This window comes from Hypomesus nipponensis, chromosome 15, assembly GCF_054491055.1.
Source record: "Hypomesus nipponensis isolate SF chromosome 15, ASM5449105v1, whole genome shotgun sequence".
NCBI lineage: Eukaryota > Metazoa > Chordata > Actinopteri > Osmeriformes > Osmeridae > Hypomesus > Hypomesus nipponensis.
In genome coordinates this window covers 11,215,651-11,359,829 of record NC_140375.1, presented here as the reverse complement: position 1 = coordinate 11,359,829, position 144,179 = coordinate 11,215,651, and the positions used below count along the sequence as shown (strand labels likewise).

Here is a 144,179-nt window from a genome sequence, read left to right as displayed (position 1 = left end):
ATTACGAGAAGATAACATGCAGCAGAACCAGCACCAGGAAGACATACAGGTCAGCAGCACTAACACCCAAAAGTTGATGAAAGAATCTTATTGGGAATTGACACGTTTTTTTTCATTTTGTTATTAAAATCACACAGAAAAAAGTACAGGGGGGGGGGGAGATCTTAGAGATCTTGTCTAGGGTGCCAGAATGACCAGAAATGCCCACAGAAAACACAGTACTTCCACAACCCCAGGCTCACAGTAGCTGTTGTGCAGATGCTGAGCCTGCTCATTTATATTCGGATTTCAGCCCTTCAGATATTAAAGCGGGCTGCAAGGCAGCACGAATCATCTGCGCTCCACAACTTTACGGTTTTATATGGCAGCAGTGCGCCAGCCAGCCCAGCCAGTGTTGGCTGGCAAAGTGCCAACTTTGCAATATAACAATTAAATATGGAAGAAGTCTCCAGGCGTTCTGAAACATCAATTTCTGAAGCTAACAAGCCTATTGGCCTGCAACACAGGCTTTGGACACTAAACCCTAATCATGCAAGCCAATATGGCATGGATAAAATGAAGGTGAGCGATCATGAAATCACTAGACTAGTGTTGAATACTGTCCCTAGCACACCCAAACTGATTTCTTCATGTTTATTGTTTAATACCAGACACATACATCACTTTATGATAATATTGTACTTTAGGTTATCAAACATTTACATCCACACACACACCCCTCCCCACACACATAGTAGGAAGAAAAAAGGCATGATGATTTTACTAGAGTGGACCTGGTATTGGTCCAAGCCAGACAGGTCAGATCTTGGAGGAGAGCTAAGTGACAGTGACCTGTAGTTATGATGAAGTCAACGAGGCGCAGTGTCCCCATGGTCCTCTGGAGGGCGCCGGTTAATAATGGGCCTCAGTCTCCTGAAACATCTGTCAGCCCCCCTTTGATACCACCTCTAACCTTAACCTGGACCATACAGGACCTAACCAACGGTGCCATTCCACTGTCTAAAACAGGACCACGAGAAGTAAAGTTTGTGAGAGTGTGTGTGGTGGGGAGTTGCCGCGATGCTGTGTTTGTAGTTGTACTTATAAGTGAATAAATGAGCGTCTACTTTTCACCAAAGATGGATAATCCTATTTATTAATTCCCAACTTTCAAATCTGTTTGCAGCAGTCTAAGCCAGAGGAGTGAAGGACCTCACCTCACTCCTCAGAGCCCCAAGTCCATCCTCAGTGAAACAAGCCAAACGTCAGACAGTCTCTGTCTGTCAGTCTGTCCCTGTCCCTGGTCAGTCAGATGGACGGGTGGACGGAGCCAGAGAGTTGAAGTTTACCCCAGGAGTTCAAGGACAGTGTGGAGCGGCTTTGCCTGAAGCTGGGTGTCCCCCAGTGAGAAGGATTGGTCTCTCTCTCTTTCTCTCTTTCTCTCTCTGTGCTGCACTGTTTGTAGATTCTACACAATAGAATGCCAGCACTACAGGGGACTCAGGCAGCCTAGCCTTGCCAAGGACGTTTTAGCAGTTAAAGTAAACAACCGCTCACACACTGTAGATTGAGATGCCTTCTGTTTCTGAGGGTCTCATGTGCCCTGAAAGTGTGTGTGTGTGTGTGTTTTTGAGTTTGTGACCGTGTGCATGAGAGTCTGTGTGATCCATCCCTGGCAAAGGCACCCCCATCCACCCCTCGCTCCCTCTCCCCTTCCCAGTGTGCCTTGTGGTCACATTGCCGCCAAGAATGTCACCTCGTTTGTATCACATCTCGCCAGTGGATCCCTGTCTTCATCGGCTCCATGGATACGTGCCAGGACACACCTCTCAGCAGCAGATAAGCACAATCCAGGAATCCTCGAGCACCGTGTGTGACAACAGGACGAGGCCCTCCAAACCACTCACTCAGAACCACAGTCAGTCGAAAACAATCATTGAGGATGAATGAGAATGAATAGAACACAACGCTTTGGTTTTGTTTCAGACAATACTGTGAGATTGGGAAAATAAAAATGGATTGCATAAATAAAATGTGTCAAGTGGCTGAGCGGGTAGAGCATCGGGCTAGTAATCTGAAGGTTGCCAGTTTGATTCCCGGCCGGTGCACATGACATTGTGTCCTTGGGCAAGGCACTTCACCCTACTTGCCTCGGGGAGAATGTCCCTATACTTACTGTAAATCGCTCTGGATAAGAGCGTCTGCTAAATGACTAATTGTAAATATTCCCAATTTGTCATTCTCCCTTAAATATGGACATTAGATATTTGGAGTATAGATATGTGTGAGTTGGGCTACCCCCGTCTTGACAGGATTAAATACCCCATTAAGATGATGAATCACCAGAGCTGAGTGAGCTGAACATGAGTATTATATGTTTCTTTTCATACAGACTGACTAGTGACTGTGTGATCACTGCTTATAGCCATAATGTGAATAATTATGTGATGTGGGGAACCTCTACTGTGAAAATGAATGTTTTCAGAAAACATGCTAATTTGGCTGTTAAAGTAACAAAAGGGCTGATGAAAGACCATGATTGTGTAACATTAGAGCCTGAGTTCCCTGTTGATTACCATTTCAAAGACCAGGATTTTCCAGTCTCACCCAGCCAACCAGCCGGACGGACGGACAGTCAGCCAGCGAGCTCCACACAGTTTAGACAAACAGCACTGTCAATATTAGAAGGCAAATAAACCAGCCTCCTTCATTCACTCCCAACAGCCATGAATTTTGCAAGCAAAAGATAATCTGTCAGCTGATTCAACATAAATCATAGACGTTCCACTGAATGGAAAAAATAAGAATTTAGAAGATGTATTTAAATTAGAATTAGTCTAGAAGCAGAAGAATTAGAATATTAGTAACACAGATTAAAAACAGAGCTAGTTTGTTGATGGTTAATTAGGACTGCGTTAAGAGTTAACACTGCTGACTGTCTTGCTAAGAATTATCTTGTAGTGGGAATTTACCTTGTGTTGGGAATAAACTGAAACTAAATGTATCTCAAATTACCAATGATTGCCTGATACAAGATTCTGCCCAAAATCCCATCACAACTCATTTAACATTCTGCAAAGTGTTAAGATGATGCCTCCACTAACAACATTGATTTGTACATGTTATCTACAACCTAGCATTGGATCCCCTTTTCTGTCACTACATCAGCCATCTACATTCAATTTGTTCATGAGTAGCAAGTATTCTAAAGCAAACTGTAATTCTGGAGGAAAAGCCAACACATCTGTCCTGGCTGTTACTAGAAAGGCTCTTTTAGACCTGTCTCATAGCCCTGGAGAGAGTGAACAAGAGAGGTAGAATGAAAGAGGGAGAGAGCAAGAAGATCGGGCTGGCTCCGGTGTATTCTGTTCCAGATGCTTCCCTAAACACTCGTCATTCCTCTCTCCTGTCTTCATACACCTCCTCCTGGCTCTCCTCAAGGAGGGCCGCTGGCCACAATGTCATCCAAGCCATCCCCCGGTATTCCCTGATAAACCAATTAAGGATTCCACCCATGTCCCCTCCTGCCAACTCTCCACACACAGACCCGCTCCCAGTAGGCAAGAGTAGAGGCACAGGCACGAGAAAAGGCATGAGTTGGGCCTTAATCAGCCAAGCCTGGAAAACCTCATAAACCCCTGAGGTGTTGTTAGTGGCTGTCATCATGAAGAAATTAAGAACATTACACCGGCAACATGCACTGTGACATGAAAAGTATGGAGCATGCAGTCAGGCAAAGGACTTGCAACATCGGTTTGTACATTATGCATGCCAGCAGTCTTCACTTGTTTGTTCAGATGACTGACAACAACTTTGCCTTCATCTGAAGAGTATTTCTGTCACTGTGGTTCTCTCTTTCAAAATAGCCACCATGAAGAAGAATGCATGCCTGGCTGTGATTTGTGGCATTCTTAATGAAATCCCTTGGTTTTCTCAAAAAGAGAGTATTTGCGGTGTGGCATGGAGGTTGAGGAGAGCACAGAATCTCCACATGAGGTGTGAAAGAAACCTAAAATCTATTTGCAAACCTTGAGATCAACAATATTTGAACGCCCCATCCTTCCTCTGCAGGTTTTATTAATGACCCTTGGCTCCTTTAGACCAGTAGATTTACAGCAGCGTGTTACCAGCTAGCTATACCTCATTCAGTATGCCATATTGCCACAGCCTCGATAAACTGGCCTGGCTGACATTGTCTGGGAGTGGATATATCTGCTGTAATATCATGATATTGCTGTTGCTGCTGCTTCAGGAACAGAGGAATCCGATCTCGCTCTGCGTGTTCAAGGAACACGTGGCAAGTTACCCGGATGCCGTAACCTGGCCTTTCCCTTCACTCCTTATCGCTGGCGGAGATGCATCTACGCATAATTAGCCCAATCTCACAAAAGAACCACTGGAAGATTAATAACTGAGACAAACATTGTCATTAGCTTAATTTATACCCCACCCATCATCACCCGAGTGATAAAGGAATTCCACATCTGTATGACAGAAATTTCCAAATGACATCACAGGTGCTGTGGAGACCTGGGGCAATTTTGGGCCACAACATTAATTACATTCATTAAAGCACATTAATGTAGATGTCTAGTTGGTGGTTCAGCAGACCAGATTAGCTCTGCAACAGAGGTATCTATACAATGCCGACAGTGCGTGTCCCACTTTCTCCAACACAGTAGTCATCTAATTCCATTAGTGCTTTGGGACTGTGATTCATTATAGGAATAGTAACAAGATTAAGTTTTCCAAGAAAACGGAGCTTACCACCATGTTCCCCTACCCTGAACTCAAAAGCAAAAAAGACACTAATTAAAATTACAAAGTGTGATTTACCCTAATTAAATCTACATCTCCAGAGTGGAGCGTTGGCACCCAGATAAACAAGGAGAGAGAAAACTGCCTGTAGAAAGCGTGCATGTCAGACTTTTAACACGACGCCTGTGGAAACACAACAAAGCTAAAGGCCTGAGGTGAATAACAACAGCTCTCAAAGAAACTAGAAAATGTTCAACACTCAACCATGCTGGCTCAGTCTCTGTTGGCTCACCATACACTGGTGAGTTGAATCGTTTCACTTAAAGCACAAGACATGCTGAAAATGAAAAGAATGAAAAGTATTGTAAAAGGAACTAAAAGCATTGTAACGATGATTCCTAATATGGGAACATCTTACGTTGCCTGCGTCCATTTGGAACCCAAACGGTCCAGGAACAGTCGGAATGGCAGGGCAATGACTTTCCTCTCTTTGTCCAGAGTCAGACCACACTGGTACTGTACCAGCTGATCCATGCAGACAAGTGGGAGGCATCTCTTAATTACACGGCTTTGGGAGACGCACTCACAGGCTCTCATTTCACAGAGGAGGGGATATTAAGGAGAACGTGGGACAAATTGCTTTCCCGTGAGGTTCACCACACCCTAAAACGCCTTGAGACATTCCGTATCATTCATACTCTGCAGAGATTAATAACAATTATTGCCTGACATTTGCCTGGCCACGTGTGGATTGGATCGCTATTGGAGTTGCCAGAGACAATCAGGTTCTGAATGATCACTCTGTCACTGAGAGAAACCGATCCTCTTTCTTTCAGGGAAGGCTAGAGATGTACATTTGCCAGTAAGAGGAAAGATGAAACCAGAAAACCTTGAAACAGTGTGAGAGCAGATAGCAGGAGGGGCTTGTCAAACACCATCAGAAAGGAAATGGCGCACTGTGCAGTGTTGGGAAGCAAAATCTGTGTTTTAAGATCTCCCTCCAAAGCCTGAGCGTGTTCTTGTGATGCCAACACGGTCGATCTCTGGTGGTGGAACAGCGGTGGAAGTCCTACAGAACAGATGTTTGCTCTGTTCGGGACGGAGTGTACAACCACGCGCCTTGTGTGCTTAATGCAGTGTTTGTTATTCACTGTAGTGGAGTGAGTTTGAAGACACAGCATCAGGATCATGAAAATCCCAAAATATCAAACTGCTATCCACTAAGATGTTCTCTTGGACAGTCAACAAGATTTGCTAACACAACAGCAGGGTTGGAACCCTACAGGCTTCACGGTGAGGGTTAGTAGTTAGTCTGAAGTAGGATAGGATTTGGTCAAACAGAAATGTCCTTAAACATTGCTTCTTCTCAAGAGCCCTGAGGCCATGTTGGCTTGTAAGACATGGTTCATTCTCATCTAGACTATAAGACAACAGGGAGTGGGGCCACTCAGCAAAGCACTGTTTATGAAATATGCAACAGAGAGAGATGCAACAGAACAAAGAGTAAAGTAACAGGATGGGAATGAGACCAGGACAGACAGATGGATCACTTTGACCTCAATGATAGTGTCCATAGCAACTGTAGACCATTGGACATGTCACACTGTAAAATGAGTTCATTGTAAGTATAGTATGTATGGTCCAAATATTTGAATATATTTAAAAACACAAATATTTGAATAACAGTAGCACTGCAGTGTCAAAAGGTGGGATGGTATGCTGTGAGTTTTTGCAGTGGCTGCCAGGTAGTGTCAAAATCATAACTGTTCATTTGTATATCAGTTTTGAAAGCAACCTATAATCAAGCACCTATAATCAAGCGGAGCTGGCTCATGCAGGAGACGCGAGACAGCGCGTCACTAGCAACTCGTCATATCACGCGGTTGGGGCACACCTTCTTAGCAGCGGGGGGCTTAGTGCAACACAGGATGCTCTGTTTCAATCTGCTGCCTCCGCCTTTCCCGGCCTCCGCCCTTAGTTCTGTGTTCCTTTCGTAGGGGGAATGCGTCGCTGCTCTCTGCTCGGATGTCGAGACGGTGTCTCAATTGGGTGCGGCAGGGAGACAATGCAAGCAGAACCATTATGCCAAATCAAGTATTACAATCATGTATTGTATCGTGTGCAATAAAGTATCAAGTAAGTACGACTACTGAGTCCTCCTGCCTGAACCAACTGAAAGAAGAAAAGGAAAAACTCTGAGAGGAGCAAATAAGTCAGGGATCTCCTCCTCCAGAGACAGCAGCAGAGAACAAAAGGAGAGAACTTCTCAATTTATCTTTTTGCTGTAATGACAAGCCTCTATAGAAGTGCAAGTTTAATTCTGGTGAACAAAAGGTATTTCAATGAATACTTCTCCTTGACGCATACAGCATCTCTATCTTTCTACCAATGTAAGAAAATACACTAGTTGATGAAAATACCTAGTCAAATTAGCAGTAATCATCAGTAGCATATACTGTACATTATCTTCTGACATTACTGACTTTTTACAGAAAACAAAAAGGTGCTTTTATTTATTTATCAAATAGAAATGTGCTCACAGCCTATACCCATTCATATCTGAAAAATTAACATGTGACAATAGGCTTAAGTATTTTAGCAACTACTGTATACTGACTGATAACACTAACAAAGTAAACCTCGAGCAAATGAGATAACAATATTACTGTAGTGAAAGGAAAACAAGAACTGTATGTGTGATGGGCTCTCATGCACAAAGGCACGCACAAGGCCTCAATTCCCCTCTTGCCTCGAAAAAGGGGCATAGGTCCCTCTGCAGAGCTCTCCCCAGGCGTGGGAGGTTAGCGGGGCTGAGCACCTTAGGGGGGGCATACAGCAGGGAGGAGTGGGAGGGGCAGCTGTTCTGGAAAGCCAATAACCCAGGGAGGGCCGGTGGAGCTGGAAATGGCCTGACCTGTATGGCAGGCGAGGGGGAGGATGGAGGAAGAGCAGGAGAACAAGCAGTCATGGCAGAGAACAAGCAGGTTCATCTCAGCTCAAGCCAATTCCCCTGAGCTAACCCTAATACAGCTCCACCAAGTGAAGCCTGGGTAGAATTAAAGCTTTCTCGTTTCTTGTTGCACAAGCCTAGACAGCCCAAGTACAGTATTCCAGGTTAAGCTGGCTACCCTAGCCAGTCCATTTAGCTTAGAGTATTGCAGGTTAAGCTAGCTAGTCAAGCCAACCCATGTACAGTATCGCAGGTTAAGCTAGCAAACCCAGCCAGCCCTTGGGGTGTCTGAGCTCCATGGATGCAATGGGATTGGAGCCGCTAAGGCCTTGTACAGTGACGCGACTGCTAATTGCCATTTTCCCGAGACAGGCTCAGGGAAGTGGAGCGTCTCGGGCGTTAACGAGGCTGAGAGTGAGGTGGCGCAGGGGGAGTAGGGAGGTGTTGGAGGGTGTTATGCTCTGCTGTGTTTTAGTCCACGACCAACTCTCCGATCCAACTCCTATGTCTCTAGCCAATACCCCCTGCCACCTGCACTCGCACCTCCCCCCTACTCTCTAGCCATCCTTTGCTGTCTGTACTTCCCCCTGAGGCCGCTGTGCAGTATTTACAGTGCATTACAGACTCTCACCTCCACTCACCTCGGTTTCACCCCCTCCTGATGCGCGCACACACACACACACAAGCGTACACAAACCCAAACACACATTTCACAACACCATTTCAAACACGACAGTTCTTGGTATTGAAAGACAGACTCCCAAACCAATATCACCTGAAAGTTACACTTCTCATTATTCTTTACCTCCAACCAAAACAACCACAACCTCCCTCAGATCCAAACTAGATGAAATCACAATATCCAGCCTCCAGTCTGGACCACAACATCCGGTTTTACCACACAAAGGGTTTTGAATGCAACAGACTATATCAACATAGACCACACTGCAGTCAATTCTGAAGGATCTGTTTCAACCGGGGACAATACTGTAGGTGTGTGTGTATGCGTGTGCATATGTCTGTGTGCATGTGCATGTGTAAACGTATCCACCCTATGGAGGGATAAACACTGTTAGCATATCAATTCCTGGTGAGAGCATCAATACAAAACCCACGGGATTACATTGACTATTCTGACTGTTTAACTATTATCCCTCTCTCATGACTGACTGTGAATTCCCCATCTGTTTGACATTCTGGGGAAGTTCTGTTTTCATGGGTTTTGGTGCACTTGTCCTTTTATCTTGGTCCAAGACTGTTTAAGGAGAAGGATCTCAAAGGGCATCAGAACAGAGTATTGGATTCAAGGTTGGATTCATGGTTGTCTTCTTTGCCTGTGTTCTCATGTTTCAGAAATAGTAGGGTACTTTTTCCTTTTGAATAAGCATATTTCACAACTGTGTTATCCCCTTAAGCGCTCTGAACATTGATCAAAGCATAAAAGGCAATTATTTGTATTACCGGGGCAAAAACTGAAATCAATGGGTTTTTATCCGCAACTATCCCATAGCATTTGGGCTATGCTATCTCTGGACAATTGACTGAGAGTACATTTCCCTGCAGCTTCTCCGAGGTAAACAACTTGATAATGCCCAAGGCTTTAAATAGTCGATATCTAAAAAGTGTTTACGGTTCAAAATGAAAAGCGTGGTACAAAGACAAACATCGGTACAACTTGTAAGCTACGATGCTCTGAGACAAGAATATGTTACAAAGAGTGATACTGTACGTTCTGACAGTGACCTTTACCATTATTGCCGAACGAGGTGAAGGATTCTCCCAACAGACCAAGATGCCATCTTTGCAGTGAAGTGTTTCTAGTGTTCCTACATTTTCACAAGAATGCAGACACACCTTTCCCCTACTATACACCCGGGGTTCAGCCTCATTAGTTACCGTTAAAAAAGAGCAGTCTGCATAACACAAAGCAGCCAATCTCTATCCGCACAGACTGGTGAGCAAAGACACGTCTAACTCATTCATTTAACAAATGGGCATTGTTTTAGCACAATAAACAGGGTGATCTAAAGTTAGATGAAGAGGGAAAGTGGGTCAGGAGGGGTGGGCCTGTGTGGTCCAGGCCACAGACATGTGACACCACCCTCTGGGCTCACATGCAGCTTGGGACACGTTCCATTAAAAGAAGCATTTACCCTCCCACAGATCTAAGCGGATAGGATGGGACTGAAGGCGGAAACTTGGGCAAAGCTGTAACCAGACACAAGTGCTTGGCACAGGGAGCAGGAGGAGAGTGAGCGAGGATGCAGAGGAGGTTGCAGCCCTCTGTAAAAGGATAGCACACCCTGGAGTGGGGAAGATTTGAGGGGCTGACGGAGATCAAAGATAAAAATGCTGTTGCGAGTCTCCCACCGGTTGCACCAAGAAACTATACTACAGAAAGTTGCAGTTAGAATTCTACAGAGGAAAAGCTGCTAAATGTCTTCCTGACATGATAGTGTCTGTTTTTGAGAAAGAAAGAAAGAAAGAAAGAAAGAGACATTGTGTCTCTGTGACATTGTGTATGTGCATGCATGTAGGTGTGTGTATGTGCATGCTTGTGACAGACAAATCCCCTTTGTGTGATGAATAACCTGATTAAAAGGTTAAGTATGCTTCTTGATTAGATACCACCAATGCTTGAGCTTAACTTCAATGGGCCCAGTATCATGATGACTGGGTACAGAGAGGGGGGGGAAAAAGACATCACTTTACAGTCTGGGAGTGGAGCTCCTGATCTTGACCCTGAAAACATAATGTGTGTTCTCATACAAAGCAATGTTCTAATTAGGTTCCATTGAGATGTTGTTCGATCGCCACAGCGAGTCTGAGATCATAACGATCATAACGAACATAACGATGCTGCATATTCAGTGAATTCAGTTTTAAAATAATAAGTTAACCACAAATGCGCATCTGGACAGCTGCAAGGCCAATGGAGCCCAATCTCTGTTTGGGAAGCTGGTCAGAATCAATTACCCCAAATGAACTTCACCCCTCCTCATCAAAACCCAACGTATTCCACTGTAGCCTATCGGAGGGATTTGTTTGTTTGTTAGTTTTTTTTTTAATTATCATCAAAATACATTGAATGCAAATAGGTTTTATTTCGGCTAGGATCATCAACATGATACAATTTCAAAGTAGACAGATAACCATTGGCATGGGCGACGGGGTCAGACTACAATACACCGTTAAGAAACTCCAAAGTAAAGGACGGAAATTGTTTAGAAGTATGAAAAGCGCTGATGATACAAGCCGATCCAAACAGTTATCCTTACCTTGAAATCCGAAAAAGAAAAAGAATCCGGGGATCCAGAGAGTGTGTATCCAGAAGCAATTCATGATGTCGTCGTCCGCACCAAAAACCTCTCCGGCACGTGAAAGTCTTGAGAGCGTAGGTCTGTAACAATTATTTTCGGGAACTGGAGGGGTAGTCTTGCAGAAACGCTGTGCAGAGGGCGAACTGCTCCCAGGCTCAGTCCTACAAACGCTGCTACGCACTATTCAACTCAAGTGCTGGGGTACCATACGCAGCCTCTTCAGCTAGTCCAGTGAATCGCTCCCGTCCTGTTCTTCGCTGCCACCTAGCGCCCATACAATTTTCGAGGTTGTCGACACAACTTGAACAGTTTAGTGTGATGGTATTACATTGTGTAAATGTGGAAAGGATACACGCTATTGGAGAATAGTCAAACAAATTCGTCCATGTGATGTCACTGTAATTGTATTTACATAATTGGCAACCGTCACATTTTATTGAACACATGAACTTGAACATCATGTGGAACATAGAGTGCAGTCGTTTAAAACCTGTTGCTGGTGGGGATCAAAAGGTTGTAAGGAATAGGAGGATGCTATTCACAAGGAGTTATCGAAAATGATTCGATGTACAATTGATCTCACAGTGGCTCAGTGTGAGTCCTATCATGGCCGTAGGTGGTCTACCCAATGAGAGTAACACTGACTGACTCACACCATCGACCATGCCTGCCAGGGGAACCGTAGACCTTTGGCTACCCTCTGTAAAACCACCACAAAGGTCTTCTGTGCCACTCAGAGGTGTGTCCTCCCCCCCTCTCTTCTGCCCCTCTGCTTCCCAGCGGAGGTCTTGCTTGGCAGGCTCAGCAGAGGACAGAACAGGGAGACGGGAGAGCATGGAAATCTCTAGAATACTAATAGTGACATTTTAGTGAGCGATGGCTTCATTCAGGGGTGCTGTCTTAAAGGTGTGTGTGGGAAGGAAGGCGGGGGGGGGGGGACGACACTGGGGACCAGCTAGGATCCAAGGGACTCGACTGAAAAGAAAACCCATTGTGATGAGATGAGTGACAGGCCCCCGGAGAAAGTGAGTGAAATATTATAGGATGCATATCAACATCTACACATATTTACATCTTGTCATCAACCCGTTACTCCCTTCCTCTTGCTGTGCCGTCTGCTAAGCATGTTGCCCTCATCCAGCGCCTCTCTTTCTCGACTGACAAGCAGGCTAATCCAGACACATCCAGCTAACTCATTTAGGGCTGCCACCTCTGTCCTCCCCCAGGTCACTCATCATTGTTATTTTCTGTCTCTCGTCTCACCGTGGAATGAGCAGTGGTGATACCAGTTAAGCAGATGTTTGCTGCCTGCCTGTGCTGTGGTGTTTAGTCTGGCTCTGCCTGTCCTCCTCTAAACCTGCCTGTCCTCCTCTAAACCTGCCTGTCCTCCTCTAAACCTGCCTGTCCTCCTCTAAACCTGCCTGTCCTCCTCTAAACCTGCCTGTCCTCCTCTAAACCTGCCTGTCCTCCTCTAAACCTGCCTGTCCTCCTCTAAACCTGCCTGTCCTCCTCTAAACCTGCCTGTCCTCCTCTAAACCTGCCTGTCCTCCTCTTAACCTGCCTGTCCTCCTCTAAACCTGCCTGTCCTCCTCTAAACCTGCCTGTCCTCCTCTAAACCTGCCTGTCCTCCTCTAAACCTGCCTGTCCTCCTCTAAACCTGCCTGTCCTCCTCTAAACCTGCCTGTCCTCCTCTAAACCTGCCTGTCCTCCTCTAAACCTGCCTGTCCTCCTCTAAACCTGCCTGTCCTCCTCTAAACCTGCCTGTCCTCCTCTAAACCTGCCTGTCCTCCTCTAAACCTGCCTGTCCTTCTCTAAACCTGCCTGTCCTCCTCTAAACCTGCCTGTCCTCCTCTAAACCTGCCTGTCCTCCTCTAAACCTGCCTGTCCTCCTCTAAACCTGGTGCTACAGAACATGCCGGCTTGTGTGTTAACGTAGACGCTCAAGTGAATTAGATCTGGGTAATAGTTTGTATGTTAAGGCTGAATGCCAGGGAACATTTTGCACATTAATAATTGAACAGACAAACAAAAGTGGTTCAGGAGGAGGAAGGTGTTGACACGCACGTGCATGCACACACACACACACACACACACACTCGTGTACACATGCACACTTACGCCGTCACACATACGCACACACACATAATCCCACACATCAATATGCTTGTGTTCTACAGTACTGTACCTTGAAATAATTGTGGTTTACCTTGTATCACGCACACTTTTAGATTAATACATATGCTGACACATTGAGGTCCAAGGCTAGTGAATAACTAACACTGTTACTGATTGCTAAAACAACATAGCAATCAATCAGATCCTTGATTCACAGGTAGACCATATTTCCCAAGTGACTGTAAATAATTTTCATGATGGTATGCGCCTTTCATTATACATTGAAAAACTGTAGAATTGAATGGATTGTTGGAAAGAACGTGGTGAAGGCATCTTTAAGCCTGAACAGTTTGCCTTAGTTAAAAGTGAAAACTGAAATAAATTACAGACTCCCCTGGGATGCCTGTTACCCATGTGTGTGAAGGGTGGAGTTTACTCCAGAAGTTATGACAACAGATATACTTCTAATTAGTCCTAGTTCTGCCTCCCAGAATGTATCTGATCTCAACACACACCGAGAACTGTCTTGACGAGCCACCACCCCCCCCACACACACATGTATACCGTACAGACACACAAATGCACACCCCATTTTGTCTTAAGTAGCTTGTGTCAGTGTGCTATTGTTTCAAACCAGAGCTACCTTTTATAAACAGTCATTGGTAATGCGCATATTAACTCAACAATAGAGGCAGGCGGGAAGAGGGAAGTGGCTTTGAAAATGCGTACAAAGAATGAGAACATGGAAAGTGGTGATGGGGCATGCCCCTGTGCTATGGCTCATGGAGTGACTCTAAAGGCGAAGTGGTTTGTTTATATATATATATTAAACTCGAATAGTTTATTGCTTCCCTCTCAGACAGATGTCCTGAGGTGTTTTCTTTAATTCTTTTCATTTAAGAAATCATTAAATGGGCATTTCAACTAACGTGGTTGTGGGAGTTCAGGTTTCTTTGAAAAGTACACAAATTTGGTGGTGTCTAGTTCAATTTCCATCACAATTTCTTTCATTTTAGCCCATTGTGAAGACTGGGAGTGGATTGGATTTGGTGTATGCTGCACGGCTGGGTCCGCCTGTATTTGTAACGCCCAAAAAAGGTCAAGTTCTTAAAGCACCACACAGACGAAGCTTTCGACAGACTTACGAAAGTCTCAACACCTCCTCTCAAGACGGAAGTTACTGCAAGTCCTGATGAGGTCTCTTTGATGTTATGGCTCCTCTTTAAAGTTGGAGAGATATGAAAAACAAGTCAGTGAATTTCAGGATCATTGGAAGCACATTTCTTCAGACGGGACAAGTGGCACTAAACATAAAAGCGTGCCTCTGATCAGGCTAAATCTGCCCGCCACCAGAGACTCCCCCTCGGAGAGACTGCGAGAAGCTGAGACCAGGGTTGAGAAGTAGTCTGAGCTCTTTCAAACACACTTTGTTCTTGAGGAGGACTGAAAGACTGTCTTTTGCATGCCTGTAATCCTCGCATCATGAATCGGTGGAAAGGGCCAAGTAACTTAAAATTAGAAAATTAATTAGTAGGACTGTCAATTTCTCTGGAACACCATTCTTTTTTTTCGGTTTGAGTTGTGGCCTGGTTGTAAAATGTGTAGAAATCTCTCTGAGGATCTGCTTGTGTCTGTGTGGGGTGCACTGGTGTTTGTCTGCACTGACCGAACAAGAACACATTTGCTAGCAAGTATTCAAGGTATTTTAGACCTGCATTAACGGTTTGGAGCCTAAAGCTACACATTTTATGTACTTAAAATGAAAGGCTTTATTTATTCATTTTTAATGAATGAATTACATGTGAAAAGCTCAGTTATTCCATTTGAACCTTCATGAATAAATCACCCAACCAATTACTAGGATTGACAGTTGCCTTACAGACAGGTTGTGCTTCAAAATTAAAGTCACTTTCTACAAATCAAACTATAATGCATGTATTTAAAAAGGAAACCTTGTAACTTTGGGCCCTGTTACTGTAATATGTCCTAAATAAATACTGTCCAAAACTCCAAAGTCCAACCATTGTGTAGAAAGAAGTTAAACTGTAACTAAACTGGACATTACCTTGCAGACTTTCTACCAATTTCCCATTCATTCATGATTAATAATGAACTTGATTCATGGCTAGAGACTAGGATAGACTTTTGGTTTGGAGGTCTTGAAGTATAGGAAAAAAAATTGATTTATTTAATGGGATGTTATCAATAATCTATGTATAAAACGCTATGACTGGCACTGTCTCTTGAACCAAAGTGCCAGCCCAGTATCCAATCTGTCACAAGGCTCAATGAAATATAAAACACAACTTTGCACTGAGCAATAGATTCCTCTTCTTTTTGGGGTCTGGAGAGAGTATAGTTGCTGTTGTGATCTCTTCTGAATCTTTGAAGGATTGTTCTGGGGTGAGAGATGGCAGCATAGCAAAAACACAACAGCAATGACACACTGTTAGTTACAGTAATAATTCAAAGTAAAAAGGCTCTCTCTCTGAAGAACATACTTTTGTACCAATATGTATGGTTAGCATGTGTGCAACGTCAGAGACTGAAAGAGAAGGAGGTTGAATCATTTAGACCTATGAAGTGTTTGTCACTCTACAGTGGGAGTACAACATGTAGCTCATGCCCACTGTTACACTATGAGATAGAGGAGGACAAACACATACTCTCATGTACACGCACATTTGATGTGAGGGGAAAAAATGGTGGAAAATCAGAGTACATCTAGATCCAAACCGAAATCCATAATTTGTTCGTTTCACCGAGCTGTTGGATGGGGAAAACCATTCATTAGAAAGAAAGTAATTTAGCTCAATTACTGGTTAACTCACATTTTCTGAGGCTGGAGAGGAGTGGGTTTGTGTGTGTGAGAGAGAGAGAGAGAGAGAGAGAGAGAGAGAGAGAGAGAGAGAGAGAGAGAGAGAGAGAGAGAGAGAGAGAGAGAGAGAGAGAGAGAGAGAGAGAGAGAGAGAGAGAGAGAGAGAGAGAGAGAGAGAGAGAGAGAGAGAGAGAGAGAGAGAGAAAGAGACAGAGAGGAAGAGACAGAGAGGGAGAGGGAGAGGGGAAGAGAGACAGATAATTAATACCATAAACCTGTACTAACTCATTTCAGTACAGAGGTCAAATTTCATCGACAAAAAGTAGCAGACCTCCAAGTTGAGCTCCAAGGATGTTAGCTAGGCAGTCTGTTGTCTCTGTAGAAAAGAGTATTCTGTAGGCATTCTAGAATTCTCCTGAGACCTGTACTATACAAATATCTGAAAATTTAGAAAGTACCACGGGCAGATCAAGCACATCCATACATCTCTAAAATACATAGAATCCCATCTTAGAATAACAGAAAATGTCATAACTGAAGATAAAGACTGCATACGACTAGAAAATAAAAATGTCCATTCACCAAAAAAAAACGAGGGATTCTGTTGAAGGCAGATACTATCAAATTGGAATGCATGCCTGCTTCAGCTGTACAGCACAAACTGTCTTTCATTTACCATTCATGAGTTGCTTTCATATCTTCTTGACAGAGCATATGCCCTAGTTGGTCTGCTGTGTTTATGCCATGTGGAAGATAGGGTCCATGGTTATCTTGATACAAACAGCATACTTCCATGACTGGCTCCTGAAAAATATCAGCCCTGCGTTCAGAGTCTCTCTAAGACAAACAACACACATGCCTTCCATAAACCATACAATTTGCCTAAGCCCTGTATCAATGCTAATCATAAATCTATATCTTGCATTGTGAATTAATCACTCAAAGACTTCTATGCACCATGCATTGTCACTGAATAATGCATGAGATATGTTTGCTTAAAGGAAAATGTACCTTGTACGATGTCAGACACCACGGTTACAGTGCAAGCCTGCCAAAATCTCCAGGATTACTCTTGTACACGGTATGTAATGGAATGACGTCTCCTTCATCGATGAAAGCTATTTAGAAGCCCTTTTATGAGTGAGTCAATTTGTAGAGGACATTTTTGACCTGTCAGGTGAAAGGGCATAACCCTTTGCGACCTCCTCCATTGACCTTTAAAAGGCAATGTTTACCAAGATGCAACCCTTCATTAGCGCCTATCTCATTAGCATTAGATCAAAGCTACTTTGTGAGAGAATAGCGGTGTTTATGTCAGGGGCACGTCTCCGTGCCTGGCATTGCAGGGTTTATGAGGTGTATAAGACTGTGAGATTGGGATGTTTCTAGACAGGTAATTCGTCATACACTGCTTGCATAGAGACTGGTTGTGTCCTGTGGGGGCGGGAATTGAGTGGAATGCTTGAGAGAGAGAGAGAGAGAGAGAGAGAGAGAGAGAGAGAGAGAGAGAGAGAGAGAGAGAGAGAGAGAGAGAGAGAGAGAGAGAGAGAGAGAGAGAGAGAGAGAGAGAGAGAGAGAGAGAGAGAGAGAGAGAGAGAGAGAGAGAGAGAGAGAGAGAGAGAGAGAGAGAGAGAAATGTTTATTTTTTGTCAGAGGGACTAGGGTGAAAGTAACAAGTGTGAAGAAACAGAGAAAAGGGGAGTGGGAACAGGAACGGAACAGAAGGAGAAGCTCTAGCCCACATCCATGTCTCCCCTGGCACTAGATCAGTCACGGTGGTGTTGGGACACCCAGGTCTGATTCTGTCTCCCCTTATAGAGGACGTTTCCTGCTGGGGCATGATGGACTATCCCAAGACAAGACATTTCTCCATAGTTTTTCCGGCTGATTCTTTCTGTGGGAATAAAACAGTCAGGCGAATGGAAAAATGATGCCAGCTAAAGTACTGTGTAACAAGCTGCCTTAATCCCTGCTTTTTTGCAGGTGGAGGTTAGGGAGGAGCACAGCTGAGGAAGCCACAGTAGATAAGTGTTAGGAAGGAAACAATCCCATGCTATCCTTTCAGCACCAGCAGTGAGCGAGGGAGTTCAGGACCATGGACAGCAACAGCCTTGACAGCCTCTTCCTGCCTTGACCTTTCTGAGCAGAACACTCACATATTCACTGGCTGGTTTTGAATTTGCGAAGTTCATGATTGTTTTTACAGTACATTTTCTCTCTATAAATGAGCAGCCACTGAAAAGGCACTGGCCTCAGTGTTTTTGTCTGCCTTGCAACCTGGGAAACAAACACAGAATACATTTTAGCCTTGGGAAATAAACTGTACGCTTTTATACTAAGATGTGTGTGTGTGTGTGCGCACGTGTGTGTTCGTGTGTGTACCCGTGCGTGTATGTCTGTGTGTTTCAGTTTGTGTCTGTATATGTAATTAAGTTCAAACTGTTCCTTTTTCTTCTCAATGCCAAAATGGGAAAACTACATTAAGTAAATAGATGTGACTTCCAAATCCCCATCAAGGCCATTTCATTTAATCATTCTACTGTCCTCCCCCTTCTACAGCCTTGAGGAGATTCTGAAAATGGAGCCGTGAATGAAGAGTCACATCCTGTACATTGGCCCTCCTACTACATCTTGATCTTACAGGAGAAGATAGTGGGTGTTCAGTGATTCAGAGTTCACTTCCATTATCTGAAAAACTTAGGGCTATATACAGTGTGCAGAATATTGTTGGATCCACCATGTGGTGTGGAATTGAATAATTATGTCATTTAGCTGATCTTTGTAACCTGTATCAGGTGATTGACAGTGTTGTGTGAAAATAATGAGCAACTATGCAAATAGTAAGACAAACTAAATGTAGATATAAAAAAAAAAGATTTGTGGAGACGTCCCCACCAATACTTCCATCTAGTATGGAGAGAGAAGAGCCAGCACAGGCTATCAGTTCATCTTTGTCTCAAGAAAACCTGAGTCATGAAAAACCAGGTTGGGAGTTTGGAGGGATAGAGGCAGGTGTGTACTGTACAAACGACACACTTAATTTCCTGAACTGTAACACTTCTGTTGATAGATGAGCTCATGAGGTTATCGATAAATGTGTAAAACCATCGACATGTGTGTTTAAAATCTACTGGAATGATTAAGGCACTTCAAAAAAGATGTTGTCTCCGGCCTCGAGTCCAGCTCAGCAGGGACTGACAAGGATGGAGCTGTGTTTACACGGCCAGATCTCTCCCATAGCACTGCGGTCAACTCTCACGCACATTAACATGACGTTCATTTCAAAATGGTCTTTCTTGTTCTGTGAACATTCACTTACCAAGTAGGAGACAGAATTTCAGCCCATATAGGCATTTCTCCCTATTGCTTGTGCTGTGGATGCATTAGTTGTTTGACATAAAGCTCTCCATAACGTTACCTGCAGCCCTGCGGCGTCTCTTTTGTCATAGCCAAATGACATTCATTGTACATAGCAATGTTGCACATTCTTGTTGTGTTCAAGTGCACCAACCTGCACAAGTCCACCATTACTATTTCCTATACCTTGATGGTAATAGAAGTTGGGGATTTTCCGTTTCATTGGAAGTCCACCATCATCTGGGTGTACATATGCATTACATATATGCTGTGAACGGAGTGGAGCTAATCTCATACATGACTGATTCCGGACTACTGTACACCTCAGCCTCTTTCAATTGTTTTCGACAGAGTTGTGAGTCAGACACTTGAGTCTGAAAGAACCCTGAGCCCTCAACAGGAGTGTCATAAAAAAGCAGAGGAACAAAACGAAGGATTGCGGGTAAGAGCAAAGAGAACGTCACGCCTGAAGAGGTAGACTCATCTTTGGCAGAGAGGAAAACAGGAGATGGAGGAGATAAAGAGAATGAGACTGACTCTTCAGATCCCAAGTTCTTTTGGAGCAGCCAAAAGAAAAAGACGAGTGAGGAGTAGAACTGAAGAAAAGATTGGCTGCTGGCTGCAACGTGCAGCCAGATCACATGAAGGCACAGTCATTTGAAATTACGAAGCCTGAGGGAAACTTCTTTCAACAACAACCATCTTTGAATGTTCATATTTCATTTTTCAGTTTACTCTACCTGGGTCATCAAAAGTTATTACATCTTGTTTGTCTCCTTACAACATGATAGGAAAGCAACAATGTGAGAAAACACAGTATGTATGGAACTATCGGACCGCTCAGAGGCAGATTTCAATAACAGGCCAGCCGAGGAGGCACCCTTGAGCCCCACTGTGTCTTTGGCATGGCTTGGCTCCAGTCTTTCCGACAATACACATTTTTGGGATTGGTGTCAGATTTGTTCATAGCCTGTGCAAATACAGAATGCAATGAATCCTGAACAAAGATCCCAGTTATGTGTTGTTCCGGTAGTCAGAATATGAGTCTGAAAACTCTCCGTTGGGCTGTGACTATGGGGCGTGTTTCAACCGAACTCGTAAAACAAATGCCTCTTCGCTCAATTGAATAGACCTACAACCAATCAGAGCAACGTAATATGTTGTTTGTTGAAAACAAATTCAATCCAAGGGCTCTTTCGTGACGTTGTTGATTACGTTACTGTTGATCATCTGTCCATCATCGTATAAAGCCCACCCGGGCAATTTCATTGGTCCGTCCTGATCCTGGTTTTATGTAGTTGTTCCCAATACAAGACCCTCCAGACCCAACTTCCCGACCAAATTTTTTTGTGGGCGCGGAGAAGTTGGGCTGGCAGCCAGGCTATTGCCGGATCGATTCCCGGCCGTGCCAAATTACGTTGTGTCCTTGGGCAAGGCACTTCACCCTACTTGCCTCGGGGGAATGTCCCTGTACTTACTCTAAGTCGCTGTGGATAAGAGCCTCTGCTAAATGACAAAAAAATGTAAAAAAATAAATAAATACCCCAAATATCTACAAATTGAAAGAATTAGGCTGAGATTAGAGAAAAATTATTCAATTTGATCAACAAATGCACCTAAAATCTTCTGCATGTTTATTTGGGCACACTAATTGGTTTGGAGAGGGATTGTTGTGTCTGCTGGTAGCAAAGATTCCTCTGTGTGCCCGGCAGGAAATAACTGCATGGCAACATATCATACCGAATATTTGTGGGACATTTCTATATTTGAGATCTGTGCATGTGTGGCGGCGTATGTTTTATTAATGGCTCGATTTTAAAATCCAATTTCTTTGGGACCAATTATTCTGACTGGGTGGACGGTTATGCATACTAACATGTACACAGAGGCCACAAGCTGAAGCTTTGCTGTGCCTGGGAGGAACACACGACTCTCATCCTGAAGGGGAAGCTCATGGCTCCCAGCTTAAATCATCCACCATGAGGAGATCCTCATAGTACTGTTCTCAGAGAGAAAGAGAGAGAGGGAGAGAGAGAGAGATAAATAGATGTTCAGAAAAAGACAGCAGAGAGGCATACAGACAGAGAAAGAGAGAGAGAAAGAGAGAGAGAGAGAGGGAGAGAGAGAGAAGAGAGAGAGAGAGAGAGAGAGAGAGAGAGAGAGAGAGAGAGAGAGAGAGAGAGAGAAAAAGAAAGAAAGAAAGAAAGAAAGAAAGAAAGAAAGAAAGAAAGAGAGATCGACTGACCGAGTGACAGTAAAAGAGAGATAGAAAGCAACAGACTCCCACTCACATCTTGAACCATACAGAGGTACTATACAGTGATACCTCTTCTCATGCATGACTGGATACTTGCGTTATGAAGCAGATAGCGAGTGCTTATTCCACACACTGAGAGGACCAGCGAGTGTACTAAGGGGAGCTACCCCTTGGAGAAAATCACTGACTAAGTGCTGCGTCCTGCGGTTTGAAGGATCCATATGCCCGTGGTGTCTAATTAGGCAGCACAGAAAGAGAGACAACTCTTAGATCACACTTGCAGCATCTGATATGCAAAGGATCCTGTTTTCCACGCAGAGTGAATGAGGCTGCTGTAGAACTACACATGCATTACCAATTCAAATAGCTGTAAGTTTGAGTAAAGTATGCTATTGTTCCACAGACGCAAAGAGACGTTTTAGGTCACAACATCCCCCGACTCGTAAATGTTTTGGAACAAGACTGAAACTTGTTAGTTTTTACTGTCAATGGTTCCCCTTTATAGCAACAAAAGTTACCTTCTGAAGCTTAGGGTTAAGATGACCAACCTAATACAATAACTAACCCATGTTTTATTTGCACACCATCTGTTCAACCTGATCAATTGTATGTGTCATCAAAACACTCCCTCTTTCTGACACTCTTTCTGAACATAAACCCCCCAAAACATTTCGAAATTTAAAATTTGTAAAGCTTAGCCATTATATTGTCAGAAGAATCTCAGAATATGGCCACCCCAATTCCCTCTGCGACACCAAGGACACAAAGAGATGTTCATTTGTCATTTGTCTCCTTTGTTGATTCCTTTGGCTGACAAAAGAGAAAGGATGAGTCACAACAACCTGTTTTCCATCTGTCAAGCTGTATTGTAGAAGGTATGACGTCATTGTCAAAACCAAGTTCAACAAGGACAACGCCACCCTAACCCCTTTCATTTGTAACAGTGTGGCTTTACTGTGAGCTGTCTTAACCCTAATCCTCTTACATCAGTTGCATTTTTTTGTCCTCCGCCCCCCCTTCACAAACTCACCCCCTGCATGAAGGACACACACAATGAACGATGGATGACAAACAATGAGGGACGGATTAATTCAACCGTTGAATTGTTTAGCTGACAGTTGAGTGTGGCATCTTTCCCAGCCTGCTTCATCTGTCAAGTGGCACAGTGCTCAAGATACAAGTGAAGTGTTTAGTCCCAGGTCCACGAAGACAGAGAGCAGAAGATAACAAGATATCATCATCAATGATCAAAGGCTGGTAGACCAGGGAGGAAGCGGAGTTACAGATGACATGGAACATGAAATACAGCTCGGCGTCTCTTCGCGGCTTTCCTGTCTTTACTCCACGCAGCGACGGCGCGTGAGGACAGCCATCAGAGACCGACTGCAAAGAACGCCTCCTTTCAGTGTGACTGCGCTGTTCCTACACACGAACAAGCCCGATTGCCACACAGGTGAACTCAATTAAAGTGAGATGTAGCTGGATGGGACACGCAGACAACAACGTGGAGACGCAAACGTGCACCGAGCAACAAGGGCTTTGCCCACATCGCAGGCGAGTCCTCCGTGCAGTAGGGTACACACAGCACACACATTTGAAGAGAAATACACACGTGCACAAACATTCTCTCTTTGGAAAGTCTCTCACAGCGCAACGTACACGTACACAAACACAGCAGACTCCAAAAGATTCAAATACGGTACGCTTTATTCATCAGTCACGTGAAATCCCCCGCCCGTTGCAGAGTAGGCTTAGAGTCAGAGCACCAGAGGATTGGAAAGATCCACACAAACACAGACATGCCCCCTCAGCAGCTGATCACGGGCTTGTTTATAAATCTTCCCCAAACCTAAGCAAATACCCTGGTGCTTCTCTAGCCAAGGCCTGCAAATAACCAAAAATCATCAGCACAGCCCTGTCTGTATCTTGGCTGGAGGCCAGGGTGCAGACAAGCAGTGGCAACACTGACTGGCAGGAAATGGTCTTCAGTGATTTTATGCATTAGAGATTTTGAAATTGAATGTTACCTCTGCTGGGAATACACGGTGTTGCATATTCAGCACACCCCTGTGCTGTAGATGCACTCCGGGTAATATTACTATGGGATCACAGGTTGTTGAATTCTTGTCAACACACTTTGCTTGCATTAGTACCATTGTGGTGGAGTCAATAGAGTACAAAAATCTCTTCACCATCTCATGGAGGTGGTGAAAGTCATGTACACAGTGCAAATGACTCCCTGAATTTGAGACCTTTAGCACCATCCCATCCTCATTCTGACCCTGTTCCAACCCAAGGACATCCTGTTTATGGTGCTTATATTCAGCTGAAAAGGAAATGACACAAACAGGATTTGAGCAGCTACGTTCACCCTCGCCGCCCACGGCCATTGTCCCCTTTCTCCGTGAGGCTGATTGGACGTGCAGGCCACAATAGGCCAGTACAGACAACAGCTCACTGGAGACGGACATGGGTCATTGAGCTTTTCTAAAGAACCTCTCTACCTCACCACCTCCATGAGCCTGGATTTAGTACTCCATAGAGCAACAACTTGATGAAGAGAATCTCCGACAGGTGCAGCATTCAGAGGTGTTTGGCGGCTTGGAAGACTTCTCCTGCAGTTTGACTTCCCCTTTAATCCCTGCAGGTCACTAAGGGTTTCTGAGTAATCAAGCCTGTTCTTTGTTGAAAGTTAATGCAGGCTTTAATGCTTCACTCCCCTTTAATCGTGGCATACGCAGGTGTGTTAAAGAAAGGGCAAACACGGGCCACCTCGCTCTGCACTGAAACCACGTTCACACGGCTGTGGAACATCATCCTAGTTATGATTAATTTAACAAGAAGAACATTGAGTGTCAGGCCACTTTATCCGCAGACTGAATCCCAAAAGAGGCTCATTTAAATGTGGATCTGTGTGTTGAGAGTTCATTTTGAAAAGAAGGCACCTCGCAGGGAATGAACCAATCCATGTTTATGAGAGATTTCTAGATGACTATCTGCAAGAGCGTTTCTGTTTGGCTTGGAGAAGTGCCAAACATAAATGTGGCCTTTTAGTTCAGAGTCATGTAAAGCGCTTAATCCATCTGAGACTTCAGTGCTGTCACTCACACAATAAATGGCCCGGCATCTGAACAGCGTTGACAAATGAACGCAGATAGCCCTTTGGTCTTTCATCATTCAGTCACAGAGACATTAGGTCTATTAGCAGATGGTGGTAAATATCGTCCAACTGACACATTTCTGCTTTCCTCTCTGAGGTCCACACAAGGACACTGAGGATGTTCCTAATCACTTAGTTGAAGAATTTGACTCTGGCAAAATATCAAAGACTAATGAATTAAACATTCGGACAGAAAGGAGAAACAGGAGACAAACATGAAATAACTTACGATTGGGTTCTTCTAAATATGATTTGCATGTGGTGGGGCCATGATTGGAGCATTGCATTCCAATGTCTTGTGGGCTTGACTGTGTGTGAGTGTGTGTGCGTGTGTGAGTGTGTGTATGTGTATTGTGTGTGGCTGTGTGTGTATTGTGTTTACACAGTGTGACATAGAGCTCTGTGGATGGTCTATGGTGAGCAGAGACTCCACAGGACTTTGGGAGGCAAATATATTTGCTGCTGTTGGATATTTTTTATATACCAGATACCAAAAACTCTGAACATATTAACATGGGACTTTAATTGCTAAATAATCCATGGCCATTTTAGCAGTCACCACATAAAGTTTATGGAACATAAAAAAACATGAAATACAACTTTATGTCAAGCACGACACAAGATATAGAACATAAGCATGACTCTCTTTCTTCCATTTCCTCTTCACAACATGTAGGTAGCATCTCTGTACTACTCACTTTCTGCATCCACATCAACTAGCCATCAGAGAAGAATTACATTTCTTATCTGCTTCTCTCTTATTGTCTATATTGATTACAACTTTACAGTTTCTTAAAGTTGAAATTGTATCCAGTAACATTGTTTGGAGGCAATCTCAGTCGCAAACTCCTGTACTGTTCATCCTCCTCACCAAATCTCTTCCCCTCACCTTATTTTACTCCATTCCATTTCACCCCAGGTGGACTGTGGCCACCTTTAACCTTTCGGTTAACAACCTGCAGGACACACAGCTGCACTGAGTTCTGTTGCCGCGGGGACCTGAGAACAACACTGCCATCAACCGGTGGAGACTGTCCCAAAGGTAAAACAGCTGCTGTGTTGAGGGGGTTAATGAGCCTATTGATATTTTGCGGGTGGGTCGGTGCAGAGGAACTGAGACTGTTATCATAATTCACAACGTTGACAGAAACCTTGTACGAACAATGAACACTACTGTTGGACTATATGGAGGCATGACTAAGTAGTTGTCAGCTTTAGCATCTTGCCTCACGGGAGAGGTTGTAAATCCAGAGGTGTAGATGTTGCGGAACCATTTTGAGAGCTTATCAGGCAAAGGCACACACAAACACACACACAGACACACTCACACACTCACACAAACATACACCCAAATGCATGTGTGCACCACACCCAAATGCACCACACACATGTATTCACCACAATGCACCCACAAGCCCCTTCACACTTACAACTGTCTCTACCCCCACACACATGCACCCACAAACACTCGCATACACAGTCCAACATCTACCTGGCTCTTACTTTCCCCTTCGCCCTCCCCATGTCTGAAGTGGAATCCAATCCTCTCTGACAAAGCAATCACTGCGAGTCCACAATCCAATTTCAAACGCCTCCTTTGTGTGTCAAGATGCAGCACTCCCTAAGTCCAGATTTTCAATTAGATGTTTTATGACATAGCAGCAAGCCATCTGTTTTATCTCTGCAGTCAGCTGGTCACCATAACTCCTTAGTCTGTCTGCCCCAGCCTGTATTACAGAGAAGCTCACTTTGCCAAAGAAAATGGATCATTGAGTCGAGCAAGAATACGTAAGTGTGTTAAAAGTAGATTAGGATAATGCACCTTGAGAAAAATTGCAAATTCCTCTGCTGGAGGATGAAACAGGGGTGTTGTTAGACCCTTTTTCCTGCCCCAGTATAAATCTGCTGTGCCCAGTAAAATATAAAGTTTGAGTTTTAACAATGTACTTTATCAGTCAGTGCATTCATTTAGATTGATTGTTCCAGAAAAAATAAACGTAGTATCCCAATCAACACTTGTAAAATCAAAGTGGTTTAACCGAAAACACAAATGATGCATGCAGAATTCCATGTCAGCCGCTCTTCTGAGCTTGCCAAATAGCCACTGCAGCGTGCACACAGAAGTCCAGGTGTCAAACTCGGCACACAAGTCAGAATTGAGGTAGGCTAAGAAAACATTAGATAGGCCTAAGAAACATAAATGATAGGCCTACCGATCATCTTATTTTTGACTAAAACAATATTACGTAAGCTCAAAAAAACTGTATTTGCGCTCAAATGAATGCAAAAGAAATGTGTGTGCTCGCAATAACTATTGATGTTTCTGCCAAAGCTGATATAACATAAGTCCCTGAGTTTCTATAGCCGAGTAGTGCATGGTGCGCAGCACGTTTGGAAGAAAAAAAATGGATATGAATTAGGGCTTGTGCCCCAGTAGAGTTTTATGTCTAACAACGCCCCTGGGATGAAACAATTTTTGGGGCTTTTCCAAAGGATTACATTCAAAAAAAAAATGTCTTCAAAATGTGTGATGTGGATGCTATGGTCTGAAGGACTGAAGCTTAATACTTAAATGAATCCCCTAGCTTAATTTCAAGAATGAATTTGATTGGATAAAGATGTTCCCTCTCGAAAGATCAGGGTGACTTGATTGTACTGCAGTCAACTTGCATATCGACATTTCAAACGTCTTATAAATAAAGCAAATCGGATAACACTTTTGTGGCCAGCGCTTCGGGAGTTTCCTCGATAGAGCACCCACCATTGTTGTGTGTCAGCAGAATGTGGGTTCACACAGGATAGGGAACAGTCCTTTTCCCTCCTCGTTGTGGCCACTACACATCAACCGACCCTGCGCTAGTTTGACACTCCTTTTACAAACTCCAGTCAATACTCATCTCCTCCCCCCCTTATCTGTCAGATGGTGACAGGGCAGTCCACGGACCAGGGTGAGAGTCTGATGTCAGAGCCCCGGGGCCGTATATCGACTGGCAGTTTAACGGTGCAACATGCCAGGAGAAAGCAGGCGGGATTTACTGCCGTTCCGTAGAGCAGCAAACGGCTGGAGCAACATCTCTCCCTGGCCTCGCTGATTTGTGCACCAGGACAGGCTCTGGCAGTCAGCATATGTTCCTCATTGAACCGGCCTCTCGCCCTACGGTGTGGCTGCCGAGCGGCCATTATGGCTCTGACAAGGGGCTGTGGAGCGGCCATTACGGCTGTGACGTGACAGGCCTCCAGGCGACTGGCTGCCATTTGGGCTCAGGATGGGGCACCAGCTATAGGCCTAATGGTGACCTAGTCCGGCTCCTGTCACACCCCATAAACTTGGACTCGCTTTGAGTATTTCATCTGCGAGCCATGGTAAGACACCAACAAAGTCACACACACACATACACACACAGACATTAGCAACGGGTTCTTGTTTTTTGCTTCAGGCAATTCAATTCTAGGCTGTCTGGAACAGATGTGAATCACAGTTATTATATCGGTGGTGTTTAAAGTGTAACTAAAGCAATGGTTTCCTTTCACCAAGCCTAGGTAGGAGGTGTAACACCTTCAATGTTCCACTCCACTGGGACTCCAAACACCAAAAGAAGTGGAGAATTTACTTTTAAACATAAATGTGAGTGTGCTTGTGTGAGTGTGTGAAGGGGGGGCGGGGGTACCAGAAGACCATAACTGTTTTGAACTTGTGGGGACATTTTATTGGTCCTCACAAGTTCAAGAGCTAGCGTAGGGGTTACAGGGGGGTTCTGGGTAATCAAGGGTTAGGGTTAGTACATACACAGACACTTTCACACACAAAGAAACATCAACCAAGCCTAGAAAATACCTCAGTGGTGGGAAGGTGGAGTCAGATAGACAAGCAGATCACAGAAATGTCCAGCTGATCAAACATGCAGATGCAGACTGGACGATGCAGACTGGACGATGCAGACTGGACGATGCAGACTGGACGATGCAGACTGGACTGCCAATATCAGTAAAGTGCTTAACAGCATAAGGCTTCCCAAGACAGTAACCGCCTCCACCATGGAGTGAGAAACCTCGACCACGGAGCGGCCATCAAGTTGTACATACACAAACACTTTCACACACAAATAAACATCAACCAAGCCTAGAAAATACCTCAGTGGTGGCTCTCTCAGTGGCTCTTCTTCTTCCCTACCTGCTGTAACAAACTTGTCAGAATGACCAAGGACAACAAATCACACACTGGCAGATAAGTGAGTCTGGGGGTGAGAGGTGGTAGAGAGAAGAAGGGGTATGTGGGGGGAGGGCAGGATGATCGGGGGAGTGTGTGAGCAGTAAGTTTTGAGGGCACTTGTGTGACTTGCTAGATTGTGTAAGATGAAAGTCAAGTGTGGGTGTGTGTTTCAGCATGTACACGTTTTTGTGTTGACTTTTATGTACAGAACAAGTGTGTGTGTGTGGGGTGGGGTGGGGGGGCGGGGCGGGGTGCAGCCCCGTGTTAGGATAAACACCTGTATGTGTTTTTGAGAGTCAGTCATGGTGGGCTAATGCAGACCGGTGCCCCTGTCAAGGAGGAGAACACTGTTCTGGTGTCACAGCATATTAGCATTTTCAATGTTTCCTCTGTCCCATAAAGTAAGCCTCCGACACACACACACGCACACACACACACACACACACACACACACACCACTGTCAAAGTATACCTATGGGACTTTTTCACACACTATGGCTCTCTGAGGAACACACACACAGGCACACACACACACCACCACCACATTATGCAGCAGCCTCTCTGGAATTCACTCTCCAGACCTAATTACCAGCCTGTCTCCTGGGACTATAATTGGGGATGGCACTTGTCAGCTGGTTGACTCCGGTACACATCTCTCTGCCAGTCTGCCAGCCATACCAGCTTCTGCCTGCCACCCGACACATTTGTTCACCTTCAACATCCCCTCCTCACCCCCCAACTTTCTACCCTGCAGACTGTGCTTTCACCTTCTGTGCCGACAGCCAGGATATGACCCGCTGTCACTTAGCATGCTTGAAAACCGAATGGAACAACAGCTTATTAATATGAAAGCTTGTGTATTTAATGGACTGAGCCCCTTTGTCAAGCATTACTGCTGGGGATGTCTTTATTCTCTCTGGCAGCGTGCTTTCCGCAGCCAGCTGTGTGTCTGTTATCATCACAAACTGAGCATCGTAGTTGTTGACTCCTGCGGTAAATCTGTGGTCTTACCTCCCATAAATCCTCACTCTAAATAAGAAGGCGCGAGGCTATTATTCCCTGGTTAATTAGCTGTGGTTCACCAAACAATGGCACGCCTCATATTTCAGGTCGGGTTTGTGTTGTCCGTTTGGTTTGTAGGTGGCATTACCGACTGCGCTCTGCTTGGGTACTACTGCTAAGTCAATATGGATTGAAGGTTTAAATTGTTTCATATGGGTTGGATGTAACGATCATCTACAAACTCACAGAACATTTTGAGAGCTTGATGGGTTAGATACAAATGTGTTTATTTGTCAAGAGTTATAGATTCTCCTGTCATTCTTGGCAAAGTCACCTGTTAACTTAATCTGTAGAGGCCCCGTTTAAATTATCTGGAGATGACATCTGGTTGTATTTTCAACTGGACAGTTCAGTCAAATTGACTTTCATAAATTCCAAATTTAATTGAACTGAAATAGAATCGACCAAATCCTAGCTTTCCACATCTTTTTCCAGTGAAGCTTGTGGCTTCATGACTTGTATTGTGATGCTGAGTGGGCTACTGCAAGCTTTCATCTGCACAATTGAAACAGTGGCTCCTGTGGACCCGGAGGAAGTAAACTACGACCAGAATGAGCGACACAAATTCACGAGGCGAAAAGTTAGAAAAGTTAGCAATTTATAATTTGTTTTAAGTTGCAGCAAGTTGCAGTTGCAGCAACTCTGGAAAAACAACAAAACAACCTACTGTAGGCCTACATTGAGTGCTTCTGCTGAATTTGCATTTGCTCACAACCACTAAAAACATTCGAAAAATACAGGTTCCTGTACAGTAAGTGCTCTACCATGACCCTGAAAACGGATTTCCCAATTCGCTAAGCAGTTGAAAGATACTCTCTCTCTTTCTGACCCAGGACTGTAGCACAGCAGTCCCACAACAACACTAATGACTGCCGGAGCAGTACTTTCCGTCTCTGTCCTGAATAGAGCCTTGGCTGCTTTGTCTATTTTCAGTGACACTACCCCATGGGGTCCATCACACGGGCCCACAGTTGATTATCTCGCACTCTGCCGAGAGTCTTTGATTAATGAGTGTTTTGCTCCTGTTCTGCTCTGCCTCGCTCCCCTCCGCCTCTTGGTCCCTGGCAGCTAGCGAGCCTTATCCTGGACGGGCTCCCCGAGGCAGGGCTACTGGAGCCAACTAGCTCCAGCTAGAAGGCGGTGATGTTTCAATAAGTGTCTCTGTGGGACTCCTGCAGCTAAAAGAGTTAGGTGTTTTAATGTGGCCTTTCCCCCCTGTGGGTCCTCGGCTCGTTCGATGCCGGCAAGCGGAGAGAGTGCGGCGGTCACGGCACCATTTCAAGTGTGGATGCAGACACCGTTCTGTGTTTCATGTCTGAGAACCCTAGTGGGCTCAGCAGCTCCTAACCCACAACACGTATGAACAATCCAAATGCAGGCAGGCAGGCAGGAAGGAAGGAAGGAAGGCAGCAATTCAGCACACCATAACCCTACAACAGTAATGACTACGAGATGACTCAAGGTGGATTAGTGTATAGTCTGGCATACTGGACTGGCATACATATTCTTCGGCAGAGTGCTGGTGGAGTTTGTTCTCTTCTTTTCTGCAATGCTGGGCTCTGGGAAAAATATGTATCTTAATACTTTGGCTTTATCTTCTGTCGATGCATTACATATGCCATGTGAGTGTTTTCTGTATATTTGTTGCCCGCCTTTCCTCCCAGGTAAACAAATATGCTGGCTACATCCATCTTGAAGATTTACTTAGGTTTTAACCTTGCCTGAAATGTGTGTGAGAGAGAGAGAGAGAGAGAGAGAGAGAGAGAGAGAGAGAGAGAGAGAGAGAGAGAGAGAGAGAGAGAGAGAGAGAGAGAGAGAGAGAGAGAGAGAGAGAGAGAGAGAGAGAGAGAGAGAGAGAGAGAGAGAGAGAGAGAGAGAGAGAGAGAGAGAGAAAACAAGAAAGGAAGAACAGAGCAAAGTACAGGCATGAAGAGTAAGAAGGAACATTCTATTATGACAATTTAATTTAGAGACCAATTATTTTGCCCCAGTATCGCCAGTCAGGCATCCCCTGGCATACAGGGCCATGAATCACAAAGGGCTTTATAGAGGGCTGAAGAAGAGCCAAAATAGAGGCCTATAGCTCAAGGCTATTCTGCGACTGGCTGTTCAGTGGACACGGCTAACAGAAATCAATCTGCATTTGGGCACATAATGGATGGTCGTTGTGTTCTCTTGACTAGCGTACTGGGTGCTGAGAGGAAAACCTGTGACAGAACCCTGATTGGCTGACTTGGCCCGTGGGGGGTCATTTGTCATGGGCCTAACGTCTGATGGAGATGAGGGGTTACGGTGGGTGATGGGTCGTGGGTTTGTTTGCAAAGGTGGTTCTGTCACCAAGCTATAGAACTGAGATGGCCTGGAAAGGGACACTGCATGCTATTTGTCTTTGAGGTATCGCTTAAAGCATGTTACAAGCAAGTTTAATATTGTTTGAGGACATCATGGCATTTGTTTGAATCTCTGCGAAGTAGGCTTTTCAGTGTCTCATACGGATCGAAGGCTTCTCTAAAAACCTCAGCTGAGAGGAGAGGACTGGACAGGAAAGGAGAGCCGAACTGAGGAGAGGAGGACATGGTCGTTAACAAGGCTTTGTATTTTCCTGAAAATGTCATCATCTGTCATCTTTTAAAAAGTGGCATTATCAGGTGAACGATAACCTTTTGGATTAAGAACATATCACAACTTTCTGTCACTTACCTGTCTCCACTCCAAGATCCAACAACATTGATCGAAGCTTGATTAGAATTTGATCTCTGAGTGGAATAATAGGATATTTTAATGCCAGTCTGAAGCTTTGTCTCAGATTTGGAGACTGGAGGGGGGCAGTAAATTGTGCCCCCATTGCTTGCTCATTTCCGGAGGCTGAAAGGGCAATTTTATGGAGTCTCATGTAAAAACCTGTAAGTCCGGGGGCAAACATAAAACATGGTGGCCATCTGACAGTTTAATAAAGTTAAAAGCTTCCTATGGTTATCAGCAGTGGCAGGTGCTTAAAATATATACTGCAGATTGTCACGGCCAGCCGTAAAGACATCTGTCAGGGTTAAGAAAGGGAGGGTTGGAGAGAGAGAGAGAGAGAGAGAGAGAGAGAGAGAGAGAGAGAGAGAGAGAGAGAGAGAGAGAGAGAGAGAGAGAGAGAGAGAGAGAGAGAGAGAGAGAGAGAGAGAGAGAGAGAGAGAGAGAGAGAGAGAGAGAGAGAGAGAGAGAGAGAGAGAGAGAGAGAGAGAGAGGAAGGCCCAAGCATAATAAATACAGTCTGCATTTGCCTGGGAGAGCTTGGCCACTAAACAGGGTTGATATTATGTGGGTTAAACAATTCTTTGATTCATGCAATCCAAGTCATACAGAGAAGGTCGTTAACCCCAATTTCTCCTTCCCACATATCCTTCACTGCTCTTCTCAAGTGCAAATTCCCTGAATAGGCGCTATCTCTAAGAGCACAAATCTCCATTTCTCTTATCACAACAGAACAAGAGCCTACATTACGGAAAGAGCGTTTTAGAGGAAAGTACACAGAGGGTGAAAACAAAGACTGGCATTATACTTATGTGGAAAAACAGCACCTTGTGGATTAATGAGAGATTATTGAAGAGAGTGATTTTAATTAACACAACATTAATACAGGAGCGTGGTTGATTAATCAAAATTACAATTGTTTGGCTGATCTAAATCCATCACTGTAGCATTCAAATCTTGCAAAGTCCATTAACATCAAATCAACTCCTTGGTCTATTTGAATAACCCAATTATTTTCAGAATTTTTAACTGGGCCTAACCAATTTGGGTTAGCATTTCTGGTCAGGATTACTGTCTAATTAAAAGTTGTTTATGATTAGGAAGTTAAATATAAAACTTGGAAACTGTCACATTTCTTTCTGTAATCAATACAGAGCAGCAGGTTTTAGCTAAGCAAATTTAAGTGGTTTGGTGCATTGAGTAGTGAGACAGCTGTGCCCTCTTATGGTGAACTGGGGTATTGTTTTTTGTTTTTTTCCAAGAAGGAACACTTCAGAGACGCTTAACATGTGTAGAGACACACAGGTACAGTCTTCTGGTCTCCATTTCAGTCCCAGTTCAGAGACACACACACATACTTACACCTGGACACACCCACATACACTCACAGTAAATATCCACAGCATAGAAATAAACTGCAAATTGAATATATTAACAATATTTATTTCACTACAACTTCCAGTGTTAATTTTACATATTTTATATCAACCCAACAGTAAGTACAAGATCTTATTTTACATATGTACAAAAGACTATTGGCAATACAATATAACTTTGTATTTATCTATATACACACACACACACACACAACCTGATGTCGCTATGGCCTTGGCAAATTATGCACCAGTGTATCTTCTTTTTGGCCTGGGATCAGTTCTTCTAGAGTGCTTCAGTAATAAAGATTATGGGTCAGAGAGTAAGATGATAGTTTTGGGGTACTCCTCTCGTCACCATTATTGTCGCTGGGATAGGCGTATTAAACTATCTCATCCCACTCAACTTCAACCTGACACCTGCTAGTGAAATGAGGATGTTGTGGTGATGATGAATGGCTGTGTCTTTCTTGCTTGTGTAGATCTACAGTAGTGTGGACAGCCGCAGGCTTGAGAGAAGCAGATTAACAAATCATAAACATGCATGCTCATTCTTGTAGCTCCATGTAGACATCCCCCAACAAAAGTTGTTGTAGACATAGAGACTTATTACCTGATCCTAGTGAACAGTGTCTCAGCCATGGTTTCGAAATAAATTTGAGATTTAAAAAAACAAACAATCTAGCACAGACTGTACCTTGTTCTGGATTACAGATCCTGTACATCAAATTATTGTTGTCTAATCCAGAAATTGCCTTAATCTGTACTGGGAAATCCCCTCAAAATCGTTGAACAACAAGTAAAATGTGATCGTTCTGTGGCGGTCCATTATTGCTAAAATTATTTAAATATTGAGAGGTCAACAGAGCATTCTTTCCACCAATCATATTGCTTTAGTTAACAAGACTGGATACGCTGTAATGAATTTGTACCAGAGCAAATTTCCATGTACCTCAATTATGTAGTTTATTGAAGCGCATCTATCATTTAATGGCAAACGTAACATTACACTAAAAAACTGTGGGTACACCTTAATGTTAAATTTTTTGGTTATCCTAAGAAATAATAAATGATTGGTATCACACCATTACCATTTGACTTTTTCTCGTGTCAAAGATGTAGTCAAGTATTAAGACTTGCAATACAAAGAACAGAATAGATAATACTGTATTGGAAAGTTCATACAAAAACATAAATTAAAAAATAAGTTTTAGGTTAGGTTTAAAAACTGTCTAGTGATGCCATTCTGAGCCCCAAATCACTGCACTTCCAAGTCTTAAATTACTTTCAAATGTGGAACCTTTAAAGCAGAAGACAGAGGTATTAAACATCAGGGTCTACATCATGCCATTCCAGCTCTGATGAAGTCCCTAAAATGTCTACTTCCAGAGTCTTCTGGATGGACACAAGGTGCCAGTTTGATCTATTGGTAGACTCAGGGCCCAATTGGAATCCGCAAAAAAAAACTGCATACATTTTTTTTATCAAGTGATTTCTTTGTTTGTTTGTTTGGCAGCAAACTTTGGTCAACAACACCTTTTTTTATATTTCTCTAATTGATCAAGGCAAGCTTGATTTAGTCCGAACAAATGGAATGGATCGAACAGTTCCAAAGAGGTGGAGGGCTTCGCTAACTCAATACATCAATGCCATCGACGGAGAAGCATTTGAAAGTAGACAGAAAAGTCCACTCACTGCAGCTCTAACCATACTGGGATAAAGGTGGTCTCACTGGTAGCAGCAAATGGGATGCAGTGTTTAAAGAAAACTGTCAGCAAAGTAAACAACTGTCCGTTCAAACATTACAAGCTATTTAAAGGTTAAAAGTGAAAAGTACATATTTGCCTACTGTTTCTGTTTAAGTTGATGACAACAACTTCACTTTAATGAAATTAATTCTGTTAGCCAGCGGAAACACAGTGGAGCACCTAACCCCTCTCATCAAGAATGGGACAGCAGCCTCTCCAAACAATATCAGTGTCTAACAGGACAGAAAAGAGCAGACCTCTTAAATTAAGACACATGAGATGTAAAATCCATCAGACATCAGACTTTTTTCTTAGATTGACAATCTAGTCTACCAGTAGTAGTTAAAATATTTACAGTATAAAACAGTTAGCCTCTTTCAAGAGCCACCCCTTTCAAATATAGTTTTTTCGTGTCTTATAAAGGATGTATGAACATGTCCCCTGCTGTTCTCTTCAGAGCATCAATGACGTGGGCCAGACTTGGTCACAACAAAGCGACAACATGTACGTATGCAGCACTCACTAACAGCTCTGACTACAAGTACCAAAATGTCTGCATGACTTAAAATGTAGTTTCAAGTTTCAGAACTCCAGGCAAATGTCGTTTTGTGAGAAGTGTTTGTGAAGGAAATGTGCAGTTGCCAGGGCAAGATCTTAATAGAGATTTCTTAATTAACTGTGCCAGAGAAGGTGCTTACAAAACCAGAGTTCAGTGAATGAAGCATTCCTTTACTTCTAGTTTGGTTGACTGTTAGGGTTTGGGTTAACATAGACCAACACATCTAACCCTTTTTGAGATGGAAATGAGCACCATTGTCTTTTCTATCACTCTGTGCCTGCCATTTTGTCATGAGACCATCACATTATATGCGCCGTACAGTGACTTTCTTGAAAGGAGAACAAAATACAATTCCACACCCTTTTTCCCCATTGAAACATTCACTTTCCATCTATATTCTTCTAAGGCCATTTCCAAAAGTCATCTTGATCATTTAAAACAACTGTGAAGACATCAATCTTCTACAGTTTACGCTTAAATCAATATCCAAACAACGGTTATTAAAAGAAACCTAATGCTGCAGTTTTACTTTCATACACATGCACATTCTGAGGGGTGTCCTGGGAGGAGTTAGCAATGACAGAACAAGGAAATAGAAACTTGACACATCTGATGTTCATCACACACACACACACACACACACACAGAAATCACACACTATCACAATGACCCGGTTCTGAGGCTAATGGGACGATCCAGTTTGTCTCCAGTCCCTCCTCTTCTCCTCCTCCTGTGTGATTTTCATTCCACTCATTATCAGTAAAGCATCATGACCACACACGCCACAGAAAAGGATCAATAGGAGCAGAACATCGGATGTTGCTTGAGATTGGGATCCAGTAAGCATGGAGTTGGCATTAAGTGAACTCTGTGAGTTAACCAGTTATATATCAGTTAAAAAGGGATAGAAAGAGATCCTAGTAAAGGGAGGCAGGCTTCTTCATTGAGTCTCAGACAGTGCACAGGGGGGGTTCTCAGAGAGAGTGAGTCCTAAACTGGTTCATAGAGAGTTCGAGGCCCAGGTAGAACATTCTGGAGGGTATAGGTTCAGACCAGCGACCCTGCTCTGCTCTGAGCCGGCACCATGACGGGAACTGCGCCCATGCGCTCCAGCGTGGCCTGGCTCACCGCGTACGAGTGTGTGTGCTGCCCGTGGGAGCCCATGGTTACAGGCTTGAGGCTCACCGAGCCATTACTCCGAACCATGGTGGGAGGGGAAGGGGCGGAGTTGGTGGTGACCACCAGAGTCTTGGGCGGGGGGAGGGTGTGGCTTCCGTTGGAATAGGCCTGGCGGGCGAGAGGGGCGGAACCCGGGGCGGAACCCGGGGCCGTTGTGGTGGCTGGGGGATGGCCTGTGGAGAAGGTCTGGCGGGTGTCACCGTTGTAACGGGTGTAGGAGTTGGTGTCATAGTTGGGCTTGGGGTTGTGCCAGTAGCGGCTGTTGTATGTGTTGGTGGAGGTTAGCGTGTCGTTTTCTGAGGATGAGGCGTCTGCGTGGAAAGCTTTCACAGACGAAGACCTCTTTGGGGGCAGGTCATCTTCCCTGCAGGGACGTGTCAGGGACATGGCAGGGACAGGGCAGAGCAAAGCAGAGGGCAAAGAAGACAGGTCATGGAAGAGCAGACAAGTCTCAATCAGGCACTTTGACATACTGTAGCACACTTCTGTTTGAACAGGTTTGCGGTTAAAAACACATTATTCAATAACACTTTAACATCAATGCCATTTTCATGCTCTTTTGTGATAATCCAATCCAATAGCGCATGACTCATACGCAAAACCTTGAATAAATCATTTGATTAAGCTTTTATATGGTTTGTGCAGTTTTATATATGAAAGCCTATTTGTAATCAAAGTTGGTGCGATAGCCCCAAAAAATTCATCTAAATAAATAAGGAAAGGTATTTGATCATGACTCATGAAACATACAATGGGGTGAGCACTTTCTCTCTCTCTCTCTCTCTCTCTGCCAATTTAAATTAACTTGAGCTGACAGTAATGGAGATACATTTGATTTATGTGAGGTTGTCAATTAAACTGTCTTAAATTATTTACTGTTAACATATAATGATTTGCCCATTAATATTTCAAACTGCTAGAAGGCGCCTTGCAGCAAGAGCAAGACTCTACCGGCTAGGGACCTACAGTCGGTTTCTATCTACTGCTGCACTCAGATCAGCCAGAAGTCTCTTTATGAACGTCGCCCCACAAACTAAAAACTGATTTGAAATAGAATTGAGAGTCCCTAATGTATTTTGCAATCTCCTATCAACTAACTTGAACAACAATTATCCAATGATTGCCTCGAATACAGAGATTAATTTCAAAAAAGTCACGAAAGAATTTAATTCTATTTCAATTATTAATAATTTGCTTTTAAAATAAATACACCAACCATAACTAGCCTACGTTGCTTTAAAATCAAATCCATTGCAAAAGTGTTTCTGTTGTAATAATAAAGTCATGAAGAATATTGACTGGAGTACAGCTTGGCGGTGATCGATTGTGTCTGAGAGAAGATTGTGATGTGTGAAGTGTGTGAAGCCGCCAGCTAGGACATCTGCATGCAGAGATGCAGTCAAGCCCAAAATGAGACAGATGTTATCCATGCAGACGCTCAGGACCGGACTATTTGAACCACGATTTATCTTCCAAACCAATTTATGAGCTAATCTAGGGAGTAATTTGGACCCCATTTTTTACACCATCAGAACTCCCGAAGAGTGTTTGAAATGACAAAGTATGGTTGATATGAGTGAAAGTTTTGGGGGGAACTACAAGTTTGTGTTTTTGGTGGGGGGGGGGGGGGGGGGTTGTACATTTAAAATTCATATGAACATAATCAACTGAGCATAAACCAGACCGACCCGGATGGCTGATTTGTAGTAGGCCTACAGACACCAGTCTGTACACATTTTCAATGAAGACCACAAAGCTTTATGAATGCAAGACACTGGATTGAGAGGATGGATGGATGGATAAAATGCATGAATGGATGAATCACTGAATTACTCCTCTCAAGGTTTTCATTGTTTCTCTCCCTGATAGTTGGGCGTGTCTCCTGAGAGTTTAGGATGGCTTTTGGATCTGTGAAGCCATTTGTGACATTTTATAACAGTCAAATACAATTTGATTTGACGAATGAATGAATGAATGAATGAATTGATGGATAAATGAATGGATGGATGGATTGATGGGAGGAAGGAAGAGCCACCTGATCTCGTTGGGGATCTCCTCCTCCTCGTACTTGTTCTTGTTCTTCCAGTAGAAGAGCGTGACCACCACCAGCAGGGAGCAGATGATGACAGCCAGGATGCCCGTGGCGATGGTGCCTGCTATCAGACCCACACTCTGGGGCTGGGCTGGGGGGACAGTGGACACACAGGTTACAGATACGTTGGTACTGCGGTAGTGGGTGGCTGTTTAAGTGGGTAGCTGTGCACGTCATTCATTCTTTCATTCATTTCGTAAAACTACTGGACACGTTGAAATTGTTGGTGTGGTATATGTTTTTGATATCAGCCATGTTTCCGATGCTGCCTACCTTTCCCCCCCCCCCACCTCTCAATGACAAATGAAAGTCTAAAAATGTCTGTCTGGAACTGGGACTCAGTCGTGATGGTAATACCTCTTTCACAGCAGAAGTACTAAATCCCAGGCCCTGTGCCTGCTGGTCTACAGAGTCACTCCAGGGCTCCTGAGCATTACAACATGAATAAATCATTAAAACGGGTTGAATGGCCACAGCATGCCCACTAGTCTACTCTAGTCTCCAGTCTCCAGTCTCTACAGTCTCCCTCTCCCTCTCCCTCTCCCTCTCCCTCTCCCTCTCCCTCTCCCTCTCCCTCTCCCTCTCCCTCTCCCTCTCCCTCTCCCTCTCTTACTGGATATGGGGAGTGGGTGTGCTAATGGCATCCGACGTACACCAGAAACGTGCACCAGCTGCTTGCAAGTTTGATCAGGTAGCTCCCACTCTGTTACCACTTAAAACACGTCTGTCAGTTGGAGAAGCAAATGATTCAATTTGGTTGAGTGGCTGTCCATGGCATTTCCAACAGGTGGATTTGCACTCCTAAAAATGCTTTTCAGCTAGCCTGGCTGGGATTGCTAGTTTTGGGAAAAATATGTCCGAACAGGAGCTGTTCGGACCAATCAAATTGTCAGGGCGGGCTTTGTACGATGATGGACAGATGATCAACAGTATCGTAATCAACCACGTCACCAAAGAGCGCTTGGGTTGAATTCGTTTTCAACAAACAACATATTACGTTGCTCTGATTGGTTGTTGGTCTATCCAATTCAGCAAAGAGGCATTTTTTTCCGGGTTCGGTTGAAACACGCCCATAGTCACAGCCCAACGGAGGGGTTTCAGACTCATATTCTGACTAGAATTATGAGTATGACAACGTCTGGCTACCTTTTCAGAGCAGATAGAGCCATTTTTGGTTCAAAATAACCCTACATTGTCAAATGGTTCAACACAGTATTCTTTTTATGAAGAGTGTGAGCTGCAGTAAGGCCCTTCTGCAGGTCCAAAAATGTTTCCTTTTATGCTGTTATTATTTACACAATGCCCAGAGCTACTTACGCGCTACCACCTGCAGGTTGAGCAGACAGGTGCTCTTGCCGATGGCGTTTGAGGAGATGCACTGGTACAGTCCAGATGTGCTGGTGCTGATGTTCCTCAGTGTGACTGTCCCTTGCATCTGGTCTGGGGACACACACAGGGAGAGGAAGGGGGGTTAACACACACACACACACACACAGGCATGCACATCCAGGTATGTAAAGCATGCACACATCCTCACACGGACAGACATTCCTGTCCACACACACTGACAGGAACACACACACACGGATAGGAACACACACACACACAAAGAGACAGGTATACAAACACACACACTTAAAAGTAACTTAGAGTAACCATGACTCCATTGTCAATCATTTGCATTATAGTCAACAGTAAACTCTTGGTCATCATCTAGGTCAAAATGAACAGTGCTGCTTCCAGGGTCTTAGTATGACCACTGCAAAAACACACCTTTAGAGGGTGCCAAACTACCACTACACATTGGAGTGGGGATGTTTCTCAGTCCACTGGAACATGAGGTAATATCATGGTTCACAAAATGACCAATATATTCTGTGCATGAGCTGTTACTTTCAAAACATGCTACTGACTTTAAGAACAGCCCACTGTGCCCTGGGAATTTGAGGAGCACATAGTGAGAGTTTTCAAATCCAGATTGCTGACCTAGATTTCTCTACTGCCCCTTCGCTCTCTTTCACTCTTATACTCTCTCTCTTTCTGTCTCTTTTTCCTTGGCATCCTTCTGTGTTGTTTTACAAAGAAATATAGCCATGGAACTGAGCAGCTTAAAGTCTACTGCCCAAAACAAAAGAGTGAGAGTGAGAGAGAGAGAGAGAGAGAGAGAGAGAGAGAGAGAGAGAGAGAGAGAGTGTGAGAGAGAGAGAGAGAGAGAGAGAGAGAGAGAGAGAGAGAGTGTGAGAGAGAGTGAGAGAGAGAGAGAGAGAGAGAGAGAGAGAGAGAGAGAGAGTGTGAGAGAGAGAGAGAGAGAGAGAGAGAGAGAGAGAGAGAGAGAGCGTGAGAGTGAGAGAGAGACAGAGAGAGAGATAGTGAGAGAGAGAGAGAGAGAGAGAGAGAGAGAGAGAGAGAGAGAGAGAGAGAGAGAGAGAGAGAAAGAAAGAGAGAAAAGAGGCTTGAGAAGGAAGTCTGTAAACAGAGATAGCTATCTTTTCAGCAAATCTCAATAAAAAGCTCACATACAGCAGTTTCAGTATTATGTTTTGACAATAGTTTTGTAGAGGGGCTGGAGGTTTAAGCCCTCAAATGTTATCAACAGAAAAGAAAATCATGTTCTTGTGTTTCCAAGTCAATTTATATTCAAATCATTTTCTTGATGCCAAAGGAAATACAAGATCCCTGAAACACCACAACATTGTCAATATATCCCTGAGGGTAGTTGCATTGAGATGAATTTATCAGTAGTGTATGATGGTGAGCCGACCCTGATTCAACAGTATCTGGAATAATTTCACTTGATCTGGGCTTGATTCCATTATGCCCAGTGTAACATAATGAGCAATCCCAGACCTGCAAACTCCACCCATCCAGCACATCAGATAGGATACATCAAATGATCTAAAAGTGGTAAAGAATTCCAGATATTGTCTGAGGGAGGCGTGGAGGTGAAGTGCAGACACTGAGCTGTGTTCACAGCTGGAAAGAAGAGGAGAGACAGTGACCAGCAAACATACTGTCCTCTACCTCTCAGACCCTCCCAACTCTACTGCCCTGAACATCTAGTAGGACATGATAGATCATTTACATTCTATTTTGCCTTTTGATTGGCTGGTATGTTTTACAACAAACTAAGCCTAGCAGATCTTCATAAGAGTTGAGAGGATTTAGAGATAAAAGGTAGGCAAAGTGTACAGCAAGCCCCAAGCATAATCATAACAAACACCATAATTACATAACATACAGACACACACACATACCTACACCCACTGCAGTATAGATGTAAAGTACAATCTCTCTCTCTCTCTCTCTCTCTCTCTCTCTCTCTCTCTCTCTCTCTCTCTCTCTCTCTCTCTCTCTCTCTCTCTCTCTCTCTCTCTCTCTCTCTCTCTCTCTCTCTCTCTCTCTCTCTCTCTCTCTCTCACACACACACAGAAACAATGTCAGAAACAACTTAAACACACACACACACACACACACACACATACTGAGATCACTGAACCGCACAAGTCACACCCTTCAGGATCAGAGTCAGGGTCTGGTGGGCGGGGCATGGTGTGGCAGATGGGCGTGGCCGGGTGTGTGACTCGTAGAAGATGTGATTTACCAGCAAAGGTGGGGCAAAAGGGCACTCCGACGGCCAGGGGTTTAGTACCTTGCATGGCGGTGTGGGGCAGCTTGGGCAGAGACTCCAGCTTCTCCCAGGAGTAGGTGGGCGTGGGAATCCCCTCATCGGAGCTACACATCAGCATGATGTCACTGCCCACATCCAGCGTGCCCTGGACACGACACGCTGGCACCGAGGGGGGCACTGGGAGAGAGGGGGGGGGCGTTGAAGTTAGTGTGACGTTGATATCATCCACATTTGTTCTTCACAGATACATATTCTTTCTCTCTCGCTCTCTAGCGCTCGCTCTCTGATGGTAATGACACTTTCAAGCCTTCATGTGAACTATTTGAACAGAGGGAGAGGAGAGATAGGGATGGATGGAAAGAAGGATAGATGGATATGGGGAGTGGGTGCTAATGGCATCAGACCTACACCAGAAACGTGCACCAGCTGCTTGCAAGTTTAATCAGGTAGCTCCCACTCTGTACCCACTTAAAACACCTCTCTCTCTTTGCATTTTATAAGGACCCTGGAATGCTCTCGCTCTCTCTCTATCTGTCTGTCTGTCTGTCTGTCTCTGCCTCTAAGGTGGGTTTACCCAGCACGGTAAGGCCGATGACCCCGATGTTGCGCCCCCCTCTGTCCGGGAGGTTGTTAACCAGGCACTGGTAGGTCCCTGTGTCCGTCAGCTGGGTGTTGTTGATGAAGATGGAGGCACTTGTGCTGGGCATGGTGGCCACGAAGCCCACCCTGCCATTCAGGTGGTTGGCAAGGCTGAATACCTGCCCACCTTGGTAGATGATCACCTGAAGAAGGAGGGGAGAAGGAGAGAGAGAGAGCGAGAGAGACAGAGCGAGCAAGAGACATGGAGGAAGACAGTTACAACAGGAAGACAAATGCAATCAAGAGTGCAACAACAACTAAACTACAACAATGTCAGTAAAGGAGTCTAACAACTGGATCTACTGACGTAGTTAGCCAACACTAGAGGGCACCCTTGCACTGTAAAAAATCTACTTGATCGGGATTATATATTTTTATATATATATATATATATATACACATATATATACATAATATATGTATATATATATATATTATGTATGTATATATATTATCCCTAACTAGGTAGTTACATGGTTTATAATGTAACCTTTAATCTAACTATGGCCTCATGTTAACTCTTCATGACCAGGACACCAAAACCTGCTTACTTAGTGTGACATAATTACTAGCCTGGTTTTGATCTCCCCTCAAATCTAAAAGCACTGGTTGTACTCAGTGATGTAAACATAATGTCAAAGCATCAAAAAGAAAATTCACATGGCGATTGAACTTGTGTGGGTCGTTTGTGAGAGCAGATTGTTACAAGAGCTTGAGGTGTTTGAAAGCTTCACCCCAGCTTTGAACTTTCCTGAATGAACAACTCATTTGCAGCCCACCCTCCACATGAAGAGTACCTCACCCTCCGAGCTGGCTCACAAAGACACGTTGGCAGGGGGCTTGGTGGGGGGGGGAGGGGAGCGGGTATCAGAGGGGCTATTCACTCGTGTTTAAAAAGAAGCCTCATTGAACTGGCATGTTCAAAGGCCTAGTCAGGCACTGAACCAGAGCTCTATGGTCCCCCTCTCCCCCGCCCCCCATCCACCCACCCGCCCCACTCACTCACACACACATACACACACACACACACACACCCACTACCATCCACTTCACACACACACAAAAAAACACACTTGAACACTGCAGTAGCACACACTGCTGCCTGCTTAACGGTTGTAAATTGCGGTAGCGCAATTTCCTGAGCGTTGTGTGCTTGGTCCCTGTTATGTGCAGATGAATAGGCAGCTCCTCAGCTGTGATAAGATCCCAGAACGCCACTGCAGCCAGAGAGTGTGTGTGTGTGTGTGCGTTTACGCCAGTGTGTTTAGTGTGTTTGGAAACACATTTGGAAAACGCATGTTTGTATTTGTGTGCGAGCATGACTGCATGTGTGTGTGTGCCAGTGTATTTTTTCTCATGTATTTGTAAGCGTGTGTGTGTGCCCACCCATGTACCTATGTGTGTTCATGCCAGTGTGTTAGATGTGTTTGTAAGTGTGCATGCATGTGTGTGTGTTCTTCTTCAGTGAGTCTCTCCAGCAGTCTCCAGAGCCAGACACTGAGTGAGTCTGCTTCTCTGTCCTGATCCTGAGCCTGCAGTAGCTCTACCGGCTGACGTCACCATAGCGACCCGGTTGTACCTCTCCCTCCCGCTTCCAACTCATAACCTGTGACAATAAGCTGCATGTTGTCTGAAAGTGATACAATCACTCACACGCAACTGCATGTGGTGTGTGTGATGCCAGAGTGTGTTCCTGTAATATCCTGTGCCGTGTGTTTTTTGTGCCCGTACATGTCTGAACTTTAGTGTGTGTGTGTGTGTGTGTGAGTGTGTGGGGGGGGGGAGTTTATCCATGTGTGCGTGAGATCACCTTGCCTCTCATGTGACCTCGTTGGCTACGTTGAGCGGCGCAGGAAAAAAAGAGGTCATGGCCCCCGTGCAGATGGCGTCATGACAGAGCGAACACACTGACCTCAGGTCCAACGCTACTTGTTACCACCCTGCTACCTCCACACCCTCATCCCATCCAACCCTCCACACCCTCACCCCATCCAACCCTCCACACCCTCACCTCATCCAACCCTCCACACCTTCCCCCCATCCAAACCTCCACACCCTCACCTCATCCAACCCTCCACACCTTCCCCCCATCCAACCCTCCACACCCTCAACCCATCCAACCCTCAACACCCTCACCCCATCCAACCCTCCACACCCTCACCCCATCCAACCCTCCACACCCTCACCCCATCCAAACCTCCACACCCTCACCTCATCCAACCCTCCACACCCTCACCTCATCCAAACCTCCACACCCTCACCTCATCCAACCCTCCACACCCTCACCTCATCCAACCCTCCACACCCTCACCTCATCCAACCCTCCACACCCTCACCTCATCCAACCCTCCACACCCTCACCCCATCCAACCCTCCACACCTTCCCCCCATCCAACCCTCCACACCTTCCCCCCATCCAACCCTCCACACCCTCACCCCATCCAACCCTCCACACCCTCACCTCATCCAACCCTCCACACCCTCACCCCATCCAACCCTCCACACCTTCCCCCCATCCAACCCTCCACACCTTCCCCCCATCCAACCCTCCACACCCTCACCCCATCCAACCCTCCACACCCTCACCTCATCCAACCCTCCACACCCTCACCTCATCCAAACCTCCACACCCTCACCTCATCCAAACTCCACACCCACACAGTCTTTAAAACCAGACTGCTGCAGTAATTCCCCAATATACCTATGTAACCTTAACTCAAAAATGTACCTGAAATAATTTGTCATATTTATCAAAGTCATGGTATCGGAATAGACTTTAACCCATTACTTTCCCAAGACTGTAATCAGTCTGCATTCCCTCTTAAATATCTCTAAAATATACCCAAACGCTACTCTAGCCAAGCGAAACTACATACTGTCTGGGAAAAAAACACTGGTTAATCCTCTATACCTTCAAAGACCCACTATCTCTCACACTCCTCTCAGTTCCATTCTATATCTTTCACCAATCTCTTCCACCACAACCCTGTTTGAAACAAACCCCCCCCTCTCTCCTCTGTCACCTTCAGTCTACAGTATATCCTTCAACAATTTCTCCCACGGTAACCCTGTTTCAAACACTTGGTCGTGCATCGCAGCCTTCCTTTGGTGATATAACTGAAGCATCTGCTCAATCGCCTGCTCCACCCACCCTGAATTGGTAGGTGGGATACGTGTTTATGTCCACTACCACTGCCATGCCCAGAGCACCTCTCTCCACCCCACACCCCCCCACACCACCTGCCCTTTCCTTACAAATCAACCTTACAGTGTGTTTGAACTCGTTTGCGTGTGGATGGGTGTGCGTGTTTGCGTGCGGACGTATACGTGGGTGCATGTGTATCTGGATTATGTCACACCTAGGGCTCAAGACAACATTTCATTAGTCCAGAGGAGGAAAATTGACAGATTTGTTTCCAGGTCTGCTGTCCGACACAGCGCCTGCCTCTCTATCTGCCTTAATCTGGGATCCACAGGAAAGGATAAACAAACACTAAAGTATTTAGCAGCTTGACTGTGGATCTTAGCATTTAGCAATTGAGGCCGGCTTCATACTGGCGAAGCTGCTGGGAAGGTTGGTTCACGCTTTAAGTGCTCTGACAACAATTACAACACAATAGATGAGGCAGAATAGACAGAGATGGAGGGGGAGGGGTGTAGTGGAAGGGAAGGGTTCACTCTGAAGTTTATTTTGGTACCTTTGAGGGCGTTTAGAATCGGGCGGCACGTCACATGGTAAAGTTTCACCATTCCCCAGAAATAGTTTTGGCCAGGGACTCATGCCAAGGCAGTTAAAGCTTCAGAATGTAACGGAAGGAGGCACAACGCTGCTGATGTCCTCCTTTTGAAACCTGATGCCTGGTATCGAAGATACAGTAAACAACCTGGTGCCGAAATGAATCCCTTCTCCTCCTCATCTCCTCAGAAGGACTACAATCTAAACAGACGGTTGAAGCACCAAGCGGGAAGCCTGCACCGGTACATAAACACTTCAATGGAACTACAGGGAAGGGAGAGAGAGTATAGAGTTCCATCCCGCTCTAGCATGCATACAGTCTTGGTAGGAGGATTGTGGGGTAGGAGTGCTGGGAGTGTCCATACTGCAGGGGAGGGGGACCAAGAGAAGGGATGTTTGAGAGAAAGAGGGAACACGAGTAAGAGAGATAGCTTGTGAGTGTGTGTGTTAGTGTGAGAGCGTAGAGGCTCTGTTCAGTAATTAATAATGGCCTTTTGTCTTTGTCTATAATCCCACACGACAGCTACTTCCTCACACGTGACCTTGACCTTGTATGTGTCAGCATTAGGCAGCAGCACTGAACCGAACTGCTGTCAATGTTTTGGACAGCTAACCAGCTAGGTTCACGCATAGCAGGTGTCCTCACAGCACCTGAAGGAGCTGCGCCTGTCCCTGGGCAGACACTGTGGACCGCAGCCTTCTAATGAGACTGTGACTGTTGGTGGACAGGCGACGTGTGATGTGCCTCAGTTTGGGAGCTAATGACCTGCTAGACTCATGACACGTGTCTGCAGGGATGGAGTGTTGGCAGATGACAATACCCATGCACACAATATGTCGTGCTAGAGAGTGAGTATATGTGCAAAGCAGACATGCATGTGCTGATAACGTGCTAGGCCACTACCTGAGGTATACAATGTGTTTGGTCTTGCTAATCCCCTATGGTAGATACAGTATACACTACACACACACATACACTCATGTGCACAAACATGCACACACACGCATCACATCTGTATCCTGTTGAGAATACATCCGCACCACGTGAATGATGTGAGCGGAATCATTCCTTCCTGCTCGAACCTTCCAGAAACAGCAGCTCACCTTTCCGCTCCCTCCACCTCTCCGCCCCTCGGCCCTTCCACCCCTCCACCCCCACGGCCCATCTCAGTGAAGCATCTCAGTGATGCTTACGTGAACATGTTGCCCGAGCAGGCTTAAAGGAGGTCAGGACTGCCAATAACGTCTCCCTTGTTTCACTGTGGGATGTGTGTGTATCTTGTTTTTTGTACTGCATCTATATGTGTGTGTGTGGTGTAACCTTGCATGTAGGTGTGCTCATGTGCATGGTGCGTGTGTTCTGAATCTGAATCCGTAGATTCCGTCTGGATATTTTCCATTTGGACGCATCCCTACCTATGGGTGTATATTTAGTAAACTGTTTAGAAACTGTGTGTGAGATGTACATGTCTGCAAAACAATGCCACTGTCCGTCCGTGTGTTCGTGTGTATCCGTGTGTGTCTCCGTGCGTGTGTGTGTGTGCATGTATGCGTGTGTTTGTGTGCATGTATTTAGTGCGAACAGCTGCTCTTGTGGGGCCTGTGGTGAGCGCGCGTTAATTAGTGCAGAAGATCATCATGCGTTATGTGGCCGGGGCTGAGAGTGGCGGAGGCAGGTGAGGTTCAGGGGCCCTGCAGCTGCACAGGAAAACTACTCAGATGGAATCAAAGAGGCCAGGAGAGAAACCTGTGCTCTCTCTGTTTGATGGCTACACAGCATACACACCCCCCCCACACACACACACACACACACCTCCATACACACACACACACCATGGCCTCGGTTTGGCCATGGAGCAGCTTGAATTCATCCGGTCCTGGCTGGACTTTCAAAGCCTTGTCTGCACATGCTCCATGGTTGACAGGGAATACTCCAGTAAAGATGATGGTGGGTCAGGTACATAATGAGCTGTACTGGGCAGCCCTCCCCCAGCCCAGAAGGGGGCCTGATGCCTCAGGGCCAGAGTGTTACTGGCTGCCATACAGGTTGGCTTTAAGAGCTCCAATCAATTCTACAGACAGCCAATCCCTACACACTAGGTATCTAATGGACTATGGTAAATCTGAGTTGATGGTAGTTTGATGTTTGTTGAAAGTCTACATAGGCCCTTTAGGGGCCCCTGCAAAATAAAGTAATACCGCGTACAGCTATGGTGCTATACTGGCCCTCTGTATAGCGGGTTAGGTTCTAAGCAGTGTGCCAGAAATAGTGCCCACGTCACGGTAGGAGTGGATGATGCTCGGCGTTACGCTGTGGAACTGGCCTCAAGGTTCTCTTACAGCTTTACTTCATAACAGGCACTTTCCTGGGGTTAGTAACTATCAACCCACGCTCACGTTTGCTTCCTCATCCAACTCTCTATCCCTCATTTTATTTTCATTACCACTTCTTGTATCAGCGCACTGTTCCAAAAGGCTGGTCAAAAAGGCTTTTACAGACATTTGTGTTCGGTTGCATTGGGCGACGCAACATACATTTACATTTAGTCATTTAGCAGACGCTCTTATCGAGAGCGACTTATAGTAAGTACAGGGACATTCCCCAGAGGCAAGTAAGGTGAAGTGCCTTGCCCAAGGACACATCACGAAGGCAGGGAACCGAACCGGCAACCTTCTGATTAATAGCCCAATTCCCTAACCGCTCAGCCATCTGACCCCCTACATACAACACAGTAGGGTGGATCTGTGTACCTGCTCTGGCTGGTTGGCATTGGACAGCGGTATGACCATCCAGATAATGTTGAGGTTGTTGAGAGCAGCACTGGTGGTGAAGGAGCAGGGCAAGATGGCCGCCTGGCCGCGGGCTACCTGAATACTGCTCTGGCTCACGGTCACGTCCAACGCCCTCACAGACACTGCAGAGGAAAACAGAGGAGGAGAGACAGAAAGAGAAAAAAACAAATATTTTATGAGATAACACTGTGTCTAAACTTGAAAGAGACCTCAACAAAGAACATTAAACAACATTTGATATCATGACTTTATTTAAAGAGATTTTAATTCCCTTCTCTTTAAGTTATAAATAAACCAATAACCAAAATAACTACAGTCACAATATTATCCCAGAAAAGTCACACAAACTGCATATTTTAGTAGGGTAGCTTTAGAAAACACTGTAACCACTGTGCATCACTACTATTTTTCACAAGAAAAGGTCATGTCTAATTATACCATGCATCTCTGTTTCAATGCTCACTCAACCATTACATCTATACAGGGTACAAAACATTATTTTTCTAAACTTAGTTGATAACTAGGGTCTTTGTTTAAACTGCTGAATGAACACCACATTAGGAAATATCTCAAACAATATGTTAAGGCTAAATGTAGGAAAAAAAGCTGACTTGTCAAGCATGAATACAAACAATGTTTCTTTTCTAAGCTGCACGTTCACAAGCTAGAATTAGCGACTGCATTTACAAACAACTATATGAATATAGCCTATTGAGTCTAATGATAACCTTTTTAATGCTCTATATCTTGAATGCTTGGTGAAACACATTTTCCGAAACACATTTTCCGAATGAGATGCTATCACCTCTAACCAACAACCCAGTATCCTGCCCAGCTGTCAAAATGTTGCTAACTGTAATAGAAAAATATGTTCGAGCATCCTATTTCTGGAGCAGCTAAGCACATTAAGGCCTAAATTGAGTTATATCTCTCCCACAAACATACGTCTACGTCCCAAACCCGGTGGGGAGCCATCTTATCTCAACACAATACCCGTAATCAAATTAGGAGAAATTGGGCATGTCCTGAGAATTGTCCTTGTAGCTGTTATATGCTCAGACGTAAGAGGGTGATTATGGCATAAGCTGATATATCCTAGGTGGGAGTACAGAAGAATATGGCTGCTGGAGCCAGCTGGTATCTCCCGGCCGACAGACTGCTCTCTGCTCACTGGCTGTCCACAGACACGTCCTACGCTCTCCTCTGGCAAAGGCCCCAGACTGCCAGCCATCAGTCTGCAGCGAAAGCTACGGAGCTGAACTACAGAAATATGAGCATATCATATTACCGCTCATAGTAAACGATCTGTGGGGATCTGTTAGGGAACGTAATACGATTGTAAAGACTTTGTGACTTCCTCTTGTGGAAAAAGACCTGTGAATTAAGAAGTAGCCCCATGGGATAATGTACAATTGCACTAATACTCATCTGTACTAGTTTCTGTTGTGTACTAGACTTCCACATCCCCCTTGGGATATTGGCTGTAAACTCTTAATGTGTGGATGTTGTCTCTGGAGTGTATAATCTTATTCAATCACATCTCAACAGCCTCCTAATCTCCAATATCCTTCTATAGAGAAAGAAAGAATGACTTCCTGTCAGTGAAACAATCTTCTCATGGGAGATTATACTTTTATAGAAGTCTCAGCAATGGCCTGAAGTCACTCTATCACTAACCAACAAGCCTTGAAGGAATTCTTGATATCCAAAGATAGAATATTTAACACAGTGTCTCAAAGCTTCTGTACAGTGTTGACACAACACCCCCCTGCGTGACCCTTGGTACCAAATTCTTCCACACCACCTCAACCTCTGTGAGTTGGAGTCTCTATCTGACTGAGCAGGAGAGTAATCCTGTTTCACACTCAGCAGATAAAGTATGCCAACAAGAGAAAAGGAAGGGTTAGTTGCGAAGGGAGGAGAGAAGGAGTAGGAGCTCCAGGCGGAGAAATCCAAGGCGCATCAGCTTATCCTCCCAAACTCCTCCAAGGCTCCTGCTATGTTCTGCTCTCAGCAGCTGGAGTCTCATTTTTTCCAAACCTGGATTAGAGAAGCGAGCCGCCCAAACTGCCTGTAAGCCCTGCTGACCTCACAACAAACCACAGACGTCTTTGCGAGCTGGGGGGCAACGTGTGTGGATGCCCGTTAGGGACAAACAGAGCAGAAAACAAGAGAATGCACACTGGAAACCATGATACCTTTCTGAGAAGGGATTTGATGTTCATGTCAGTTCTGGATTCTAAAAGTGATATCATTGTTGCAGTGCACTCATTGTCTCAGCAAGAGAAAAATCTGATCATTGCTGGGATTGCCTCATTATTGCACAGCAACGATTTAGCCAATGGCCCTCCTCTCCAGCATGGGATTATGACTGAAGCCCTGCCCATGTTAGTTTACTCCCGACACAAACACATTTCAGTTTGATTTTAGGTTTATGTCAATTGTTCAAATGAACCCATTGTACTAGTGCTGGGCTCAAACAAAAATGGTGCCCTCCTTTATGAGTGGTGAAACCATTTCTGAGGATACAGATGTTTGTGGGACTGGGGGACAGAACAGCCCCTCCTCTGTCACCACTTCCTCTTAACTTAGCCAGGAATCATGGCCTACTCAAGTACTTAGTAGTGCATCTTGAAACTAATGGAATGGTGAGTCACAGCCTGTTAACAGTTGCAGTATCTAACACGTTTCAACCCCACTTTACACACACAGACATACGGTAGGCACACACATACACACACGCACATACTGTTCAGAGACACGCGCACACACACACACATACACACACACACACAGCAACATGCAAAACAACTCCGACAGAAACAGTGGCTAACAGGACAGTTAGGAAGAAAATACAGGTGAAAGGAGACCGTGTATACGTAGATATGAACTTCCAGATCTTCTGAGAATTATCCATTACATGTGTGATTACATGACTCACATTTTCCTAAACCAATAAACACCTCCATCCACACATAGAAAGGTCCATGTTTCTGTGCAGGAAGATGGCAGTGTTGGTGCCCAGCGTTCTCTGCTGCTCAGGGAAGAGCTTCTCATACATAAGTTAGCCCTTTCTTGCTCAGAGACAGAGGTAGCCCTGCCGGTTCCATGTCAGAGAGCTGCGGCTCCATGTCGCTACCACCCCATGGTCCAGCGGAACTGTACTGAACCCCCCCAAGCAGTCCTGTTCTGTTCAGTTCTGTCCTGAGGGGTGTTCCTGTCTCCCAGTCTGTCTGAGGAGAACGCTACTCTGACGAGTCACCCAACCCACCCCACTCCGTTTAGTTTACAGTGCTGGTGCCATTACTATTTTATAAACAAACATTCTCCCCATACTACTGTCTAGCAGCCCTCCAGCCTTGCCTTGGGATGGTGGAGAGTGGCTTGGCCTAACAATATCGACTGGCCTAACTGCTGCACAGTTCCTCCCTAGCCCTGGTTCCCTGGTGGAACCAGGCATGTCTGTGGATCTGACTGGAGTGCACAAGCGTAATGTTAATGCGGTGGTCCTAAGACTTGCGGGCTAGGGAGTTAGTCGGGTATTGAGGTCTTCCTTCCTCTACTTGTGATCTAGAGTATCAATCAGGACCCAACCGTGGGGGGTAAGAGCAAAGGAGAAGGAGGACGTGGGATGAGAGGGGAGAGAGGGAACGGGGAGGTGGAGAGAGGAATCGGGCCGCAGAAAAAGATGTGAGAGGAGGGAAAGAAGGATAGAGAAAGAAACAAAGACAACGGGGGGAAAGATGAAGGAAACACAAAGGAGAGAAAGAAAGAGACAGTAAAGAAAAGCGGGGGGGGGGGGGGGAGGAGGCGTGTGTTTCCAGGGAGCACTAATTGAAAAAGTCACCTTAGGCAGTAGTAGAAGAGCCTTCGGCGAGGCTCCGTTTAAACAGCTTTCTCCTTTCATCCGGGAGCCAAGTGTCAAAATTCCTGTTTATTAATGCATAGAAACCCATACCTCTGAGAGACCACCTCCCTCCCTGCATCTGTGTGTGCGCGTGTGTGTGCATCAGTGTGTGTGTGTGTGTGTGTGCGTGCGTGTGCGTGTGTGTGCATCAGTGTGTGTGTGTCTTTCTTGCTCTCTCCCGAGTTTGTGCTCCCCCTCTATATGACTCTCTGCTCTCATCTACTATCCTCTCTGTGTCATCACAGGCGCACCTATGCCTGAGTAAAACAAGCACTCTCTCTCTTGGATGAGAGAATCATAAACAGGTTTCTCTCTCTCTCCCCCCCCTTCTCTCCTTCTCTCAGCACACCGCCGCATGCTGGTTCATTTGCATCGCAGCCCTGTGCTTTTATTCATAGGGGGGTTCTTTTATTCATGGCCTCACTTTTATTTCTGTTTCAAACAGATGCCTGTGATGCTCTGATGTGACGTGCCTCTGGCTGTGTTGGACCGGGCAGGCAGGCAGGAGGAGGTAAACACACCCGTCTCTCCAGGAGAAGCAACGGCCTGACCACCCCCTAACTAGGATGCGGGCCAGACTGAAATAGACACTTCTTTAATCTGTCTCTCCCACTGGAGCTCACGTCCAGCTGCCAGCCTCCACACGACAGTATCTCCACCCTTCCACCCTACCAGCCTCCCACACCTCCCCACTACCCCCACTCCTAACCCCACACCCACTCTCGGAAAATCACCAATCTCCAATGCTGTGAAACAGCAGCCGATACCATCGAGTGTTGGTGCAGGAGCGAGTTGGAGTTGCCATCTCTTCCGCGTGCACCGCACCACACTGGACCCGGTGGCCTCGATCGGGATGAGCTCACCTCGGGACGCAGACAGGCTCCGCCGGGCCCCGAACAAAGGATTCCCACGCTTTGTAAAAGTGACTTTGAGGGCAGAACCAGGCCCCCTCCATGCCAACACACCGTTGTAAACACAGAAGGTTATTTGTTCTTGTCTTTGTAGGGGGCCCGTGGGCTTCACAGTATGCTGGGTTCACACACTAGGCCCTCTGATGTGTGCGAGGCGTGGGTGGGGGGGGGGACCCGCCCGGCGAGGGTCTGGGGCCCCTGAGTGAATCTCAGGTGGTAGTTGTGTCTGTACCCAGCTGCTCGTTGGCAACTCATCAACCACGAACGCTCACAGCTCAGCCAGGATGCACAAGAACAACAACAGACTACAGCCACCGTCTCTGAGACAGACATTTAGAGTAACGTGTGTCATCTGTTGGAGTCACTGTCGTCTTAGGAGAAACTACCAACTGTTCAATCAGGAAGTCATTGAAATAAAAAAAAATGGTGTCGCTCGCTGTAACTGAAATCGTTTGTCGTCTAGGTTTGCTCTTGCAGTGTGTCCCGTCATGCTAGCTGCTAGGGTATGTACGTGACAGCAAGCGTGACACTGAGGCGGAGGCCCACTCACTGGGATCAGGGGGGCCACATTATAAAAGGCACCTCATTCATTATTCACAAACAAACAAGCTAGCCCTCCCCTCAACACACAGCCTTCTCTATACAGTAGCAGAACTGTAACAAAGGAAAGGCTCTAGCCTAGCCTAGCTGTACTAGCTCTAGTTTAGTCTAGTCTATGCTGACTTGACCTGGCCTGGCCTGGCCTGGTCTGGCCTAGCCTGGCAGACATTGTCTGTCTGCCATGCTGACTCTCCCTGGTTTGTGTGGGTCAGGGTCCTTGGCTGGGGAATTCAGTAGGTCAGCGGACGAGGTCAGCGGACAAGGTCTTAACTGAGGCTACCTTACAATGTAAACAATATTGCTCAAATATAATAATTTAGCAGTCTGAATAGCTTAGCTGCAAATCCTACTGTACAGGGCTGTAGAGATGTGTTGTTTAGACGTTACTGCCCTACACTTGTTGGCCTATGTACAACCATATGAGACCTGAGCCAGCTTCTCAACAGGCTACTGTGGACTGCCGGCTATCTCGCATATGGCACTCGTGCATGAGTCAGAGAACCCACACACGCCATGTGTCCTCTCTCGTTTGATATCACAGAAAACTGTGTGTTTTAAAACGGAGATGCGATTGTTTGAGAGGTGCTAAGTAAATCTTGTGGTGACTGTTGTTATCAGTGTAGGAAGCAAAGAGCAAGAGAGAGGGACAGAGAGAGAGAGAGAGAGAGAGAGAGAGAGAGAGAGAGAGAGAGAGAGAGAGAGAGAGAGATAGAGAGAGAGAGAGAAAGAGAGAAACGCACACTCCACTCAGTGAGTGAGCAGAAAGTTAAAGTAGGCCATGGCCCCTCATGCACAGATTAACCCCAGCACTGGAAGACTGCTAAAGCTGCAAACAGATGGCTCCCCACATGCAAAAACACACACGCGTGTGCACTCACAATTTGCATGTGTCATGCATGCAAACATGGCTGGCTCATGTAACTGTGGGCATGATACAACACTGCCACAGGCTGTGCCCTGTCCATACACCTCGTAGTAACACTGGATCCGGTCACAAGCTGTTTGTTCCTGAAGGCTGGTCAGCAGAGGGACTTTCCTTACCTCAGCACTGGCCAGGTCTGTGCAAGTGAACTACATGCCCTGTAATCTGGATCACTTCACAGTCAGGGAGCTCTCTATCAGCAGAGTAGTAATGCCAATCTACTCCCTCCCTTCCTGGCTGTTGTGTGTGTGTGTGCGGGGGTGTCTGTGGGTTGGTGGGTGTGGTTTTACCATCTCTGTAGGCTTTCAGTGTGTTTGTGTACACGTGTGTGTTTGTTTATGTGTGTGTGTGTGTGTGTGTGGCCTGGCAGCGTCCTGACCTCCTCTGCAGGTGGAGTAAGCCTCTCAGCTAGCCTGACATGACCTGTTGCTGCCTGCCGATCACAGGGCTATTCTAGGACCCAGCATCTTGGCAAAGCAAGCCTGGTATGGCCTGGTATGGCCTGGCATGACATGGCCTTAGTCCCAGGGAGTTCACCCGTCTAACTGGTAACTAAGAAGGAAAACTCATGTATATGAAGACAGCCTCAAAATATGAAAATGAAACAACCTGAGTCGATGCCATTCCCACTTTAAACTGTTCCCCAGTGTGAAATAGGCATTTAATGAATGGTAACCTTGGAGTGAACTTCAGCTCAACTCCCTCAGGCTCACCTCAGCAGGATGAGGGGGTGCCACACGTAAGTCCAGGCCGTGTGAAAAAACTCAATTAAAACCTCAAGTAACAGCATCTCTAGGTTATAAGTGGTGTATTTTAGATCCCTGAGACAGACAAGACACCTCCTGGTCTTAACCAGAACTGAACCATGGGCCATACCAACAGGACAACACTATGAGCTTGCTGAGTCCCCAGGCTGACTAAACGGACCGCTGATTGTAACTCTGAGTCTGTGCTTCATAAATATAAAACCCGTATGAACCAGTCAGGGGAGACACTGCAATGGGAGTCAGGAAGAGGGCAGTTCTGACTATGCTCTCCAGTGGCTGTCAAAAGGGTGCGCTGCTAGGCAAAAGGCGGGTGGATGGACAGGTGATGGGGGTGACTGAGGGGGTGGGGCTGCCTTCACTAAAATATACGTATTTTTCAAAGGGGGGAGAGGAGAGAGGAAAGGCAGTATTTTAGAGGGGAAGTGGTCATAATGCACAGCCTCCCAGCTGGACAGATGAGCACTGTCAGGCCAGTACTGACTGACTGACAGAGGGAGACATTTTAAAAGCCACTGTCAGATCCACCCAGCTGCCACCGCAGTGCAGCCCTCCGAGACGTCCCCCGAGACGTCTTCAAAGCCACCGTCACAACACACACACAACCCCGCTGACCCCTCACCCCACACTTGGTCCAGGTCAGACAGATAGAGGTCAGGGGTCAAGTGACTGGGGTCAGCTTTAACCATGAGCAAAAGGCACTCTAATCTCAACCTGAATGTATTTGTTCATGTTGTCGAGCAATCTCTTTTGATTGTGTTTTTGGGGGATGTTTTTGTTAATGTCCATGTCATCTCGTTACAAAGGTGTAGAACTTTGTGTTCCAGAAAGACAAAATCAACCTGCTTAGCTACAGCAAGGACTGTTCTGTACTCAGCCACAATCATACATCACACTAGCATCTGTCTTCAAACCACCTCTGTAACATTGCCACTATTAGATCACAGCACATTGACAAAAATATCTGCATCTCTGCTTCCATCCTCGGATAGATGTGCATGCACACACACACACACACACACACACACACACACACACGCATATACACAATAATCTAAATGTGTGTTTGCATGTGTGTGTTTGCATGTGTGTGTGTGTATGTGTGTGTTCAAGAGTGTGTGGTTGTATGTGTGTGCGTCAGTGTGTGAGAGAGGATCTGGGTGCTGTATCAGTGCCTTTGATGTGAGTGTGAGTGATGACCACGATGAGGGGGCCCTAGACCCTCTCTGCTACGGGGTCCAGAGAGCCAAACGCTGCCTCAGCAAAAGTTCAGGCAACGCTCTCGTTCGCATTTGCATTTCTTTTCATTCAGCATAAAGTTTACTTATCCAGAGCACCCCGCCACCACCTTTCTTCTCAAGCCCTGTACGTTCACCCAACACCACCCCCCGCTTTAGGATTCAGAAAAATGCACTGCCCTGAAAATCAACAGAAAGGTGCTGACTTAGCTTTCAACAGCACCGTAAGTTGTTTGTCAAAACGCATAAAAACCAGCCCACTGATGGGTCTTGAACACATGAACCTGCAGCGAAGAATTACATCCAATTCATAGTAGCACTGCGTGGCTCCACGGAGACATGTAAAACTCTCTTTACTGGTTGTTTTGTCAATAGCCTTCTCACAAGTTCTTTCATTCTGTTCTGTACACGGTGGGGTGACTTTACACTCCTCACTGCTCCTATTGCTTTAGACGATGCCAATCCCTCTTCCTGGTTTTCTCTGGGAGAGCCTCAAAGGCAGGCGACTGGTAATCAGAGTTCAGACTGAGCCTCAGGGTGATTGGAGCTGTATTGGAGCTCTGTTACAGCCTAGGGAGCAGCACAAGGGGAATGTAGTTTCAGTTTAAGCCTGAGGGGCAGCACTATAGGAGAAGTGATTTATGTGTTAGCTCAAAGGCCCTTATGAAGATGCCATCCGCTGGTCTGAATTTGAAACTGTGGGAAATGTAGTTCTTAACCTGAGAGAGAGCATTGTGGAAGTTGTATTTCCTGCCCAGAGAAGCAGCACAGTGGATAATGTTGTTCTGTCAGCAGTGTGGGAGTTGTACAGTAGTTCCTGTCCAAAGAGCAGTGGGAAATGTTTTAGTTTAGAAACAACTCTTCCTCTGCTTGAAATAAAATAGAACACTAAAACATGCAGTGCACAAAAACAAGAGGACCTGTGCTATTGTAGTTCCTGGCCACAGCGGTGGGAGTTGTAGTTCAGTGCAGCCAGAAAGCTAGTGGTGTGGGAGGTGTAGTTGTTGGCCAGAGAGGCTACAGCGTAGGAGTTGTGGGTTCTGACCCGAAAGCGATGTGGGAGTAGGGATGGCAGAGACACTGTGACCTCTACAGAGGCAGTAACAGGCGTGTGCAAGGCAGAGCAGCCCCACTGTATGGAAGCACATCTGCTTTGGAGCCCCTGGCAGAGCCATATGGCTGGCCAAACAGGCCTCCTCCACCTCCTCCTTCTCCTCGCCCGCAACGAGAGATAGAGAGGGAAAGAAAAGAGAGGGGGGGATGAGAGAGAGGCAAAGAGAGAAAAAGAGCGAGACAAGAAAGAGTGCATGTGAGCGCAATGGAGAAAGCGTTTGACTGAGCATCACAGTCCTCTATTGAAACCAGCTGATGGATTCACACGCAGCGAGACAAACGCTTCCATGATTTCCTGCAATTTGTACTCCGGATGAATCACAAAAGGTGGTCTGAATTACATCTGACACATTCCCCCCAGCCCATCCCGCTCCTCAGGGGCTCCTGCACACACACACACACACACACACACAGATGTGTTCATACATACAGTATATCCCTATCAACTTAAGAGAGGAAAAAGAGGAGGTGAGTATTGACTTTTGCAGCCTCTGCCATTTATTTCACGTGGATTTTTTTACGTGCCCTGATTCAGTATCAATGGTGCTCTCCAGCCCCTTCCCTCCAGCTCCTCCTCCCCCCTTCGTCTCCCAAGCCTGGAGGTAGATGATGAAGACAGGGTTGATGTGAGGAAATCGATACGGTTGCTACTGCTGACGAACGTGGAGGGGGTCTGGGGGTGTGGAGGGTTGGATAAACGTAGGGCTATTGATCTGACCTGGGGTAGATATACAGTATTAAGTGTGTATGTGTGCGCATGTGTGTGTCGAGGTTCCCCGGAGATTTTTCTGACTGACAGGCAGCAAGCTTTTGGATTGAAGCAGGGCTTCATGTGTGTGTAGATATGATTGTATGCAGTAATGATTGTATGCAGTATATCTGTGTGTGTTTGTGATGGAGTGTGGGTGGTGTGTGTGTGTCCGTCTGTGTGTATGTGTGTGTGTATGTGAGAGAAAGAGAGAGAGAGAGAGAGAGAGAGAGAGAGAGAGAGACAGAGAGAGAGAGAGAGAGAGAGAGAGAGAGAGAGAGAGAGAGAGAGAGAGAGAGAGACAGAGAGAGAGAGAGAGAGAGAGAGAGAGAGAGAGAGAGAGAGAGAGAGAGAGAGAGAGAGAGAGAGAGAGAGCTGCTGACATAGGATATTAGGAGACCGGTGGTCCCTGACAAGAAGAAGATCTGGGGCTGAGAATGTCAACCAGTAAAGCTGTGCGCCGATCACCTGCTGATCAGAGGAGAGACAATCCCAGTAACCCGGGGACTCGTGAGGCTGTGTCTAGAGCTTTCATCCATGGGCCGGCATATATACACAGCTTCTGGAGATCTGATCTTCTCTTGAAGGAAAATCCATACCAGGCGTAAATGCTCCTGCTCTCACAGAACTGCTGCAGCTTGTCAGGCATCTGAGAGATACAACGTGTATAAAGGTTGATATGCAGCCTCCCTCAGCTCGGTAAATAAAAGATGGACATAAATGGGAGTGTATGGCTTTCACTACAGTAGCTAGGTAGATCTATATGATGTGATATTGTGAAGTGCACTTGTTCATACAGAAGTGGACCACAGGGTTTATTGTTCACCAATGACCAGTAGAAAGTCCAGTCATTTTTAGGTTAAGGCAACAAAAAAAAATGGGCCTCAAGTTTCCATCTTCCTATCTTTTTTCTCTCCATTTCTCTCCCTTCCTCTCAATAATCAGTTGAGCTATTCACACTACTTGCAGCCCTTGGCTATGGGTGGAATGAACGCATTCATCTGATAATTACCATACACACACTCTCACACTCAATATTCTATTTCTGGTCTCCAGCATCAGCCGCTGGAAACAGAGAAAGCTGTGAGCTTTAAGAAATGTATTTTAGCCCAAACTATCAAATCAGCAGCATATGTTTGACAGTATTCTATACGAGAAGACCAATATCACATCTTTCTTTGTTCTCTAATGATTTGGAACCACCCGGAGTGCTGGAGAGAAGGTTAACTGATGTTACAGCGGTCAAACTGAACATAAAACGCGTCTTCCACATAAAGATAGGCAGGCAGATAACGGCGAGTAGGCGACAGAAAAGGGGCAATCTTTCCCAGGATATTATGATTTAGGTGAAGAGATATGAGAGGTGAAAGCTTTTAATACCAGCTGTTGCACAGGGGGCCGAGAGGAATGGAGATCTCTCTCCAGCCCATCACCATCCTCAGGTAGAATCAATGGATGGAGCTAGTGACAGTTTGTGGTGGAGTATTCAGGATGTCATATCCTGCTGGATTACCGGGATGAGAAGGTGACTCAAACAGTCTGATCAAAGCTCTGGGATTGAAGATGAGATTGGTCACGGAGGAATACACGTCTAATAGGAATGGGAATGAGATGGAGAGGGGGGGGGGGTAGAGACAAAAAAGGGAGTAAGGAAAAAGTTGATTGGCAAGGGCTCAGAGAAAAATGTAAGTGAAGGAAGACCGGGGGGGAGGGGGTGATGGAGGTGATGAGGAGTGTGTCTGTGGGGGAAGGCGGAGCAGAGAACAGAAACAAAGAGACAGGTGATGGAGGTGAAAAGCAAGTTAGCACATAGCCTCAACACAACAACAAAAAGGAAAGAGCTGAAATAAGCAGTAAGTTGAGGGGAGCAAGTGAGGGCAGGGAGGCAAGCGGGGGAGGAGAAGAAGAGGGGAGAGAAAGAGAAGTCCTGAGGGCTAGGTAAGACAGGGTGGGGGTGGTTAAGGGGGGTGGGAGCCTGAGGGGGAAGCAAACAGGAAACAAAATGCTTTGAAGGACTCAACCCCGAGATATTGAAGAAGAAACCACGAAGAACAGACGCTTTTCAGGCAGAGCAGATTCAGAGCCAATATGCTAATCTGAGTGAATATCACATTCCAATAAGAATACAAACTCTAACCAATAAGTTGATGGTTCAAAATGTCCGACTGTAATGTTAAATAAAGTATATAGTACTATGGACAATGCACCTTATCACTATACTATAGCCATTTGCCACTTGCAACCAGGGTTGGCAGTCCAACAGTGGAGTTCAGTTACTTCCCCCATGGCACTCTGATGAGTGCTATCCCTCCCTAGTATTGAGTGAAAATAACAAATTAAGGCCTTACACATTTATTGATTAAGTCATTAACACTTTCTATTGACATATATGGTATGTTATCCTCCATGCTGAAAGGTTCAGTAACCCGATTCAATCTGTTGAATCTCTCGTCTCTAGGTAATGAAACTCTACTGAATCACCGACCTACATGGGTCACTGTACCTCTGGGGAGTAGGGGATGGGGGTAACTCTCCAAGCCTTTCATCAGGAGGACATTTACCTTCCAATTAATTCCATCAAAGGAAAGTTGAATATTTAATGAGGAGCGCGTGCTGGTCACCATCACTCAAGTCTACTACCAGAGAGGTAGAAATGAAGAGAGAGAGAGAGAGAGAGAGAGAGAGAGAGATAGAGAGAGGGAGAGAGAGAGACGAAGGTAGAGAGAGATAGAGAGATAGAGAGATAGATGGATGGATAGATAGATAGATAGATAGATAGATAGATAGATAGATAGATAGATAGATAGATAGATAGATAGATAGAGAGAGAGAGAGAGAGAGAGAGAGAGAGACCCAACTCCCCTCTCACTGAGACCCAAACAACTATAATTCATTCTGATGAGGGCTTAATGTATCCTACAAGCTATAGCTCCATAGCTCGGTTCCTTTCTATACTTGTCACAAAGAATTGTGGCCTCTAAATAATTCATGAGAATGGAGCAAAAGTTATTATGAGCCTTTTTGAGGAATGAAAATTGTCCTCCATGTACGTAACGAGATGTACTTTGATCTGAATAACTACACATTTCCAGGGGTCATTGGGTCAAACTTTAACATGTAATACATTACTGTATGTTTGACCCTTTACATGAAGTTGGATTGTGGGATCATTTTCCGATTGTCTTTACAAATCAGATTATTTTTCATTTTTTTAAATCTGATTTCTGATTAGTTCCTAACAGACCAACGATGTGTGCCTGTATGGTGTTGGTGCTTAGGGGAAGCTGTTCTTGTTCGAATGCTATTGTGATAGTGCAGCATGTCAGAAATGCCGCTAAATAAATCAGTGATTACTTCCCTGTGAAGTTCTACCTTGTTAGTGAATATTCATTATGTAGGCAAATACATCCATGCAAACATGTTCTCATGGGCATTGCAGTTTTTCTCCCTGTGTAGCGCTGGGGCACATCTAAAACAGCTCTAAAGAGAACATCTCCCAACATCAAGACTGTTTATGTGTTTATGTAATGAAATTTGGAGATAAAAGAGTTTGGGTTTCAGCTTTTTGCTTGTTCCATGTGTGTTGTCTCTTTTTGGGGGGGTTGGGGAGAACTGAATGATTCATTTTGCTAGTCTTCACAAAATATTCTTTTTTCCCTCCAATCTCATGTTCTCCTCAATGATCAATGACAGCCAGAGATTGTCAACTGATTGCTATTGACATTCTACCATTGATTGTTTGGTCCCCAGCAGGCCTGTTTGTGTGGCGTGACTCTGTGTCATCTCTGCCTTTCCTTGGTCTCTCTCATATCTGCTGCATTTAGATGAGTGTACTGTAATACCAGCTCTTTCTCCCTCTTTATAACAGTCGCTCTATCAATCCCCTATTCTCACTCTAGCTGTTACTCTCTCTAACTCCCTCCCTCTATTTCTCTCAGGCTCCCTTTCCCTATTTCTTTTTCTTTTTCACTCCCTCGTACCTCCCTCCATCCATCTTTTGCTTTCTCTCACATCCTCGCTCTCCTCATAATGACACATTCTGTCTTATATGTCCGTGCCGTAAGAATGTGGGTTATACTGTATATGCCCCCCCCCCACCCACACACACCCACACACCCATCCCCACTTCAAAGAGACAGATGTGTACAGTATTGTGTGACTGTGTGTGTATGTGAGTATGTCTGTGTGTGTGTGCTTCCCTTAGCATGAGATGCCACGCCACACCATTGATGGCAACTTAGCCCCATGATTACTGTGACTGTAAGAAGCTTAGGTTTGTCCCATCTGGCTGTAGTGTTTACGCCATCATTCACCATTCCTCCCTCCTGCCCCCTTGCTCCCTCCTCCCCCATACCACCCTCCCCAACCGACCTGGGCCAGCAGAGAGCGAGGGTGGAGCCATGGCTCCAATAATCCCTGAGTAAGCCGGGTTTACCAACTATTAAGGTTCCGCGGCATTGTTACATAATGTCATCACTCCGTGTCATCACAATGTGGAAGCGTGCAGTCACCACCTTCTGTAAAGGGAAGCCCATGCATCCTGATCCATGGGGAAACACACACGCATGCAGTCTGGGATCGGGCAGTATGCTGATGATGAACACCTATGACCTGACCAGAGGGCACAGGGTATTTGGATACAACTAATTTGTGTGAAATATAGGGCAAGCCAGGTCACACGAGGCTCTAAACTTCCTTTTGAGTGTTCTTCTTTACCAAAATGCACCGCAATCTTTACTACAAGAAGCTGGGGGCCATGCAGAGTGCATGGAGCTGGTTGGACTTGAGGAAGCAGGCTAGGGTTCACCTCTAGATGATGTATGAGGCTCAAGGTAGAGCTTGTCGCGCTATGGTAGGTCTGCATTAAACAGCGCTAGGTAAGGACACACAAAAAACAGCACTAGAAAAAAAACGAATGTCTCCAGGCAGAGGAAAATGTTCTTACTTCATAACATGGAGATACAGTTGTCAATATCACCTTCTCACTACCCTTCTTATGTATGTATTTATTCTTCTGAGCTGGCTTATTTTCTCGATGCAATAAGGATTCACGTCAAGAACCAGGCGTTCTTTGAGACATACGGATGATAAGGGAGATTAGGAAAGTCTTAATAAAATGTCTATAGGCTACGCTTCTGTTGTTACTCAGCAGATTGCAACAAATCCATGCTGATCTATTTTATATGAATATAACATTGACTCTGTAAAGATGTCATCATTTGGGGGATCTGAGGTACAGACCTGAACTTGGACTGTACACGGTATTCAGGGATCAGATGGCTGAGCAGTTAGGGAGTCTGACTATTAATCAGAAGGTTGTTGGTTCGATACCCGGCCGTGCCAAATGACATTGTGTCCTTGGGAAAGGCACTTTACGTTACTTGCCTCGAGGGGAATGTCCCTGTACTTACTGTAAGTCGCTCTGGATAAGACGCGTGACTAAATGTAAATGTATACGGTAGGGATGCAGGAAAAGGGCTACTATACAATTTCTGTTAATGGTGATGGACATTTAGCATCTATTGTAAAATATAAGCAGCACAGTATCTCCAGTCAGAAAGCTGCCACTGGAGAGGGTGATGGGAAGAGGCCAGATGCCTGCTGAACAGAAAAGAGACGAGCAATTATCAGTCTTTCACTGTTCTTCTCCATCTGTGGGCTTGGATAACAATCAGCCGGCAGACTGGAGAGGAACGCAATTTCCATCTCCATATCGAGCCTATAGCGGACATGGATGCTGGTGCTTCAGAACAAAAACCAAAGAAAAAGGAGCAAAGTGGTGGTTGGGGAGGGTTAGGGTGGTTGGAGAGAGCGAAGGCGGTAAGTGTGTGTGTGTGGGGGGGGGGGTAATTTAAGTTCAGAGGAAATCTTGGATGAATCATTTATGGTGGCATGGTTCAACCATATTCAGAAACATTTGCATCGTTTTTTAATTGGATCCTCTCAGATCCCCATCCGTGTTCACGTGGCTTCTTTCAATTCCACATCAAAGTCAAGAGCTCACATAGAATGCAGCCTACCTCTACGTATTTATCTCATTTATTTGATTGAGACACAGCCGAACCTTGCCACAAAGAAGAGCCGACGGATTCATGACTCACCCTGACATTACATGATGTCAATAAAGATGGATAAACACATCAGCCCAGTCTGATCAGACGATGAAAGAGTAGGTGTATTAAAATATGTTACTTAAGAGACTTAACACAACGTAAAACGCTCAATGATAATTCAACTGACAAAAGTCTAGAACACCCCTATCTTGTCAGGCAACAAACCAATCACCCCAGGTAAAACTCATGGCCTTGGTGATCACAACGAAAGAGGAAACCAATCGCAATACAGTGGGAGTGTTTTGGGCAATGTTCTCTATTCACTGCTCTGTGGTCAAGTATACAGTGTTGTTATTGCACAGTATGGTACATGACAATATGTATGCATTGTCTATTTTTCAGTCCCCTGTAGGACTTATTGACATCTACAGTGTATACAGTCAGCCTGGGATAATTCACCGTCAAGGAGCTGACAGCTGACGGAGCCGCTACACGACAGCTGGAGCTGGTAAAGATAGAGGTGAGAGGTATGGGACAAAGTGAGAAGAAAGTGCTGGGAGACACCGCCATAAATGTAGCAGAGATGGTTCCAAACCACACTCTCTCCAAGAAATAGCTCTCACTTGTTAGCCTGAAAAACTTGTGAGGATATTTCGGGATCTTTGAACGGCTAATGAAGGTGAAGGTGGATTCTAAATATATCGCTGAAGGGAGACCAGGAGAGGTTGTGGAGATATTTAGTGGGTATATAATTCACCTCCACACATCGAGGGGTTAGAGTGAGTGGGTATAGCCAGTATGCCTTGAGACTCTTGACCCATATCTACAACACAGAGCTGTCACAGAGTGGAAATAAATGGGTGACCTTGAAGCCCTTCTAAGAACGTCTTGTCTTGGGGAATAGTCCTAGAAAGAGACTGCAGGAGGGAGGATTGTTAGTGAGAGAGAAGAGTGATCCATTTACTCGCCTGGTCCGGGACTTGCACAGTATGTGCTTTATCCGCCTCCTCTGTATCGCTGAGATGGCATGCTACACGTCTGGCAACACAAAGACAGGCGACACACCAGGCTTGTGGACACCAAAATCGAATAAAAGAAATGCACATGGCGAATGGTTACTGCTCAATGCCACAATGTTCTCGCTTAATTGCTACTATTACTGCCAGTTCCAACCTTTTGCTCCCTTCTCTAAATTGCTGCTAGTAATGGCAACCGACAATCCAGTTTGGGTCCTTAGCTCAACCCAGGATTCTAAATATGGCTAAATATTTCAAGGAGACCTTGTGAATATTGAGTTACACATTTAATTTGAGTGAAAGTTTAACTGTCAGCCATAATGTTGAGTGAGTTCCATGCTAAAGGAACACTTTAATGACAGATGAGGTCCCGCATCTCAATATAAACAACTTCTTACTAGCATCGAATTAACTATTGAAGAAAATAACATTGATGGAAGCCACTATAGATATCTCAGTTTACAGTACCACCGAACCATAAGGATATCCATTAAAGTCCAACATTTAGGGTTTTTGGAGCCCCAGGTAGGGCTGAATTATTATGTAGTTCTAAACCAGCTCAGCTACATAGCAAATACATTCTGGCCCACAAAATAGCACATTAAAGCAACACTGATCTCCCACATGGTTTACTCTATACTTCCCAATGAGCAACTTTTGAACACGGTTGCACAATATGAAGGTGTGAATGATGATGTTAATAAGATACTGCCATGCTCCAATATCCTTTCCGGCAATTTAAAGATTAAAACTAAAACTAAAAAAGTGAAGGGCTCACTTCTCTACTCTGGTCATTCACTACAAGGAATTCCGCAATCAAAAATTCTGCTTAGACAGACAAGAAAAGTTTTTTTTTATTAGTTATCTTATATCGTTTAATGGAAACAGGTTAGCCTAAGGCATGGATATGCAAGTTTAGAATGTTCATTAGCATAATCAGATGTTCTTAAATTCCTTTCTCCAATGATTTGGATAAAAAAAATATTGTATGGTTAATTTCTTTTATCTAAGAAAAAAAAAATTTGAGCTGAAGCTAATGCATTTTGGTTGCGTGGGTGTTGGACAATGGGGCTTCTATTCTCATTTTCAAAGCTAATTGACGTGACAGACCGTACTGAAGACACTACTGTTTTATCAGTGAGATGAGACTGACCCCAGTTCAAATCTCTCTACCATTTTTGTCCGGTAAAAAAAGTCCTCTACCAGCATTTTAATCCATACAACTTCAACTTGTTATGCCATTATAAAAGTCTCACTGAAAACTGTCAATCTTGGCAACCTGAACTACATTTCCTTTGTACTTGACTCTCAGATGCTTGTTGGAAAGTCTGTCTAACTCATACTTTGTTGCTTCACCTTGAAGATGGACATTCAAAGACAGCCCTAACTTAATTAAAGAGGAAACAGAAGCCCACAGAGAGTCTGGTCCGGGGGTATTCCTCACCCACATGACAGTGTTACTGTCCTCTCTTCTTAATGGTGCTCTTGTCTTCATTCATATGATACTAGGGTTGTGACCAGCACATGATTCAGTCTATTGGACAAGGCTATGCTTCCAAGAGGAAAGAGCACTGGGAGAGCGAGGAGGGGGAGGGTTGACAGATTGCATGTACTACAGATCCGCCACCGAAGGCCGTTCGTGATAAATACATACTGTCGTTAAAATGCAACTGGCCGTGGTTTCTTCAAAATTTCATGAGCATTTTATGAGCGCTGAGGGAACAGAAATAATTCAGTACCGCCATGTTTAACCATATTAGTGTATTGTCAAAACATTGTGTATCTCCCCACAAAGGGTGCTTTCTATTTCAGAATCTCAAACATGAACCACCAGCATTTCAGAGCTGGAGGAAGGATAGAGCAAAAACAAACTTAGGGATGGATATAGTGAATTAGTAAGATGAAACCTATACTGTTCCTCCCGTAGTTCAGATCTTAGCCCATTAACAAAGTCTGATTTATCAAAGGGGTGTAAAGTAAAGGTGTGGGTTAAGGGGCTGACAAAGGGACCATTGAAACGACTTCACCAATAATTAGTGTCAGAGCAGGGGTAGCGTTAGCATATTGAGTGATAGAAATGTTTGCTCCCAGCAATGTTCAAACCAAGTTTACCCCTTTGGTGTACATAAAATTCAGGCAAATTGGGGAGCAGCACATCCCTCTACAAAACAGGAGGTTTCCGTGAACAAAATACTGACTCAATTCTCAGGGAGAAATATAAGCTGTCTAACTGCTGGAGATGCTTGATTCAGGCTATGAATATATATTTGATGTAATTTTGATCTCATCCGCAAGATTTCACGCTCATTCTGTGAAAAATCACACTTAAGGGGTTCCAATAAGCACTGGCTTAATTGGCGCTGACGTGAGGTGCATGAAACTACCTTTCCATATGCAGCGTGAACATGCTCTAAAAGTACCAGCACTGCAAAACCTCCTGACTGTACAACCCAGAAGAGAAACTAGGCAGTGAGGTCATAGACTTCAGTCATGAATCAAACCCAATGGATAATGGTAATAAAACAGTCCAACACACAGAATATGAACATAAACAAGGAAAATCACTAGAAATGAATATGAATATGGAGGCTTTATGTGACAACATGTATAAAGACATACAGACATATATTACTGTTTGTATGTCACACAGAGTCTGAGAAACCTGGATCCGTTTCCCAAAATTCTGTTTACATATTTATGGAGGCAGGGTAAAATGATTACATCTGAATTGCTCCATAACCATAATCTCTGACTGACAATGATATTTATAGAATACCTTGATGAGGTTATACAGCGATGTAACCTGTTTATGTATTCATGTTCGAAATCTATCTGATGAACTAGCAAGCTTATTGCTCCTGAGTAGCAATAATCAGTGCTCGTTAGGCCTAACATATTTCACCACTTTATGGGCCTAAAGGAAATGTTGTGGACTAGTAGGGCTACACCTTCATTCTTTGTTAAAGTAAAAACAATCATACACCGTGTACTCTGTGTATGGCGTAACTAAGTGAAACGAGATATTTGTCTTTGCTTCTTCTTGAGTATGAAGTATTAATGAATCTATATTCATATAACTGTTAGTAATTTCTTTATGACACACTTGTGGCATGACAAATTCCAACACCATTTAACACATTTGTGCCGGACCATTTATTGGAAACATTATTCCGACTTAAGGCTTAGAGGGGCCGACATTGCAAGTTTAGGTAACACTTTAGATGAGCTCACCAAATTCATAATTTATTAACCAATTTGTTACTTATAAGTTAACAGTTTATTCACCATTAGTTATTTGTTGTTCATACAAAATGTATCATTAGTAAAGCATTAGTAAAGCTAAACCCTAACCAAAACTTAAACCCTAAACCTAAACCCTAGCCCTAAACCCGAACCCTAACCCTAACTGTGTGAACAAATGCTTTAATAATGATACATTTTGTATAAACAATAAATAACTAATGGTGAACAAACCGTTAACTAATAGGTAACAAATTGGTTAATAAATTATGAATTTGGTGATCTCATCTAAAGTGTTACCCAAGTTTATACTAGAACTTTCTATATCCTGTCATTAGAGAAGACATAGTCAATGAAAAGAAGAACAGACATGGAGTGTGGCTATTCTTATTTTAGAGCCCAACTGATACAACCAAGCCTTCACAACATTTAATTACCATAAACCTTGGTAGTTTTTTTCTTCCACATTTAGAACAAGAGCACCTTGACACTGAGTGATTGACAGCAGTGCTATTTACTGTAAAGAGCTCTCCATGACTGACCCCTTACTGGATCAACATCCCCACCTGCCTCTGATGGTCCTTTACGGAGATCAAGTCTACGGTCCAGCATACCCCCGGAGAAGGGAATCCAAGGGTATGTAACACTGTCTGAAAAAGGGGCTTCAAAATTAGAAGTGGCTCCTTGAGAGACTATCCGTCTTGGTATTTGGACATCACAAAGATGAAACTCTAACCCTGCCTCTTGGAATAGCTGCCTCTTGTGGTTTAGCTACATTGGAAACTCTATCAGCATGGTCCCAGCCTGGTGCATACACACACACACACACACCGGAACATCACACAGAGTTGACGTCTTGGCCGTCCAGTCAGAACCCTAAATAACTGTTGACACGATTTCTCAGTCGTCAGTTCAACATGCCACAGCTGTTGGTGTTTAAAAATACAACTATCTTGAGGTGTCTTGAAAGAAATCATTAGGATCAGTCAAACGTAGAAAGGTGACTGACTGTTATACTGTTTATCTTACTGGGAACTACAGTGGGGGTTAAATACCACATGATCATAGAAATGGAAAAGTGTAGGCGAAAGAGGCTACAAGATTGCAATTGGCTGTATTTGTATTGTAGAAACAGAGATTCACGTTCATACAACAGTAGCAAACCTTGTGAGATGTACATGTAGTTGTCTAAACCATTGCCTAAACTGTGAGACACACAGAGAGCTAAAAAACAACAGTTGATAGTCTAGTGTAAGAGGCTTATTCCTGTCACTGTTATCACAATACAAACGATTGTGATCAAAACCCAACCCAACCCAACAGGTCACACATATGGAAATATGAAAGGCTGACTAAGCTTCAATGCTCCTGTGTGGAGTACAGCAATAACCTGGATGGAGCTGTTAAGACGAGCTTAAAAACAAACAATCAAGCCACGACTGGAACGTAGAGCTGTGGTATTACGTCTGCGGCTGCCGTCCTTGTCTACATAGAATATGTTTAGAGTTGCTGCAATATATAAGCTACAAACATACAGTACATAATCACGTTACATACTATTACACTAAGCCTTGTATGATTCCTACTGCTACTGAATATATATTGGGAAGTCTGACTAAATCAAGTAGCATGTGGAATCAGAAGTGTTACAGTGTGACTAATACTTTTCTGAGTAATCAGTGTGAACTGTTGGGCATATTTGGTTAACGTTCGTCATTAGAGAGAAGAAGCGTTCACTGGTTGACGATGCAGGAGATAAAGAAAGGGCGAGAGAAAGAGAGAGGGTGAGCGGGAGAAAGACATGGATAGAGGTAGGGCTCTAAAACAGTGACAGAGAGAGAGATGTGGAAAGTAATCTCAACCCAAAAGGAGTAAAGAGAGAGATATAGATGGATCATTTTAGCCTGTTTCTATTTTCCATTGAGGTGACAGCTGGTCCACAACTGGACAGGGGGAGGAGCCTGAGCATGGTGGGGGGGGGGGGATCACAGGTCATGTGATCAGCGATGGGTGCCAGAGGTCTTGTGACCTGTGCTGAGCGGCCAGACTGTAGATTACCAGCTTGACCTTTTCCTCCAGATCATCATGACACAGGGCTGGATGGACCACGACCCTGCTGCTCAGGCCTCTAACACACAGATCCACTCACCTCGACTTACGGACACACACAAAAAGACAGAAACATAAAAAGGCCGTACATTGTGTATGATACAGAGTGGTTGTCTGAATATATTGTACATCTCGTCGGGCATTATCCATTAAATGTATGCTATGATACTGTATGGCTCTAAATAAGACTGTTTTGTAACTTCTGAATTAGATTTCAGAACTAATGCGAATTAGCACGTTAGAATGTTCCTCAGGTCATAGGATATATTATGAACAAATTTGAATCTAATTCCATCTACTAATGTAATGTAATCAGAAGTTACTAATCCAGGCTGGGTGTTTTAACCTATAAACCCACTGTCCTTTTAAACTTTTCAATACTAAACTATCCAAAAAGCCTAGGAAGAGTTTGTTCAGTTCAAAATATTTTATTGCTAATAAGCGTGTTCTATTAAACAATTACTCAGTAGGAGAATTGTATAACTTCCTGCTTCAGCGACGCTAAATGACTCCTCAAGGCTTTTCTAACTAGAAAAACAACACCATAAACAGCAGGCTCGTGTTCAAGCCTCTCTCTCTTTCATTTTTCTCTCTCTGCCTATATCCCTCTCTCTCTTTCTCTTTATCTGGCTCTCCCTCCCTCTCGCTCAGACAAACCTCGCAACCTATTTAACTTTAGGCAGTCTAATTGTTTAACACATGAGCCCTGGCCTTTGAAGTGCATTCCAAAGTTAAAATGGATGGCCTGGTAATTCATTCATTATTTGGTTGGTTCCCCAAGTGACTGAGTTCTGTGCAACAGACTGCATGTGAAATTCAGTTTGTGTGTTGGGTTGTTGCCGTGTGTGTGTGTGTGTGTGTGTGTGTGTGTGTGTGTGAGTGTGTGTGTATGTGTGTGAAAGTGTTCAAACTGTGCTACAAGAGCACGGTACAGTACAAATAATCAATTTAAACTTTCAGGTGTAAACGCTTGATTCAGAAAACCACCAGCTCTCTGAAGTGAAAGATTCACAGCCATCCCACGGGTAGGAGTGGGGTTAGGATGGATGAGAAACTGGCTACAAGTATTCTGAAGCATCTGCCTGGGAAAAACTGAGGATGTGCAAAAGCGATTACAGCTCCCAGCTTAACATGGAAATGTTTAAATCCACCGCTGGATAGGAAGATCATGAGACGTCCACAGGCTACACTAAACAAGCCAACATAGGATTCATGATATTCTGACCATTTAACCATGCAATAGCAAACAGTATTCACAGTGTAGACTACTATTTTGAGATGATATAGAGGGGTAGAGTTCCTGTCAAATTCTGCAAAATAAAGGTAGGTGTTGGAGTGGTGATGAGTGGTGATTCAACTGAACCACACGAGAACGCAAGGCGTGAATCTCCTGATGTTATCTGCCAGACACTGCTCAGATGAGGTTATGGGTGAGAACAGTCATGTAAGGTGTGAATGTGTGCGTGCGTGCGTGCTCATGAATCTCTATGTGTCTATATACTTACGTGTACTCAAATTATTTGCCAGATTCAGGAGAAAGTTATTTTGGGGCTCAGTGTTCAACACACTGGAGTCATAAGGGAAGTATAGTCTGGTGGTGTACATCTGAGGAACTAGCCGTCTCCAACCCAGACTAGATGACAAGCACATCCAACCATGCAGAAGAGCCAAAGATGCCTGCAGCGAGACAGCCACTGGTGGAGGGTGATCCCGGGCCCTGACAGGACCGCCAGGAAGATCCTTCACTGCCATGAAAGCACAGACACACATAGGAACAGGAAGTTCCACCAAAAACATGTCAGACCCGAAAAAAAGCAGCTCCACTCAAAAAAACTGAGGACGTCAAATAAATACAGCATTGACTGGAATCAAACAGCAGAGAGAATCATGATGAGCTATTGTAAAATATGATTGTTGAAGTGTGGCACTGCTCTTCCTCTCTCTCTTCCCCCCGTCCCAATTTATTGTGCACAAGGCACCCCTCTCTCTCTCTCTCTCTCCAGCTTTTTCATGAGTGAGTAAACTTGTTAAAGGGAAGCGGTGCGTGTGCTGATGTCAAGCTGACACCAACAAAAACAAAGTTTGGGGGCCTTAGAGCTTAGTGGTCAGCTGAGCCTCGCCTGTCAACTCAGTCTTTCATCTATACGAAGAGAACCAACCGGAAACCAGGACACACCACCTGACGTACCTCTCACCCAGCTGACTCAGCTGACATAACTGCTGGATGCAACCTTTTGTTTGCCTGGGTTATGTGCTTGTGGCCCAAGAATATTTTGGCTTATAAACTACCACAGCATCAAGAATCAGTTAATACATATTTACAATATATTGGCCTCTGACTTGGGTAAACCTAGGGAACTCTGTACACTCCATAGTTAGTCAAATGTATGGCTGTTTTATATCTCAAACAGCCATGCACTGTTTTACAATCCATTTTTTTTGTTTTCTCTCTGCCCCCGCTGTGGTGTCAGAGACAGTAGACACACCCTTGAGCTCTCCTCACAGCCAGCCCTCTCCAACCACGGGAGAGCAACCTGCTTCATTAGATCCACAAACGAGTCCAACGCAACTCAATAAACCGACACGTTTCAGTCTTGTGGGAATAACAGCTCTGACTGAGAGGAGCGACCGCTGTGCTGTTCTCATAGCCTGGCCTCCCCCTGGGTCTGGAGCACGGCTAGGGCTGTTCTCATAGCCTGGCCTCCCCCTGGGTCTGGAGCACGGCTAGGGCTGTTCTCATAGCCTGGCCTCCCCCTGGGTCTGGAGCATGGCTAGGGCTGTTCTCATAGCCTGGCCTCCCCCTGGGTCTGGAGCACGGCTAGGGCTGTTCTCATAGCCTGGCCTCCCCCTGGGTCTGGAGCACGGCTAGGGCTGTTCTCATAGCCTGGCCTCCCCCTGGGTCTGGAGCACGGCTAGGGCTGTTCTCATAGCCTGGCCTCCCCCTGGGTCTGGAGCACGGCTAGGGCTGGGCGCCTCACTGCTGCATTTAGGAAGAGATGGATGGAAAAGTGGCCCAGCTTGGCGTCTGTCTATCATAAATGGTACAATGATGGCACCGTGTTCGAGGTCAACAATGCATACAAAACAAGCTTGGAAGGACTGGAACGAGGGAGCCTATATGGAACTGTGTGAAGCACTGTGCGTCAAGGAATGACCCATTCTTACTACATAATCAGTGATATGATTGTGTTTGGGATTGTGTAGAGTTTCATTGTCTCCAGTGTCACTGCAAGTGAGTAAAAGCATTATGAAGGGGCGGGAGAAAGGGGGAGGGTCTGGTGTGTATTGGCGACTGACATTACCACAGCAACAATGGGACACACACACATACTGCGTGCTCCGGTGGCTCATTGTTTGAGCACCCCCACTGATGCCGTGTTAATGCAGGGCAGGCTCTGGCATCACTCACACACACACACACATGCACACACACACAGACACACACATACACGGTACTTCATCTACTCCTTACCCTCCCCCTTTTTCTCTCTCCTTCTCTCTTTCTCATATCCATCTGATCCAAGGTCTCAATTCATTTCCGAGCATCCTGGGAGGAAGAAGCCTCTGAGTTCATAGACATTGGGATACAGGAATTAATTTTTGCCCCTGATGACCATCAAGTCTATTGGCTCACAAATAACTAGTATCTCATAAGTCTCATAGAAAGACTATGGAGAGATATGTCCGTTTCCACAGGCAGACTCCACTGGATCACAACCTAGTCTTCAGGCACGTCTAATCTGCATGCTAATAGAGTTTACATCAGAGATTACACACCCACTGTGTCCAGTTAAGTGAAGAGAGAGAGAGAGAGAGAGCACACGAGAGAGAGAGAGAGAGAGAGAGAGAGAGAGAGAGAGAGAGAGAGAGCGTTCCTGGGTAATGAGTAGTTGTACCTCCTCAGGAGGTGTTCCGTGTGTCTAGCAGGTGGGAGTGTCACCTTGCCCGCGCCCCGGTGGCCTGTGGGTAGACAATGATTTATGACATGCCAAAGGAGGAGGGATGTAAGGGAGGGTGGGGGTCCGGTGGATGTGGATCTGGGGGCGGTGGGGGTAGTGGGAGTCACAGCAGTGAGATACAAACAGGGATGTACACTCCGGTGCCCTAATGAAGGTAGAGAGATTTGGGACAGAGTTTGAACAGTGTTTCCTCAACAAAGAGAGATTCTCTTAGCAACTTCAAACTGCATTCCTCTTTTTGTTCTTGTTTTGGTTCAGGATGACTAAAAGGAAGACATGGAGGAGACGTGAGAGGAAGTATCCTGACACCAACACTGTACTCCCACTGAAATCAACAGAGACAACAAAAATATGCAGACCTGTTTCTCCTCACTCCCTGAGGAGTGATAGGATGGAGGCGTTGCTATGGAAAAGATAACGACGATGGGTTCAAATACTCAATCATGACTCGTTCAAACGAAAACTAGGACAGATGTCTGCGGGAAAATGAACTCGCACAAAAAGCAGGTTCAGGGCCTGACCCCCCTGAGATGCCTCTGTACTGTACACGCAGGCTGGATCTGAACGGCCGCCGTGAAGCACACAGCAGCATTTTACATTGGCAGTGGTCAGAAAGATAGACCAGGAAGTGCTTTGAGATTGACAGCAATAAATGAACCAGGCTGAGAGTGATCTATTCTCTATCATCCCCTCCGGGCCATTCAGCAGCGGACAGACAGAGCACGTGTGTATGTGCGTACTGTACATACATTGATTCCATCGACGCAAGTCACCAACTCGTGAACTCCGATGAGCCCCGAGTTGCCAGAGACTCGCTCTTGGTGTAATGATTGATGTCAGGATCATTACAGTTAAGGATTGTTGGATGCAGAGGCCTAGCAGATCTATCAAACGGCAGCTATTAAAGCTGTTGGTTGACCTACAATTTCCAGCGTCCCCCCCCGTCCCTCTAATATATGCTCTATTTATTCATACTGTTCCTTTTTTTCTTGTTGTTTGTCTTGTTTGTGCCTCTCCCTGTGGTGTTTGATATGTACAGCATGCATGGTGCCGTGGTAAACATTTCCCCAGGGAATTTGTGTAATTTAAGTCATTTCTTACATTGTGGTGCTTTACGCTGAATATTCTGGAATCCCATCCTATCCTATTCCAGACATGTTCAGATTGTATCACTCCCAAGGAGGTAGACGTCTCAGCAGCTGGAACCCTGGCCAGATATATAAGACTAGCAGGAACGCCCCACATACTAAATAGTAAATGTATACGTCATCCACAATTACTTGAAAAACGGTTCCACAGTGCTCAACGGTTCTTTGGGTAGGCCCCCAAGGGCCACTGAGGAACCTTGTTCCTGTGGCCGACATTCTGGAACTCTCTGGCGACACTCCCAGCTGTGGCGTGTATTCCCGCTCCGTAATGAATCAAATTAAGTGGAATGTCAAAGAGCTGACAGTGCTCCCGTTCTCTCGTGCATGAAAAGGAGTAGTTTCATGTCTTCAATTCGTCTCTTTGGCCTGGCCTGGCCCAGCGTATTCTCACTATCAACAAAGATCCATACAGAATGACTCACTGGGCCTTCTATCCTGGAGGAAGGGGGGAAATCTCATTTGAGATGTAGAAATTGGGTTTTATCTCCAGGACTGGGAGCGGGGCTAGTTATGTACAGCAGTCTTTTACCTTAGTGTGATGCAAATGTAGAAATAACATCAGTTATTCCCCTTGGGGCGTTTTTTCATTTGGTGCCATGGATGCTTGTGAATCTACGTCTTCCTAACAGGCTCCTGGGAGGATTAGTCTATATGGAGAGGCCACAGGCAAATGGGAGAATGGAGTCTCACACTGTTTCTCAACAGAGAGAGGGACATTCCCTAGTGAAATCCCATCCCTATGCAATGTAACTCTGTTTGATTGGGGACAGCATAAAGAGAGAGTGTGTGGGGGGTGGGGGGGGGGGGTATGGATAAGGATAAAGACACACAGAGAGAGAGAGAGAGAGAGAGAGAGAGAGAGAGAGAGAGAGAGAGAGAGAGAGAGAGAGAGAGAGAGAGAGTAAGAGGAGGCTGAGTTAATGAAGAAACATACTGCGCTGTATGCACAAGTCCATGAACATATGCCAGTATTGTACACAGTTTGTAAGCCCCATGTGTTCTGAGACGCCTCTCTCTGCCTGACTCAGTAGAACATGTGTGTTTGTGATGCTGTGAGACACTCAGCAACGTCTCACTCTGGGGTTGAGAGGAACCACATCAGAAAGACACTGATCATTACCGAGGATCAACCACAGGAAGATCAAGTCAACTCTAATAAAAAACAAATCTAAACGAAAACGATTAGTTTTGCCTTCAGACCTGCATGTCAACTTCCCAGATTCCCAGGACTGTTAATATTGTGTGCGATTGTGTTTGTGCACATGTCGAATCACAATTGCATCTCTAAATCGTCTGGACAGAATATATCATGTGTATGTGTCTGTGTGCGTATGTGTGTACAGCATGTCATTCCTAAAAGCCCTCTGTCCTCTCTCCTTCCACTACCCAACAGAGTAGGGTCCAGATGTGATATATGGTTCGGTGTCTTTAAGCTGCTTAGAGAACCATTAAACCCATTTTCCATGAGAGGCCGGCCTTTTCTCCCCTCGCATCATTAAATGACACATTTTCTATTGTTTCTTGAAAAACATTCAGGGTCTGTTTCAACACGAGGGAAATGCAACCTTCAAAATGATTCTGCCATGGTTACTGGACTTTATGTGTGTGTGTGCGCGTTTGTGTATGAGTGACAATGGCTTTAGCTGCATGGTGTCTGTGAGTGTTGTTACATGTTACAGTTCTCAAAGTCTGGTGTGAAGAGTCTTGCTACTGTAACTTATTCAATCTCCCATATCAGACACTGTAGCCCTTAAGGGAACATGGACATTCCAGAGATCTGCTGTCCTTGACTTTATCTCATGGATTTAACTGTTCACATGTTTACCACACTGCTAATAATAAAGGTCCCAAACATGAAAAGTAACACCAATCTTTTCGGGAGTACATTATATATCCTTCAATTCACTGGATAATAGGGTCTTTGTGAGGAGGTTGAGATTATTCAAGGTTATAGCTGCAATCATTACACTTAAATCCATACTTCAGAGTACTTTCCACAGAAGGGGGGCGACAGGGCAAAATCTCTTGTATGGATGGTGGATGTTAGTGTGGAGTGCGGGAAGCAGAGGCCTGCAGGATTCTATAGGATCACTTAGAAGACAAATGGCCATCCACAGCTGTAGGTATGATGTTACAAGCTAGCATCCCAGCAATATGTGTCTCTGGACCGAGACCCCCCCCCCCCACCCTAACCTCCGCCCCCACCACACACCCCTCAAAGGGTGAGTACATTTCACACGTACTCAGAGCGGTGGATCTGGAGCCGGAGTCCTGCACTCTGCTCCATCTAGACAGGAGAGATCAGGTTCGGAAGTGCTGCTCTGAACGTTCTCCACACTGACAGACGAACCCTTAGGTACTAAGACCAGGGATGCCGTGTGGTTAAAACGGCTGGTTTCCACCAGGAATGGTGCAGTCTCTGCTGTTCCCAGAGATGAAAGTCACCATCCAGGGGGTCAGATTAGACAGACACACAGGCAGGAGTCATTACACTCAGGTAAGGCTGAGATGAGAGTGATTTGCATGTAAACCTGAAACGTGTTCAATGACTCGGGGGCAGGCGGAGATGAATCAGCTTCTCTCTATGACACTTCCCTATAAATAGCAGGTGATCTGTCATATTTTTGTCAGGAGAGACAGGGGCTTCAGAAGGAAGAGATTGGAGGGAGAGTTTAGAGGGATGGAGACAAGAAGGTGTTTTTGGTGAGTGATGCTGTATCTTGACAGACACCTCAAATGCCTGTGTAAAACAAATGCATGTCCTCTACACAAAATACAATTTTTAGTGGACCAGAGGTTAAGTTTGAGATGTTCTTTGAGCATCATAGAAAACAATCAGATCATTTCTGACCAGCCACTGCCATGCGGGGGAGTGAGTGAGAGAGGCACACAAGCCATGTCCATAGGACCCTCTGGAGAACTACACAGAGGGCTAATGTTCTCCTGATCTTTAGCGAAGCTCTTGTTCCTAGACAGAGAGTTATTTTCCTTGAGGTCAGCCCCACGCATCTCTCTGAACAGCGAGGGAGAACGGGATGAAAGGTAAAGCAACAGAGGGAATGTGGAGATGAAGAGGGCAAAGGGATAAAAGATAAGAGAGTAATAGGGGGATTGAAGGGTGCGAAGAGAGAGAGAAATAAATGGATGGAATAAGACTGCAGCAAATTTAGCCAGAAGTGTCTCTATCTCTCAGTGCATGATGAGAGAAAGAGAGAGAGAGAGAGAGAGAGAGAGAGAGAGAGAGAGAGAGAGAGAGAGAGAGAGAGAGAGAGAGAGAGAGAGAGAGAGAGAGAGAGAGAGAGAGAGAGAGACAGAGACAGAAAAGTTAGATGAAGAGTAGGATAAGTGTTGGGAACTTGGGAGTTCAAACAGCCACCAAGGGAAAGCTGCATCTCAGTCCTGGGTGGAACTCTAACTAAGTACCATCAGCGCTGAAACCGAAGCTGCATACTCTACTTAAGCTAGTGGATCTCACCCAGCGCAGCCATCCAACCAGTGATCAGGAAGAGGAGGAGGAGAAAAAGAGGAGGAAGAGGATCATTAGAACATCTGTAACATTCATAGACAGTACCTCTCCACCCAGAAATACTGTCTGAATTATTCACAGGGTGTAAATAAAACATGTCCAGTAGCCTTTACCTAAAAATGAACAGGCGGCTGGGCGGCCCTTATGCAACACCAACGGCCCTGCTGAGTGATGAGAATTTGGTTGCCTCAGATCCACCCTCACGGCATGCAGAAGAACCAAAGGGACCCAGTCTGAAATTTGCTGCATTGATATTCAACAGGATGCGTTCCTCCATTTAAAACAGAATATTCCATTAGGTCCCCCCTTTCCGCACAGCGACTTTGACACGTGAAGCACTGCCTCCACAGTGAGATGATAATGAAGCCTTGCAATCATCGGGAGTAACTATTATCAGACCACAATTCTTGGAAAACATGAAACATTGGTCTGGTTTCAGTTCACGGGTGTCTTTCTTTAATATCCTCCAGAATAACAGATGATACAAACGTTTATTGCTTTTCTCCCACTGTGCACTAGAGTCATGCATTATTCATTATACTCCTCTATGCCATGGTCCAAATCATCCCCAAAACAAATTGCCTCATAATTACGGAGTATATCAGTGTCTGTACGTGTGTGCGTGTGCGTGTCTGTGTGTCATCCCCTCAGAGATAACATATGACAGAACATAAAGAGCAGGATTAGCACACACAAGCCCGGTGCTCCTGGCAGGCGGGCGGGCAGGCAGGGAGGAAGAGACGGGCCAGGAGAGAGAACCCAGGGCATGTTGTTTCGCTGCATCATAATGTTGCTCTGCTCGAAGGCTCCAAGGCGTTAACGCAATTATTGAATTTGAGTGACGCTCCCTAACTCCCTCACTGTAACCTCACCCTAACCCAACCTCAAACATCACTCACAAACCCATGTATAACAGACTGATGTTGCTCAGAGTATGTTATTGGACATATTTGTCCTAAAGCATCATCAATGTTGACAGAAAAGGCAGCGGGCCGTCAACCCGTGCAGAAACGTCCTCGCCACCCAACCCCTTCCCCACTCCCTCACTCCCCCTTCTCCGCATCAGCTCTCTGAAGTGGGTCGAGACGTGTTTAGGCAGTTTGTTTACAGATCCTATTACTCTGACGCGGCAGGGTCTAAATTAGCTGTCAGACTCTAATCACTCCCTGAGCCCTGCTAGGGATATACCTCACCTCCACCATTACACTGCCTGGGCCCTTCTAGTAATATACCTCACCTCCACCCATAGGCGTACATTTAGGGTGGGACGGTAGAGACATGTCCCCAACAATGTTGGGAATTGTTTTTATTGTACCCACAAATAATTGCGAGTCTAAACATATTTTTTCATTCTTTTAACGTTTTCTGCTCCACAATTGGTTAACTCTCATGGTCAGCGTTACTCTTGATTGGCAGGAGAGCTCTGATCACAATGTGTAGCCCACCAGCTTGTCAACTAACAGTGGTCAGGTGAGTGTCAAAGCAATACTGTGAGAAGAGATTGGTTGGCTTTTTGGCAGGCAACTCCTGTAAGGTAGATGTTGACATTGAGTGAATAATAAACAACAAATACACTCCTGTAGGCTATATCATTGTTAAAAATGTAGCTCTATAGTGTTTCTAAAGATAACGAGCCTTTGCTCGCTCTGGAACACAACTACGGAATTGTCTGCTTGCTAGCTTACGGACATTCATTTGTCTTGAATGGAGAATATGCCGTAGTTGCGGTCAAAGCTATGCTAGCTAGTAATTACAAACTTTATTTGTTTTGTTTAAAACAAATTTGTAAAAAAATTATTTGTTAAGGATTTGGTAATACAGTGTCCCCACCAATGTTAAAACCAAACCTATGCCCTTGCTTCCACCGTTACACTCCCTGGGCCATTCTAGTAACATACCTCACCTCCACCATCATGCTCATCCAGGCAACTTAACCTGTATGGTCATCTACATCTAAAGGTCAACTAAATAAATTACAAACTTCCCAAAACAGAGCTGTAAAGTCATTAACAGGCTGGTTTTCAATACAACTACATTTTTCAGAAACACTGTCTTTTTTTCTCAACCAGTTTTCTTATATAATCAAATTGTTAGGTGTGATCAGGTACATTCTCATTTGACGAGGTCAGCTGATGATGTTCAGATGATGTTACCATGCCCAAAATCAAATGCTTTGAAGAGAACAGTTATTTATCGTGCCATCAATCATTGGAATAATTGCCCACTGGATATACGTAAAATTAATAGCCAAGTCTCTTTCAGGTACCATCTGAGAATGCACCATTTACAGTAGTGAGGAGGGAATGTACATATTTACTGTATTAATGGAGAAATGAATGTGTGCTGTAATGATTTGTTCTGAGTGATTTCTAGTGATGTTTATAATGATGTCTACAATGTTTCTGCTTTTACATGATCATTGTTAAGTAATTTTTATTTGTTCTCTTTTTGTTGGACCCCAGGAAGATTAGCTTGTCTCACTTGACAGGCCCCACGCAGTGACAGCTACTGGGGATCCTTTTAACAATAAACAACAATAAACATTAAACCTTACCCTCTCCCTAGGCCTTACAGAAAGTGTACACCAGAGAGGCACATGTCCTAAACTGAGAGCTAGACTTTCTTAGTCAGGCCCAGCCTCCATCTCCAGCCCCCGCCCCAGCCTTGAAACTTTAGCTGCAGCCCAAGCCCTCAGCCTCAGCCCCAGCCGAGGCTTCTTGTAAGCAACACAGCAGGCCACATCCACGTAAGTGCTGATTAATGCAAATAGTGATAATGAGGACGTTCTTTCGTTCTACACTTGTCCTATCCCTCTGACATCTGCCCGCTTGTGCTAATTAACATGCTGGCACCACGTGCCAGAGGGAAAAGCCATGCTCATGTATAGCAGGCTAACACTCATTATCCAATACAATAGAACACAACAGTATACAATAGAAACCTTGTCTGAACTTTTATTATGATATAACCAGCAATTTCACCGACCGAACTATCAGTACCAGGTTACATCGGTACAACAAGAACCCAACAGCAGAGGGCCCGCAATCAAAGACTGTGTTTGTCCTGTACTGTTAATACCCATGAGGTGTGGGTTACACATTGCTTTTTAATTGAGTTAAAGGTGCAATCCACAAAACTCTTACAACAACCTTCATGGCACTGGAAGGAGACTGTGAGCCTGCAGTGTGGTTGGGACTGAGAGTCGAGCATGCTGCACCAGTGCATTTTGTTCCAGGACTTTCTAAGGATGTAGAAGAAACCGTCAGCAATGTTCTTCTGTCAGACCTGAGTGCTTGGAGAGGTGATACTTGCCCTGGTCTTATATCTCTCATTCCTCTCATCACTGCCCCCTCTTCCTCCCCCTCCCTCTCTCTCTCTTTCTCCCTCTCACAACAGAGGAGAGCAAAGGAGAAGAGGCCTCAAAAGGGAAAAAGACAAGATTAACTGCTATACCTCCGCTCACTGCAATACTGTACTGTGCTTACAGCAGAGCTAGGTCCCAGAAGAGACCAAAGTACACACACACACACATAGTCACACACACATACTGGAATGACAACAAAAAATATCACAGTTGGAAAACACTTCTTCCATGAAGTCAAATGTTTAACTATGTCAGAGCTGGTATTTATGTAATCGGAGCTGATAATAATAAGATGGAGTCTCTATCTATCAATTTCCGCTATGTCTGTCCAGTGACATTTTTCACTAGAAAGCATGCGTAACACATGAAATATTCTCACCAATCCTTCCAATTAGATGTGTTAAGTAGTGTTAAGGCTCTTCCTACAGCCGTATGAATGGGATTTAGCTCATTATAATGCTGTCTCTCTCCGCCAGCTCCCATTGTCCTGACAGATAAGCTAAATGACATGTGCTTCAAGTGAGCTCTAATTAAGGTTTAATGGGCTTTTCTTCTCCAACAACTTCCATATTAGCATCAATTGTACGTTTCAGCTGATTCACTAGAACTGTCCTTTCAGCATTAAATTAGGTTGATTTAGAAATAGCCAGAAGATTAAAGTGCAGACTTCAATAACACAATAACAACCACATAAACGTGTGGGATAATTCACTTAATGACCTTTGGTAGCTCGTTGTGAGAGGAAGGGAGGGATGTCAAAGCTGAATTGGCCAGTCAAACTGATTTGAGTCGCTTTCAGGTGTAGCTTGGAATGTTTCAGCGCTCTCTTTCTGAGTCTCACCGTATCATATATTTAAACAGTGCCCCCGGATTAATATCTGTCTGCCACAACCTTGCATGTCTGTCTGTCTGCGTGCCTGTCTCTCGACCCTCTCTCAGCCTGGCTACCAGTCAATCTGCCTGCCTGCCTGCCTGCCTGCCTGCCTGCCTGCCTGCCTGCCTTTCTGTCTGTCTGTCTGTCTGTCTGTCTGTCTGTCTGTCTGTCTGTCTGTCCATCTTGTCAATTGTCCCCTACACAGTCAGTCAGCACCTCCCCCCATCCATCCATCCACCCCCCCACCCAACACTAATCCATTCAGGAGGGCTCGTAATCCAGCCGAGCATGCTATGTGGAAGACATGTTATCTAGGTACTGTTGTGCAGCGCGGGGTCTCTCATCACTAGGGACCCATTAAGATGGATAAACCCTGCACATTTATAAGCCAATGTATTTCTACAAGCCATTTGAGTCCATGTCTCGTCTGCCTTTTCAAGCATTCATTGCTCTGACGGCAGATGATGGCTATGCAGAGAGAGTACAGAGCTGCCGTCAAAACCAAATGCGATTGTTTTTTTGTTTGTTTTTTTTTTATCTCAATTTACATCACAAAGTGGTTAAATGATTTAGCTCTACGCGGCTCACTTTCACCACACCCTCTACAACCACATAACAGTTCTGTTTCCTGTCAAATATAACATTAAAATAACATCAGTTCTGTTTTATTTTGAGGGGAAAAACAGGAAGCAGTATCCTGGGTTAGGAGGAGTCCAGATTAGGATTGAGAGGCTGTGCAGAGGGATGTGGGTGGGATAGAGGGATGGAGGGAGTACAGGGAGGGGGGAAGAGGGGGTAGAGTTGGAGTGGAAGTGAGTGAGGATTGAGAGTGTTTGTGCACGCGAGATAGAGAGAAAGGGGGACGGAAAAGAGGAAAAAAAGATGGGAATAGATAGAATGGGAAAGTGTGAGATGGATGGGGAGGGAGAAGGAATGGAAGGCAGGCAGGCAGGCAGGCAGAGAGATAGAGAGAGATAGAGATAGAGATATAGAGAAAGAGAGAGAGAGAGAGAGAGAGAGAGAGAGAGAGAGAGAGAGAGAGAGAGAGAGAGAGAGAGTAAAACGTAGTAAAGTAGACAGCAGATGGTGAGGATTATTTAGGACTAAAATACTCTGCGATCCTCTAAGGGAGGCCAGAGACATAAACCGCAACAAGACCCCATCTGCTAGAAATACCCATAAAAGCACGACCAAGCACCTCAGCTCACAGACAGCCAGCTTGCGGTGACAGCATCCATCCATAAGATATGTTATCCTGCATGCTGACTCATTACAACCGTATATTAGATTTCCCCAACAGTAAAACAGTAGATAATGTTTTAATGTGACGTTGAGAAACAGCTTTGCTCCTTCCTAGGGGGAAGCCTTAGGACAGGGAAGGGGATGGGAGAGAGAGAGGAAGGGGGGGAACCCCCAATAGTGTCATAATGACTGCCCACGTAATCATCAATATTGTCCCGACACACATATTCACTACTATTCACATATATAATTACGGTCCAAATGCACATACCAATAATTACTTTTCACACACACCAGCACAAACACATAACATTCAGAATTGCTCAATCTAAATGCCAAGGACCATTGGACAAAAATCCATCAAAGTTTATCACCTGAAGAGCACACGAGACAGCAATGTGACACGCTCCTAATCAAACAACACACTGGCTGAAAATGTCCCTCCAGAGAATCCCATTTCAATCAGCGCCAGTGACAACAATGTAGTCACATCTGGCCATTGTGGCACTATTGTCAGCTTGACACGCATCTCCTCTTTGCACATCTCCCAATCAATCCGTGCAAGATCCATGACCATCACTGTTCTGTCTCAGAAGAGATGAGATGTGTTTACCTGATCCTGTGTGAAGATCAAATCTTGTACCTACAAGAAGAAAAGAAACAAGACCAAAATGACGAGGTGTTACAGTTGTGTTTTGTCATGAACAATGATATATGTATTATAGAGCTGATACCATTGACAAGCAATTATGCATAAATCGGTACATCTCCAGGAACCTTTAGAAACATTATTGGTTTTCTGCAGGTTCCTCTTAATGGTCACATTAAGTGTGGAAACCACACTAAATGTCATGTTCCATGGTCATTTTCTATTGAACTCAGAAGTTAGTCAAGGGCTTGAATTTCAAATCCCTGGAAAAAGGCAGAGACTAATTGATAGCACACTGGCTGGTTTCTATGCTGTTGACCATGGGGTTGTCAGGGTTCACGTATTGATTTATTCTCCGTACTGTGTGACATGGGACACTTCATTAAAAAACGTCCTGGTACAGTACATAATGTAATTACAGTGCATAGATCTGCCCCCCTGTAGCCAGCCTCTTACACACCCTACACCCACACACCCTGAACATACACACACCAAATCAGATACACACAAACACACACAGAGAGAACTCAAACACACACAAACGACCATCACCACACCCATCCTCCGGATCAGATTGCAAACTGGGGTAGGAGCCTTGCATCATCAGTCCTTTGAGCAAGCCCAGTTTTGGTGGCATTGTCACATGCCAAACCGATCTGATAACACCGTGCCACCATTGACTGTTGTTCCACAAGCTGCCAATACAATGAGCATCCTTATCGTCATGACAATTGGCTGCAATTGACCACATTGGAGTCAGTCGGACCACCAAAGGAAAACAGAGCCTCTGAATCTACTGATCCAGACAAATTACAGTCTGACCAATAATTATATCATAATGCAGGAGTCTATAACTCCTGAAGGGGTTTAGCTAATACAGTACATACCCTCCTAACACTGGTGCTTATTTCACCGAGTGCGTAATAGCAAATATTTTGTACATTAATTTGCATCTTCATCTTGGTAAATGATTAATCACAGAGTTCGAGGGAATTGGCAGATGAATCTTTCATAGGACAGCCAGGAGAGAGAAACCAAGCCAGTTAAATCCAGATCTGAAGCCAGTGTACAGCAGCTCACAAAACTCATATTTTTCCCTGATCCCATATCCCCAAAAATAAGCATATTCACTGGTGAGGTAGATACTTTAAAGTGCTTAATGCCTTCCTACCCGTCTGGGTGTATATAAACCTCAATATCCTGCTTCAACAGATGAATGAAACAGCTGTCTAATAACAAGGTGTCGTATTCTACGTCAGAACCGTTCCAACTGGATTGGGATGGTAATATTTGGTAACTTTGAGTGACGTTTGAGCACAGGAAAAGACCTGGCCCTCAAAGTGATGCGGTTTATTAGGGATCCTTCTTGTGTATCCCTCCAAACATGTCTTGATCAGGTAGACCCTCTGACAGTATCCTAGATCAAGATCAGTACCTCTTAGCTGCTGCCGCAGAACACAGAACATCTTCCCTGTGAGACCTCCTCGATCAGGAGGGGAACTTGGTACCGATGAGACCTGCAGTCATGTACCCACCAGATCAGTCACTGACTCAGTGATCCGCCGGAGATCCATGGCATCTGACTGTTCTGAATGGACCAAACCAGATCCCTCCACTCCATCCTAGTCTGGAGTGAGAGCTGGAAAGATTGTCTTCTTACTGCAGTCAATCTCATTAAAGATTCCTAAACACATTAGCAGTGCCTATTTCATACTTCGCCAACTTTGACAGTATTCTTCATGGTGCACGGTCGGATTACATATAAATGTAAATAATGTGCTACATTGACCATTTGACCAAACCACACTCCTGCACATGAAACTCCAATATGCTATTACAGGCCAAAATACGAACTGAGATACCATTTGAGTCAACACGAACAAACCCAGCTGGAGGACTAGGTTATGATCAGGGTACTTTGATTTCAGTAAAAGATTTCTACAAGTAATGGCCACACTTTAAATTCCCCATTCCACTTTCATGGAAATTGCAATCAACTCTACATAGGCCTTCCACATAAAAACAAGGTATGAGGATGAGGAAAAGCTCAATAATGGACCATGGTTTCTGCCTGAGCTGATGTGGACATGTATCACTGGCTGGTGCTCCTGCTCCTGCATGGATAGCATTTAGCTACTGTGGAGGTGGATGATAATAGAACCTGCTGCTGCTGCTGGAACGCTAAAGTGCTCTCATTCCAGAGACGGGGAGGCAATCATTTCATCAGCTGTCAAGTAGGGCCTGAGAGCCCGGGCTGTCTGGGTAAGTGGGGATGTACAAAGGCTGCAATAGAAAGAATAAAAGGATGATTTATTTTTTCTTCTTAAGATCAACTCTGAAATAGGCTAAAAATAAGCGCGATAAAAATGTTGTATCATCTGAAATCTGTGTCTTCGAAAGAGGCAATTGCATCAACCACGCATTTACATTGAGGGAAGCTGTGAGGGTTTGACTATTGGCATTGCACAAAAGTCATATTTTGGTCTGGCCAATTAAAGTAAATGTTTAAAATCGGGATTTGAATGCAACAGGTGCAATCTTGCAAATATTTATTGCTGGTCATTGACCCATTAGTGTCCACATCCTTTGGAATCTAAGTGAAACCTTTGAGGCGTTTACCATGGTGTGAATTCTGCAAGCTTAACCCAGTCAGGCAGTTACAAGAACAAGACCTCGACAAAGGCTTGGACCTTCAAGAAAAGAAAAAAAAGTGTTACCATGGAGATGACAGAACCCCAACTGTAACCTATGTACAAAGAAAATACAAGAACGAAGAACACTGACTGACAGCACTACTTGTAATCCTTTTTCAGCTGAGTTGAGTGTGTGTGTGCGTGTGCGTCACACTAGCTTGTTGCTTATTCACAAGGGACATATATATATATATATATATATATATATATATATATATATATATAGTGACACAAACTTCAGTGAAATACATTCTCTGTTACTTCTGGATTAAACAAACTGATCCAGTAGTTTGTTCTAGCGTTCCACACAGCAGCTCCCAACAAGAAGAGCTACTGTCTGTAATTCAGCAGATAACAATGTTGATTTGTCCAGTACAGTGTGTTTGTGAATTCAGTACAGAGAACACTTTACAAAAATAAAATCACTCAAGGCCTATTTAGTTTGCCTGAGTTGTCAGGAGCTATTTCCAGAGTGGAAACACAGTTTAAAGAACCGAGTGTTCACACCTGATTTCATGACCCAAGGTGTTAACACCTGACTCTCTTCTCTTCCAGGCATCAATTAACATGTTTTGTTTACTTTTATAGTGTATGTTTTGGATGTGTGTCTGCAGTCAAGCATGCATACGTATGTGTGCATGGGTGGGTTAGGGTGAACCAGTTTAAATGCACCAGTGTATCAGTAAAAAAGCAAGTTAGACCAAAATAATAAAATAATAATTTTTATTCCAAATGTATTGTAGTAAAACACAGGTAATTATGAGTAAATATCTGGGACAGGGAGTGTTAAAACATGTTTTCTTTTATGAAGAATTATTTGTTTGTTTTGTGTTTCAGTTACACTCTCTCTTGGGCCCTAACCTAGATTGCTGCACACAGACTATTAATCATTGATGATCAGACCTTTTAATATTGTTTATATATAATTAATTTGTCACGTAAATTAATGCATACATGTGTATCAAACAAATGTTGTGCTGTTATCTTCTGTGTTGACAGAGTCAAACCTACAACACAGTCCACCCAAAACTACTGTATTGATAACATGATAACATAACCTTCCTCATTGTAATTTCCTAAATTGCTAAATTGCTATTTTGACTATTGAAATAGTCATTATAGTATTAATGCAGACAATTCTTCCTTTATGCAAATATGGACAAATCCGTTTTGAAGAACAAACAGAAAGTTGATGAAATAGAAATTCTCAGAATGGCCTGATTATCAACGAAAATGAGTAGACAATGACCACTTCAAAGTACTGGAGCAGCTACTGTGCAGACTGGACTGATTATGTTGACCGCAATCAGGTTTCCATGGATTGAAGGGCTGAAGATGAAGAAAATGAGAGATGCCTGGGCATGGCACCCCGCAGGAGGCAGGACATGAGCCCTGGAGTCACTCAAGAGTCATCCCTCTCTGGGGATGACTACTGCTGCATCCAGAATGTACTGGAATGGCGTTGACCCCAGACACCGAGGATCTATGGTTTGTGTGTGCGTCTGTGCGTATGAGTGTGTGTGTGTGTGTCGGGTATGGGGGGGATTCTGCAGATGATTAGGATTTAAGAAAGAAAGGTCGAGTAATCAGCTCTGAGCCCCTTTTCACACAGAGCAGCCTCCCTCCAGGGTTAAGGCCCAGCCTCCCTCCAGGGTTAAGGCCCAGCCTCCCTCCAGGGTTAAGGCCCAGCCTCCCTCCAGGGTTAAGGCCCAGCCTCCCTCCAGGGTTAAGGCCCAGCCTCCCTCCAACAGTCTGTCGAGCCCCTGTCTCCAGATACCCACTAATCACTCTGTTACGCATTTGTACCTCGTGAGGCCTACATGCTGGATGTGGAGAGCCAGTGGTCTAGTCTCAGTTGCACCAAACCTGCACGGCGTTTGGAGATGGATCCCACCAATATCCTCACAAATCACTCCCATAGCTTTGAAGAAATGTGTTTAGCGATTCTGCAAACGCTGCATGTGAGATAGTGGTTTACACATGAGAATTTAGAGAGGGCTGTAACATTTTAATCTATTCTCACAACCACACACACACACAAACACACTCCGGAGTGGTCACAGGAGACCTCTGTGCATGGGTTGGAGAGACTCCACCTCTAAGCTATTAGACCTTTAAATTGGTCCCAGTGAAATAGGCCTTATCTGGCTGCAAGTCAACCTTAGCTGTAGCCCTATGTACAGCAGAATTAGTCACTGTCAGAAAGATCAATATCTCCACAGCGGCCTAGAGACCAGCATTCTACACAGAGACCCCATGTAGAATTATTAAGGTTAGCATACAGTAATCATTTCAGCTATTACCACTTGCACCCCCACCATAAAGGCATATTCCAGCATTTTCTGTTTTCAATCAAAGGAAAAAGTATTTATTGGTAACTTAGCATTTTAGCTTTAATGAGACAGTCACAAACCATTCACATCTGTCTGGGACTGCTACAATGGCCAACATGAACCAAACAGTCACAGAGACTGAATGACCATCGAGGGATGGGTCTTTAAGAGAGTGAGATCACATCTACAGGTTGCTGTTTGACTCGGCCTAACAGATGACGCGGCATCAACAGCCATCAAACTGGTGCTGAGACCCGCCGATGGAGAGCCTGGCACCCTGGGGCCTGGCCACCACGACGAGGCTGGGGCCGCTAGAACAGAGCGTCTCTGTTCCGCCTGCCATCCAGGCAGGAAACATGACGTATTCACATGATAATGAGCCAACGGGACAATCACAAACCCCACCGTGTCTGGCACCGAATGCCAGGCTCAATGCCCTATCACCAAGGAGACCGGTTCGAAACGGTTGCCTGGCAGAGGCAGGCAGGCCATTTAGGACCCCATAGAGCTGTGAGCAGGCTTTTCACGACCCCTGTGAGAGGCTGAGAGGGAGAAAAAAATGCACACACACAGTTCTCCTCTCTGGAGCTGCCAGCTCGTCGCCACTGTGAAGAGAGCTTAGGCGAAAACTGGATTGAATACAAATGTGGACTGTGTTTTTGGTTGTTTTTTTGGTCACGCATCTGAGTCAAGGTTCAGGTGATTTTTTTTCAGCAACGTCACTGTCCTTGCTTTCTTTATACACACGCCCCACCTGAGTCCTCACTGGCCTGGGCTGGGGGAGATGCATCCATGCAAATCAACTGTAAAGTACTGAGATGTTTTTCTGTGGCTGCTCCCCGGGTTAGGGAACCTTCTGCCCCTCCCAAATGTCGAGAAGAGGGGGTGGGGGGCAAGATACAAACTTCTTTAAAAGAGTGTTTTGAGTGTTAGGCCAAATGTTTACCAGTCCTGTGCTGAGGAGGAGAGGAGAGTTATCCTTAGTTTGAACTGTGGGTAATACAAAGCCTCGTCTTTCCTCAAGAAAACAGTCATGATCACTCTGGCTGTTCAGTCGGGTGTGAAATATGCACTCTCTCTCACTCTCTCCCCCTTTCACTGTCTGATTCCCTCACGCTCTCACTCTCTCACTCTCTCGCTTCCTTGCTCCCCAACTCTCTCACTCCCTCTGTCTCTCACTCCCTCACTCCCTCACTCCCTCGCTCCCTCGCTCCCTCGCTCACTCTCTCACTCTCTCACTCTCTCACTCTTTCACCCTTTCACTCTTTCACTCTCTCGCTCTCTCGCTCTCTCGCTTCCTTGCCCCCTAACTCTCTCACTCTCTCAATCCCTCACTCCCTCACCATCTCACTCTCGCACTCCCTCACTCCCTCCCCATCTCACTCTCTCACTCCCTCACTCTCTCACTCTCTCACTCTCTCACTCCCTCACTCTCTCGCTTTCTCACTTTCTCACTCTGTCACTCTCTCACTCTCACCCAACCCTTCCCCCCTTCCCCGCACCATGCGAGCAAGTAAGCAAGTGTCTCTAAAGGATTCACTTTGACCTCTCCATCAACAAGTCAACTCGTCTCTCCAGGATTCTCCTGCTGCTTCCAAACCAGTCTACTAAGGGGAGGTCTCTCCTATTGAGCCGCCACTCGTCTCTGTGCTTTCCATGCGGCTAAACCCATCCTCCTGATGGTTTATTAACTATACCCCCATCCCGGCATCAAACCTAATCATCCCATCTGCGTATACGCAAAGTGGGACGAATTTTTCATCTTCATTTACACAAGGATTAATTAAAATCAAAGCTCTTTTTTTATGCACTGCATACCAGTGTAATCAGTTCTACTGACACTGTAGTGGAGGAGATCGGGCATTCCGACCTTTTATCTTCAGCAGCGTTTCGATAACAATGGTGGAAAGCTTCTCTGGGGGCAGAGGGAGCACAATGATGACACTTTCAATGGGGCTCCCTATCGTCAGCTCAACAAAGAGTAATTTTCTATTGTGTCTTCAATAATGCAGCTCTCTCTCTGTCTCTCTCTCTCTTCGTCTCTCTCTCTCTCTCTCTCTGTCTCTCTCTCTCTTCGTCTCTCTCTCTCTCTCTCTCTTGAACCCCACCGACCAAGATGCTACCTACCCCGGCTGCAGCAGCAAGGGAGAATGGGAGGGAAAGATGGAGGGAGAGAGCGTGAGAGAGAGCGCGAGAGAAAGCGAGAGACCTATGATGCCACTGGAATATTGACAACCCTGGTCTAAACAGGCTCAACATCAGCAATAATGCTCATCTTCCATCATCTGGATAGCCATGACATACACACAGCTTAATGTCTGATCTTTCATAAAGGGAAAATGGCACCTCGCTCACGCACCAGACTTGATTGATTACTTGTTATTCGAAAAATGACTCAGTATCAATGAGTTCTGTATCATATCTATGAATTCAAAGGATGCCCGGCTCCTAAAATAAACATTTGAACTGCTGAACTGGTGATATCTGGTAATATCCTACAGATCCTATACACACTGCTGATATCCTAAATTCAAGTTGAAGAGAAGAAATCTATGCCTGTGTCTATAAGCACAACGACAATTAGAGTCAACAAACCATGTAGTGACAGTGCTGTAATTGAATTGCATGATTCTTGTTGGTTTGATGTAATTACAGTTGTGCTCACATGCAGGGTGGAATAGCCTTGATTGTGCACGGATAATTACCCAAATCGACTAGATTGTGGTTAATTGTGCCATAGACGTTATGGGTGCTGTTGTTGTGTCTGCAAGCCATAGCAACAGGAGACACCATTTATTGGAAGAAGCAGAACAGGGGACTCATTTATTCGAGATAATGTCTAGATAATGTCTGTCACAACGTGTACCCAAACAAAGACTAATTGTGACCTTCCTCACACTCAAATCCGGGACAAAATCTCCAAGACCAGATAGGGAGGTGGGAGGCTGAGGGAGAGGAAGGTAGCGCAACAGAAGAGTGACAGAACCCAACAGACTTGGTAGAGCGGAAGAGTGAAGGAGACTGCAAGAAGAGAGAGAATAAAAGAGACGAGATCGAGGGAGTGAGGACAGGAGAGAGAGACGGGAACAAAATGGGGGGTGTGGGATTAGTTCACGTGAGACAGGGCAAAGAGGCTTGTAGCTCTTGGAGTCCAAGTGAACACATAAAGCCAAAGCTATCCATAATCTATAAATCACTGCATAGGGAACAGAGAGTTGTAATCTGCAGAAAAGCCTGTCTTAACAAACGATTTGGGGCAAATAAACAGAGAAGCACTTTAATATTTTACACATTGTCTCACATCTCTCCATCCATCTCACCATCTATCCCTACATCTATCCCTCCATCCATCCAACCATCTATCCCTCCATGGCCTCCATTACATCCAAGCTTACAGACCCTCCAACAAAGCCTTCCTGCTTTGAGTTGGATCACTAATGTGTCACACACACACACACACACACACACACACGTACAGCAACAACACAACAAATATTAGGCCTGATTGATAGATAAGTGTGTATATTACAACATGGCTTCTGTGTTTATCACGTGCGTCATGACAGGAATCTGATAGAAGGTCGGGCCAAGCTGGGCCGGGCAAGGGGCAACCGTCAGAGGGCTAATACCAGGCCAATTGGACTGAGCAGTAGGGGACAGAAAGGGGGCTCTAAAGTGACTAATCTGGGATCAGGGTTCAGAAATCGCTCTGTAGCCTTTGAACATTGTGAAAGTAAAATGCCATTTTCTATAATGGCATTCATTTAAAATCACATTGCAAAGAGTGCAAAGAGTTTGAGGCAGTGGGCATCCCCAACGTCTGACGTGCACTCTGACCTCCAGGGACTCCAACTCTCTGGTCCTGTTGTTCCCACTACAGACCACAGCTCTGGTTCTGTTGTTCCCACTACAGACCACAGCTCTGGTCCTGTTGTTCCCACTACAGACCACAGCTCTGGGTCCTGTTGTTCCCACTACAGACCACAGCTCTGGGTCCTGTTGTTCCCACTACAGACCACAGCTCTGGGTCCTGTTGTTCCCACTACAGACAGCTCTGGGTCCTGTTGTTCCCACTACAGACCACAGCTCTGGGTCCTGTTGTTCCCACTACAGACCACAGCTCTGGGCCCTGTTGGGCCTGTGAAGCCGGCTGGAACGCCACACAGATGGGATCTCCTGCTTCCTGTTTCAAACGTGCAGAACTCTGCCTGGCGCTTTCCTCACACGCTTTACCGCGGCATGCTCATCCATAGGGCTCAGACTCAGCTTCTCTTAGCCTCAGTCCCAGCCAAACCTTCTCAACCCCAGTCTTAGCTAGTCCCAGCCCTGGTGCTAGCCCGCCTCAGCCCTATTCTCAGGTTCAGTCTCAGCTCCAAAATCACACAGACCCAGCCCGTAGACCCAACCGCTTACTGATAAATATTGTAACAGGTAGGGGAAGTGATATATTTCTTTCAGAGCTGTATGCGGACATCCCAACAGGGACCAATCCAGACAGTTTACACACATTTGCAGGAGGTAAAGTGTGTCACAGTCAGAGCAGGTCCCCACACAGTGTTTGTATGTGATGAGAGTGCTCTCTAGGTAACTACTAGATGCTGTTGAAGTTGAACTCATCAAGATAGATAGTACATAGAGAAGTTGACCTAATTACTGTACCATTGATATGTATAGTCTCTGCACAACGGTGACTGACAGCTTTGCTGTTGTTTCTTTTTAATCAGAGAACAATAATATTTTCCTCCCCTTCCCAATCAAACTGCTAATCTTTAATAGCTGTAGGCCTGTTCTAGCTTTGTTTACAAGGACTAATGTAGGATACCATCAAAACTGCTTTTGAGTGACTTAAATGGAATGTAGGCACACCATTTCATTGTACCATAGCTTGACATGATAAGTTTGGAGAGGGGAGAGAGGTATGAAGAGGCCCAATGTTGGTCAGGTTATGAATAACCTATGTCTGTGAAAAGCCTCTGACATGATTAATGCAGGAGAAAATGGCTCAATACAGCACTGATGCTCTGCTGTGTGTCAACACAACATGCGCCAGTTGCAGGTCACCTATTAGCCACATCATAGTTCATACAATCTTTCTCGATCCGAAGATTCCGACCTGTACAAAATGGTGCTTGATCGACAGTGAGTGATTAAATGATTGTCTGCTGTGCAGCTAGATGATGAGTCAAGGGATGCATGGCCAGGTAGCCATCAGAAGCGTTAGTGTGTTTTGAAAAGAAAGTTTTTTGAGTCATTTCAAGCTTGCAACTAAAGCCTTCCTCAGTTTTAATTTGCTACACCCCATGCCAGGACACAAAAGCTCCTTTTTGTAAAATCAAAGAGAAAATACATTTCTATGACATGAAGCACTACCTGAGGTATTCTCCATAGTCACTCCCTTGAACTGGAGAAGTCGCCATTGCAGAAGACGGGGACCACATGCTGAGTGCAACCATGTGCAATTTTCAAAATTACATTCTTCCAGAAAGTGAAATTATCCACAGTGTATTTTTAGAGTGCAGCAATTATCTGGTCAAGACAATTTAGTGGTCTAGTGATTTCACTCCTTCAAAAGGGATATTTGGTTATTTGATCAGAGAGTGGTGGAATTGCACACCCCAGAGATCAAGTGATGACTGAGACTGCGGTTAAAAAAACTTAATCACTAGACCAAAAACACGTCCTTGTGGTCCAAAACTGACCTCATCAGAATGCTGTGTTTCATGAAGAACATCCTGGGACCTTTCGTGGCTAGTGATTGGAGGATTGCAGTGATGCTGCAGTTCTATTACGGCAGTCGAGCTGTTAGACCTCTGGAATGCTCACGACGGTAACCTGCTTACCAGGGGAATTACAGCAGCGTAGCCAACACACGCTAACACATCCATTCTCTTGACCCACTGATTCCTCTGACCCCAAAATAAACAAAAACAATACATAAACAAACAAGCCCTGCTAATGCCTCATGACACATCATAAATATCTGTCAGGATATGATCGAGAGCCGTAATTAGCTACACACCCGGGGAAAAATGTTGGCCTTAAACAAAGCCTGCTAAAATATCAGCAAAATGAAGCTTTAAGGGTAGGATCTATTTAGAAGCCACCATCTCAGGATCTAATACCTAAGGATAATAGTGTAATGTTAACCTTTTTTTGCCAGAATATTTGTATGTGCCTGAGAGGATATCATATTTCATTCCAAAAGTCAATCTGAAAGAAACACTTAAGTGTCTCAGTCTCGCTGATTGGGGACATCTATCATGATTCTCCCTGTCTCACACCACGCCACACAGACAAATCTGAGTCGCTAAGGGACGTCATCACAAATGCAGGAAGGGGGAGAGTTGTGTGCGATGGTACAGGAGGCGGACATCCTTTTAAAACATGTATAAGCAAAGTGTCCCTCAGACCCAGACGGAAGAGACACTCCTTAAAGAGAGGTTAGCACGCGGACGTGCAACACAAAAGTCCCTCTCTTCAACCTCAGAGAAGTCACACCATGAACCTCTTCCCTTCAGGAACTCAGCAGCGGAGAAGAGGTTTCTCTATCGAGTCTGATCCAGGTACCCCAGACACTGACCTTAAACATTTAGTGCAGGAATTTGAAACTGACTTTAGATCAGTAAGTCAAGGGCTATCTTAGAACTAAGAGCTTCTTACACGTTTCTGCTCTCTCTTTGCCCAAGTGAGCATCTTGAATCACAGTTATCTGTGAAGATGTTACCAACCCTAACGGCAAACTAGCCTTCTTCCCACACCTTGGCAGGAGATAGTTCACTCTCATCTGGGCGCACTTCCAACGGCTCTTAAGGGGTCTCACAGAGTGTCCTCAACAGAGTAACGATGTACTACTCTCATTCGTTCGTTTTTCTCTCTTTCTCTCAAATATCTGTCATCATTTATTCATACTCGTCCCCAGAACCATCGCTGGCTGGCGTCGTCTGAAGGCTCGCTGTCTACAGCCTTCTCTCTCTCTCCGTCGCTCAAAGCCCATGCACTTTAGTGAGCAGTCCCAAAGGTCTTTTAATTTTTGAGCATCTATTTTTATCATGAAAAATAATTGAGGTGGAAAGTTCCATCTGTCCAACCAACACTCTTTCCAGCTGCTCCTTTTGAGCTAGGAAATAAATGTGAGCTTCCACATACATTTTTACTGATAAAGCAGTATGTTTGCATTATTAATGTTTGAATCTCATATGAATGTAAATTTTTTTTCAGGTAGGGATTTAGGTTTTTGTTGTTTTTCAGTTTTCTTTGGTCTGAACTTTAAGTATCTAGGTATGTTTAGTTGGAGAGATCCACTCTGAGGTGCAGTGGAGGGTGTGGAGACTAAGAGGGTTTGAACGCATGACTGAACGGCACTGCTCCTTCACTACTCTCCTCTGACCATCTCTTTTCAGAGATTTCCCTGCTGTGTCACTTGTCGGTTGTATTTACTAACTGTACATCTACAGCCTGACCAGGACCTGCAGTAGAGGGGACGGGGTCAACAGGGTCAGTCTTTGTTGTTGTGAGTGATAGGAGGTACAAGCAGGCCAGTTATGAATGCTAGGCCATTAAGGTTATACAGGTAATACAGATTAATGTATTTTATCCAATGTGAAATGTCATAGGATTTTTAAAATTCCTTCCAAATTCAAGACACTCAAATGTACTGCAGCTTTTCTACAGGGATCCACATACAGTACGTATGAGACCAAGAGAATAATTTGCATTGCTGCATTGTATACGCCTTATCTACTAAATTCAGCCTACAAATCAAAGAGTTTGAGTGGAATTTTAAATGAAAAAACACATCATTGGGAGAATAACAACTGGGGAACTAGCCCTGCCCAATTCCTCAGACACTACATTCAGCAACAACTGCTTGAAAAATTCAGGGCCAGCAAACCACCATTGAATGGTGAAAGTTGACTGCTGTACCGGATTGGTCGTCATGCCCTGGGGCATTGTGGGTAAATCGTTAAAGCAGGCTATGGAAAACTGCACTGTTGTTATGACCCGGGGGCCTCATTCTCACAAGCACAACCAATAATTCATCATTTTACTGTCCTGTCTCCGGAACGTTTGATCCAACTTCAAACTTTGTTCTCATTACAACTTTGACTTTTGTCTTTAGACAAGTCTTCTTTTTATCAAGAGGAATGTGCACGACCTGTCCTCGGTCTCCGGTCTCAAAGTCTGACAGACCGGGACCTGCAGTGAACCTGCAGTAAGTAATGATTTGTCCACTGTAGATTCACTTGTTGGAAGTTGTCCTCATGTTGAGACCCCCTCTGTCTCTTTTAGTTTTTTCAGACACATACAAACACACACGTGCATGTGTGCACACAAAGGCACAAACAGACAAGTACACATGGGAGAGAACGTCTGAAACTCCACAGACTTATACTAAGCTAGATAAAACAAATGTATACAAGCCAGTTGAGAATATCATCTCTATCAAAGAGTCACCAGTTTGCTACCTTTTCCACTAAGCAGTTACTGGTTCTAGTAACTTGTGATTGTCTTTCTGGGTCCTGCAGTGCCTTAACATAATTGACCACTGCCGATTTCAAAATGCAATATACTGCATGTACAGAGATATAGGCATATGTGCTGCGTGCAAAGAATGAAAACACATTTCAATTTAAGGTGAACTAGCTAATGTATTTCAATAGGCCTAATGTAAGGTATCTGAGCAAGATAAAACATTTGAGCCTCCGACCGTACTACTAAATTTCTCTAATGCTGAAGAGATACAGGGAGACAGTGAGAGACACTGATTACTAGAGTTGATTTTAAAGGGCTTGGAATGGGAGCACTAGGCTCCGGTGTCCATCTCTCTGTCAAGCCTTGAGTAAAGGTGGCAGTGGACAACAGACACCCATGTCAAAGTCGCCTCCGCCGAATAACTACTCAGGTGAACCCTTTTTGCAATCAGGAAAACCAGATTGAATAGTCCGTTTTGTGCGACAAAGGTCAACGTGCAGTGTTTTGAATCTTGGGATCCATGATGGCGTTGCCGACATGAAACTGATCCAGTTCGATCACAATTTCTCTCAATGCAAACTGTATTCTGAAAACTTCCACAGTGGTTGTGTTCCACAGAGATGACACGGTTTGACACAGTTGACGGCTCGTCACATGGAACTAGTGCATCTAATCGCTTGGATTATCAGTCAGAAACCTTTCCCGTCTGGCTTCTTCTCTATTTCAAATTTAGCCTACGGGCTCTCTGTTGACTTTGCAAAATAATTGTATGCGTATCCTTATTTTAATGAATAAAACCATTAAACAATGACATGACAGATTAACACTAGACAAACTCAAAACGCCTTACAAGATTTTCGACGATGTGCAAGCAATTGAGGGTGCTTTTCGTGCGATTGAAAGCCCACAGCTTTAATAAAGGTCACACCGCACTATCTGAGTTTTCTGTTGAAATTGTGAGGAGTTAGTAAGATCCAAGGGTGGATCAGATAACATACTAAAATTGGCATATTCGTTCATAAGGCTACATCCACAAAACCATTTAAAATCCAAATTCGTTGAATGGTCTTGCAGTACCTCTACACTATTTTACAAACTAACACTTTTTGTCACCTACTTTTACTACAACAATTTAAAGTATCCTACGCCCTATTAACTCAGCAACTTGTCCTTTGGGAAAAATAATAAATGCAAAAAGTTGTAGACCATGGGAAAACTTTGACCAAGTCATGATTAACTTACCTTCCATACAAAATATCACCAGCCAAGCAATCCATAGATCCGAATTATGGAACTTCAGCATGGTGCGTAACTATTTAGCAAGTCGTTTTGTGTATCTTCTGTGCGAAATAAAATCTTCTTTCACAGTTTATTTGAAGGGAAATAACTGTCTCTCGAAACAGCAAACATGAAATCTGCCTGAAATGTTTTACTCAAACAGCTGCGCTTCTTAGAAAAAACTAATTTAAAAATCTGTTCGAGTACAAAATAAAAAACGTTTGCATTTACTTAAAGCCCAAAACATCCGTTTCTTGATAGTTTTATTTAGAAAAGCAGTTTTACTGTTGTTTGTCGCGCCTATGTCCGCGGACAGCATTCAGTATTTTCCCCTCCCAGCAATTCACGCACCGCTTCAAAATCTATCCGCTACACTTGCCAGTGATGGAAACAAAGTCAGAGAACACCTTAGCCAAAACCATTTCTCGGTAGGTGAAATATTCGTATGTGGTCGCTGGTCCATGGCTTGAGTCTCGAACATGCACTCCTTTTCGCTTCAGCATTCTATTTGAAACATTGATTGAGAACTCGCCCGGACTGTTGCCAGGAGACCGCTGACGCCAGTCTAGACTAGAGGTACGAATGCCCCCCTCTGGTGACTATAAAAAGCAACCGCGCTCCTTGGCAATGGCATATCACTCTATGTGAATTACAGTTCCGTTTAAAGTCAGTGCACAGGTTTCATCGTTCTAGGGAAGCAAGGTTGGTTTAGAACAGTACTGAACTTACTCCATCTTAATTGCAGTTTTTATATCCACTCAACCTAAAACCTAGTGACAATGGCATCTCTCTGTTGGTTTTGACTGAATAGTTGATAATTTCATACATGTTTTTGATCAATGTTTAAGCAGTGCATGAGTTCAAAGGTGCAGTTTCGTTATTCCTCCATCATATGAGTTAGTTGTTCTTTGTTAGTCACCATAGAGTGAGCCTTACAACACAACAACCAGCGCTTCAACTGAAGGCTTCAATATGTCCACTTGAAGCATTCTGATCTCACTACTTAGCTCAGCACAAAATCCTGCTTGTATCTTCCCTATTTCCCTGGGCATTTAGCCTGAAAGCTCTTCCTGGCAAAAACATCCAATAAAATTCCAATCCTACACTTTAAAGACAAACATTAACACAAAACTTTTTTTCTTCCTTATTCGACATTTTAGATTTCTAAAGCCATGAGACATGGATGAGAGGGAATGAGAGGGGGTGATGCTGTCTGGACCTGTCCCTGGGGTCTACTATGTGCAGCCTGTGGCGTTTGGCAGACATTCTGAAGAATGTGTCTGTTAGTCCTTCAAACCAAGGTATCCCACCAATACTGCCAAGGATATCAGGGGCCAGTCGCATCACATCCCCTCAACTCAAATACACAAGCACACGTTGTCTGCATTCAACAATGATCAATGAACTATGGATTAAACTCCCATAAATAATTTAGCTTCACCCGTACCCCAAACACAATTTCTTAACCTATACAGAAGCATATGGAGTAGTAAAATAGGAGCAGAATATAGGGATAAAATCCCATACTCTCATGCACTTACAACCTCACATGTCAGACAGACAAAAAACAATCAGTTTTAAAGTGGGCACAATCACAGTAACCTAGATATATTGTTTAAATTATCTCTCCTCTTTTCTCTGGTCTACCATTGGGGACAGGCAGAGTGTGACAAATGAGGCAGACCACTACGCAGCCACGGAAACATCCAAAGACACTTGATTTATTATTGATTCCTTTTGTAAATGCTTTATTTTTATTTTTCCGCCCTATAAAAGATTCAGAAGATGTGAACAAGATCTGCTTTGTTAAATGTTTTAATTCCCCCTTTCCTGACATGCCTAGTTAGAGTTCACTCTGACTATAATATTGATGACAGAAGGAAATGTGTCCTTTGCTGTGTCATGAGTTTTGGACCTCACCATATTTATTATTATAACCTTTATTTAACCAGAAAGACCTCTCTGAGATTATAAATCTATTTTAAAGGTGTGTCCTGGTCAAGATTGGCAGCAGAAGTCAGAAAGATATACACAGCCTAATTTGAATAAACAAAAAACAGAACATTTACAGTATTAAACTATTACAAATCATCAATTCGTCTTTAAGATGGTGAATAATGCATTTGAAATGTTACAAAGACACCACGTTTTGTAGTTTCAGTTCCACTTCAAGAGAATTCCAATCAAACGGGGCTGCGTGAAATCCTTTTTATCTAATTAAATTCGAACGTTGGGAATCGAACGTGGGGAATCTGGATTGCTCTGTTGTTTCCTGAGTGCTGGCTAGTATGAATAAATTCAACCGTGACTCAGCAGCTCAGGTTAGTTCGGTATATGGACAACTTTCCATGCCTCATCTTTTATCCCACCACGCATTCTACTCAAAATACAAAAGATTCAGAAGGAAGCACAGACCTCACGTTCCAGTGAGAGACCTTTTTAGGAGGCTATATGTGATGGAATCGAGGTAACAATTTAAAGTGTTTACATCCATATCTCCAGTATTTTTCAGATATAACTGTAACAATGTTTTAACATCATAATTTAGTATTTAATTGGCAAACATTGCCCTCTTGTGGATGACTGTGACGTACTTAAGTGAAAGGAGACATTTCTACCCGATTCGTCACGAGGAAATGGATGCAAACGTTACATTGTCGAAGCTAAATGTACACAAAACCCATAAATGTAATCAACTCAAAACACATTGATTATCGATTGATTTACTAAGTATAGAAGGTCAGTCCTCGAGTGTGCAGTTATCTATTTTAAGTACTGTGTTCTTTGGTGTAGTTGAGCTTACCGGCGGCAAACTGTCGCTCATTTCCGGAATTTTTGTGACGTAGGGGCGCCAAGGGTGGCCTTGTTCACTGAGTTGTATTTATTATTTTGTGGATATTCTTTGGTACAGCATTCTAAAATGTATACGGAACTATATTGAGTTTATTTTTTAACGATTACATGTGAAGATTTTTGGTATGTAACTTATGATAATTTAATGCCTGCTTGAGCTGTGCATAAATTACATTACATTTAGTCATTTAGCAGACGCTCTTATCCAGAGCGACTTACAGTAAGTACAGGAACATTCTCTCCGAGGCAAGTAGGGTGAAGTGCCTTGCCCAAGGATACAACGTCATTTGGCACAGCCGGGAATCAAACCAACAACCTTCTAATAGCCCGACTGCCTAACCGCTCAGCCATCTGACCCCCCTGCATACATGTTAAAATGACTTGTAGTACTGTAGTTCAGTCCTGAGGAGTGGCTTACCTTGGCTGGAGCCTGTATCATGGGGGTTCAGTTGGGAGGGGGCATGAGTGTGAGACACCAGGGCTGTTTATCAGTTTGGCTGACTCATCAGTTCAGTTTTTGTACTGTGTTTTGCCTCCATGTCCACAGGGCTGCAGTCTTCAATAGCACTTTCTTAATTTGTTTTACTACATCCTAAGTCTCATCTTTATTAGACCCTATGGTACATTACCCTTTGACATGAGACCCTTCACTCAGCAGTGTTATTGTGAGAGTGAAAAACCCACACCAGCCCATGTGTAATCCTTTTTTATTTGGCATTAGTATTCACATTATATCAGCATATATAAATCAGCATAAACAACAAGAAAATAGCGAAGCAAGAACGGCGGCATTGTGGAACTTCTGAGCTTTCAAACTGCAGATGCTCAACTGTGATGAATTCAGCCTTCTGAAATGAGAAGGAACAGTGATTAGGTACAAATTAAAGCATATATAAAGCCTTTTGTGGGTTAGATGCACATCAAATGCAAATGAGCTGGTCCATGAACAATAAGATGTTGCTTATTTTTTCTGCCATGACCATAAAGATACACAAAGTACAGGAGCATGATGGCCACACCAGAGAAGACAGTGTGCATACAGCAGTCAACACCCCTGCATTACCATCCCATCGCTGCTATCTGACTTATACACACCCAATAAATGAGGGTTCGAGTTGTCATTAAGAATGCTCTCCCATCTCGTCACATCTCATGTAACCATGGAGTCAAAAGGCATTTACAAGTGTTCACATGGACAGGTATGTTTATTTAGCAGCTGATAGTGCCACACCCATCAGACTGGAGGGAGCCTTCACCATTATAAAACAAGCAAGACCTGTTCTATTCACCCCACCTCACAATCTGCCCCTACGCCCAAAGGTGAGGGGGCAACCTTTGAACCATTACAAAGCTTTGTGCTTGGGACTGGTTAGGTTACATTCTACACAACTGATAATCTATTTTTAAACCATTGGATTAAGATCTACTTCCAGAATGTGTGTGAGCACTCATTACCACATCACTAGCACACTGGATCAGTGGAAGAAGTCAGCTTACGACTGGTGATGCAAAAAGTATGGTCAAAAGGTCGAGTTGCATGTTCCCCATGTATTTGTTTACCTAATGAGTGACCTGCGTTCAGCATGTTAGTCAAGTCTTTCATTCAACCACGCTTCTCCTTTCAATTCACAATTTTAAAATTGCAGATGTTTCCACAGAGCCCCCAATTACCTAATCACTATCAGAAGAAGAAGTGGAGGAGGAGCTTGAGCCTGAGCCTGACTTGTGTCCTCCTGGTTTGTGCTTCTTGTCCTTCTTCTTGTGATCCTTATCCTTGTGCTCCTTCTTGTGGCCTTTATCCTTGTGCTTCTTGTCCTTATTGCTGTGGTCTTTATCCTTGTGGTCCTTGTCCTTCTTGTCATGGTCCTTGCCTTTGCAGTCACTCTGAATGCAACACAGATGCAGACATAGTGAAGATGTGCAGCCTACGTGTGTAGCGTATGGTTATTAATATTGTATGCATGCATTGTGTCCTCTAACTTAAAGTATCACTGCTACTACATGTAAGAAAACTACATGTACATGTGTTTTCACTGCTGGAATTATGAGTTTTAAAACGCAGTCAAGAGCAAACGTTTTTTATTGACGCTGAAAAGGCATGACACAGTTCTACAGTACCTTGTCCTTGCTCTTGTCTTTGTCCTTCTTCCCAAAGCCGAAGGAGAACTTCTGGTCCTGGCCAGAGGCGTCTTCCTTCTTCACTTCATCCTTTCCCACAGCTGGAAACAGAAGACACCTATTTTACTAGCTAGGTCTCCACATGAAAATAATCCACAAATAGCTTTTCAGTACCGTTTCACAACATTTATTTTTAAATGTGTTAAATAAAATACAAGTTGAAGTAAGATTTAAACATTAGCTAGATGTGTTGTAGGCCTAATTAACATTACTCCATGGGTCAAACTTTTATGTTGACCAAGTAGCTCGACCAGAATGTGTGTTCATAACTTTTACTTCCGTTATACTAGACACCTCATGACCTTAAGTTTGCAGCTGATAATGCTACAATAAGAGCAACAAGCATTTCGTCGTGGTACACAGACAAGAAAACGTACCTGACGCAAGGTCAAAATCCATCGTGTCTCGAAGAATAGCAACTGCTCAGTGTAGTTGTTCAGCGAAAAGTGCAGTAGAGATGACACGGTGAAAGTAAAGTAGGTGTTTATCAAGGACGCGTGATTGCACCTGGCTGACCACACCTTGCTGTTACGTTGGAACGTTAACTAGATGGGTGGGTTCCTAGAAAACAAACCGATGACGTGCGACAGGGTGGTAGACAGGTGGGAGGTAATAGGTTGGAATAGAACGCCCAGTGACAGTTGAAAATGAGTTTACAATTGAGCCTATTACTATATGCTGCTCTGACACGTTGCTTAATTTTTTAAACCCTAATGACCAACAAACTTTTAGAAACCAACAAGAAACAGCACACAATTCGTTTCTTGTTCAATTCTTTATTTTAAGTCTTTTTTATCTCTGACACATTGTTGTGTGTGGCCTACATCAAACTCGAAATGGCAAGTGTTGACTATCTTGCATAACGAGGTCACATTCCCTTCAGTTACAGTACACCGTCCAAAGGATCCTGCCAAGACATTAAGGGTCTTCAACTATAAATGTTGTAGAAGTATGCAATGCATACATTGGATTAATCAGGTTTTTCAGCAATATATTCAGGTAGTTATATTTTGTTATAATTACTTTACAGTTCTCAAACCAATCTATATCAATTTCTAGGCCAAACTTTAACACATTCTGATTAGATTTGTCGACAAATGAAATCCACATTTAACAAACAACCTAAACCATATGTTCCAGGAATGAGATCTCTTTTCACCTTGATACCTCAATATATGCTAATACCTCTGTATAGATATTTGTGTTAAGGCTGATAGGGCTTAGGGCCCCTGAGCAGGTCACTGGACGAGAGCACCGTGCTCCTCCCGGCCACGCCCCCTGCTCCTCTGACCCTGGGGGGATTCCCTATTAGTGACTCCATGGGGCTGCGGGGCCTGGTGGAGGGGCTGCCATCTTTGGGACTGAGGGAGGAAGAGGAGCTCATCAGTGACTCATAACGGGAGTTGGATTTGGGCATAGGCAGTGGGTCCGGAGTAGGTTTGGGCTTGACGGGGGTAACTTCAGGCAGATCACTGGATTTGCCAAACGCACGATAGCTGCTAACAGGACCGCCTGGCAAGTCACACTCTTTCTTCACCTCTCCACCCTTATCAGGGAAGTCCTAGAAGGCAATTTGATTGAAGATATAAATGTACATATGACAGAGGATTTTTTCACCCACGCAAGTGGTTCTCATATATTTTGTCTCCCATCCCAGGACACATTCAGAGGAGAGTCAAACAGACTTGCCCCTCCCTCTACCAACAGATATTCACTTGCTACCTTTTTCGTCTTCTTCATCTTTGTTTCTCCATCTGAGCCACTAGAATGCTGAAAAGAGCAAATTATACTCCAAATGAGACTGTACACTGTCATTTGTGTCTACCAATTCATGTTGAAATATTGATGTATATTCACATAACCATGCAACCAGCCTTACTTTCTTGTTCTTTTTGACCTCATCACTTCCTGAGGAGCAGTCATCCTAGGGGCAAACAAAGAGTATGCTCAGAATCTGATACCCTTTCATGTACTTCGGTACAGCGACAATTTAATGCATGTACCACTGTTGCACTCACCTTTTTCTTTTTCTTATCATCATCACTGCTTGAGGATGAGGAATCCTAAATGGAAAAACAGTGAAACCTTTAATGCTACCATCCTCCCTGATGCCCCAGGTTAGAACATGCATCACTCTACATCCCTCATGTTCAAACATCAGTCTATGTTTAGTCGCTGCTCATAACAAACCTTCATTTAAGATGCTTCTCACCTTATCCTTCTTCTTATCCTTCTTCTTCTTCTTCTTCTTATCCTTCTTCTTATCATTCTTCTTCTTCTTATCCTTCTTGTTCTTGTCCTCCTCACTATCAGATGATGTCTTGGCACAAGAGAACAGTGTTTTGACTTTTTGACCAGCTAAGCCATGCCTACTGTACAAACGAGTTCAATGGTAATTATAATAGTTTCACATGTGATACGGCTAGAAAAATATATATACCTTCTTCTTCTTCTTTTTCTTCTTCTTCTTCTTCTTATCTTCACTGTCAGATGAGCTGGAATCCTACATTCAAGAGGTGGTCATTGATCAAAATATTTTGTACAAGTTTGACCACTCTGGACAACATTGAACAGCCTGACAAACTTATGTGGTGCTCACCTTTTTCTTCTTCTTGCTTCTCTTCTTTTTTTTCATCTTATCCTTCTTTTTCTTCTTCTTCTTCTTCTTCTTGTCTTTTTCACTGTCAGATGAGCTGGAATCCTACATTCAAAAGGTTTCTTAATATTTTATTTGAGATTGAGATTTATCACACTGGGTGTCCAAACAAATGCAGTTGGGACCCACCCTTTTTTTCTTCATCTTTTTCTTCTTCTTTTTCTTCTTTTCTTTCTCGCTATCTGAATCGTCATCTGAATCCTGAGACAGACAAACTTTGATGATGATGAAACACAGACAAAACTAGTTTAACGTATCACAACCCATGTATGTCCTATGGGAGACTTATGGTTCCATGTTTGCTTTGGTCACATACCTTTTTCTTCTTCATCTTCTTTTTCTTCTTTTCTTTCTCGCAATCTGAATCGTCATCTGAATCCTGACACAGACAAACTTTGATGAAATACAGTGAAAACTAAACCACATTACACAACCTATGTATGTCTTGTGGGAGACCTAGGGCCAAGATTTGCTTTAGTCACAAACCTTTTTCTTGATCTTTTTTTTTTTCTTCTTCTTTTTCTTTTTGTCATCCTCACTGTCTGATGAAGAGTCATCCTGATGGACAGAGAGGAGAAGAAGCACGTCACTGTGACATGTTGAATACGCAGTTGCTGAACTACAGTTTTTATGTTCTTCTGGAAATTTCTGATCGAGAATGAGAATCAGTCAAGAGGTTAACATGCCCTGTCTTTCCCCTCCATTCAATCCTCACCTTTTTCCTTTTCTTATCCTTCTTCTTCTTCTTCTTGTCCTCCTTTTTCTTCTTCTTCTTCTTGTCCTCCTTTTTCTTCTTCTTTTTATCTTTCTTCTTGCACTTTGTCTGAGGAAGACCTCTCATAATAAGTCACAAATGGTGCACAAATTACGAGTGATCTGACTAGTCAATCAACATTAAAGACAGGGTAGGTTGGTTTTGCGAAACTGGCCATTTTGGCATTTTGGCAGTTTGAAAGCATCCAACCCAAAATATCCTAACCTCTCCCTTCACTGCCACTCCCCCAAAACACATGAACGTGTTGCCTGGCTACTGCCGGGAGAAAGAAAGGCAAGTAGCCTGTCCAATCAATGCAAATGGTCACATTGCCTTTCAATCATTATATTTGGTCTGAATGCAATGATTGGTCGTGCTTATTACAGTCCTGCGACAGTCACAGATATCAGATTTATTGTATTTACTGTGAGCATATTGATTTATTGATTACTGTCAGGAAGTGAAGTTTATTTTAAAAAATAATAACAAATAAAAACAATTTAACTATAAAATTCAGCAGTGGCCTAACATAACGGATGGAAGATAGTTACCCGGTCATCTTCACTATCTGAAGAAGAGGAGGAGGAAGATGAGGACGATGAGCTGTCATCAGAGGAGCTGGCCTTCTATAGGGGGTTCAGAAAGAAAAGTTCTAAATGAATCACGTCTACACAACCTGATGTCACTCTTTTAAGGGACAAGAAATAAACCTCAGTCAGGTTACTCAATGTCTATCCTTCTAACCTTCTTCTTTTTCTTCTTCTTTTTTTCCTCCTCGCTGTCAGAGGATGATGAAGAGGAAGATGAGGAAGAGGATGATGAGGATGATGAGGAAGAGGATGATGAGGAAGAGGATGATGAGGAAGAGGATGATGAGGAACTGGAATCCTAGGAGTAAAAGAAATCAAAGGAGTGATTGAACTAACGCCAGTTTGGAAATGTTATAACTTAAAGCAAAACAATTTGTTGACTTCTACCTTTTTGTTTTTCTTCTTCTTGCTCTTCTTGCTCTTCTTGTTCTTCTTCTTTGTCTTCTCTTTGTCATCCTCGCTGTCTGAGGAATCACCGTCAGAAACCTACAGCAGAATATGAAGATCGCAAACATCAAACCCTCTTTCAATGCCCACACACATTGTTGACTCACCAGGGTCTGAGACCCTATAAGAACGGACATTTGTACCTTCTTCTTTTTCATCTTCTTTAACTTCTTCTTTTTCTTCTCTTTCACTTTCCCTCCTTCAGCCTCATCATCACTCAGGTGTCCGGCATCGATTCCTACAGGGTAGACCTCAGCTCCTTCCGCCATTGTCACGAGAACAGACACATCCTCTTTGGCTTTGCACTGATATAGCATTACAAATTAGAATGAGTGTTGTCAGATAAAGGATATCATAATATGGTAAAAGTCCTCATTCAAATCAACATATTTATTTTCTAAAATGAGGAACTACGCAATTGCGAGTTGTAGTGGTGGATCTAATTGTTACTATAAGCCGTAAGTGTGACATTTTACCTTGACATCATCATCCTCACCCTCAGAGATACCCACGGAGGAAGAAGCCTGAGAAACAAGAAGAACATAAGGTGCTTTGTCCTTTTTAAATTGAGGTTTTCTTAGAAACAAGGCCGTCATAGAACAAGGGCTTGCTAAAAACATAACTATCCTTTCCATTAGTTCAATGGCCGCACCTTTTTCTTGTCTTTCTTCTTCTTTTTGTCTCCATCTGCTGTCTGTCTCATGGTGTCCAACTCGCCACCGCCCTCATGGTCTCCCTGCTCTCCAACAGAGTGGAATTAGATAGAATATAATGAATAAAAAAGTGTACTGAATTAAGCGAGTGGATGCAGCATATTTGCTTAGGGCTATATGTATAGAATCTATACGAAAACTATATCTGTCAACAAGGAGAGCAAGGAATGAAAACATGCCACTTTTTACAGCAAATTATCTAAGTCTATATATGCTTGACAGTGATACCCTATAGTATAACTTCTGCATCTTGTGGGTCTGGTGTGGTTTGTCCTAATTTTACCATGTCTTTCACTGCTTTATTATGGTGGTTAAATCATCTTTGTTTCAATGCATGTTTCATTTTATTTGTTGTAGATTTAAGGAAAATTTACATTTGTCTCCTTCTTCTTCTTGTCCTTTTTCTTTTCCTTGTCACTGTCACTGTCAGAGGAAGAGGAGGAGGAAGAGGAGGAACTAGAATCCTGTATGAAAAAAAGGGAAAACACACCATGAGATTTGCAAAGAGTTCAATCATGCAAAGGTTCACACAGCTGTCATGTACCTTCTTAGTCTTCTTCTTAGTCTTCTTCTTCTTCTTCTTCTTCTTCTTCTTCTTCTTCTTCTTCTCATCTTCACTGTCTGATGAGGATGAGAAGCTGGAATCCTGAGGGAGAATGAATACGCTTATTAAAAATAATGCAGATACTAATACGTTTCATTAGTATATATTGGACTTGGAAAACTTACTGTACAGCACAATACACAATATTACTGTCAGCTCTGGCATTTCAACATTGCATTACAGTAATAACCTTATTCCTCTAACCCTGTCGTACCCTCTTCCTCTTTGTCTTCTTTTTCTTCTTCTTCTTTTTCTTCTTCTTTTTCTTCTTTTTATCTTCACTATCTGAGCTATCTGATGATGAAGATGATGAAGATGAACAGCTTGAATCCTGAAGCAGAGAAAAAAGAAAATAAATAATTTCAGTCATCTTTTTAACGCCAGTGGTCCTCCAGTGCCACTAGAGGGCCTACTAGACCAAGTGGACATCTTCTAGGTAAAGCATGACACCTCAGAAAGGTCTAAATGTACACATACCTTGCTCTTCTTCATTTTCTTCTTCTTCATCTTTTTCTTCTTGTCTTTTTCACTATCTGACTCCTGTGGACGACAGAGAAGAGAATTATTGTTCCGGTCAAGTTGCATGTTACGATACTCTGAAGTACTCTAACCACTTTGACCAGGCTGAAGTCGGAAGCTCACCTTATCCTTCAGACCTTGCATTGATGTTGAATCTGTGCATCCCTCGACTCCTACAAAGAAAGTAATTTGCTAGATGTGATAATAAACATGACCTAATTTATATTCTTTGGGATGAGATAGTGAGGTAGGGGATGTTTGGGGTTTCACATACCAGTATCTATTATGACACTGTTGTCCCAAACATATTCTTTCCTTTCACCCTCCTTCTTCTTCTTTTTCTTCTTTTTCTTGTCATCCTGCAGAGAACAGTAGGAGTTACTTAAAGTGTGAAGTAAGTTACAAGATCCATCTTTTATTGATTCCCTAATCAATGGAGGACATGCAGAACCAAGCTGTACATGCATGCACACATTTCTGAATGCATGCTTTTTGTGCATTTATTTATGTTGAATTCATGTTATTCATGTACTTCAAGTATTTTTTTATGAACAATTGTCCTCTGGCATATGAAGGTTGCCTCAGCAGAAACAGGAGAAACCAGTCAGTGAGCATGTATTATCATTTCCTCATATTCATGTGTACACACCCACCCACACCCACCCACACCCAGCCAGAGAGAGAGAGAGAGAGACAGAGAGAGACAGAGAGAGAGAGAGAGAGAGAGAGAGAGAGAGAGAGAGAGAGAGAGAGAGAGATTGAGAGAGAGACAGAGAGAGAGAGAGACAGAGAGAAACCCGTATATGATTCTCTTACCCAAGTTATCTGCTGGTTGTCACAGTTTATTGTCAATTGACAATAAATGAACTGTGGCTGACAATACAATCCATTACAACTGCATGTGCAAACTGAACAGTCTGTTTGATTATGGACTTTGTCATGAATACTCCCTATTTTTAGATTCATGCAAACAAATCCTCGCCTTTCCATGAGTGTGTATGATAGCCAACATTGACCTTTTAATCCATCAACACGTTCTATCTATTTTAGATACCACACTTCTTTGATTTTGTTATGATATATTTAGCAAGGAGCTGACTGAACAAGTCACATAGCAGGCTTTTCAGAACCCTTTAATCCAAAACATTTGTTCTTCTATTTTAATGAACTGGGATGATGGGAGTGATTGCAAAAAAGCAAATGTTGGAGATAAATAATCGCTGAGTATGTCACAGACTACCTCTATGAAGTGTATTCTCACCATGACTGGCAATATAATCAGGTGAGATAGGACGATGGCATACATCCAGTTGGCTTAAGAGATCCTGCATGATTTAACACAATAGGTGAGCTCGGCGGCTGTGGATATTGGTTTACCAATGTTGCCAAGATACGTGCTACAAAAAACTAATTTGTTTTTTCTTCTTAATTGGTCCATTTGGGGATTGTAGTTTCACCTTTGCTTAAAACAGATGTTGTCTTGAAGCCTGATCATTCATGTCCATTTACAAGCGTCTTACTAGTCCAGCAGTGACTCAGCAAATGAAAAAAGTAGGTTTAAACACGTGTTTTAACCGGTTTGGCACTTCAGCAGTACACATGGCAGTACACAGGAATGAGACTCCTGTTGGTTTAATGGGTGGAGAGACTGGTTTGTACGGATATCATTGAGTGGTAGTTTAATATAGTTTGTCTCTTCAGTTAATAGTGAATATTGTAATATAACTTTTATGTATAGATATGCTTAGAACGAGAAATGTGCTGTGGAAATGTATTAAGCTTTACTCCTTGATTGCTGTGCAAATGTGCAAGGCCCAGCTACTGAGGGCTAAAAGGGTGTTGTTGGGTAAGATATTGCCTAATGGTGGGGAACAAGAAAACTATGTTTGTGCATCATGTCAGATCAATGCCAACAAATGTTGCCTTTAACCTTGTTTGGAGAAATAGCATAACCCAAGCAATGTGTGCCAACCTCCCACGGTTGTCTTCTGCCCGAAAACAAAAATAAACAACAAAGAAAGAACAAGAAAAGAAAAATAAACAAGTAAAAGCATTTGGAACGCTAAGGCCTTTGGTATGCAAAGGGTTGGTCAAAATGTAAAGTGGTTAGACACTAGAGTGTTTGGATTACCGGAACAGTTGGACTGCCAGTATGAAACTAAACTGAACAAGAGAAAATCCAAACGAATATATAAATAAAACAATTATATATATTTTACTCTGTAGTTATCTTTGATTATTGTCCAAAACATTAACTGTACTGTTGAAGTGCCAAACCGGTTAAAACAATGGGAAAAACAATTAGCAAAAAAGTGAAACCACCAGTGTGCTTAAAGGGGCCTACACAGGTAATGACCAAAAATGAATGTCTGTGCAGTTTAGAGGTACAGTAGACTGGAGCTCTCGCTTAAATTGGAGGGGGACAAAACGGTTCAGGAAGAGAAGAAAGAGAGAGGCTCATGAGAGAAAGCCAAGAAACTCCTTCCTGTTTCCCAGTACATTTCCGTGCACACGCCTGATCTAACTGTCATTGTACTCTCATGCTCTCTCATGCTCTCTCTTCTCACCCACTCTTCCCTAACCTCCAACTTTGTCTCCACATCCAGGCACACCAAGGGGGTTGGATCAAGCTTCGATAGCGAAGGTCTGATCTGCCACACCCAGAGTCCTTGGGTGGACCCTTCATCCAGCAATCCATCATCATCATACAAACATGTCTCATTCTTTCATTCATCATTCTTCAGCAAACCGTTTCCACGCTGACGCATTGCAGTTGTGTGAACAAGTGAACTGCAGTTTTGAGATTATTCTCAGCAACATAAAGCTTACCTCACTGTCCTCACTGTCTGAGGAGCTGCTGGAGGAGAAGGAGGAGGAGGAGGAGGAGGAGGAGGAGGAGGAAGATGATGATGTTGAACTGGAATCCTGAAACAAAAAGCATAGGTTGGTTTCCTCATACCTTTGCTTTCAGGAGTGACAGTTAGAAAACTGTTTATTACAGTGGTCCATGACTGACTACTTTCCGCTTGGCCTGAGGGCACTGAAAGCAGCACTTTGCAGTACATTACTTCTTGTGAAACCTGCAAGTTTGTCTATTCTCTGTAGGTTGTATTTGAGATCCTGTTCTACCACGATCAGACAACATGGGGTGATTTTGCACTGAAGACAAACTTGTTTGGCTCCACTGTGCTATGCAATACTGTAGAGGAGATGTTGTTGTTGCCTAGTTAACATTTAGCACATTAACATTTAGTCATTTAGCAGACGCTCTTATCCAGAGCGACTTACAGTAAGTACAGGAACATTCCCCCCGAGGCAAGTAGGGTGAAGTGCCTTGCCCAAGGACACAACGTCATTTGGCACGGTGGAGAATCGATCCGGCAACCTTCTGATTACTAGCCCGACTCCCTCACTGCTCAGCCACCTGACTCCAGTTAACATATTATTTGTGTTGCACTGTGACTGGTAGTTTGTTTGCATGGTGCTTTGGTATTTACACATCATTCCCTGAATGACCACCAAAATACTGGTAGAACTATACACTTCTGATCCTAGATGTCCAGCTGTACTTTAGGCATGCATTATGTTGCATCGATTAAAGTGCTGAATGGATCAAATGCAAATGTGCATTGAATGTAGCCTAAGAGAATACTGGAAATATGGCATAATACTTTCATAACTAGTATCAGAGAAAAGACTTACAACCAAGGTGAGTTTGCGTAATCTGTCTCACTTCAACATGACATTTGGACTGTTTGCCTAACATTCATTCTATACCCAAGTCCCAACCTGTCATTGCCACAGTACAGTACTTGTCCTGTTTGTCTTTCTGTGTTGGAATTCATTACTACATGGCTCAGCCTACATTATCTATCCGAAGTGACATGTTGAACTATGAATGTGTTTTGGCATTCACCCCCTCCCTGTACATTGGATGTCATCTATGAAAGCACCACCATACACTTTACTTTGGAATACAGATATGGAAACTATAACTTGAAAAACTTGAAATGTGTAACTGGACACCAAGCATGTTTCACTCCTTTCATGTTCAGTTCATTCCACCATGCCGAACACCCCTTACCTGTTAGATACTATGTGTGCTAGTAGGTGAAATGCACACAAAAAAAGAGAATCTGTCTGTTTCATTATATTACTGGGAAAGGGAAGCGTATTCAGAAGTCAAATTATATGTTTGTTCACCTTCTTCTTTCGCTTCTTCAACTTCTTCTTCTTCTTGGACTTCTTGTCCTGGTCCTCATCCTCACTGTCTGAAGACTTGGAGCTATCGAAGGAGTACAGGTCCTGATGGTGGAAAGATGTTGTTGAAAGTGTGAACCAAATGTTGTTGTATTTGACATGTATTGCAAATGTCGTACGTGTTGTGTTCTGACTCTCTCATCTCCGTTTTACCATTCCATCTCTTCCTTTGCAAGTTTTAGAATCAGTCTTGGCTGGGCCTCCTTCACCCAGACCGCCCTGTTTTCCCACACCTCCAGGTCCAAGGTCTCCCTCAGACTGAGGTTTCTCCAGGGGGCTCAGGACCACTGCTCCTGCTCCTGTCCCTGCACCACCTCCAGGATCCCCACCTGGATCCAAACACAAACATAATAGCAACATGATTCATACTCCACAACTGCAGTAACAAACAACAGACGTTCACAAGTTTGAGAAACAACTTTTGATTATGCAACTATACCACAACATTCACCACCTGCCTGCCAACCACAATGTTTCACACACTGCTGCCCATCTGCCAACTGAATTACAACTGTACCATAAATCTTTCAGTAATTGTTTACCTCATAACCAATATGATCTGGGCCAGAAGGTCAGACACAGTGTTATTGAATCTTTATTTTTTATGTTATTAACCCTTACTTACTAGGCTCAATGTGGTGCATGTAATATCTAAAGCACTGTGTTCACTGTATCCCATAGGCTCTATGTTAATTCTCCTAGGTTTCCTGTAATAGCCTAACTGAATTTAGACCAAAAAGGAGTGGATGTGTATGTCCAGAAGACACGGTTTTAGGATTAAACATAACTATAAATTACAACCCATTCAACCCTGTCTTTCGAAAGAGAATACTGAACACTACTGACAAAGGAGTGGCATACGACTGTCCATATTGGACCAATAACTGTATAGACTACAACGCCCCTGTAACCAAAAGAAAGAATTTTTTTACAAACGAAAATACAAAAATGCTGATCCTTTGATTGTCTGCGCAACTTTTGAAGAAATACATGGGCCTAATTAAATTGATATTTTTTTCAGCTTAACATAGCATTGAACTAAACATATACACAATTAACTTTAAATAGCCTACTAAATTACAGTCGGCCACCCCAGAGATAATGAGTTAAAGTCACCAAACCTCTGGGTCGGCAGGACTCCATCGAGTTCCAGGTTTAAGCAAACCAGATTTTTGCTGCCGTTTAGCTTGTCATACAATTGTAATTTTGCACCCCTCCCAACGTAGCCTTTATGACCAAGGTGTTTTCGCTATGATTATGGGTGGCCTGCTGTCATTGGACCATGGGCGTAACAAGCTAAGCAGGTTTTCAGTTACACAAAAATGAACAGAGTTCAATCCACTCTCTAGGCTAGTGTCCAGACTTGTAGGCCAAACTATTGCGATGAAAAAAAATTTTTTCTCTTGTGTGGATGTTTTGGGGCTTTACATTCATCAACGGTCTGTAGGATATCTATCTATAGATATGATCTAGTACGATCATGGTCGTCGAGTCAAATCAAATACATAGGCTATCTCATAAATTCAAACTTAATTTTGGAGTAGCTGGTTATGTTTTTTCTTATCTTTCTGTTTTTTTCCCCTTGTCAAAAGTTCCACTTTTCCATGCATGCAGAAAAGACCCACTGTATTGAGAGGAGGATTGTGAGGATTGTCCGGTCTGTGAACCATGAACCTGTGTGAACCCTTGTGATACTTTGGCGTCACTGTGTGGAAAACTGAGATCACTGCAAACAGCTACCGCAGACGTTTTGCCCTCGCGCGTTTCCGTAGCTCACATTTGGAAGTTCTTATTGTCATGTTGCACGACAACGGTGAAGAGTTCGCCAGAAATAGTAGCAACATTATCAGCAACAGATAACTTACGGGGAACAATGCGAAGTTGTGGAAAGCCAAGAGAGTCCTGAGATTTTAACACATGGACAACCCGCTACTTTATGTTTTAGGCATCCTTACCTAAAATGTGTGCACGCCGTGAGTGGAGACAGCTTTTCTTTAAAAATCAGATAAGTTTGACATGGCAGTGCAGTCTATCAAATGCTCCACACGTTGTTCGGCTGTCGCCAAAGAGATGAGCTCTAACCATACATCACCGCAGAGAACGCCTGAGTGATACCCTGTTCTTTAAAAAGATGTCACCGCCCGTAGTGGCTCTTCTGTTCGCTGTATTCTTGTGTTTGGGACTGGAAGGCGGCGCAGTGTGGCAAGGCTGTGACAGTGGCAAGGTAGGTTGTCTTTGTTTTGCAGTGCTGATACATCCTCCATACTTTTTACTAGCATCTGGTATGCGTAATGGACTCTGATTGAATTAAACGATTGAATGTTTGACATCTGCCTGTCTGTGTGTGCATTTGTGTCACGTGTGTGATAGATCTCGCTAGAGATAGACTTGCCCCCATCTGCCGTGTGGAGTTGTCCGGGGCCTGTCTGGCCAGAGTCCACCCTGGTAACTATACGACTGCACTTCATCCTATTGAACCTATCCTATACTTTAGCTGATGTCACACAGTCTTCAAACTATGGTACTCAAATCAAATTATATGTGACCAGCTCTGTTTACAAGCAGCGTCACACAGTAGATTACAGTCTCTAGGGTATCTACATAATACTTGTAAACACGCATTGCTGAAACCTGTAAGTCTGCCTGAGCATGTCATGTACTTTCTTTTGTTAGCAGAAGAATCTTTCTGGTATTGACACCCTGTATCCTCCACAAGTAAGTAAACATGACTCAGAAACAGACTGCTGTTACAGGGAGATCGTTTAAGCTTCTAGATAATGTAAGGTTCAGGTCAAGGCTTTGAACACTGAGGATTTGCACAAAGGATGTAACACAGATTTCTGATGATATCCCATAACTAAAGTCGGGCATTCTTCTCTAACCCTCCAGCCTGCTAGGCAGGTGTGTGTAGACACACCCATCACCTTTAATCACTCCATTCCCAACAGGTAAGAAGTCCCAATTTTCCATGCTTTATGTTCAAATAGATTCAAAAGCAATGACACTGCTTCATTTATAGGAAATAGAACAAGTGCATGTTTTAGAACAATTAAGAGTCAGTTTAGAAGTGGGAAATTGCCTTGGAAAAACAAAGATGTAAATATGGGGGGGGAGGGGCGGGGGTTTATGTGATATGAGATAATATGAAGCAAAAGTGTCTGCTAAATAAACAAAACCAAAATATGTTGTGGTGCGTTCTCCTGTAGTGGCGCACACAGACCAGTAGGAGGCGAGAGTGGGGAGTATCTTTACTGTCCTCCTCAGCGGTGGCTCAACAACCTGCAGGTATGCCAAACGATTGGCCGACTCATTTCACATTGAAAAGGAACCACTTTCAAAAGGGTTCTGTGTGTGTCCAGCATGGAGCCACTGTGTTGCTGTACCATCCCTGCGCCCCCATCCAGGAGCGGCACCGCCTGGCCGGCCTGGCCCGCTCCTGTCTGTCCAGCTACATCATCACTCCGCACCCTGACCTCAGCAAACACAGGGTGAGAGAACACCTGCCACCTCCTAACCCTCTCACACACTCTCTCTCAATACACAGTTATAGGAAAGGGCCTTTCGGTCAGAACTTACTTACAGATGTAAGCCTGTTTCATGAGCATCTCAATGGGAGTAAGATAATAGAAGAATAATAGAGTGTATAGCCACACTTTCTGAAGGACTCAACCATGGCTTGTTTGGTTCAGTTACAGCATTACTGTGAAATCAGACACCCGGTAGGAAAGCAGCCTCACAATGGCAGTACAGTTAACACCTAAACTGAACTAGAGAATGCCAGCTGAAACTGGACATGACAGTGTTTCTTAGTAGAACAAGGAGTTGCCTCTATGTACGTTTATAAATAAAAGATTAGCTTGGGATACATAACATAGGGGAACTTTGTTTAAAGTTGTTTCTTTGTTGTTAAAATCTGATATGTACAAATATGTGCTGTTAAGCAGGTAATGCCATAATCATTGAGTTTTAGGAACTTTCTTTTGGATACATGTTTTTCATGCCATATCATAACATTTACATGGCAAACTTATGTGACACCTCTAATTAAACGTTTAGGAATTTCCCCACTGTCTTCATTCTCGCTCTCATTCTCTCTGTCGGGAAAATGCATAAATGTAAATGCCTCTCTCTCTTTCTAGATGTTTGCTGTAGTATCATGGGGTCGCACTCTGGAGCTTTCTAGCGTGACGGGCTCGGAGGTCTGTGATTGGCTGGAGGCAACGGCATCCGGCGTCAGCCCTGGTGATGTGGTCATGAGTCAGAGGTACAGTCTGCTGTTGACCCGTCCTGCAGTACTCCACCATGACCACGACCACGGCCGCTCCGGTAGCACTTTGAGACACTGTTGTCTCGAGAGCCTCTCTCTCCGACGAAATGGAGGGATGGTCGGAAAGATGCTCTTCAAAAGGAGAGAGAGGGCCCGCGTGCGTCGAGCCGTCGTTCAGAAGGAGAATAACAGGGAGGAAGTGGACGAGAAGGTGGTGGAGAAAGGGAACAAGTCTATCCTCCCTTTTCCAACCAGCAGCTGGATCAACAGAACTGACCCGAGCGGAACTGAACTCCGCAGAGCCCAGGAGCAGGTCACCACGGCTGCACCTCACCTCACAAGCCCTGGCGCACTGACAGAGACAGCGGCTGGAAGAGTGGAGGTGCAGGAGAGAGAGGTGGAGCCTGAAGACGTCACCCACAGTACAGCCCCTCAGACCCACAAGAAGAAGGTGAAGACGGGGCACCATCACCCGAGACAAGGGCCCCCCCGTGGGGTGACTCACCAGAGGACAGACAGTAAGACCACTGTGCCACCAGAGGGAGCCATTCCAAACGACAGAATGCCCACGGTCAGAACAGACGAGGCGGTGTGGGCGGCAGCGGCGCTGGGGTTCCTGCTGGTTCTGTTGGCACTGTCGGTTCTACATACTCGCCTGTATCGCCACTGGAGAACCACGCCCAGTTTGTACTGGCACAACCCGCAGCAGGACTACGACAATGTGGCAGGTAGGTGATATGTCGGTACGCACGCACTGTGGATCACCGTTATTCGTCGCATTACAAGAATGTGTGTCTGTTTCTGTTTGTGTGCGTGTTTTAGACATCATCCGCAGGAGGCTAAGGGTGGCAGACCGGAGGAGGAAGAGGAGGTGGTCCCTGAGCAGAAGGCAAGAGTGTTCACTCCTACCCAGCTCAAGCACTGACGAGGACCACTAGAAGCTGAACCCTGTGTGACCCCACCCCGGAGGAGGGAGTCTGATCTCACTCTAGATGTTTTACACATCCACCCTCTTTGCCTACTGTTCCCAAGGACTTCCTGGGTGTTTTTCAAAAGACATTCACACTCACAAATACGAAACTTTGTGATGCTAGTAGGATTCAGAAGCTGACATTCTATTGTCATGAGACGGTTTACGAGACTTTGGCTCGGTCGGCTAATACAGTCATGTGGCTCATAGGAGAGCAGAGAACAGACCAATTTACTGAAAATGTACCACTTCACATTTTCATCCACAGAATATCTTTTTACAGCTAGTTTATCTTTTACACTTTTTAAACTGTCAATACTTTTTTAACTGTGACACTGCCACACAGACTGATATGAACTTCAATGAGGTATGTATATTGTCTCTTATGTCCATCAGTTGAAGCTAAAGTTGCTGTTGTAAGCAACATGTTGCCAGGTGCATTACAACCATGGAAGGTACAATATTTGACAATAAGTGGGGTATTTTAAAGAAACTTTGTACTGGGATCACAATCTAAACCAGCGGTCCCCAACCTTTTTTGCGCCACGGACCGGTTTAATGTTGCAATATTTTCACGGACCGGCCTTTAAGGCGTGGCGCATAAATACATAAAATAAAATGATACGACCGGCATACAAACGGTGGCATTTTCTAAATACAATAATAAACGTGAATCCACTGTGTACTCTTATGCAACTTTATTAGCAGCGGCCTCGTAACATCGTGCCAACAACATAACATGAATCCTCTCTGCCCTTATTATGTCCATGTCTCTGCGGCTCTGCCCCGCTCTGCCCCAAACACTCTCTGGTCGCTATGGTAATATTTAAACATGCCTTCAAAATAAGACGCAACACAAAAACAAATATTTAAGGTGCATGAAAAATAAATTTATTTTTATTTTTTATAAAACTGAAATAATGTAATTATTTATTCTTTCTCTGCGGACCGGTACCAAATGACCCACGGACCGGTACCGGTCCGCGGCCCGGGGGTTGGGGACCGCTGATCTAAACGATGAAATAAACACTTTCTTTTTAGTGTAAAGTTGCCCATTTCAGTCAATCTTACTCAATATTGGGTAAGAACCAATTCATTTGACAGTGCGTCTGTAAAGGGTTTTGCTTGCAACAACTATAATTCCTGTACACTTAATGCCTGACAATTTGGAACTGTGTTGTTTATTTAACAGCATCTTAAGTCATTATTGTGTTATGGGTTGTGTTTACACAAAAACAATCCTACCAACCTGGAATACCATTTGCACTGGGGAGATGGGAGGGGTTAAACCAAATGTGTTGGGTGTGTCTGTGTACACATGGAAGAGTGTTGTATGCATGCTGGGCTAAGTATACACATGTAACCTGATGTGGCCTGCACAGCTCATTAATACTCTCTGTGTCCAGTATTCAGACAGTATATCCTGTCAAGTGTCCAGTATTCATACAGTTTATCCTGTCAATCACACTCCAAGTACAGTCAGGACAATCAACTTGTTTTTTTATTTTATTACAAATGTACAGCTTATGAGTTTCAATTACAATTGACCTTTAGTTGTATTTTTTCCTCTACTTTTTACAGTTTTAACTTCAGTCAAAAGGTATTCTCCCATCACCAATCTCCCATGTGTAGAGCTGTGAAGTACACAGTAACAGCAACAGTACAGGCCACAGTGCACTGCCGTTGGCTAAACACCTTCAGGAGTGTGTGTGCAGTGTGTGTGTGTAGTGTTTCACTGAATGTTGTTCATTGTGCATGTACAAGTGGAAGGCTTATGTCACTGGATTTTATAGTTCTGTGTGTGTGTGTACACCCAAGTGTGTTTCACTGTGCGTTGCATTTGGGATGCATGTTCTTGTGAGTGTGTGTGAACAACATGAATACATGAACAGACTGAAGCATCTAACATTCACACTAGAGGCACCCTACACAGTGTCTACTAAGAAGGGGGAAGGGCGTGGCTTTGTGCAGTAAGCCCTCTTCCCTCAGACTGAGATGAGTTTAGTGCTAACCCCTGGAAGGCTCCAGGCCAGGGATGTCTTCGGCCCAGTCCCAAACATACACCCTTGGCCCAGTCCCAAATCCACCCCTATGCCCCTAGTCCCCCACACATCTATAAAGGTGGAAATTCCACTTGGTCTTTGGAAAGAGCAAAACGGTAAAATCCCAAATTCATACCTCAGACTGTTCCTGTCCTCGTGTAGCTGGGGGTAGGGTGTGGATATGGAACAAGGCCTCAGAGCCCCCCCCCCCCCCCCCCCCCATGGCAAACAAAGAAATATATAAATATCTCCCAAACACAGTTCTAACATAGCTTAATGAAAAAATACCATGAAAATATATGTTCATATATATGGCTCTATACTATAATGGCGTGACGATGGGAGGTCAGGGGGTTCAAATGAGCAAACTGTCAGGGTGTGTGTGTGGGAGTTCAGGCCAGACATACCAAACACAATGAGCCAGAACGGCATGAGATGTGCAAAGGCAATCATGATTATTAAAAAGTATTACATTTTTTGACAATCTTTTTGGACCTGATCTGAGACAGGAAGCTAAGCTGCTGTAGCACCTTGTGGGTACACACAGCCTGTCAGACAGACAAACTAACCAGAAGACTGTTGGCCAACATACACAGAGAGCACTAAGAGAGGAACTCTGATAGAAGTGTACACCAATGGAAGAATGAAGGGGAAGGAACATGTCCAGAAGAGGGCAGACACAGGGATCAGATCCAGTATCAGTTTCAGGCCTAGGTTTCTCTAAATTCCTACAATACAATTGAGGTCAATTGAGGTCAATACAATACAATTGAGGTCAATTGTATTGTCCCATATTTCTTTGATGTGACAGGTGAATCTTGCCTGCCCAATGGAGTCGTCTCAGTGGTCGCAAAAATGTGCCCACCTGGTACTCTGTGTAGTTTAAGCGACTGCCTCTGAAGTACATTATTTGAAAGTATGAGGAATGATTTGGACCTAGGTCTGTAAATAGACCAGGTGATTGACAAACAGGAGCAAATAGCATCGCAGGAACTCCGACATCCACATCCTGCGAGGTCTTATGGTCCAAATCCCACAGGTACAACCTGGAACTGTTCGGCACAGTACAATAAAAATAAAAACACCCTCCGCCTCCTATCCCATTCAAAACAAACATACAGTAAGTGCAGTTCAACGTCTCAAACATTTTGTTCCCAAACTGGTTTAGCCTCAAATATAGCTCTATCATTGTTGATCTTGAAACAGGAGTAGGTGTATGGGGCTCCCCCAGAGTGCCACTGAGATGAAAATGTATTTGGTGACTGAAGCAGCCAGCTAACCGCCTTGTCTCAGAGTCTGGCCTTCCAATGACCACTAACCAGCGGAGCCACACCTGGGGCTTAACACAAACCTTTTTCAGATGAGGTGAAGTTGATTTAGCTTCCAGGACTTACCAGCCGGGCAGTGTGTTTGCACCCAAGACGTGCTTCCATAGGTTTCACCTGGACCTCCAGGTAAGCTAAATCAAGGGCACCTCGGGATCTGCAAGTGGTATTTGGAGCCCAGGTCCAGACATGGCCCATCACTACCGCTCTTCCTTTAGGCAGCACTTCAGCCTCTTGGCCACTAACAACATGACAGGTAGAAAAACACTCAAATCAATTAAGAAAACTCAAAATGGACACTGACGGAATAGGAGTGTTCCAGAAGGACCCATTTCACAGATGTGTGTGCTTGTGTGTGTGTGTGTGTGTATGTGTACTACCAAGTCAGATGGCGGATAAGAGCACTCCCACAGTTCTCCCTGTTCCACTGACTGAGAATCATGGATGAAACATCAAAATAAAAAAACGTGGTAAATAACAGTAAATCATACTGACAGACAGTAATACAAATAATCACAATACAACAACCAGAGGCTTACTCATTACAATAATGAATAAAAATAATTCCAGTGTAAGTGTTTCTGTTAAGTCAGTAATTTCAGCCTTTGGGGTACAGACCCACAGATCAGCAACCAAAAAAAGAGAAGAAAGAAAGAAAAACAAACCACCAAGAGGGACGGTCCACGATGACGAGTCATGTTGTACCATGAAGGCCTGAAGGGCCGAGACTGGGAGAGTGTGTGTGAGGGGGGGCAGAGGGAGAGTGTGGGGCAGAGAGAGTGTGTGTGAGGGGGGGCAGAGTGTGTGAAGGTTTGTGGGGGGATGGTTTGTGAGGGTGGGGCAGAGCGAGAGTGTGTGAGGGGGGGGCAGAGAGAGAGAGAGTGAGGTGGGGCAAAGCGAGAGTGTGGGGCAGAGGGAGAGAGAGAGAGTGTGAGGTGGGGCAGAGCGAGAGTGTGTGTGAGGTGGGGCAGAGGGAGAGTGTGGGGCAGAGAGAGTGTGTGTGAGGGTGGGCAGAGGGAGAGTGTGGGGCAGAGAGAGTGTGTGTGAGGGTGGGCAGAGGGAGAGTGTTGGGCAGAGAGAGTGTGTGTGAGGGTGGGCAGAGGGAGAGTGTGGGGCAGAGAGAGTGTGTGTGAGGTGGGGCAGAGGGAGAGTGGAGAAGGTCCCTTTGCCAGACATGACTGGGTAACCCCAGCGCCATCCGTCCTCTGCATTTCTGTCTGGTGGAGGTGATAAGCTTGTGTGAGAGAGAAAGAGAAAAAAGAGAGAGAATGGTGAAGGTGGAGAGAGGGGTTGGCTGGGTACCTACTCTGATGCCCCTTCTCTCTCTCTCTCTCTCCGCAGTGAACTCCAAACCGCAGTGAGGGGATGAGTGAGAGGGACTCAGAGAGGTTGGTAGAGACAAAGCCTACCATGTCGCCTCAGTCCCCGACCCCGTCATCCCTCTCCCTTTCATTTCATTTCTTTCCGTCCTCCGACCTAATCCATTCCTCTCTCTCGGCAAGCACGGTTCCTTTTGTCCTCTGCATTTTCTCACATCGCCCGTCTCTTCTTGTTGTCCTCTCCGCCTCCTTTCCTCCCTACCTCTCTCCCTCTCTCTCTCTCTCTCGGTCAGCCGCTCAGCGGGCCTCCCTCCCTCCCGGTCTCCTCGCGTCCGCCAGTCACTGCTTCTTCTCGCGGGTGGTGATGGTGACCAGCTGCTTGGCAGCCTTGGCGATGTCGTAAGCGCACTGGATGACCTGCTGCGTCAGCAGCTGGTAGTCCACGGCGGGCGCCGAGGGGTCCGAGGGCGCCGCCTTGCGGCACTCCACCTGGAGGCGGGAGGCGCTGGACGCCAGGAGGCGCAGCGAGCAGTGGACGGCGTCGAGCGCCGGGCGCTGGAGGGCAGGGGAGGAGGAGACACACACACACACACGACACCAGGTCAAACCTCACGCTGCTACTCCCTAAGCACAGGAGACACAGAAGCACTCGCTCACAAGCGCACACACACACACACACATACACACACATCCCCAGATCAGACAGAGAGGTACCTTAGGGAAGAGAGAGGCCATCTCAGTGACGGCCGTGTGGATCTTCTCAGAGCAGGGCACGAAGCTGGGTGACGGAACACAGAAACACTCGAGTTACGACCGGAGCGGACGGGACACAACGCTCCCCCCGGTGTAGGTAGACCCGGGGCACATCGACGCCTCACGTGTGTCTACCAGCATGCACCTGTGTCTACCAGCATGCACCTGTGTCTACCAGCATGCACCTGTGTCTACCAGCATGCACCTGTGTATGCACCGCCAGACCAGGTCACCATACCTGTCGTGTTTGAACTCCTGCGCGGCTCTCAGCAGCTCCTGGATGTTCTTGGTCACCTGCTCCGTCTTCAGGATGACGTCCTCCGTGCAGGGCAGGGTGGGGTCGGGCTCCCCCGGCTCCCCCCACCCGCCTCCCCCGTCCTCCCCCTCCCCCCGGCTCTCCTCCTCGCTGCTGCGGCCCATACTGGAACACACACACACACACAGGACAGGGCGGGGCGGGGCCGTCAAGAGACACGCGCAAACAAGTGTGGAAGGCGTAGGGGTGAACACGCGCACACACGCAGTCGGTCAGTCAGACGCGCGCTCACGGGCGAGGGCTCCTGCGCGCCGGCCTACCTTAACGACAGGTCGTACGAGTGCGTGTTGTCATAGTCGCTGTCCGTGCCACTGCCGTGTCGCTCTGCTTTGGAGGTCTGTGGACGAACACACGACATACCGTCAACATGCCACGTCGCATGTGGAAACATCCTCAGCCACGCCCGAGAAGGAGCCCTCTCATGAAGGCCCCGTTGTCCCTCGTCATGCACGCCGACAGGCTGGCCAATGACAGGCTGGCATTACCAGGTCGAATGCTGCTGAGAGAATGAGGTGCGCCGGATTCGTACCATGTATCTACCGCTCTCTGTAGTCGCCGAGAGATGTGACCCCCCGTATGCTGAAGACCCCCCAGGACCCGTTCTCCTTACCTGAGAGAGAGACAAAGAGAAAGAGAGAGACAGGAGGTATAGTGGAGCAAAGGTTTACTGGATGTTGTCCCTCAGTCAATGCTAGTATGTCAGAATGTCACTATTAACTGTGAAGTTGGAATGGTCAGTTCCTTAGTCTTCCACTAGGGGGCTACCAACTGGAACTGAAGGGTCTAGGACAGTCAACCCACACTCTGAACAAAACCACATAAACAGGCCCTTACCAACAGTATCCTGTACAGTGATAAACACAGTACATAATAAACACATTCATGGATAAACAAAAATAATACATACATGTTTTCTTTTTCCTCATTCACCTAATATGGAGTGAGTGTTCAATACAGATGAACACCAGACAGACAGCATGACAGTACAGTATATGTCAAAAGTGCTTACATCTATAGAAGTGGCTGTTCGGCAGCAAGCAACGGACAGACAAACACAAGGACAGATGAATGATGGGATAACAAAAAGATGATGAAGAGCCAGACATTCAGAGAGAAGCCCAGAGGAGCCCCAAGCAGAGGAGAGTCAGTGACTGTGAGGTGAGAGGGAGCCCTGTTCCAGGTCACCTTTATATTCCCCTGAATAACGGAGTGGAGAGGAAACGCACGGCGTGTGTGTGTGTGTGTGTGTGTGTGCAGGCATGGTTGGCTGCGTGTGTGTCAGCACTAGTATATCTACTGTAGCAGGCAGAGAAAGAGAGGGCAATAATAGGTGAAGGGTCAGAGGGTTGAGGTTTCAAAAGGTGAAAAGGTCAGGAGTCAAGGCAGCACGAGGCCAGCCGTCGCCAAGGCAGCAGTGGGCGGGGCAGCCACTTGCCTGCGGGGCTTCGGGCAGCCAGAGGAGCTGTGGAGGGGCGGGGCTAACTTACGCTGGTATGCAGGGGCTGCAGGCGGCTGGTCAGGGAGTCCAGGCCGGGGGGGTGGGGCTTGGGCGTGGCGGCGCCCGGCTCGTACATGGAGAAGGCCTGGCGGTCTCTCCGGTGGGGGCTCACGGAGGAGGACATGGAGGAGGAGACGGCCTTGCCGGGGTGCTCCCCCCTCCTCCACCTCCTCCCCCTCGATTCACTCCCCCAGGCCAGTGTCCTGGCCCGCCCACCCCCCCTCCTCCTCCTCCTCCTCCTCCTCCTCCACCCAGGCTGCCAGCCCCCCCAGCCTGGCCCCCCCGCAACGCACTGTTCTCCGTCTGCATCCGAGAGATCTACAGGAGAGGTGGGGGGGGGGAGAAGGGAAGTAGGGAGGGAGGCGTAGGGGGGAGGGGGGGGGGGGAGTCACCTAAATGTATCAATGTCACACACAAGCATTCTCAACAGACAGGTTAGTGACACAGGAAGTGGTATGGACAGGCTAGAGATCATGGGAGGGAGGACAGACTACAACCAGGGATGTGAGGCTCCCTACTCTGGGGAAGAGGGGGGGGGGGGGGGGGGGGGGGTCAACGTACTACATGGGGCAAGGAAGAGTATTTTCAACCAGGGGAGTAGGAAGACACGCGGGCTCTAGACAGTGTGTGTGTGTGTGTGTGTGTGTGTAGTTGGGAATGGGAGATGGCAAGCAAGAGTGAATCAAAGGCAAGAGTCCATACCAACCTCCAAAAACATCTACACTGCCACTTGTATGTTTGCGTGTGTGTGTGTGTTGATGTGTGCGTTTCTTCTGATCAAGTAAAGCAAACATAAATGACACAGCTTTGCCACACATATGATGGGTGACCAAACATGTCAAAACAGAGAGTGAGAAAATGCAGAAATTGACGGACTGACAGAATAACCAGAGAACTAAAGATGATGTTGCCACACACACACACCAGACAATCCCAGGTCGTTCTGCATGATCTCTCTCTCCAGGAGAACTTCACACACTGACTGACAAGGTACTGGCAACCCAAAAAACACCTCCAGTGTTATGCTAAAAAAAGAAAGATGCATCTTGTAGCATGACACTCTCACTCTCAGAAAGGAACAAAAAGAACATTCTCTCTCTCTTCCTCCTCTTTGGCAGTTCTCTATCTTTCTGCACACACATGCCTCTGTACTAGCATTTCCTTTACTCTCCCCCTCCCCTCCTCCCCCTCCCCTCCTCCCCCTCCCCTCCCCTCCTCCCCCTCCTCCCCCTCCTCCTCTCTCCCCTCCCCCCTCTCCCCTCCCCTCCCCTCCCCTCCCCTCCCCTCCCCTCCCCTCCCCTCCCCTCCCCTCCCCTCCCCTCCCCTCCCCTCCCCTCCCCCTACTCCGCCCCCTCCTCCTCCTCCTCCTCCTCCTCCTCCTCCTCCTCCTCCTCCTCCCCCTCCCCCTCTCCCTCTCCCTCTCCCTCTCCCTCTCCCTCTCCCTCTCCCTCCCCTCCTCTCCCCCTCCCTCTCCCCTCCCCTCCTCTCCCCCTCCTCCTCTCCCCTCCCCTCCCCTCCTTTCCCCCTCCTCTTCTCCCTCTCCCTCTCCCCTCCCCTCCTGTCCCTCTCCTCCTCCTCTCCCTCTCCCCCTCCCCCCTCCTCCCCTCTCCCTCTCCCCTCCTCCTCCCCACCTCTTTCTGCAGGCGCCGTAGCTCCTCGCTCAGGTTGTTGTTGACCTTCATCAGCTGCTGGACCTTGGCCTCTGAAGAGGCCAGGGCCTTCTTCACCTCCAGGTACTCCTGCAGGGTGATGGGCCCGTCTGACAAGTCTGACGAGTCCATACTCTGGAGAGATACACACACACACACAGATCGAGTCAATGTCAGGCACTCGGCGTTCTATAGATACCGCGCACAACATACACACGCGCACACACGCAAGCCTAACCCAAGTCTGAAACACAGAGACTAGGGTGGCCTGTTAACAGAGTCTGAGAGACAAGCCTCAGTTCAAAACACACATGACCCCAGTCTCTGGAAGCCAGTGAGTCTTGGGGGCTGAACAGTATTTAGGCGCCCGCCCCCATTTTTACTGGGTCTCCTGGATGTGGCTGCTGGTCTGGTATTTCCTCCCAGCAGCAGACACAGCGCTCCAGTGTGCTGCTGGGGAACAGCTGACCACACAGTGAAGCTCTCTATTCTCCACGTTCCACTTCCTGTGGCGGGCGGAACACGGTCAAACAGGACTCCTCTCCTCCACGACACTCCCTCAAACTTCCCCCCTCCCTCCCTCCCCCTCCACCTCCCCCTCCCCCTCCCCCCTCCCCCTCTCCCCCTCCCCCTCCCCCCCTCCCCTCTCTCCCTCTCTCCCTCTCTCCCTCTCTCTCTCTCTCTCTCTCTCTCTCTCTCTCTCTCTCTCTCTCTCTCTCTCTCCCTCTCTCTCTCTCTCTCCCTCTCCCTCTCTCCCTCTCTCCCTCTCTCCCTCTCTCCCTCTCTCCCTCTCTCTCTCTCTCTCTCTCTCTCTCTCTCTCTCTCTCTCTCTCTCTCAAACCGCTTGTAAAAGTGCTAATCTTCTCAGCTTTTTTTTTTTCCCTCCCATCTCGGATACGATCACCCTCCACACCTCTGTCACTCCCTCAGATCATGCCTCAGTCTCCCTTTCTCCCGATCTTTCTCTAGTTTTTTTTTCTTCCCTCCGTCTCTTTTCTGCCTCAATCTTCAATGACGGGATCTGTCCCCTCCATTAGTTCTCCTCCCTCTCTCCCTCACCCTTCCCACTGGCTGTATAAGAACAATGCCTGTGTGACTGGTGCCTGGAATAGCTGTGATGTCACTGAAGAGGTATGTGGCAGACTCCACAGCCGATCCCGCAAAGCATGCTGGGACAAGCCAGGAGGGTGGAGTAGGAGAGCTGGTGTAGAGAGGCAAGGCACTAGCTGGCCTAATGAGGCTTGCAGGTTTGAATCTAACTTAGAGAGTGCCAGTCCATATTCGACAATGTGAAAAGATGTATAGGGAAATAACTATGCTCTGCACTAGACCCCCACTAGACCCACTTTCATGTCTGTCGGTGTGATAATAGTCCTTAAGTGTCTGTTTGTGTGTGCTGCAGACCTTGGCGCGGTTGTTGCGGTTGGTGTTGTTGTTGTTGTGCGTGGTCAGCTCGCTGTCCGTGTCCTCGTCGGAGGCTACGCTGTCGTAGTCGTGCTGGTCGTCATCCCCCAGGCCCAGGTCCACAGGGTCTGCTGGAGGGGAGGTGCATGCAGGTAACCTTGCAGCGCTACACTTCCACAATACAGTAATAACACACACACACCTCTAGGGCCACTAACCTCCCTTTCTCCTCTCTAGCCCGTCTGTGTCTGTCTGTCTGTCTGTGTCTGTCTGTCTGTCTCTCTCTGTCTCTCCCTGTCTCTCTTTCCTCCATGCCCTCCATCCACTCAGATTCTGCCCTCTCCTCCCCCCCCCATCTCTCCTCCTCCCCCCATCTCTCCTCCTCCCCCCCCCATCTCTCCTCCCTCCCCCCCTCCTCTCCTCCTTCTCCTCTCACCAGTAGGACTGCCCAGCCCCTTTCCCTGCTGTCTTCTCTTGGCGTCGCTCAGGATGTCGATTATCAGTGTTGCAAACTCTCGGGCGTTGAAGCGAGCCAGTTTCTGGCGGCCCTGGAGAGAGAGAGAGAGAGAGAGAGCGAGAGAGAGCGAGAGAGAGCGAGAGAGAGCGAGAGAGAGAGAGAGAGAGAGAGGGTAGATAGAGGCCGCACAGTTAGTCCCTGACAGCATCCACTAAAAAGATACATTGTTATTCGGATGCTAGACGCTGTGCTGCGTTCTAGCCTTGGCCCTGCCTCTGTGGCCTGTGTGGTCTGGAAAAACAAGCTCACAGGCACTACAGTGGAGACACACACACACACACACACACACCCCCACACACACACACACACCGAGTTGTACCTCGCAATTAGCATGCTTGAGTTTGCATAAGTGGACAAAAGGCCAGTTTTTCGTCCATGTGGTTTCCATTCTAAACACAGTGAAACAGAACCAGGCACCTAGACGTCTACCAGCAGCTGACCACAACGGTCATCACACTAGGCGAGTGTGTGCGAGCGTAAAGGTCAAGGTCTCCACTAATGAGGCACCCAATTGAGCACTACCCAACTGAGCACAGAGAGTAGAGATTAAAGACAAAGCTGGTGGAAACACACACTCTGTAGATCTCTCTCTCCAATACCACACACACACACGTCAGCTGAACATCCCTCCTTTTCCAAGGTAGAAAACATTCATCACTCTCACCGCTGGGCAACTTTCTCTCTCCCTCTCTCTCGCCCTCCCATCCTTCCCTCCTGTCTCTCTCCCTCTCTCTCGCCCTCCCATCCTTCCCTCCTGTCTCTCTCCCTCTCTCTCCCCCTCCCATCCTTCCCTCCTGTCTCTCTCCCTCTCTCTCGCTCTGCTCTCTGTCCCACTGGCCAGACCTCAGACGTCCCATTGCCACTAATTCTATTTATGGAAACCTGCTTTCATCTCTCTCTCTTGCTCTCTCTCCGTCTCAGGCCACACTTCATCTCTGTCCTCGCCCGCCCTTGTGTTCTCCTCTTGTGCCGCGGGGTTTTGGAGGCGTCCTATGGGGGGGCGTCCGGCCCCATCGAGCGGCTTCGTCAGGGACGCTCACGTCTGCTGCCGCTGTCTTCATCCCACCGCATGTGTGTGTGTGTATGTTGTTGTTCCCTGGTTGTGTGTATTCTGGCCTAGTTGTGTGTGAGTGCTTATGTTTGTTGTTGCCCAGTTGTGTGTGTGTGCGTGTGTGTAGTTGACTAGTGGTGCGTGTGTAGTTGAAAAGTTTGTCGTGTGTGTAGGTGAACATGTTGTGCGTTGTTACCTGGTTGCGTGTGGCAGAGTATTCCGGGTTAACAGGCAGGAAGGGCACAGCACTGCGCTCCGTTACCAGAGTGCTGTGGTTCTGAGTCGTCAGCCACACTAGGAGGAAAAGGAAGAAAGACGTATTTATATTTGTGTCTGTGTGGCAAGGTCATTTCAGATGAAACACACACGGCCACACACCCAGTCCAGCCGCCCACACTGCGGAGCAAGAAGCACCAGTAAAATTCACGACCAAGTTCAGACTTTACAATTCCTGTGTTATAAAACCCCCCCTGCTGTACGCTGCCAACCCAACAGCCCCCTCTGTGCGTGCGAGCACGTGTGTGCATCGCTTCGTCTTTCACTCACCTTCTTCTACTACTGAGGAGGAGAGGGAGAAAGAGAGGCAGAGAGAGTGAAGGAGGAGAGACACTCAAGAATTCCTGAGGCACTTCCTCTCACACAACACACACACTCCTCCTTTGTCCCCTCCTCTTTCTCTCTCTCTCCTTTTATTTCTTCACTTTCCCGCTTGTATCTCTCCCGCCGCTTCTTTCCTATTGAACATGTCTGCTCCCCTCTCTCTATACTGTCTTCTCTCTAAATGTTTTCCCATTTTCTTTACGTCTTTCCCTTCTCGGCCTGTGACCTTCGGCCGACAGTGTTTACAAGTGGTTTGTCTTCTTCTAAACACTTCATGTGTGTCTCAGGGAGCAGCATGGACCGAGTCCATGTCTCTAAAAGGCGAAGACGGACATATCTGGAATGACGTGGTGGGGTGGAGGGGGGGTGGAGGGGGGTCCAACCTGCATCGTTTTCCCGGCGGTCAACCTCGTCGTACACGTCCATGGCCAGCTCCTCAAAGAGTCGGTTATTCAGCTGTCTCACACACACACACACACACACAAAACATATGGAACACAGACGTGATAAACGTGCACACAGACCCAGGACAAACATCAGCAATGCAGCAGAGTAAACAACAGCAGAAGAGAAACACAGTCTCACACACGTACCCAAACAGTTAGGCAAACACTGCAGGCTGCCGTAGAAACGCATTACAATGATGTAGAGCAAAGTGGATAAACACGAGGGCTCTGTCTGAGGCCGAAGGCAGGCTCATTCAGCTTATATGAACATGTAAACAACCCCACACAACAACACACAGCTTCCTAACCTCCCCTGTAACCGCCCTAGACTGGAGAGGCCGTGCAGAAGGATTCTAGACCAGTGGAATTCGAACACGACTTACCGCTTGTAGCTTCTTCTTGGCTGCCTTGGCCAATTCTGAGAGGTCCAGACTGCAAGCAGAGAGACACGGCTCAGTCAAAGACCACAGACACCGAGAGGACAGAGAGAAACAGAGGGATGAAGAGATGAAGGGGTGGAGTAGAGGTGAGATTGTCGAGATGGAACAACAACCTCTACAGAGGTCGGGTGAGTGAGAAAGGGTTGGGGGGGACAAGGACAGTGGTGGAGGGGTTTCATTTAACGGAGTGCCTAATGACAGGATTAACAGTAGTACGAATGGATGGGAGGAATAATGGTGAGGGAGAGAGATGAAGAGAGAGATGAAGAGAGAGAGAAGGGGAGATCGAAAGAGAGAGATGAAGAGAGAGAGGGAGATCGAGAGAGAGAGAGATGAAGAGAGAGGGGGAGATCGAGACAGAGAGAGAGAGAGAGAGGGAGATCGAGACAGAGAGAGAGAGAGAGAGAGAGCGGGATCAAGAGAGAGAGAAAGAGAGAGCGAGCATAAAGGAGAGAAGATACCTCTGTGACGGGCACTTAGGACGAGCTCTGGCTCCACAAGCGCAGCAAGATGGAGAGAACAGAAAATGAGTGAGAAAAAAAAGATAAAGAGAAAGAAGGATAGCACACACCCTCCCCGACATCAACACAACTCCTGCCAAGGTTCTGAGAGAGCCTATCCCCAAGAGCACAGGAAAAGCCAGAACAGATGGCTTTCTTTACAAAGTAGGCAACACCCAACAATATGCAGCTTGCCTCTAATATTTGAACTTTGACTAAAGAGAACCTGATTGAAGCACGCTCAGCCCGCCGGGCATGTACCTAGAGCAAATCAAGGGCATCTCACTTCATTCAAATGTCTGAACCCATGTGTATTGAACCCAGCCCCATACAGTAAATTAGTTGAGCAGAAAGACATGCAGCCAGACAGTCAGACAGACAGCCAGTCAGTCAGTCAGTGTTAGTGGGCCAACCAGCTCCAGAGAGTGACACACTCTGACCAATGGCATGGCGCAACCTATTGGTCAAAGCACCGAATTGCAGAAATCCTATTTCCTCCTCACAATGCTCCACATACATTCCATCTAGCATCACTAGTCATCATTGGATCCAAACTGTTGGGAGCCTCACCTGTCGGCCATCTGAGGAATGATGTAATGCCCGTTCTTGTGATCTGGAGGGTAAGACAGGTACAGAATCAACCACAGTCTACAGGGGAGTTGATCTGAAGCAGACAGACTTTGGTGGGGGTCAAGCATACTGGAACCTGGGGGGGAGAGGGGAGGGGTGGACCTACCTGGGCGACGCCCACACAGGTAGAATGCCAGTCTGTCTGTCAGCTCATACTGGCACTCCACCAGTCTCTCTGCCAGCTCCACCTGGCCCGCTTGCCTGAAACACACACCACACCACACACACACACAGGTATGCACTTAACTACCGCTTAAATATATATTTGTGTCAGTGTGTGTGCACTGTATTGTGCTGTGCATAACATTTTGTAGAAACAGCAAAAACACATGACTACACAAGACAAGTGTGTGAGTGTGTGTGTGTGTGTGTGGTACCTGGCGTAATCCATGGGTGTGCGTCCATTGATGTCAGGTGCCCCGGGGTCAGCCCCATACACCACCAGCAGCTCTGCCTGCAGAACCTGCCCCGCTTTGGCTGCTACGTGGAGCGGAGTGGTGCCCTTCTCCTGTGGGCGCAGGAACACACACACACGCCGGTCAGGAAGACAAGGTGTGGTGTGGGGTGTGGCCGTGTGGGTGAGTTCTTCCATAGGCACTCACCGGGTGGAAGAAGTTGGCCTGGGCACCCAAAGACAGCAGTCGTAGACACGTCTCTAAACTCCCTGTTCTCACGCTGGAGTGCAGTTGCTGAGAGAGAGAGAGAGAGAGAGAGAGAGAGAGAGAGAGAGAGAGAGATCGAGAGAGAGAGAGAGATCGAGAGAGAGGAAGAGAAGAGAAGGGAAGAGAAGGGACAAGACGAGAGAGAAGAGAGAGAGAGAGAGAGAGAGACAGAGAGAGAACAAGTCCTTAAACATCTCAATACCTTGTTGATCAGCTTGTTAAAACAGATGGAGACACACACGTTGCTTCGGCGTTACATTTCGCTGCCCTTAAAATAGAAATGGAGCGAAAGAACCCCAAAGGGAGCGAGGAAGAGAGAGAGAGAGTGGGAGGCAAGGGGGCTGACACTGTGTGAATCCTCTCATTAGTGCAGTTCAACAGTCATAGTGGAGCCCATTAGAACTTCCTGTGGTGTCATTAAGTTGCTTCCTGCTGAGAAAGACTCAGGCTGTGAAGGGTCTCGTGTGTGTGTGTGTGTGTGTGTATTTTGTGACACTGCCCTCTAGGAAGCTGTACCAGCCCAGGCTAAAGAGGAAGAACCCCCCCCCTGACCTGTGAACTTTGACCCCTTGAAAGAAGGTGGGATGTAGGGCAGGCTCTCACCTTGCTGAGGTCCTTGGTGGTGATGCCGTCATCGTCACGGCAGGGCAGCTTGTGGACGAAGGAGAGCATCTGGTACTTGGCTCTGATGAACTCGGACTTGGTGGGGCTAGATGTCGCATACATTGTGGGGGGAGGGGGGGGGGGGGTTGCTTGTTAGGTTTGCTATCGCTGAATAGGACTTTGAGAAATGTTTGCACCCGCATACTTTCTTTAACACTCCGGTAGAGTAATAATCACAAGTGTAATTGCATGTACAGGGATGGATAATGTCCTAGGTTGAGTTGTGCACACTCACTGGACTTTGTCCTGAGGGTTAGGTTTCCTGCGTCCACTCTGCACCTGAGCGGGGTCCAGGAGAGAGTGTTCCCAGATGGAGTTGGCCCCATTACTGGCCAGGGTCTGCACCATCTGAAACACAGCAGCAACCTTCAATGGACCAGAACCCTCCATGACACTGCCTTCAGATTCAGCCCCAGCCCTACCACTTGGCTACCCAGGTCCAGCCCCTAGATACCCAGGTCCAGCCCCTAGATACCCAGGTCCAGCCCCTAGATACCCAGGTCGATACACCAGCCCTCTCCCCCCAGTGCCCCCCAGCCCCAGTGCCCCCCAGCCCCAGTGCCCCCCAGCCCCAGTGCCTCCAGCCCCAGTGCCCCCCAGTCCCAGTGCCCCCCAGCCCCAGTGCCCCCCAGCCCCTCTCCTCCAGGGTACCTGCAGCAGTGCTGGGGGCCATCCGCTGTGTCTCAAGTGCTTGACAATGGAGATGTGTCGTCCCAGACTGCGGTGGACAGAACAGCACTCGTCACAGATTAAAACCCCTCGGTTGATACTTGTCCAGCCCGGATCTGATAGAAAAGATCATAAAGAGACAGAGGAGGGGAAAGAGAGGTCAGCATGAGTTATAACGATATTGCGAGAGACCGTAATTTCAGAGTGATAGCTAAAATGCAATGACATGCCTATATTGATAATACATTTAGACATGTAGATATAGTGAAGACAATAATGTGGACAGACACTAAGCAAATTGTGTTTCACTGTAACTCATACTTTAGTCGACAACCTATTGTGATTAAATAGTGCCATAAGCAGCTCTGTACATACCAGAGACTCACGGATTAGTCTTAAGAGTGGGTAAATGACATCACACCAGATCAGGCAAGAGTTCGAAGGTCATACACACAGACAGCCTAAGCCTTAGGCTCTATGGTCTAGTCATGTAGACTAGCTGGAGACTGGGTCAGAGTTAGACCCTAAGGAGCTCTATGATAAGAGTCATCCAAGCATTCACACTTTGCATTAGTCATTTAGACTGGGATAATATTAGCAGGGCCGATAGCACAGCTGAAGCATAGTAATCATCTGATTAACTCACTTAGTCTGTTTGGATCTTGTATACTAGAGTACTGTACATAGATTGGGGTAGGGCTTGGGTCAGAACCATTAGGTTAGGTATGACGTGGTCAGCAAAAAGAACAAGTCACATAAGGGGTGCATTTATTTATGGAAACAGTCAGCCTAGAAAACATTAGCATAGTTAGATCAATAGGCCTACATATACGTCTGATCAATATTAAACAATTTCAAAATGTGACATTCAGGACAAATACCTGGAACAGCCGTTCGGCTAAGAACTGTTTTTTGAAAAATCTCACATACCACTCAATGGTCATCATTAACTTTTTCGATGTTAATTCAGGTTGACAATTGTAGGATATAGCTACAGTGACCCAGAAAATAGCTAAATCAGACTATGAAACAAGGATTATTGGTTAAAGCCAAACACAAGCTTGGCAATGCTGGTTGATGTGTTCTATTGCATGTTTGTAAAGGTCCATTTTGGCTTCTGTTCATTCACACATGAAACAGGGCCCGTCATGTTCTACACAAACCGTTGTGTTGATCCCACTTCATGACCACTCAGCTCCACTTACCACATGATCCAGATGGGATTTCAGACACATGCACCCATCCCCTTATCTACGTAGACGGATGGACAGACAGATGGATCATCCAACACTATGAAATCCCAATAAATCGGATATTAGTTATAAGCTTATTTGTTTTTTTGTCCCCTAATATAAGGTTGTGTCCTCTAATCTAGTGCTGGCCCAGTGTGAGGCCGTGGAGTGCTGAGCTGCAGGGTGGGGCAGACCAGACCAGGGCTGGGCTGTCACCGGCACCGCTGTCAGCAGCTTAGCTACATCCACAAAGTTGGGGAGGGGTCTGCCAGAGACGGCCGGCCTGCAAAGAGCTTCCTGGAGAATATCAGAAAACACTAAATGATGGGGTTGGCAGCAGTGGTATCCTGGTCAAAACAGACCTTTTTGCACTACAGGCTACACGCCTTTTGCTAGTTGCTAGCTCTCTCATGTTTTAGCTAGCAGCAGCTCTTATTGCCATTGTTATAGAAATAGGAATGACAACAATGTTTGTTTGGTATGACAACCACAGTGATGAGGGTTGGTGGTGCAGGAACAGGCCTGGGATGAGCCAGCTAAAAGGAAGGAGAGCCCAGGCAGCCAGGTAACTACAGAGTAGGGAAAAAGGGACGGTCATAAATCAGCTGGAAGGCTTCAGCGGAGGCTGACACACACACACAAGCTCTCCACCCATCTACCTCACAGACACTCTTTCTCAATTTCTCTCTCCCTTTCTCTCCCTCATACACACACATTCCTACAGAGAGCAGCTGTGAGGAAGAGAGCAGCTGCCATAACCCCCCCCCCCCCCCCTCCCCCCCCCATCCTAAACACAAACAGCCCCTCACCCCATCTCCTCCCTAAATATGGGTGCAGGTGGGGCTACATGCCAAGGATATGCCAGCAAGGAAGGAGCCAGGTCAGCCGGGCACTACTTCATGAGCAATAATGATGCAAGAAAAGACGACACATCTATGAGAGAATCCTTTAAATGGAACAATAACGTTAATAGTACTTGCACAAACATAGCTACATACAATATTTCATCATTCATACATTGCTAAAGCTATCAAGTAAATTATTATTCACAATTCCTCTATACTGTATGCCCTATAGCTGTACAGTGCGTAGCTAAGCAGAGTAATATGTTAAACTAATGGAGACTGAATTGTATTTATCTTGCTATTGTTGTTGTGAAGACTGGGGAGGGATTTCCATTTCTGGCTAGCTAGCTAACGCTGGGCTAATATATTAGCTACTGTGGCTAGCTACCTAAAGTTACTTGAGGCTATGCCTGTAGCCATCTAGCCAGTTGAATACATCTGTCAGTTAGTGCTGGCATCTGTGTTGACATCTGTGTTGGAGAAATGTACAAACTCCGTGAAACGAGGTTTCCATTTTCAAACAGCGTGCAAATTAGAATGAACTGAATGGCATACAAAGCTAGCTAGCGTCACAGCGTAGCTAGCCATTAGCGGTTAGCTAGCAGAGCAGAAAGCTACCCAGACAACGTCAGATTGAGCCGACTTATGAAATCAAAACAAATGTCTACTAGCCCAGTAGCCGCTTAATGATCAAGCGAGCAGGCTATCTAGCTATCTCTGTCACTCAAATGTTAACATTATTTGGCCCACTGGCGCTCTCACATTCATTTATCTAAACAGAGTGCTTCGCGATATTAAAGTTAAATAATTAATTCGGACTAGTAGTCAGCCATAGCACGCCTCTTCACTGTTTATAACAGGCCTGGGGACATGGGCCGCTTTCCTGCTCTGCTGATCCCACTGTCCAACAGCAACAGTGACAGCGAACATAGGCCTCCCCGTCCCACTAAATGTCGCTATCCCAACGCATTGTTTAATAGTTTTTGTCGTACCTGGCGCACTGCAGTCGGCGCACACTTCGGTTCTCTGGACCTTTCTTGACATTTTGAAAGGTTCCACTAGAGCCGTGGCGGTGTCGGAGTGGTGTATTGATCCGGATGATGATGCTATTCGCTCTTCCGAAGGCGATGTCTGCTATCTCCCGATGCCGCCCCGAATCCCCGGAAGCCGGCGACGTGCTCCTCGGCTCTTGCGATCTGCCGTAGCCCTTTTCCTGGTCTAATATCCTTATTCCTAAACTCAAAATGAGAATTGTCACAAATTCTGAGGTGAATATATTTTAAGCAAGCTCATATCTAGAGTAGTCTACAACACACTTGGTGCACTGCATTGCCAACAACGAGATCTTCTACCTGTCATTCGCAGCACACTGACTCCCTTCCTTCGCTCAGTTTGGGTCTCTGCAATGCCTGAGGGAATAGGTAGCGCAAGGAAAATTACATTTGAGCAAGCTTGCGATCTTGTTGCCATTCAACACACGTAGGCTACATCGTGGCATATGCATTTTATGACATTTTACTTTGATTACTTTAGGGAAAACGTAGTCATTGCCTGAATTGCGCCTCCAAAACCCGAGATTAGAAAGAAAAGATACAAAAACACAAACTACAAAAACATTTTGAATGAACAGACTGTGAATAAACAATTTGGATTACGAACCACTTGTCAACCACTAATATTCGTATAGGCTATTTGATAGTGGTCCACTATAGCTACACTGAAGTGTAACTATCGCCCAAAACAGCACAATGCTATAATAATAATAATAATAGTTGTATACGTACAATTTGAAATGAATAATATGCATCATCCAATGGATGATGGTCAAATCCATAGCTTATAATATCATAAGGGGCCACATCGCGCTCAGTACCATCCTCCACATCTGATTGGCTAAGGTTTGCTTACATTTCATTGCGGATTGTCATCACTAACTCATCGCAACAGTGCAAGTGCACCTCTCTCACTCATCGGTGCAGAAATGGGAGTAGAGTACATTTGAGACAGTCTATTCAATGGAGAAGAAGAGCCAGAGGTATGATAGGTAGGCTAGATATGAAACGTGCCATTCCGAGTTCGGTTGTATAGTTGCCAATATGCCTTTATTATAATGTTTTTTTTATACATAGCCTATATATTATTGGATGTAAGAGACATGTTAATCCAATTTTCATAG

General features: G+C 45.2%; 7 protein-coding genes across 7 annotated transcripts in view; 2 read left to right on the top strand and 5 right to left on the bottom strand.

The window, feature by feature from the left end:
* Positions 1 to 11,232, bottom strand: part of lsamp (limbic system associated membrane protein) — a 256,686-nt gene extending 245,454 nt beyond the window's left edge. Inside the window, exon 1 of the mRNA XM_084674711.1 lies at positions 10,966 to 11,232. Within this exon, the coding sequence (XP_084530837.1) occupies positions 10,966 to 11,029 (64 nt within the window). The 5' untranslated portion in view covers positions 11,030 to 11,232. The remainder of the gene's footprint in view (positions 1 to 10,965) is intronic.
* Positions 11,233 to 35,240: 24,008 nt separating this feature from the next.
* igsf11 (immunoglobulin superfamily member 11) lies at positions 35,241 to 103,143 on the bottom strand. Its single transcript, XM_084675016.1, has 8 exons — positions 102,596 to 103,143; positions 87,820 to 87,849; positions 50,431 to 50,594; positions 43,879 to 44,086; positions 43,326 to 43,481; positions 40,994 to 41,116; positions 39,620 to 39,767; positions 35,241 to 37,948 (listed from the first exon to the last, which is right to left on the bottom strand). The coding sequence occupies exons 1-8, from the start codon at positions 102,654 to 102,656 to the stop codon at positions 37,453 to 37,455; spliced, it is 1,386 nt and encodes a 461-aa protein (XP_084531142.1). The 5' UTR covers positions 102,657 to 103,143; the 3' UTR covers positions 35,241 to 37,452.
* Positions 103,144 to 106,174: 3,031 nt separating this feature from the next.
* On the bottom strand, positions 106,175 to 108,199 carry LOC146257521 (uncharacterized). Its single transcript, XM_084674843.1, has 4 exons — positions 108,040 to 108,199; positions 107,603 to 107,703; positions 107,156 to 107,368; positions 106,175 to 106,332 (listed from the first exon to the last, which is right to left on the bottom strand). The coding sequence occupies exons 1-3, from the start codon at positions 108,059 to 108,061 to the stop codon at positions 107,156 to 107,158; spliced, it is 336 nt and encodes a 111-aa protein (XP_084530969.1). The 5' UTR covers positions 108,062 to 108,199; the 3' UTR covers positions 106,175 to 106,332.
* A 223-nt stretch (positions 108,200 to 108,422) lies between these two features.
* Positions 108,423 to 119,588, bottom strand: LOC146257520 (uncharacterized). The gene is made up of 27 exons (XM_084673434.1): positions 119,327 to 119,588; positions 118,359 to 118,534; positions 118,149 to 118,250; positions 116,775 to 116,870; positions 114,220 to 114,304; positions 114,069 to 114,118; positions 113,904 to 113,966; positions 113,641 to 113,757; positions 113,367 to 113,468; positions 113,197 to 113,286; positions 112,762 to 112,845; positions 112,586 to 112,633; positions 112,253 to 112,414; positions 112,050 to 112,148; positions 111,817 to 111,960; positions 111,624 to 111,698; positions 111,034 to 111,141; positions 110,805 to 110,876; positions 110,635 to 110,697; positions 110,448 to 110,519; positions 110,262 to 110,363; positions 110,103 to 110,165; positions 109,875 to 109,982; positions 109,681 to 109,725; positions 109,542 to 109,586; positions 109,385 to 109,432; positions 108,423 to 109,223 (listed from the first exon to the last, which is right to left on the bottom strand). The coding sequence occupies exons 1-27, from the start codon at positions 119,346 to 119,348 to the stop codon at positions 108,867 to 108,869; spliced, it is 2,598 nt and encodes an 865-aa protein (XP_084529560.1). The 5' UTR covers positions 119,349 to 119,588; the 3' UTR covers positions 108,423 to 108,866.
* A 417-nt stretch (positions 119,589 to 120,005) lies between these two features.
* tp53i13 (tumor protein p53 inducible protein 13) lies at positions 120,006 to 124,782 on the top strand. The gene is made up of 8 exons (XM_084673875.1): positions 120,006 to 120,429; positions 120,576 to 120,650; positions 120,879 to 120,920; positions 121,095 to 121,153; positions 121,412 to 121,490; positions 121,565 to 121,693; positions 122,345 to 123,200; positions 123,295 to 124,782. Exons 1-8 carry the CDS (start codon positions 120,337 to 120,339, stop codon positions 123,408 to 123,410), a joined length of 1,449 nt encoding a protein of 482 aa, XP_084530001.1. The 5' UTR covers positions 120,006 to 120,336; the 3' UTR covers positions 123,411 to 124,782.
* Positions 124,783 to 124,925: 143 nt separating this feature from the next.
* git1 (G protein-coupled receptor kinase interacting ArfGAP 1) lies at positions 124,926 to 143,375 on the bottom strand. The gene is given in 21 exon segments (XM_084673874.1): positions 124,926 to 128,683; positions 128,843 to 128,906; positions 129,120 to 129,302; positions 129,458 to 129,534; positions 129,727 to 129,807; positions 130,685 to 130,851; positions 130,854 to 131,013; positions 132,327 to 132,479; positions 133,749 to 133,876; positions 134,185 to 134,296; positions 135,513 to 135,610; positions 136,300 to 136,372; positions 136,746 to 136,794; positions 137,873 to 137,915; positions 138,039 to 138,133; positions 138,310 to 138,440; positions 138,535 to 138,621; positions 139,198 to 139,303; positions 139,493 to 139,605; positions 139,909 to 140,042; positions 142,996 to 143,375. Coding segments are annotated over 21 exon segments (2,322 nt in total). The 5' UTR covers positions 143,048 to 143,375; the 3' UTR covers positions 124,926 to 128,467.
* Positions 143,376 to 143,990: 615 nt separating this feature from the next.
* ankrd13b (ankyrin repeat domain 13B) overlaps positions 143,991 to 144,179 on the top strand; it is a 15,963-nt gene continuing 15,774 nt past the window's right edge. The window contains exon 1 of the mRNA XM_084674164.1: positions 143,991 to 144,179. This exon is cut by the window's right edge and continues 216 nt beyond it. The gene's annotated coding sequence lies outside the window, so the exon portion shown is untranslated.

Excerpts from the sequence above, each read along its gene's own strand:
- igsf11 (XM_084675016.1), bottom strand. The coding sequence starts at position 102,656 with ATGCTGAAGTTCCATAATTCGGATCTATGGATTGCTTGGCTGGTGATA. Across the intron at positions 44,087-50,430 it reads ATGCCAACCAGCCAGAGCAG|GTGATCATCTACCAAGGTGG; the intron begins GTACACAGATCC and ends CTCCTTCTTCAG. Across the intron at positions 39,768-40,993 it reads CAACCTGCAGGTGGTAGCGC|CCCAGCCCCAGAGTGTGGGT; the intron begins GTAAGTAGCTCT and ends CTGTCCCCCCAG.
- LOC146257521 (XM_084674843.1), bottom strand. The coding sequence starts at position 108,061 with ATGGATTTTGACCTTGCGTCAG. Across the intron at positions 107,704-108,039 it reads GGATTTTGACCTTGCGTCAG|CTGTGGGAAAGGATGAAGTG; the intron begins GTACGTTTTCTT and ends TTCTGTTTCCAG. Across the intron at positions 107,369-107,602 it reads AAGACAAGAGCAAGGACAAG|AGTGACTGCAAAGGCAAGGA; the intron begins GTACTGTAGAAC and ends TGTTGCATTCAG.
- LOC146257520 (XM_084673434.1), bottom strand. The coding sequence starts at position 119,348 with ATGGAGTCCTGCCGACCCAGAG. Across the intron at positions 118,535-119,326 it reads GGAGTCCTGCCGACCCAGAG|GTGGGGATCCTGGAGGTGGT; the intron begins GTTTGGTGACTT and ends GTTTGGATCCAG. Across the intron at positions 109,587-109,680 it reads ATGATAAGAAAAAGAAAAAG|GATGACTGCTCCTCAGGAAG; the intron begins GTGAGTGCAACA and ends GTTTGCCCCTAG.
- tp53i13 (XM_084673875.1), top strand. The coding sequence starts at position 120,337 with ATGTCACCGCCCGTAGTGGCTCTTCTGTTCGCTGTATTCTTGTGTTTG. Across the intron at positions 120,430-120,575 it reads AAGGCTGTGACAGTGGCAAG|ATCTCGCTAGAGATAGACTT; the intron begins GTAGGTTGTCTT and ends CGTGTGTGATAG. Across the intron at positions 121,694-122,344 it reads CTGACCTCAGCAAACACAGG|ATGTTTGCTGTAGTATCATG; the intron begins GTGAGAGAACAC and ends CTCTCTTTCTAG.